Source organism: Notamacropus eugenii, chromosome 4, assembly GCF_028372415.1.
Source record: "Notamacropus eugenii isolate mMacEug1 chromosome 4, mMacEug1.pri_v2, whole genome shotgun sequence".
NCBI lineage: Eukaryota > Metazoa > Chordata > Mammalia > Diprotodontia > Macropodidae > Notamacropus > Notamacropus eugenii.
Window position 1 is genome coordinate 67,723,342 of NC_092875.1, and position 109,320 is coordinate 67,832,661.

Genomic DNA, 109,320 nt, shown 5'->3' on the forward strand with positions numbered 1-109,320 from the left:
TGCCACATGACCATTTCAACTTCTCTGAGCCTCAGTTTCCTCATTTGCAAAATGGGAATAATACTCCTTCTGCCCACTGTACAGGGTTGTTATGAAGAAAGAACTTTGCAAAACTTTAAAGTGCTATAGGAATGGGATTTGAGTTTCTCCCACCAAAGAACTCTGGCATCACCTTCCTCTTCTGTTAGGACTTCATGTAGGGAAATTCACTGTAAGTTGGGGAGAGATGCTTCCTCCTTTCTCTCCCCTGTAAATGAGAATGTTGGCCTGGGCTGGAAGTGGAAAGGTCTTGGTTTAAAGTTCAGTTCTGCCACTCAACTGGACACCTGGAAGGCCCTTGCCAGTTCCAGGGGACTCACTGGGTTACTTCCCATAGCCATCCCATTGAAGACTTACCTAAAATCCCCACTTTCTGCAAGAAGCCTTTCCCAGTTCCCCTGAACCTAACAGACTTCACTCTCTTATCTCCAGTCTATCTTGTCTGTACATAGCTGTTTGCACAGTGCCTCCCCCATTCAACTATGAACACCTAGAAACTAGGGCTGTTTGCTGGTGGGTGCAGTGGCACACACATATAGTAGGTATTTAATAAACGTTTATTGATTGGCTCAGCACAAATGAATACAGATGCTTTTCTTTTTTTTGTCTTAATTTATTTTATTCAATCAAAAACCCAGAAAATGCTCCCAGGCTTCTGCAAATGGAGATGGGGAAATGAGTCATGCACTGTGGCCAGCTAGCGATGGAATGGGCGGGGGGGGGCCTCTGTCTTCTGTGCAGAGGGAAACCCATCTTTGGGTGACAGGAAGGGCAATGAGCAAAGGAACTAGGCCCAACACACCTAGAAGCCTGGGGGTGGGAGCAGGGAAGGGAAAAGGGGGGAACTACCCAAATGCTTTGGTCACATGAAAACAAAATCACACTTGACATGGGCCAGCAATGTGATACTGACACTCACCAGCGGCAATACAAACTGTACAGGTCTAGAAATTTGACATGTAAAAGGCCTGGTGCCCAGGATTCTCAGCACAAACTGAGGCAAGAGCGTAACCCCAGTAATCGCACACATGCATACCAAAATGTAAACATTGAAGGCGTAGAAAACAAGGGCAACGGGAAGGTGCAGCTCTGACTTCATACAAACTCACCATCACAAGAGGGGTCAGGGAGTGTCCGAAGCTCACCAGCTTACACAGAGCCCTGGCTACAGCAGGTTTCTGAAGGGGGCAGGATGGGAAAATGTCCCCCTCACCCCCCACAGTTAAAGGACTGGGGCTTGAGCCGTTAAGGGGGAGAAGTGGATACAGCTAATTCTTGTCCTGAAAACCATAGGAGCAAGCAGACAACTTATGCCGTGGCTGAGTTTCCCATCACAAGTCTTAATTAAATGAAATGTTTCTTTTCCCAAAGACAAAGAAGATGTTAACCCAGGCATTTCTCCTGACATTCCAACTTTTTTGGGGGGAGGGAGCTGGGAAAAAATTTTTTAAAGTCCCATAGACATGCTGAATATTTCCTAGGTTCTTTAGATGAATTATTCCCTCTAGAATTTGGGGTAGAATTTCCTCATCTGAACATCCTCTTTTCCTCTCTGGATTTAAATGAATAAGGAAGCAGGGCAGGGAGAAGGGCTTGGTCCTCAGGAAATCTGGCTTCTTAGCCCTGGCTCCTGTGCTTATGAACTTGGGCAAATCCCTTTTCCTCCAGGCCTCGGTTTACTCATCTGTAAAACGAGGGGGTTAGATCAGGGTGGCAGAGGGGCAAGAGCACTAGATTTGGAGCCAGGGAGACCTGGGTTTAAATTCCACTCCTGACACTCACTGACTAATGGTATGGCCACTTCATTGGTCCAAGGTGGCCAGCAAGACTCTTTCCAGGTGTAGATGGATTACTTTTTGGTCCCAGACAATAGGAGCATGGGCCATTCATTCATGATGTGTTTCTCTGACCAAGGGATGTACCTCTAACAGCAACTATGTACAAGCTGGACTTCTAGGCTGCAGGTCAGAAGAGGCCAGAACACTACCTAAACAAATGCCTGTCTTGCTCAATACGCTGAGATGTACAAGTGTTCATGCCAGATTTACTTGTATACATCCATGAACAAGCTTCGGGAAGTCAGCTGAGACCCTGTGGGAATTCTGTGGGCGAGCTCTTGGGGCTTCCTACAAGAGGAAGACAAGATCATTGTCACACAACATGAGAGTTCACACAGGTTACAATGCAAGGTTTTCTCTGGGTTGGATGGGGCGGTTCCAGTTTCTACTATAATAAATGCTTTGCTGAACATCTAAGGTATGGAAGAATCCAAGATTAGACTTGTGGCTAAGCCATTAAGTCTTAAAGGATGCAACCACCTGGCTTCAAGAGAAAAAAATCATTTAAAAATGGCTATTTCCTGTTTTAAAGGAAACTCAAGAGAAACAGATCCATGGGGGTTATGCTAGCAAACTAGCCCTGGAAAGTCCCTGCAAAGTCAAAGTTCCTTCATCATAAACTTTTTTTTTTGAGGCTTGGTCTCTCACTCCCAGGACTGATCCCACTGTTTATCAGAGGGGTTCCAACCTTCTGTTTCCAATCTGAGCCAGTTTACCCCTTGGGCAGGCCCGGTGGCCCCTTACTCCCAGGGGCTTCCCCAAATTGATGACTGGCTTAGCCCGCTGAAGCTCAGAATCCTGAGCTTCGCCAGTAGCAGCAATCACAGATAGGGGACACCACTCTTGGTTTTGTCATACACTAGTACTACAGATGGTCCTGAAGCCTCTAACATGTGCACCCACATTTTTTGTCTTACAGATGGACATCTCGCCCCAATCCAAGCCCAGTATTGCTGGATAATGGACTTCCCTCCTTTCTCTACTGCTTTCAGTTTTGTCTGGCCTCGGAAAAGAGGTGTGAGCCTTGTCAGCACGGTTAAGGGGCCAGGAAGGCCAGACCTGACTTTGCAACTGGCTGCCAAGATGAGACCTTGGGCAAGCCTCCAGTAAAATGGATCCACTGGACTATAAGCTCCTTTTCAGAATCTTTGAGCTAAGGTCCTCAGTCTTAACTGGAACCCCCCTACAGTAACACACAGAAGGGGTCTCCTTGTCTCTGTCGGAAGACTTCTCAGGAGAGGGAACACATCAACACCTTCAGCTCAAAGAATCCTTCTAAAGATTCCTCCCAGCCCTGACCTCTTTGCCAGTTTTAACATTCTATGTGTATTCTAAGGTCCTTCCAGATCTGCCATTCTGTAATTCAAAAAAGTTTACATCAGATGGCATGATATTGGAAAAGAGACCCTAAGGGGGCTCTCTCTGGTGAGAGGGGAAAGAAATACTCATTATCAAATACCTACCACGTGCAAGGCACTGCACTAACCACTTTACAAACATTGCATTTGATCCTCACAACTTTCGAGGTAGGTGCTGTTATTGTCCCCATTTTATAGATAAGAGAAGTGAGGCAAACAGAAGTGAGGTAACTTGCCTGGAGTCACACAGCTAGTAAGTGTTTGAGGTGGGATTTGAACTCAAGTCCTCCCAGTCCTTTATCCACTGGGCCACCCAGCTGCCTCCGATAGGAAGAAGGTACCAACTTCAGCAGGATATTACTTAAACGAGGGGGTTCTTAAACTATCATCATGTAGTTTTTTGATAGCTACAGATCAACCTAAGTTTCATTTTAATCCTGCATATTTTGTTTTAGGCATTTAAAAATATGATTCTTGTAAAGGGGTGTCAGGACACACACAAGAGGTTAAGAATTGCCGAGCTAATCCAGCCCCTTCATATTACAGGGGTGGAAATTTAAAGCCCGTGGAAAGAAAGTGACTGGCCAAAGGTCCCATGGTAAGGTGGGCACAGAACTGGTTCTGGAGCAGTTCTTAACCTGGGGTCCACAGATACCCCCCCACCCCAAGGAGTCTGTGCATAGATATCAGGGGGTCTGCAAACAAAATGACATCTTTATTTTCATTAACTTTTAATGGAAACTTGGCATTTCCTTCATTTTTTTTTTGTGTGGGGGGGAATGAGACAATTGGGGTTAAATGACTTACCCAGGGTCACAGAGCTAGTGTCTGAGGCCAGATTTGAACTCAGGTCCTCCTGATTCCAGGGCCAGTGTTCTATCCACTGTGCTACCTAGCTGCCCCATTTCTTTCAATTATTTGAAAACATAATTCTGAGAAGGGAACTATATTGGTTTCATCAGACCACTGAAGGGATTCAAGTACAAAAAAAGTAGGAAGAAGCCATGGCCTGAAGCCGAGGCCTCCTGACCTAATACTCTGTGTTCTCTGCTGACATCAGCTGCATCATGAGATCGATGACCGCCTTTTAGGCTTGACCCTGACCCACTTCCGAGTCTCTTAATGGGTGTTTAATAAATGATTTAATAAACCACGGCTGAGTGGACTCGTGACCTTGTGCAGAGTCCATCAGGAAAGCTCTCTCTGGGTCACTGGGATTTTTCTTTTATTAAACACCTACTACATGCCAGGCACTAGGCTAGCTTCTAGAAGAGGGAATGGCAATGGGGGATTGGTGGGGGTGGCGATGATTTATAGGAATCAAAATCCAAGGAGGGATCATGACCTCAGATGGATACACACAAATGGTAAAAATATGGGAAATAAGAAGAGGATAAAATAGGGATGATCATTCAGGGAAGCAAGGTCATATCACTGAGACTGAGCCTGGGCTATATCAAGTGGGCTCTTCTAGCCACTGGGAAAACCTTTGATCAGGGCTGGTAAAGCCTGAAGGTAGCCTTCTGACCATCCAAAGACTGAAGGTTCCCTACCCCTGCCTCTATAAGCCCGAGGGCTGGAGTGTGGTTTAAGGACTCGATTGGGAAAGCATAGACTTGCCTCCAGCACCTTGCGAAACTGTCTACTAAGGACCACAGGGGAAACCCCCATTGATGCTTAACATCTTGGGAAATCAAATGTCAAATTGGAAGGGAGAAAGAAAACTTTGCTCCATCTATTCCCCTGGTGTTGAGAAAACAGACAGGAAATGACATTATTTTAAAGCATCATCTGAATACAGATAATTAAAGAGGGCAGAATGCAAATCCTCAAGCTCAAACAGGGGCCAAGGGTAAAGGAATTGAAAAAGATGTTAAAATATATTTGGGAAATTTACACATCGTTACCCCTTACCCTCCCCCCCCAATTTTTTTTTTCTGAACAATCCTATTCCAGAAAACCAAAGCTTGCCATTCAACAACCTTTTCCTTTGGACTATGGGGAGGGGAGGCAACTCCCAGCTTGGGACCATGAGCTCATACAAAAGCCTGAGTTTACTTCAGCAGAATGGAAGCACCCAGTAAAGTGGGCAGGGACTGGTCTCACTGTACATGGGCTTAGGGGTACAGCAAGGGCTTAATAAATGCCTGTGGTTCGAGTAAGTAAAGATGCATCTCTTAACCTTAATAGCATCAACATCTACTTCCCAACGCTCCCTTTGAAACTGAGAGGTTTAAACTGGTGGGGCCAAGGAAGGGATGTCCTCCATATTCCCCCAATGAGCTGACTCAGTATGAACCTTCACTCGATGCTTCCTGGTGTAGCAGTGACCCTGGGGTCTGTAGGTCCTAACAGGCTGAAAAGGCTCTGTGTATTAGCGTCCACTCTTGGATCTGTTGTCACTTTAAGGCTGGCCATAAAATGACTCATTTTTTCAGCCACGACAGACTGTCTACTAAGAGGGGTTGTTACCGACGTTGATGGAGGGGCTACCTGCACAGAGGATCACTGGCCGATGGATTTAGAACTGAAAGGATCTTAGAGTGCTGCAATAAGCCCACTCCTCTCATTCCTCAGATGAGGAAACTGAAGTCACAAAGCCAATTAAGGGCCCTTGACTTTTTCCCTACCATCCTATGCTCCCAAGTCAATTAGATCTGTCAAGGAATTTCAGACCTTTTAGGCCCTGCAAATAAGTCTCAAACAGTTTAAAAACAACAACCCAGAGAGTTAATCCATAATCTTAACATCCTGCAGGGTGGAAATTCCATCTGTTTTCAGCTGAGGTTCATACAGCCTGCTCCCCACTATCGTGAGGCAGGTTTGACTCCCTAGAAGGAAGATGAATGGATAAGGAGCTAGTCTTCTGTCTGTCCCCGGGATGATGGGGAAAAGCCCAGCTCAGGAACTCAGTCTCATACAGGCCAAGCTACAGAAAGAGAAGCCTTCTCTGGTGATGGAAATCTCTACTGTCACCCTTCAGAGTAGGCCAGACTGAATTTCACAAGGAGTCAAGGTTTTCCCTTGCTGTTCCCATGGGCATCGCTGCCCCACCTCATTCCAGCCTTTAAAATACCTCTCTAGTTCAAACGATGGGTTAGGGAAAATGTCAATAGAGGTATGCTAGGTGAACTAAAGAGGACAATGACTGGGATCTCTAAATTAAAAACGTGCTAAGTTACAGGACTGTGCTCATTCTCAGACATTCCCATACCTAATTCCATTTTTCTCTACAAGGAGATAGTGGAAGTTCAGACACTTGAGACACAAGGTTAAAACCAGTGATTGAGACCAGAGACAAGGAGCAGAAGCCCTATGTCCCAAAGGAAGAAAATGCTGATGAAGGGAGTTTGCAGGGGTGATAGGGAGAAAAACAGTGCAGGGGAACTCTCAGCTGGCTTCTGGTAGCAATGGGGCAGTGCTCCCAGGGCTGGGAGGCAAGGTTCTAGTCAGGTTCTAGGCCCAGCTCTGCCACTATGTGGTCTCAGGTAAGTTACATCACCTCTAATATTCTCAGCTCTCAGTTCTGTCATCATGGGTTCTAAGGGTCCTTTCAGTTCTCACATCTTGTGTTCTAAGGGCCCTCCCAGCTCTGACATTACTCAGTGACTTTAAAACTGTCCAGGAAAATCCCTCCTCAATCCTGACATCCCATGAGAACTTGTGTTTTCTCAGAAGGTATCCCCAGAGGCTCAAATCCAGGGCTCTCCCAAAGTGCTGGTTTATGTAAACATGCAGGGTTGTCTGGGTGGTAGGGTGGAGAGGAAGAAAATCCTTCCAGCCCTAACTTTTCCTTCTTTGAGGTCACCGGGCATGGAGAAGGGGCCTGCAGCTAGTCTGTGACAAACATTTAAGGGAAGTTCTGCCATTTCTGCTCTGCATGTGGATGGGACTGGGGGTGAGGGGGGTGGGCATCTCACCAAAGGAAAAAACTGGGCTTCTGGTTTTGTTTTGGGGGGGCATTTGTTCTATTGCATCTGAATCACACAGCCCAATCCAGACACCTTCGACTACATAGAACTTCTGTCCACCCTTGAGCAGGGCCAGGGAACTGACTTTAGCAGAAAGAGCCCTCTCCCCCTCCTGCCCAGGGGATGGTGGAAGGGAGACAGCAGGGCAGTGTCCAGCCCTTCCCCAGCTCTGTCACAGCCAGATCCGGAGCCCCACAAGCCCTGGCTGAAGCCCTGGGCACTGGGACAACGCTACTGTTTGAGGCAAGAATTAAAAACTAACCCCCCCCCCCCACTCCCACCCCAAAAGAATAGAAAAACCCTGGACAGGAGCACTCCAGAAGGTTGTGTTCCTCACTCTGGGTGAGGAAGCAGCAGCCCCAGGTCAAGGTGCCTTCACGGAAGCTCTGTGCTCAAGTCTCATCTTAGCTTATAAAAGTAATAAATTAATCATAGGGATCTGCCTCCGTGGCTATTTACAAAAGTGCCCGGCCGGCTGAGGAAAGGCCTTCTCTCACCCACAGCACCTGCACGCTACAAAAATAAGGAGACTTCTTTCCAGTTCGTAGAAAAAAAACTTGTGGTGGTGATTCCTGTTTAAGTCCGTGGCTTCCTTGTACTGGGTCTGGTGTTTTGTGATTTTTATTTTTTTTCCCAAATGGGCACATCCCAAAGGCTTGCTCTTCCTGAGGATCGAGGCTTTTGGAAAGTGGCGAGTTTCCTTTCTCCCGCACCCTGTCACAAGGACGCATGCATCAACTTGACTCAGATCTGAGAGGCAGATGCAGAGTGGGTGGGATGGGCAGGGGTGGGGGGTCCTCGCCGGGGCACTCAGCCCCGATGGGACAGTCCTGTGACTTCCCACCTTGGGTGTGGCTTCTAGCGCCGGTCCCCGTCCCTCTTCTTTGTTAGACCCGCTGCATCTCTCAGACTTGCCCTGCGAGCTCGAGGGTCAGGTCCTGCCCGCTCCTGGCCTCCCGAGAGCTGAAGGATGGGCAGGGACTTGGCAGCCTGCAGGGACCCCCGTAGGGCTCGGCCCACCCTGGGGGGCTGCTGCCCCGAGCTCAAGTCCCGGAGGTCTCTGCTGTTCCTCCGCTGGGATGAGAGACTCTTGTACTCAACCGCCTTGGTCCCATCCATCTGCTCAGTGTAGACTTTGGCCAGCAGCTGGAGGGGAGGATAAGAGCCCTGACACTCCCACTCTGCAGAGCCTGGCTCATGCACCTCGCCTTCCGAGCCCTGTACAGCAATCTGGGGGACGGGTGGGGGCTTCTGCTCACGCGCCCCTGGCCTCGGCCCCCTTGGCTCTGCCTGGCCCTCCTGCCTGCAGGAGCCCTCATCCCCCAGGCCCGTGGACTCGGCTTCATCAAAGCTCACCTCCTGGACGGCCTCTTGCTTTTTGAACGAGTCTCGGCGCTCTGACAGGTTCAGGCGCCGCATGACCACCACCTCTTGGTCCCGTTCATGGCGGTCTCCAGTCCAGTCTCTCCCTCGGCTTGCTGTGCCCGTGTAGTTAGCCCGGCCGTGGTCTCCTGAACCACCATTACCAGCCCCTGCAAAGGCCTGGAGGGATGTCTCATCGAGGCCATCTTCATCTCCTGCTGGCATTTCCAGGGTGAGCTTACGGCCCCCCAGTGGCTTCTTCTCCACCAAGGAAGGGGTAATTTTGTCAGCTGACTGCCCTCGTTTCAGGAGAGGAGATCGAGGGGTTTCGGCACTCCGCGGCCGCGATGTCTGCCTGGTGATCATTGGAGGGGACAAGGTCTTACCCTGGAAGGCATACAGGTTTTTGGGGTAACCTGGTAAAGGAGATGGAGACCTCTGTGGTGACGGGGGCTGGGGTCCTGGGGAGGGAGTACAAGCCAGCGGGGATGGAGGGATACTGCTCGTTGACTTCCGGCGACCAACTTTATATCGTGGGGCCCCCAGCTTGGACGCCAGCCCATGCAGGGAGCTAGGCCGGATGTGGCCTGCTGGGGAGGTGGGAGTGCTGGAGGACGGTGAAGTGCTCTGTGGAGATGCTGTGTCTGAAAAATGAGAAACACCAACAGTGGGAACCCAAGCCAAGACCCAACCAGAACCACCCGGGCCACAATGTCATGGCAGCAACCCAGAGTAACTTCTGATGAGCCCCCTCCTATCCCCTCCAGGTAAGCCACACTGGAGCCTAGGGACCCTTTCACCCGAGGTAAGGCTTCCTAAACAATACAACTGGTATTCTGGAGAGTCTGGACTGCCTCCCCAAGCAAACCTTCCTCCTCCTCCTCCTCCTCCTCATGCCTTGTCCCTGAGGAACCCAAGCTGCGCGCTGGGCAATATGGGAGGGTTCAAACTTCTGGAGGGCAGGCTGCCTGTACGCGGTGCTTTTGTCACCAAGCCACAAGCACGAGCAGGAGCAATGGCAAGGTTTGTGGATGAAGTAAGAAACATCATCAGGGAGGAAGGATTTCCACTCTGTGCCAGGTACTGTGCTAAGTGCTTGTCAACTATTCTCTTTTAATCTTCACAACATCCCTCTGGGAGTGAGGTGCTTTTCTTACCCCCATTTTACAGATGAGGCTGATAGAGGTGAAGGGACCTGCCCAGGGTCACCCAGCTAGTAAGTGCCTTGGGGGCTGGATTTGAACTCAGGGGTTCCTGACTTCTAGTCTGGCATTCACTCTATCCACTGCACCACCAGCCTGGTTCTAGGGAGGTTCTAAGTTAGGATCATGGATTTAGAGCTAGCTATGACCTGAGAGGCAATCTAGACCTCGAGGCCCCTGATCTAGTCTGCCCCCTGAGGCCTAGGAAGCTAAGGAGAACCCAGAAATGGTCAGTGGCTGCCCAGTACCTGCCTGCGATTGAAAGTGCTTTGTCCTCTGGGCTGGGCTGACGCTTTTGGATTCACTGCCCCAAGAATCCCCTGGATGCACTCTAGGTGAGGCATGCGTGGCTCCACAGGAGCTCAGATGCTCCCTGTGCTTGGAATGCACTCCCTCTCCAGCCCTAGCCTTCCACAGTTGTCATCATCATCACTAACGCTTACATAGCATTAACGTTCATAGTTTACAAAATTTGTAAAAGAAAACCCAAAAAAGCAAGTCTGGCAAAAAGAGGTGGTGTGATGGTCTCCATTTCACAGTTGAGGAAACCAAGGCTGAAGGGTACTCTTAGCTAGAAAGTGTCTGGGCAGCATTAGAACTTGAGTCTTTTTGACTCAAAGTCCAAAGCTCTGACCACCACACCTTCAAGACACTTTCCCAGATTGTCCCTTGTGGCTTGTTCTCTCCTCAAAACAACACCCTGATAATTCTCTGTCCTACATATTATATCCCACAGTAGAACGGAATCTCCTTGAGATTAGGGTTTATTTTTCATTCTGTTGCTGTACCTCCAGCAACTCGTCCAGAGCATGGTGCATGGTAAATGCTCACTGGACAAGGGTGTGAAGGAGGAGAGGCAGGCATTGAAGCCACCATCACCCTGTCCACCTCTAGGCTGCCTCCAATGTCTGCCCTGGGTTTTGGGGTGTGAAGGACAGGCCATGATTAGCAGCGGTTGGCACACAGTAGGTACACAAGAACTGAGTATTGATTGACTGACTGATAGGAACTGGAGGGGAGTTTAAGACACAAAAGAGGCCATACACTGACACTCTTGGTGGGGAGGTTAATGGATAAACACAGAAGGAAGCATCAAGATACGAGAAGATGGGGGCAAGCGGTCTGTGAACAGTGGCCAACAGGATTTGTCAAAGTTGGTCCAGAAACAAAGTCTGCCCTAAATAAATCCCAGATAAGGATCCACAGTGCAAAAATGTGTACCACAGCTCTTTTTATGGTAGCAAAGAAAGATAAAGTAAGGGGGTGCCCTCAATCCAGGGATGGCTCAACAAATAATGGCAAACGAAAAGAAACAAATACTATTATGCTTTTAGAAATGAAGAAAACGACATTTTCAGAGAAATAGATGCAAAGTGACCGTGCAAAGTCAGGAAAACGATTTACCTGACAACAATGCTGTAAAAACAAACAATTCTGACCCAGGAAATAAGGAGCCAGGCCTCCAGAGGACCAGTGATGGAGAGTGCAGCCCTACATGGTAGACTCAGGGGGCAGAATGAGACCCCCACTTTTGGACATGGTCCACATGGGAATGTCTTTTGTTTGACTAGACATATTGGTGACAAAGGTTTTGTTTTCTTCCTTTTTCTCTTTTTTTTCAATGGGGGAAAAAGAGAAGGGAGAAATGATAAATGCTTGCCAATTGATAAAAAATCCAAAGGCTAATTCAAATGGGTATGCAATGAAAACCAGAATTCCAGAAGTGAAATAGATGATCTCGCAGGTAAGCACTTGGCAATCCATGGCAGTAAGTGTGCTACCCCAAAATGGAGGGTGCCACTTGCCTGCCAGCTTGCTTATTACTCCTACAGGAGGAGTTATGATTGCTTGTGAGAGGCACCAGGTTGTAGTGGGCGGGTGGGGGTGTCAGCCTTGGAGTCATGAAGACCCAGCTTCTGGTTCTCCTTCTGACATACGCAGATTATATGACTATGAGGAAAGGAGTCCCTCCGACTGTCCCATATCAGTGAATTCCAGGGTTGGCCACCCCGTCACAAACAGATGTCTATGCAACTTATGCTCATGGATGGTATGAAGGTCGTCTGCTGTGGTCTACTGTTGGCCTGTAGGCTTTTGCCTAGCTATGGCATGGACAAAATCTCTGAATCTTTCCGCAAAAAGGCACTGGAGATGAGGCCAATGTGGAAGGCCCCATCCAGCTATCTTGTGGTTTTCTAGCTTCTATGGATTCAGGTATTGCCAGAATTATCACTGGAAGAACAAGAAAGGGTCAGTCAAGCCTGCTTGTTTCTACCCTGGTCAGACAACATCTAGAGATGGTCACATTGTGTGCTGGGTGCCACATTTTAGGAAGAACATTGAAAATGTGTAAAGTCTTGAAAAATCGGAGGTAGATGATGAGGGAGGAGGTTTGGATGGTACCACATAACCGTCAATTAAAAGAATTACGGAATTAGGGGTTGGGGGAGGAGGAAATGATAAATTACCTTTTTAAAAACTATGCTAAAGTTGACCAAAGAGTTGGTCAAGTAGCATCTGTTTGGCACCTACAGTGTGCCCAGTATCATGTTAAGCACTGAGGACTCAAAGAAAGGAAAAAGAAAGGGGCAGGGGCAGTGTTTTCCTCTCATGGAATCCAATCTCCAAGTAAAGGCAGGCAAATCACTTGTTGGTCATGTTGTGGGGAAGATTCTTATGTGGGTCTGGGTTGGACAAGGGCAGAGGTTCTTAACTCTTTTTGTTTCATGAGCCCCTTGGGTCAGCTTGGTGAGGCCTAGGAACTGACTCTCAGAATAAGGTTTTGAAATAATGGAAGGAAATTAGGATTAGGGGAATTTCACTTACAGCTTCAGTGAAAATAAATTTGTCAACTTTATCTCCATCCCCTGCTCATCTCTGCCTCTTCCCAGGCTTTCTTCGAGTCCCAGTGAAAATCTCTTTCTCCAGGAAGCCTTTCGATCCCTCTTAATTCAGCACTTTCCCTCTGTGGGTTATTTCCAGTTTCTCCTGTACAAAGCTTGCTTGTACATAGTGTTTTGCATTCTGTCATTAGGTTGTAAGCTCTCTAAAGACAGGACCTGTTGTTTTCATTTTTTCCTATCTTCAGTGCTTAGCATAGAGCCTAACTCATAGTAGGTACTTGATAAATGCTTATACAGAAGATATTAAATTCCATACTGGCACATAGGAGAATCCAATCTATGTCAAGAGACCCATGCAAATGAGTCTAAAAGAAAAAGGCAGAACCAACCAAGGCACTCAGGAAGGCAAGCATCGTTAGAGCCCAGAAGCATGCTGGTAGTAAGAGCTAACCACCCACCTCAATCTGGAGTTTTCTACAAAGGTTTTCACACTAAGAGAACACATTGATTAAACTGGCAAATAAACAGAGAGAGAAGAAGAGGTGGCCCCAAATACTAGGTGGGTCCAAAGTCCAGTGAGTATCCTTCCCTCCTTCCCAGCTACCACCAGGGAGACAGGAGATAACTGCTTGGTACCTGGTGGGGCATCAGGAGCAGGGCTTCGGCAGGGGGTGGCTGGTCCGGGAGACAGACTGTGGGTAGGAGAGCCAGGAAGGCTCTCACTGGAAGACAGGGAGTGGTGGAGTCCAGAAGAGAAACTTCGACTTGTATGTAGCATCGTCGACTGCTTGGAGATCTTTTTAAAGAGAGACTTCCTCCTTCAAAGGCAGAGAATAAACAACACGTCCACATTAGGGAGTAAGAAAAAAGCCCCAGCTCAAACTGCCCTTGGAGTAGACATAGGGAAAGCCAGAATATGGAAGACCATCCCACTTCTTCTCTGGGCCTCAGTTTCCTCATTTGTAAAATAATGGGATTTCGAAGGTTCTTAAACTTTTGTTGTGACATGGGTCCCTCTGGAAGTCTGAGGAAGCCCAGGAAAGGATGGATCAGTTCTTAGAGTGACTTTAAAGGCATAAATTTAAATCCATAGGATTATAAAGGAAACCAAAGGGTAGTGAAAACAAAGACATAATTTTTTTCCATCTTAACATCTCTAAAAAACCCCCAAACAAGAGAGTCTCTAAGCCCCAACGTTCTATATGGTTTGTACTAAGTGCATTTTGACCTGGCATTGTGTTCTAAGTTAAAAGGTCCCTTCTAGACCCAACAGTCTTCATGTTCTAAGGGTCTTTTTAGCTCTAACATTTTGCATTTTCAGGTTCTTCCTAGGTCTGATGTTCTGTCTTCTAATAACCCTCCTAGCTCTGCCATTCTGGGTTCTAAGGGCTCTCCCAGCTCTGCCATTCTGGGTTCTAAGGGTTCTCCTAGCCCTGACACTCTGAGTTCAAAGGGTCTTCCCAGCTCTGACACTCGGAGGGCCTGTCCCTGGCACTCCAAGTTCTCAGGCCTATTTCTGAATGTATCACTTTATATTATGATAGGGCAAATCTCTGAATGTAAATTACTTTAAATGACATCACCCCTTGTTTGAATTGTTGAAAAAAAAATGTTTTTCTGTGTGATTATGCAACAAGTTCCAAGGCAGGCGGCTATCAATGTTCAGAGGTGGTAAAAGGATTCTAGGTGACATTCTGGGGGATGCCCAGGCACAGCTGTCTCCTCTGGAGGAGGCTAAATTCTCAGCAGCCTTGGACAGTGCAGGGTCATCCCAGACAGCCTGGTGACGGTACCATAAATGGCCCGGCTGGGTTAGCCAGCAGTGCCTGGGGAATCGGGGCCCCTGCCCTGCTCCAAACTTCTGCCAGAGATTTATTTTGAGCAAGACTCATAGCTTTAAAACCACAGATTCCTCATTTCTTTTTAGAGCTTATGAAATCATTCCCCTTGTTCCTCCCAACACACTCTTCGTTCTGAGAAACCCCATAAGGAAGTCTTTTGCACGGAAAATAAAGCTGGCAAGGAGGGAGGGAGGCAGACTGGGCTGGATTACTCTGCAAGGTCCCTTCTAGGCATTTCTGTGTGAAAATAGAAGGACACGCAGGCAGTTTAGAGCAAGAGATCTTAACTTGGGGTCCACGGACAATGGACAGATTTCAGGTGAATGTGCAAACACCTTTATTGTCACCAGGCTCTCACTCAAATGGGGCATTTCCTTCAATCATTAAGAAACCTTATTCTGAGGAAGGGGTCGTTTGCAGGCTACCCCGGACTGACTGCCACAGTGGCCCCAGACCCAACACAGGGGAAGAAGCCCTAGTCTGGAGGGTGCCGTCATGGAAAGCACCAGCAGTGGAGTGGGAGTCAGGGGAGAGCTGCTTTGAGTCCTACCTCCCACACTCACAGGCAAACCATCTGCCATCTCAGAGCCTCAGTTTCCTCATCTGAATATCTACCATTTCTATAGCACTTTTATAGCACTTTAAAAATACGATTTCATTTGATCCTCACAACAGGCCTGGGAGAGGTGGGTGCTGGAATTATTCCCATTTTACAGATGAGGAAACCAAAGCTGACAGAGGTGAAGTGACTTGTCCAAGATCATGGAGCTAGTAAGCTTCTGAGGGTGGATTTGAACTATGGTCTTCCTGACACCAGGCCTGGTGCTGTGTGCGCTTTGGCTCCCCCTAGTGGCCTGGTATAACAAGCAATACCTGAAGATGACATAAGGTACGAAGTTTGTTGTTCAAATGTCTCAGTGGTGTTCAGCTCTCTGTGACCCTCTCTAGGGTTTTCTTGGCAAAGACCCTGGAGCGGTTTGCCATTTCCTTCTCCAGTTCATTTTACCAATGAGAAAACTGAGGCAAACAAGGTTAAGTGATTTGCCCAGGGTTACATAACTAGTAAGTGTCTGAGGTCACATCCGAACTCAGGCCTTCCTGCATCACTTAGTTGCCCACAGGCCAACATGCCTAGTTCCTTAAGTTGAGTCACACAGGGAAAGGTCTTGGGACCCCTTGCCTTCCTGAGACTTGGCCACTAGAAGGGGCCACAGAACATGTACAAGCTAGAAAACATCTTAGAAATCTTGCCTCCCCCCCTCCCCCTGATTTTTTTTTACAGTTGGGGAAACTGAGGCCCAAACAGGTGAAGTGACTTCCCCCAAGATCCAGGAAGTCAAGGGCCTTCTCTGGGCCTTCAAGTCTCCAGCTCCAAACCATTATAAACCCTGCTCAGACCTAAGGATGGAGCTGATACCTTGAGAGATGCTGGAAGGACCTACAATAAGATAAGCAGAACAGAGCATTGGAAGATTTGAAAAGAACTTTGCATATTTTATCTCGTTTGATCCTCATAACAACCACGAGGTATCACTCCCTTTTTACAGAGAAAACTGAGGCTGACTTGGTCAGGACGACACAGTTAACGTCTGAGGTAGAACTTGAACTCAGGTCTGCCCAACTCCAGGTTGTTTACTGTTTGCCCTTCATTCTGGAAGAGGGCATCACCAGGGACATGAGGCCATGACATGCAGGTGAATTGTGTTTAAGTGAGGCAGGGCTGTGCAAAGTCACCAGCCTCACTTTCTCCTCTGGAACCTTCTGGGTCCAGTGGCCAGATATGAATCAGGACAACTGGAGATGGCCCCAGATGCAGAGGGGGACCTTGGCTTTTTCAAGCTAAAGTCTTTAACAAGTGTTAGTTCGACCAAGACAGAGCCCAGTCAGTGATTAAGGCTTTATAAAAAATGAGGTAAAAAAATGGCTTCTTAAAAAAAAAATAGACCTGGGAGGGGAAGACCCTCAGGGTTTCTGGTGAAAACAGAAACTACAAATTATTTATACTCATTCTGAGCTAATCAGGCCTAAACAGTGACCACACAGGGCCTGATCTGGGACAAGAGTGATTTGGCTGGTCTTCAAGAAAAAAAAATGAAAACAAGAAAAAAGTTTCAGAGATTAAAATTCACATTCCCTTTGAGCAGAGCACCCATAGGCAGGTGTGTGATGTGGAGAGAGAAGAAAGAAAGAAGGGAAGGGAAGGGAAGAAAGGAAGGAAGGAAGACATCAGGGAGGTGATGCCATGACATGCAAGTGAACTGGATTGAAGTGAGGCAGGGCTGTGCAAAGTCACCAGCCTCACTTTCTCCTCTGGAGCCATCTGGGTCCAGTGGCCAGATTTAGATCAGGATGACTGGAGAGGGCCCTGGCTGCAGTCTAAAGCTAAAGGCTTTGACAGGTCTCAGTTAATGTGCTAAGCACTGAGCAGATACAGGAAGACAAAAAAACAAAGGATCAAAAAATAGGCCATGCCTTCAAGGAGCTCCCAGTCTAATGGGACAGATCACATACAATCATCTATGTGCCAACAAGACATAGACAGGATAAACGAGAGAGAATCCCAGAAGGGCAGGAACTGGAAAGAGCTTGGAGACGGTGGGGATTTCTGATGGGACTCCAAGTCCAGTGCTCTCTTCCCTGGGCCGCCCACATACCTCTGTTCTGCCCTAGCTTAGCACGCACCTGTCCTGACTCTCCCGCTTCCTGCTCTTCTTGCTCCGGCGGGCCATCCGGCCTTTGTTGCTGTGTTTCCGGGCCGGCCCAACCTTGATGGAGGTGTTCTCCAGGGCGGTGGTTCTAAGCGAGATTTTGTTGTTGCTCTGTAGAACAGATAACGAGGCTGAAGCAAGGATGATGGGCAGCTCCTGACTGGCATCCAGGGCCCCACTCCCACCTTCCATCATCCGCATCCCTCTCCACCCACCTCCCACTCTGGTCCTGCTCTCTCTCCATGCCTTTGCTCATGAGATGACCTTCCTGGCACAGAATTCTTCCCCTTCCCATCTTTTAATATCCCTCCACAGCTTTTTGTGAGGCTGCTATTTCTAGGCCTCCCTTCCCGGGCTCCTCATCCCGATGTGAAAGTGATCTTGCCTTCCCCCATTTCTCCAGGTGCTCTGCCTCCACCTGTCCGTGGCACTCCTCTCACTCGCTACTTTATGTGCCTAGCTCTGCCCCCATTTGATCCCAAGTGCCCTTGGTCTTGGACTTCATGGGTGTGAGGATGGTGGGTACCTTCAGCAGCAGCTCTACAACATCCATGTGAACCAGTCCAAGCACCGACTCTCCATTGATGTGCGTGATGAGGTCTCCCGCCCGCAGTCCAGCTTCGTGAGCAGGGCTGCCCTCCTCCACACTCTGAAGGAAAGAGGAGCTGTTAGTAAGTCAAAGCAAGACTTCTATGGGAAGGAGGGGAGGATGCCTGCAGGAACACTGCCTTACCCAGAAAAATACAGATGAAAGGGGCTGGAGACTCAGCCCAGTGAGAGTTCTTTTGCCTCTAACTGCCCGGGGACTGGCCCCTGCCTTCTACACAGGCATGTAGCAAATGCTAACTGAACTGAATTAAACTGAGACCTGCTGGGGCTCCAGTTCTGATGGCCACCATCTTAACCTCAGAGCCTTCTCTGAGATCATTTCCATCCACTCTGTGTAGATCTTGTTTGTACACAGCTGTGTACACGTTGTCTCTTCCATTAGGTGAGGAGCGCCCTGATTGCAAAGCTTGATTTTGCCTTTCTTTCTTTGTACCCTCTGGTGCTGAGCACAGTGCCTGGCACACGGTGCTTGATACTAAATTCTCTTCAGAATCTTGACAAATTATTTCCTTTCTCAGGCCTCAGTTATCCTAACTGTGATGATCAAAAAGTCTGAGACATAGTCTCTGGGTAATTTAATTATTTTATTAATAAGGCCAACAGGTTATTAATAAAAGGATGGTCATCTGGTCATCTCTCTTAGACCAAAGACCCCTAATGGCAGTGGGACCACAGTTTATATGCCCTTCAAAGAGGAGCTGTTCCTGAGGGAAGCCTATTCAACTGTGGTTAACCAAATGGGAGATGAGCTATGTTGGGGTACATGACTTAGGTCACTCAAATCTTGGTCAAAGAGACATCCTGATAATAGGGAGAATCAATATACCCATTAGCCTAAAACTTAGAATTTCTTTTACTGTCTGACTTGGCCTCGGTAAATCTTTAAGAGATATTTCCCACACTGGTTGGTTTCTGGATGAAGCAGAAAAGGGGAAAAACTTTGGTCCTAATTCAATAATTAATTATTAAAAATAAGACAGAAATAGTCATTTCTCACACAGCTGTAAAATGAGGCTGGACTAGATCCAGACCTGAGGACCAGAGGTCCGTGAACTTGGAAAATTATGCCTTTATTTTCACTAGCTTTTGGTTTTCTATGTAAGCTTACCTATTTTGTATTAGACATTTAAACACATGATTCTGAGAACGGTCCATAGGCTTCACCAGACTGACTGCCTCAGGTTAGGAACTCCTGGCCTGTATGGTCCTTAAAGCCCCTTTCCATCTAACCATTCTAGGTCCTTCTACCTCTGACATTCTACATTCTAAGGTCAATGCAAGCCCTCACATTTCATGTTCTATGTTATTTCCAAGCTTGACATTCATTCTCTGTCATTCGGGGTAGGCTCTAATTGGGGCATACATGACATATGCAGTATAGACAAAACTTCTCTTGAACATGTGAAATGAGTATACAAGGCAATGAACTGGTTTTCTCAAGTGTAGCTCGTGAGTGGTAAAGGCTATTACCAGAGAGAGGTTTTAGGCACATCGTGGAAAGTAACTATGGTCCGGTGGACACAGTCCGCAATCAGGAGTCAGGGGACAAGGGTTCTGGAACTCAAGACAGGAGACGGTGGAGACAAGGTGGTATACCAACTGGAGCTAAGATTCTTCCCAGGTACTGATGACGCAGTAAACATTTATTAAGCACCTACTACGTCCCAGGCCCTATGGTTACTTCCAATTTATCTTGGATTTAGTTTGTACTTCATTGCTTGCAGGACATCTCTCCCATTAGATTTTGAGCTCCCTGAGGACAGGCAGGGACAGTCTTTCACCTTTCTTTCCCAGGCACAGTGCTTGGCACATAGTAGGCACTTAATATATGTATTGTTTTACTGTCATATCTGACTCTCTGGGCCCCCATTTGGTGTTTTCTTGGCAGAGATACTGGAGTGGTTTGCCATTTCCTTTTCCAGCTGGTTTTACAGATGAGGAAACTGAGGCAAACAGGGTTAAGTAAGACTTGCTCAGGGTCATACAGCTAGTAAGTGTCTGAGGCTGAATTTGAACTCAGGAAGGTAAGTGTTCCTTATTCTAGGTCCCACCCTCTATCTACTGCACCAACAAGCTGCAGAGAAAGTTACCTGACTAGGAATCAAACTGTGGCCTATGAAAGTGCCAAATTCTCATCACTAGACCAGCAGGGAAATAAATAATAAACGTTTAGTGACTCCCAGCTCTGACCTTCAGTGTTCTAGGGGGCCTTCTATCCCTGATCACATTCTGTGTTCTAAGGGCCCCCCATCTCTCACACTCTACATTTTAATCTCCCCTCCTACATCACCCATCCCACCCAGCTTCTCTGGACTCACCCAGACCACGTGGTGCACTGTATAGACATCACTGTCACCCATATAGACACGGATGGCCCTCAGGCTGAAGCCAAACTTCTTGCCAGAGCTGTGGATGATGATGGGTGGCCGCAGGTTGGTGATGCCAATGGAGGAGTCTCGGCTCGGGGAGGAGTCCCGGGAGGAGGGATTGGAGGAGAGGGAATGGGGGGAGATGGGACTCATGAGGGCGCCACCACTATAGTCATCTGTGGAGATTCAATTCAACAAGCCTGCGTTAATCGCCAGTCCCAGACCCCACGCAGAGACATGAGGACAGAACAGGCCCTGCCCTGGAGGAGAGCACATTCTACTTCAGGAAAATACCATACAGATCTATTACCATAAACAGATGGAAGCAGGGAAAGGAAGAGGGAGTGATTCTGCCCTTTACAGTTTGGGAACACGCGTGTCTTCTCATTTATGACTCATCCATGAGCCTTGAATGCCATTTCCGGAGTGGAACGTTAGGCAACCATAACGCCTTGGCTGGAAGGCCAAGGCTCTGGCTCCCAGCCTGGGCACCAACTCACTCTGTGACCTTGGGAACAAGTGACTTAAGTCTTCCTGGGCCCCAGGGTCCTCCTCTGTAAAATGGGGATGAGTCACTTCCCCTCTCAGGGACTCCTGACTCAACTGTAAAAGGAGGGGTCTGGATCAGATCATCCCTGAGTTCTTTCTTCCCAGCTCTGAATGCTTTGATTTCATAGAACCACAGAATTTTGGGGACCTTGAAAACTGGGGAAACTGAGCCCAACCCTCCTCCCAGAAGAACCTTGGCTATGACCTCTCTGGCCAGGGGGCCTACCCACGGGTGGAATACCCCCAATAAGGGGCAGCTCACTACCTCCAGCATAGTCTGTTCCACTTGGGGATGGCTTGTATTGTTAGGAATATTTCCTGACATCAAACCTATGAATTTTCTCTCTTAGCAACTTCTACCCATAGAGAGTATAGGTAGAATGGCCCTCAGAGGCCAAGGAGACCAATCTATTTCTTTACATTAGACTAGTAAACTCCTTGAAGGCAGGCGCTTTGCCTCTTTGTGGGTCCCCAATGCCTGACACACAGTCGGCACTAACTGTTCATCGATTGATTCTTTAAGTCACAAATTCCTGCTCTGCCTCCCTCCACAGGGACTGAATGAGACCAGTGCTAAGCTGAGCTCTGTAAACAGCAAGGCACTGTAGAAAGGTCAGCTGGGGCCAAGACTCCTTGGAAGGTCCCCTCTGGAGCCCTGAGAACTGCCCTGCTGTGATGCAGTCAGACAGGAGTCCGGGTGCTACATGGAGGAAGGTGGGGTGGGACAGGATGGTGGAGAAGAGGGATGTAGGGGCTCAGTGCTACCTGAAGTGATGACGAGGGAGAGGGCTGAGACTGAGGCCGATTTGGGCACCCGGCCCCTGCTGGGGGATGTCTTCTGCTTCTCAGGTGTTTCTTTCTGGCCGCCAAGGCGCCGGCTCACCCCACCTTCCAGGCCCCGAGGTGTGGAGTTCTTTGCCCCAGTGCTATTGCTCCGTAATCGGACATGGCTGAGGTTTGAACTATCGGCTATATGAACGGCAACAGGGAGAGACCATTGGCATAAGTGGACCCTTGCACCACAACAGCCTAGGACACCTGAGGGAGGCCCTGCGGTCTACAAAGACCAAGACCTTTTTTCCAGCCCACACATGTAGTGGAGCGGACAGAAGGTGAGGCCTGGAGTCAGGAGTCCTGGGTTCAACTCCATCCTCTGACACTTGCTGACTGGGTGACCTCTCTGAGTCTCAACTTTCTCATCTATAAAATGGGAATGGGATGACATGCAGGACCTAGGCCTCCGTGGGCTGTAAAGAAGCCCCAAGAGCCACTGTGTGGAAGTGGGAAATGTGTGTGTATTCTTCAGACAGCAGTGATCCTCCCCCTCATCTCGGGGGAAGTAAGGAGAAGGGACAGAATGGAGGATTGCCCAGCCCAATCGGCCCACAATCCTGCATCCATTTTCCCAGCCCCCATCAGCATTCACCTGTGAGAGCAGATGCTTTGGCCATTTCTTTCACTGGCTCCTCAGGTTCCCCCAACACAAAAATTGGCCTCTCTGGTTTCGAAGGGCCCTGGTTAGAGCCTTCATCCTCGGAGGAGAAGGCGAACTTGGGCATGGGGTCCAGGCTGTAGGTGGTGCTCAGGGATGAGGGGCTCTGGCTCCGCTCAGGCTGGGAGGAGGAGGAGGAAGAGTGCCGCAGGGAGCCTGATGATGTCCAGGACCTCAGCCTGAAGGGAGAAAGGCATGGAGGGAGGGAGTGCGGAGGCAGTATCAGGGCCCAAATCCTTCTGAACCCTTATACTGGGAACCTTGCTATGGTTTGGGTCTCTATCAGGGCAGGATGGCCCCTTCTCTGCCAGTCTCTGCCAATCCCTACCTTCCCAGTCTTCCTACATTCTGCTCCTTGCTATGATCCAGTGACACTGGCCCCTCTCAATCCTGTCCCCTTTCAACTGCTGTCCTTGTGCCTGAACTGTGATCCCTCTTCACTCTCTGCCTCCTGGTTTCCCATGTACTACAGGAAGCTAGTTCTAAATTCTCCTGTGCCTTTCTTCTGCGGACCACTCCCCCTTTCTCCTGTCTATGTCTTGTTTCTACAGAGATGTTTTAGACTGCCCCCTTAGACTGCCTTTTGCCTTTCTCTGTACCCCTAGCATGGAGCACCATGCCTGGCACACAGTAGGTGCTTAATAACTGCTTGTTGATGTATCATCTGAGAGAATCACCTGAGTGCCACAGGGCCGGCCAACTCTCTGACTCTTACGTCAGGAGTTCATGACCTGAAGTCTGTAAACATGTCTCAAAATAAATGTTGCTAACTGTTATGTGCTTCCTCTGTAAACTGAGTACTTGATTTCAGGCACTTAGAAACACTATTCAGACAAGGGATCAGCCTGACTGCCAAAGGGGCCCAGGACAGAAAAAAGGTTAAGAATCCCTGACCTACATAAACAGGAATCCGCAATCACATTCTCTACAAGGGCACCCAGAACCTTCAGTGACGGGGAACTCACTACCTTCAGGGACAGGGTTCCATTTCTGAACAATTTTGATTATTATGTGCTTTTATAGGACCTTTTCCTCACAGCTACCTTATGAGCTTGGCAGTATCTAGATTACTGTCCCATTTTACAGGAGAAAATTGAGGCTCTGAGAGAGGAACTGACATTTTCAGAGAGTCAGCAGAAACCCCGCACTACCAGGTACTGGGTAAAATGCCAGTGGTGCCCTTCCACCTGCATGCCTCAGGAAAGGGCGGCAGAGGGAAGGACAACCAGAGAGCTGCTCCCCCGCCCCCGTCCTGCCTGTGCTGTGGCCCCCAGTGCCACACGTGGGCCGTGAAGAAGGCCAAGCCCAGAGGCAGCATGGGCAGGCCCTGTCTGTGCCTGTGCCCATCGGCTCCCACTCACCTGACTTCTGTGCTCAGAGGCCGGCTCTTCTCCTCCTCTCCTGACCCCCGATCCCACCTTTCCGATTTCTCTTCCTTGTCTTCACCGCAGCTTCTCTCAGAAAAGTTCAGGGCTGACTGAACAGCCAGGAACTCAGAGCTGCTATAAACCTTCAGGAAAGAGTGGAGGAAAGGCACGTTGGCCCACAAGGGGTATGGCACCCCACGTCCTTCTGGTGATGTTTCAACTGCTATTGATTCCCTTTTAGCATTCTTTTCTTTTTAAATTTTGAGTTCCAAATTCTGTCCCTCCTCCCCTCCCACCAACAAGGCAAGCAATGATTATCCATTACACGTGTGAAATCAGGCAAAACATATCTCCACATTAGCCAAACATGCCCTAATTCCTAATGAGAAACTCGACTCCCTTCTACGTCAAGAGATATAAGCACAGAAATGTCAGAGTAGACAGAAGCCCTGAGAAGTCTTATTGATGGAAAGAATGGGTTGTGCTTTGCCTGGAGAGGGAAGGCTCAGGGGAACATGGTGGCCATCTTCAAGGAGGCAAAGGGCTCTCCTTTGGAGGAGGAAGTGGCTTGTTCTGCTTGGCCCCAGGGAATAGGACCAGGAGCAGGGGGATGGGGGGTAGCTCGGAGAGCAAATTTAGTCTAGAAGTCAGGAAAACTTTTAAAAATCAGAGCTATCCAAAAAGGGCATGGACTTCCCTTTCCAAGAAATATGGAGGACTTCCCTTCCTTAGAAGTCATCAAGCATAAGCTAGATTGGCAGAGCTGGGACTGAGTAGGAAGGATTCCTTTTGAGTATGAGTTAAATTCAATGGATGTTTAGGTTCCTCCCAACTCTCAAATTCTGTGAATCTTTAATTCCAAGTGTCAGCGCTGGAAGGGTCTTTAGAACATAGGATGCACAACATGATTTATGTGGAAATATGTTTAATACGACTGTACATGTAGAGCCTATGTCAGTTTGCTTACTGTATTGGAGAGGGGGAAGGGGAGGGAGGAAGAAAATTTAGAACTCAAAATCTTATAAAAGTAAATGTTGAAAAGGAAAAATCGGGAGAGTTGGAACACTAATTCATTGTTGGTGGAGCTGTGAGCTGACCCAACCAATCTGGAGAGCAATTTGGAACTATGCCCAAAGGGCTACAAAAATGTGCATAACTCTTTGACCCAGTAATATCGCTTCTAGAACTGTATCCCAAAGAGATCATAAAAATGGGAAAGGGTCCCACATGTACAAAAATATTTATAGCAGCTCTCTTTGTGGTGGTGAAGAACTGGAAATCGAGGGGATGCCCAGCAACTGGGGAATGGCTGAATAACTTGTGGTATATGAATATAATGGAATACTATTGTGCTATAAGAAATGGTGAACAGGAAGACTTCAGAGAGGCCTGGAAGGACTTATATGAACTGATGCTGAGTGAAAGGAGCAGAACCAGGAGAACTTTGTACACAGCAACAACCACAGTGTGCAAGGAATTTTTCTGGTAAACTTAGCCCTTCACAGCAATGCAAGGACTTAAAACATTCCCAAAGGACTTGAGGCAAAATGCCATCCACATCCAGAGAAAGAACTATGGAACTGGAATACAGAATGAAGCAGAGTATTTTCTCTTGTGTTATGTTGTGGTTTTTCATATGGTTTCTCCCATTCAATTTAATTTTTCTATACAACATGTCTAATATGAAAATGTGTTTAATAAGAATGTATGTGTAGAACCCAGATAAGATTGCATGCCCTCTTGGAGAGGAAAGGAGGGGAAGAAAACCTATAACTTATGGAAGCAATTGCAGAAAACTGAAAACAAATTAATAAAAAAAAAAGAAAATGATAAAACAAAACAAAACAGATCAATTGTGGCTTTGATAAATGAGAAGCCAGATGGGAAGGGTCAGGTTTTGAGGCCAAGATGCCTCAGTAAGGACACATGTTTGGAAAGGACTTTTGGCTCACAGTTAAGAAATTTATGGAATTAGATTTAACAATATCAGTTTAGAATTAATTAAGACAGAAACCAAGGTCTACCCAAGAAGTTTTCTTTCCTTAATTTCCCTCTACTTGTTTATTTTCTGACTGATGACTAGGACAACCGACTATTAGGCTAAAATATTTTCAGAAGAATTTCCCATTTTCAGTGATGTGAGGACTTCTGATTTGGTCAATGTGGATGAGGGTTGCTCAAGCTCTCTATGACTAAGTCTAATAACTGAGAGAAAATTGCTGTGACTTAAAAGCATATCCATTTTCTAGTGCACATGGAGCCTGTCAGAGCTCTCCCAACAATTCTGAGAACATACGTCACTCTCCCTGCTACAATGAGGCAGCAAACGAGACTTTGGGGAGGAATATGAGCCTTGCTTTTGTAAATGAAACTAAACATGAAGTGATTTACCCTGATGAAGATTAACCCCGCAGTAGAGTTGAGAAAATGCATCTCTCCCCCTTCATGGCAGAGGTGGGGGGCCATGGGTGTGGAATACCCTATAAACTCACCAGACATGATCAATGTGTTGGGTAGTTTTGTCGAACTGTTTTCTCCCCAATTGCTAAGGAAGTGAGGGTGGGGAAGGGCTGGAATGTATTAATATTTGAATATAAAAGTGATAAAATATTTTTAATAAAAAAGTTATTTTTTGCCAAGATTGGGGTCTTTTTTTTTTTTTTTTTTTGGTTCAGATTTCTACTTAAGATGAATCCATTGGGAGGAATCTCAACCATACCTATCCTGGTGGCGGCTGCTCCTTCTCTTCGTTTAGAGAAGGATGAAAGAACCCTTCCTGACCCACATCTGGCTACTGTTTATTATCATCATGATGAAGAAAGAGAAGATCTCCCTCAGAGGAACTCAGACAGTGGGGAGACCAACCACTCATTTGTCACTGAAAGGTACCTGGGGATACTGATAGCTCAAGTGAATTGCCCAGGGTCATCCAGCCAGCATGTATGTGTCCCCCACGCCTCCTGGATTCCATGGCAGGCCCAGGGTGTATTCTCCTACAATGTCTTGTTAGTTAAATGAACAAAACAAGAGCACTTGGTAAAAAAAAGCCTGGTTCATCTTCTACACAACATGACTAATGTGAAAATGTGTTTAATAAGAATGGATGTGCAGAACCCATAGAAGATGGCATGCCATCTTGAGGAGGCAGGGGGAGAAAATTTAAAACTTAGGGAAGTGATTGTTGAAAACTGAAAACAAATAAATTAAAAGCCTGATTCTGATCCACTAATGTATGAGCAGTTCATCTCTCAGGATGTGGAGAAGTAAAAGGTTAAATCCATGAGCCCCAGCTCCCTGGGAGCTCAGCTCTGCTCAAAGGATGTGGCTTGTCCAGGCCATGGGTCACAGAGGCATGGCCTCATGGTGTACTGGATCCAGAAGGGGCTGGAATGGGGACGAAGAGGAGCTTGCTATACCTTCCCAGCTTCCTACCTCAATTTACCTCTTTGCTCCTGGATCTGACCCCAGCCAAGGCCAAGCAGAACAGTCTGAATTGTCCCCCTCCCCCGACATCAAAGTGAGTGATCACATCCCCCAAGCCTCCAGCTTCCTTTCCAGCCTCAATATCCTCCCCAGTTCCTTCTGTAAATCCTCCAGGGCATGAGTCCAAGGCTCCCTTCTCCTTCAGCCTGGCTGCCTTCCTCTGGACCGTGGCCCCCACAATGGAATGCACTACTCCAGAGGTCTGGCCAGGGCCCTCTTCTTCCCCCCACCTAATGCAGCCCGTGACACCACTACCTTTGTTTTTGGCCCCTATGTCACACTCGTATAGAGAACGAAGTTCACAGAAACCCCCAGATCTCTCAGACAGACTGCTGTCTAACCAAAGACTGCTCGAGGGCAGCTTATCCAGATTACTAGACACTTAATAGATGTGCGCAGATTGACTGACGGACTGCCTAGGCAAAGTCCCCAAGAGGCTTTAATCATCCTTCTGAGTGCTAAATTTGCAAACCAGACTTACAAGATAAGAGTCTAATCACACACACACACACACACACACACACACACACACACACACACACACACACACACACACACACACACACACACACACACACACACACACACACACACATGCACACACCCTCTTTGGTAGCACTCCCATACCTTACTGAACCGGTGTGAGCAGGAAGAAAACTGGGGGATTTCGGTAGAGGACTCCTCATCATTGGTCTCATCATCCTCTGAGCCCAGGTGGCGGTATCGTTCTGAGCGAGCTGGAAGAGAGAACAAAGGCCGTGCCCATGAGCGGGTGAGTGTATGGTGCCTCCTGTTCCAGTCTGTGAGGTTTGTTAGATTCTGCTGACTCATAGCAGCCCTTCAAGGGGCCCATGAACCCCGGGAGCACGAGCACAGATGCATGGGACCTGGGAGGCCCAGCCATCTGCTGAAAGCCACCAGGCAGGCAGCAGCAGAGCCAGACCTGAAATCTCCTCTTGCCTCTCCCCTTAGCCCCCTTCCTATCTGCTCTGCTCCCCCACCTCCCCTCTGGTTCTCTTCACTGAGGGGAAGACAGAAGCCCTTGCCCACTGAGCCCCTCTCTCTAATAAAGCTGTCTCTTTGGCCACATGATGGGAGCTGGGGGCGAGAGACCCAAGTTCTGGGCCCAGTGATTCAGACTGGTTGTGTGTTCTTGTGCAAGTCACTTCCTTTCCAATATCCCTCAGATTACCCATCGGTGCCACGAAGGGTTTGGACTGAGATCCTCAGGTAGGCAATCAGTTAGTTAACTAGTATTTATTAAGCACCCATGACAGGCATCAGCTAAGTGACAGGCAAAAGAAAGGAAAAGACAGTCCCTGCCCTTACGGAGGTACCTGTCCCATGTGGGAGACAACACAATATGTACAGGGTAAACTGGGAATAACCCTGGAGGGAAGGCAGAGAGTTAAGGAGGATGAGGAAAGGTTTCTTGCAGAAGCAGGGATGGCAGAAGGGGAAGATGAAGAGCTAGAGCTCCAAGAATGGGGACAGTGAGGAGACCAGTGTCACCTGGCTGCAGGGGACATTGGCAGTATATAGGTAGAAGACTAGGAAGGTAGGAAGGGGTCAGCTTACAGAGGTCTCTAAAAGCCAAACAGAGAATTTTCTATGTGACCTTGGAGGTGACTGACTTAGGAGGTGCGAGTGACATGGTCAGACCTGGGCTTTGACAAAATTAACCTGGCAGCTGAGTGGAGGGTGAGCTGGTGCAGGGAGAGACTCCAGGAGGGAGACCCACCAGTAAGTCACAGCAATAGTCCAGATGTGAGGGGAGGAGGTTCTGGGACAGGTGGGCACCACAGAGTCAAAGAAGAGAAGGGGGTAGATACAGGAGGTGTTACAAGAGGTGACATCATCAGGACCCTGCAACTGAATGTCCATGTGGGAGTGACCACGAGTGGTCAAGGATGAAACCTGGGACATGAGCCAGGGTGACTAAGAAGACGATGGCATCCTCGGCAGCAACAGGGAAGACTGGAAGAAAGGAGGGCTCGGGAGAAAAGATAATGAGTTCTGTTCTGGACCTGTCTACAAGACACTCAGTTCAAAATGTTCAGGTGGCGGCTGGAGAGGTAAGAATGGAAGTTGGGTGAAGGTCGGGCTGGACAAATAAACCAATGAGATCACCAAGGGAAACAGAAGAGGGGGAAAAGAGGAGGCCTAGGCCAGAACCTTGGGGGATACTCACAGAGGAAGATCTGGCAAAAGAGACGGAAAAGCAAGAGCCTGAGATCAGGCAGGACACTCTGAAGATGTCAGAGGATGTCTAATCCAAACCCTTGTACAGGAACAAGCGATCCTGTCTAAAACATTCCCAATGAGGGGTCAGCCCTCGACCTGAGGATTTCCAGGGACAGAGTCAACTCCTCTCCCAAGGTGACATCTTTCCATCACTCACTAATTCCAGAATTAGTGAATGCTTACTCATTAATCTGCCAGGTACTGTGCTAAGTGCTGGTGATACTGAGACAAATCAAGACAATCCCTGTCCTCAGGAAGTTTTCATTGTACCGTGAGTTGCAGAGAAGACAGAATAAAATATAGACATAGAAATAAACATAATGTGTGTGTGTACGGATATATGTGTGCATGTATATGGTATGTGTACACAAAGGAAATATAAGATAACTGTGCAGGGAGGGGGAAGAGAACACAGACAGCTACGGCTGTCAGGAAAGACCTCTCAAAAGAAAGAGAGATACATGACCTGCGCTTTGAAGGAAGCAAGGTGGAAGGAAGGATGGAAAAGCATCTCAGACATGAAATTTGGGAATGGGGGACAGGACCTGAAAGGACCACCAGGCAGATCAAACAGGTATTGGCCAAGCACAGAGTTGGTGCTCGATCAGTCTGCAAAGACAGCTTGTGGCCAGTGTGATGTAAGAATTTCAACGCCAGAGGACCTGAATCTGACCCGAGAGATGACAGGAAGCCAGTTGAGTTTCCTGATCAGCTGTGGGGAGGATGGGGTAAGGGCAGGGGAGTGACTTCACCAGACCTGACCTTTAGGAACATCAGTTCACCAGCTATGAGGGGGCAGAGAGAGCTGAGTGGTAGGAAAACTTTTCCTTATAGTGAGCACCAGCATTGCCTCCTCTGAAGTCACACCCAACCAGGCTCATCCTCTGGACCAGCAGGGATAGTGGCACCCTTGAAACATGACACGATGGCCCAAAGGGCTCTGGGGAGGGGCAACAGGTAATTAGTCATGTGCACCTCTATCAGCTCCAGGAAATCCTGTCTCAGGGCATCATATGAGCAAGCTCGCAAGCCCTGCAGAGGCAGCCCCAAAGTGTAGATCCCTTCTTGGAAGTGTTGGAGACATCAACAGCCTTGACGCCCAGAGACAACGCCTAGCTGTCTTGTCCCTGGGCCAGGAGGATGTGATACAGCCAGAAGAGCCAGGGTTCTTGGAACCACTGGGGAAGGAGCGGCATCACGGGGTGGAGGCTCAAAGCCCTCCAGCTTCCCCCAGAACTCAGTCTTGGTCTGCAAGATTTCAGAGCTCTCTGGGGTCTCAGAGGCCACCTGGACCTGCACAGGAATCTCATGTTTGAGAAGTGGCCCTTCAGCTTCCACTGGAATACCTGCAGGGACAGGGAGCTCGGTCCCTCCAGCGACGGCGCAGCCCACTTCTGTACAGCTTCTAATGGCTCATAAGAGCAAGGAAGTGGTTGTTTACAAGGATGTGGCATCCAGGTCTTTGTAATTTCCATCCACTTGTCCAAATTCTCTCCTTTGGGACTGAAAGGACAACTTGAACGCTGACGTTTTTCTCGGTTCTTTTTTCTTTCTTCCTTTCTTTTGTTCTCAAGTGTGTAGCACAGGACCTGGCACACAGTAGGTGCTTCATAAATGCTTGCTGACTGACTGACCTCTTCTAGAAGACAGCTCTTCAAACACCTGAAGGCAGGAATCTTTAGCACCTTCTGGAAAATGGGCAAACTGAGACTCAGAGATGGAGCGGTCCTCTCCCAGGGTTGCAGGGTAAATGAGAAAGTGGGTCTTGGAGGCCTTGGCTCCAGCCTGCAGATCAGTATTTACCACACGGGGAGAGCGGAGAGATAAAGCAGTATCCAAGAGACACATGTCTGTTACCATGGGAACTGGTGGTTTGGGATGGCCCCCAGGCTGGGGTTAACAACATTTCCTGCCCCTCCCAAGGTGGAGAGAGCCAGGCTTCCTCCTTTCAGTCTCTTCTCAGACAGTCACTCCTCTCCCGTTCTCACTTCCTCTCCAAGCTGAGGGTCAACCACAACTTCCCAGCCCCAGCCACAGGGGACATCTTTCTACCCTGACTAGATCCAGCAACCGAAACAGCCCGGACTAGCAGGCTAAGGACTGTCAAGAGCCACTACAGGGAACCAGGCTGGGGATCACTAGGCAGAATGAAACATGGCCCCTTGGACAAAAATCAAGGGACCCCCAGTCCTCCCACTGCAGAAGGTTTCAGGACCCTGGACAGATGTTACCACCTGCTGCAGAAGACTCACTGAAGGGTTACAGGCATAGAGTGTTTGAGCCAGGGGGGTCCTTAGAACATGGAATGTCAGAGCCAGGAGAACCCTTAGAACACAGAAGGTCAAAGCCAGCAGGGCCCTTAGAACACAATGTTAGAACCAGGAGGGCCCTTAGAATCCAGAGCCAACAGGGCTCTTAGAATATGGAATGACAGAACTGGGAGGGCCCTGGAACACACAATGTCAGAGGTGGGAGGGCCCTTCTAATATATACAGTTTTGATTCCCAGAGGGATTCTACTTCATCCCAAAGCAGAGGAACACATGCCCTCCCCTGCACCTCCAGAGAACTGCTCCCCACTCACTGTCAAAATAGCTGGTGTCATCTTCTGCCTCCAGCTGTGGGATGAACTCTGCCTTTTGCCGTAGGAGACCTGTCCAGTCGAGGTTATGAAAGAAGGGGTGCTGCTTCACCTCGTAGGCACCACCTGCAGGGGCAGCGATGGAGGCTGTACCTGAGCAACACACTCCTAGGGGCCCCTGCAGCCCAGCCTCCCCCATCCCCAACCCTTGATGGCTTCTAGTCCTGCCTTCCTGCCCCTTCCTCAGGCCCCTGCCTCCATGAACACTTCCAGCTATGCTCTTTGTAGCTCAAGTGGCTGCTACCAATTTTCAGAAAGATTTTGGAGTGGGGTGTTATGGGCATATACCCTCTGGTCTATTTTTCCAACCACCAGCTGCTGGTTTTTGTGTTTATATAAACCATTGGGAGGGAAAGGGAAACAAAGCAGAATGGGGGTGTGGGAGGAGGCCAGGGCCAGGGAGAAGGGGGCAGGCCAAGGTGGACCAGTGTCAGGAGGGTGGGATGGAGCAGTGCTAGGAAATATCAGGAGAACCAAGGCAGAAACAGAGAAGATGAGTTCCTTGAGGGCAGGAACCTGCTGGTTTTTTGCTCAATACGTCCAAGACAGCACCTGCCATGCAGCGGAGACTAACACGCTTGTTGACATGAGGAAACTGAGGAGCCAACTGGCTAGTATTCCAAAGCGAGCACATTAAGAGGCCTCAGGTTAAGTAAAAAGAGATTTGACTTCATGTGAATAACTGAGATCATATGGCTTGTCTTCCTGAGGGCTGGGGGAATGGTGGATGGGAAGGAGAGAATTTGGAACTCAATATGTTCAGAAATCAATGTTAAAAAATTTTAAATGAAGTTGAGAAATATTTAATGAAACAAAAACAATTTTTAAAAAAGGGATCTGAGAAACCCATAGGCCAGACTGAGTCAGCTTAGCAGGGGGCCGCTCTAGGGATGGACACTCAACGGGAAGGAAAACAGAACTCAGTTCTAGCCTGTCCAGCAAGAAGCCATGCCCAGTCCACTTACCAGTGCCTAAGCGGTCCAGGGGACTCTGCCTCAGCAGCTTCATGATCAGATCCTGAGCATCTGCAGGCAGCGCCTCTTCTTCATCTGGCCAGATAATGTCATCTAAACAAAGAAGGGTCAGCTCACAGTAGGGATGGCGATGGCTGGTGGAGGCTCTGGCCCCCAGCCTTGTCTGAGAGCAGAAGAATCCTGTGTAGCCAGGGACCAGAGGCCTGATAGGCCACGCTCTGCACAGTCAGGAGGTTCCAGCCTGGGCCCCCGCTCTACCCCATCAATGCTAAGTTCTCACTTTTTTGTGGGGTGGTCTCTGAGTAGCCCAAAGGAGAGCTAAGGAGGAGGCCCCCACCCTTCCCCATGGATGTTCTAGAGCTAGAAGGGACAGCGGACACTGAGGGAACTGATGCTCAGTTACACAGAGAATAAGCATCAGAGGTCGAGTTTGGAACCTAGTGACCCCAAATCCAACGTTCTTCCTGCTGACCCATGATGAAACAGGATGCCCAACCCCTGATTAGTGGGGGGATGAAAGATACAGAATGAGCCGAATGCTTCTGGACACGGCCAGTGCAGGAATTTGTCATCTAACTAAACTAAGATTTTCTTTATTCCTTTTTTTCCAGTTGGAGGGGGAGAAAATAAAACTTGACTAATTGAAAAAAAATGTTTTAAAGTACGATGGCTCCCTCTTGCTTGGCTATCAAGGTAGAACCTGAGACAGATCATGGTGACTCAGTAGAGGACCTAGTTCTCCTGACTGCCCTCCCTCCTGCCAAGTCCAGGCCCACATTCTCCGCATAGCACCATACAGCCTCTCACATGCACCTTGGGGTGCTAAGGGGGAAGCCCGGCTGAGCCCCAAGCCCCAGATGGTGGCATACCGCTGACAACCTGGCCGAAGAGCTCCTCGGGGGTATCACCAAAGAATGGGACACAGCCCACCAGAAATTCATAGAGGATGACACCCATGGCCCACCAGTCCACTGGCTTCCCATAGCCTTGTCGGAAGATCACTTCGGGTGCAATGTACTCAGGGGTCCCGCAGACCTGGGGAAGGAGAGATGCACAGGTGAGGCCTGACTTCAGCAGGCAGGCTCTGTGGCTAGAACCCATGGGATCAAGGCCATATATTCCCATTTGGCCATTCAATCAGCCAGTAAGCATTTGTTATGCATTTACTGTGTGCCAGGTACCGTGCTAAGCACTGGGGGAAGACAACATGGATGTAGCTAGGCACATACTAGACACATACAAAGATGAAGGAACATGACTTCCAAAGGGAAGGCAGTAGGACAGGCCTCTTGCAGAGGGTGGGATGCTGGGGTCCCACTGTGGACAGTCCCAGGTGTGGTCCGCTGGCTGGCAAGGGTAGGGACACTAGAAAACATGGTGACTCAAAACACATTTCTTCCTATCATAAAATTAAGAGCTGGAAGCAACCTCCAGCATTCTTCTACAGATGAGAACACATCTGTGAGTGTCTGCACACACACACACACATATACAACACATACACACACACACACACACACACACACACACACACACACACACACACACACACACACACACACACACACGGGGAATCAGGGAGAGAGTCACACTGCAAACCCCAGGTCTTGAGCAGGTTGACTACTGTAGATCAATCAACTGATAGATCAGTCAATTAAGCAGGCCCTGAGTGTGAATTCCAGCCCTGCCACTTGCTCTCTACGTGATGTTGAGCAAGCCCTCAGTTTCCTCACCTGACACAACAGGGCACTGGACTAGGCGGCATCTAAGGCACTTCCAGTCCTCCATCTGTGACCCGTGGGACTCGGGCTGCAGCTCATCAGAGCAACTGTTATTAGATTATCTGCCCAGGCCAGGAGGGGTGGGGCGGGCAGAGAGCTTCCTTCTTGTTCAACGCCCAACTCTAGCCTGTGCACGTGAGTGAGCGGCCCCCTGAAGGATGCAGTCTTGACTTTGCTTCCCCCTGACGCCTGCTGCTCCACCAAACTTCTGTCCAGGGCACTATCATCTTTCCATATTCTCAGACTGGAAAACCTCAGCCATCCCTCTCTCTCGTTCTCCCCAGATGTTCAGTCAGAGGCCAACAAGCAGCCTTTGGAGCTCCCTCCTGCCCACAGGATGCACCACCAACTCCTGTGTGCAGGGCCTGAAACTGCCACTGCCTGGCCTTCGCCTGCTTTCCAGCTTGATTTTGCTCTGCTTTCCCCCTGGCCCAATCTATGTGCTGGCCAAACCGGCCTACCTGAAGTTCCCATGTCTGGGCCTTTGAATAGGCTGCTTTCTATCCCAGGATGCGTGTCCTCCCTCTTCATCTGCCTCTCTCAGTCAAGACTCAGCTCATGAGTGACTTCCTAGTGGACCCTGCGAGTGAGTGGCTAATTCTCTCTCCCCTCCTCAAAACCAGTTTGCCTAGACTTGTGTTCATGCGTCTGGCATCCCTCTAGTAGGATTTAAGCTGTTCTTGTTTTCTGCGCCTAGCAAAGTGTCCTGCACACAGTAGGTGCTTAATAAATGCATGCTGGTTTGGACTGATCAGGATGGGAGGTGGACAGGAAGCTTCCTGAGGGCTGTAGGCACTTGATCTAGGCCTTGAAGGATGGAAAAGATGATGTCTGCCTCACCTCTAGTGATCTCCTCCTCCCCTGCCTTAGTTAGCCACCCCACTCTACCCCTTCCTGGAATCCTAAGCCCCTTCCTCTCGAAACCTCCCAGGGAACAGAAGACACTCACTTGCTTGTCCACAAACTCACGGGCATCCTTCTCAATGTGACCCTCGTACAGATTTGTGGTCATGCTCATCAGCCCGATCTTAGACAGCCCGAAGTCCGTCAGCTTGATGTGGCCCAGGGACGTGATCAAGAGGCTGTATCAGAGAAGGCAGAGGCCCATCTGTCATGGAGACTCAGCTGCTGGGGGTCAGGGCCAAGTTCCAAGAACCAGGGAAGCTGGGACCCCCCATGCTCCTGGCAGGACATAACTGAGCTCTCCTGCACCAGACCACCGTTCCTCCGGTTCTGTCTTTGGGGACGGCGAAGAGAATGAAAATACCTTGGAACACAAGGAACCCAGGCAGCTGCACCCAGAGCTGGGAAGGACCTCGGTCTCCCCTGCAACCCTCCACCCACTGCCGGAGCCCCCATCCACAGCATCTCTGCCTGGGGAATGAAGGAGTGGAACTCTTGTGTGACCTGACCCATACTGGCACAGGATAAAGCCCCCCTCCCAAGATTCAGAAGCCACATAGGGGAGGTTTGCTCTGGGGCTCAGAGGCCCAAGAACCACAGCTGGCTCCCCCTACTTCCCCTTCTATCTTCCCTGGCAGGAAGCTCTCAGTGACCCCCTGGGGCCAACCACGGAAACGAAACTGAGCCCAGGTGCCCAAGAATACCCGTTCCTCAATTCCTTTGGGCAAGTTTTTGTTTTTCTTCCCCTCTATGCCCTGCTGGGCATATTTTAGACCTTGCATTCTGCTCCAAGCCCCTGCAAGAAGCAGGTGGGGTGTACGAATGCCTACACAAGGAGAAGGGAAGGGTGAGACTCTTGGTTGGTGCAACTCAGGGTTGGTGGGTAATTAGAGAAACATCACATTCAGCCAAGCACAAAGAGCTCCTTCCTCTGTACAGTCATCCCATGGGAAGAGAGGCACAGGATTTTAGAGGGAGAAGAAAAGGCCTTTCAGATCCAGACCCAGCCTCTCCTGTTCCAGAGGAGGAAGCAAGTCTGGGGGCGGGTCAGGCTCAGAGTCGAATAGCGAGGCAGGGGCACAGAGGGGACACAAAACCTGGAACCCCGGAGTCCAGCGTAGGACCATTCCCCTACAAGAAGGACAGGGACTGTCTGGCAGGCAGGGGAGAGGAAGTGAGTCACCCAAGGTCACACCTCAAGCCAACATTAAGAGCTGGGTCCAGGACCCAGATTCTCTTGATGAGCTGAGAGCTAAGCTGGGCTACCTCAAGAGCACCAATTATTCCCTACGAGGGATGATAAAGATTCAAAAGAGGAAACTTCTCCCCAGATTTACCCTGTTCCCCAAACAGAGTATAAGTGGACAAGGGTCAGGGCCTAACAACTTGGATTTGGGTTTTAGTCACTTTCCCTGAGGTGGGCCTTAATTTCCTTATCTGTAAAGTAGGGGCTGGGCCCAAGGAGCCCTAGGGCTGCTCTCTCTCAGCTCTGGGGACTTTGATTCCATGTAAACTCCACCCCCCCATTCCCAGCCTGGTCCCAGGTGGCGATTAGCCCACCAAAGAATCTTGCTACTTCAGTGCCTTCCCTCCCAGGCTCTGCCTCCTCTTACTTGTCTGGCTTGAGGTCCCGGTGCACAATGCCATAGTTGTGTAAGTACTCCAAAGCCAGGACAGTCTCGGCGAAGTACATCCGGGCCATGTCCACAGGGAGGGGGCCCATATTCTTCAGCAGTGTGGCACAGTCCCCACCTGCAGGAAGACCAGGCACCAGGGCAGCGTGAGGCGTGCCCCAGCTTCCACAGGGCGGGGGGGAAGGGGGAACAACCCACAAGACAATCAGACCTTCAGCCCCTTCATGTGTCACCTTCCACACAGGCCGTGCTCAGAAAAGGTCTGACACAAGGTCTGAAAGAAAGAATGAAGCACTGGCTGAGGAACGACCCTAGTCACAGAGAATTACTGAGTGGGGTAGGGAAGCCTGGGCCACTGGGGTCTTCTCAGGAGCCAGCACCAGAGTGGGGCAACGGGGAGCCCTTGGACTGGTCTGGAAAGTCTTCAGCAGAGCTCTCTGTCATCTAAGGGGCTTGAAACCCCAAATGTCAGAGCTGGGAGGGCCCTAAGAATATGGAAGGTCACAGTTGGGAGGGGTCTTCAAACACAAAATGCTGGAGCTAAGAGAAGCACTTACAAACTATCCAGTCTAACCCCTTAATATCACAGATGGGAAAAACGAGATCTGTAGAGAAGAAAGGATTCCCCTAGTTACACAGAAATTCTAGAGGAGAGTTGGGAAGGGAACCTTTAAGTCTTGACCCCAAGGTTAAGAGCCCCTTCCAGCACCTCCCACTGCCCAGTACTGACCTTCCACATACTCCATGACCATGCAGAGGTGCCTGCGGGTCTCAAAGGAGCAGAACATACTGACGACAAAGGGGTTTTCGGCAAAGGTGAGGATGTCCCGCTCCACAAATACTTGCTGGATTTGGTTCCGGAGCACTAAGTTCTGTTTGTTGATCTTTTTTAGTGCGAAACGCTGGCGGGTCTCCCGGTGCCTGACCAGGTACACAGCCCTAGTAGAGGGAAAGAAGTGATGAATAAGAGGATGGCTAATAATCTGTGTTTTAGATCCCTCTCAGCTCTGACATCCTGGGTTCTAAGTGCCCTCCTAGCTTTGACATTCCATGTTCTGCTGACAAAAGCCACAGCATCTTGCCTTAGCAGCCCTTCTGGCCTGCCCTGGAGGAGAAGCCCAATAGATTCAGTTACTTGTCAGCTTTAGGACCAAGGACAATGGTGTCCACAGTTCAGGGGTTGAAGCTATCTCCCACTCACCCATATGCACCATTGCTGATCAGCTTGATGGTCTCAAAGTCACTCTCGCAGGGTTTCCTCCGGGAGGGGACAGGGAGACATCGGTTCTGAAAAGACCAGAGAGAAATTGGTTAGGACTCCTCAGGCTCCAGTGCCTAACCAGACGCAGGAGACACATGGAGAGAGGCACCCTCTGCCTGAGAGTCCCCAGGAAATCCTCTGCCCTTGACTTAGGAATCCTCAGGGGGTAGAAGGGGAGGGAGGCCATCCCACACCTTCCTCAAAGGTCCACAAGGTTGGTCTTTGCTGCCTTGTCTCAAAGGGCAAAGCTGGTTCAGAGAAAAGACCAAGGAACTTGAGAGTCAAAGGACCAGATTTCAAATCTCAGCTCTGCCCCTGTGTGACTGTGGGGCAGTCTCGTCATTCTCCTTCTAGCTCTGGATTTGGGGGTCCTATGACTTGGGAGTTCTACACCTGACTCATAACCTCAATGCCTTTGGGCAAAATGTTCCACTGGTAAAATGAGAGAGGATGGGACTGGCTGATCTCTCTAAGGTCCCTTCAAGGCTCCAATAAACCTTAGAGACCATTTGGTTGAAGAGGGGGAAAAATTGGGGGTTCAAAAGGGGGCAGATTTAAGGAAGAATTTTCTAAGAAGTAGATCAGCCCCACAGAAGCACAAGCTGCCTTAGGAGGTAATAAATGAGGTCCCAGAGTCAAAGAGCTTGAGTTGGAAGGGACCTCAGTGGCCATTCTGAACCAAGCATTATCCAAAAGGATCCCTGGATTCAATCACCCAATGTGTTAGCTATCCCTCCCTAGCTTTGTGTCACTTGTAAATCTGATAAGTATGCCAAACATGGATCTGGCCATGTTGATGCTGAACCATTAACTACTGGTATTTGAATCTGGCCATCCAACAAGTTCGGTTTATCCATTATCAATCATCCAACCACTCATATCATTCTCTAGTCCACATCTTTCCATCTGCTCCACAAGAACAGGGCAAGTACTTTAGCCAATATTTAACTAAAATCTAGGTAAACAAACACCTGTGGCATTTCCTTCACCTCCTGGTTGAGTAACCTTGTCATGAGAGCAAGCGAGGTTAGTGAGGCATGTCCTATTTGGGATGAAGCCGCCATGCTAGTTCTCTGTGATTGCTACTTCCTTTTCTAGAGGTTCACCAGTCATTCTAGAGTTTTCCCAGAATTTATGTCAAACTCACTAGCCTAGAGCATGCAGACTCTGTTTTCTTCCTTTAAAAAAAAAAAGCAACTGGCACCACGTTGATGCTTATCCAATTTTGTGGCTCTTCTCTGGTTCTGCATGATCTTTCACCTATTACTGACAAAAGCTTGGTGATCACATCTGCCAGCCCTTTCAAGGACACAAGGAGGGGCCGGACAACTGCTCGGCAAGGGCTTCCATGAAAGAGGATTCCTTCCTTTCACTCCCCACACCTCTCTAGCTGCCATGATGCCTGATCCTTGAGTGCGCACTCCATCGAGACCCTGGGCTGCAGCCATGTATCACTCCCACTTCCTAGCCTTCTCCATACCTGTTGTACCCCGACCCATTCCTACCACCCTCTTTCCAGTTTTGGGAATCAAAGTAATCAGATCAAAGAAATAAAAGTAATCGCAGCAGTTGTCATTGCTCCTGGGAAAAGTGTCTCGATCAACTTCCAGCAGCTGCATGTAAGTTTCCAAACCACAACATCCCTTCCCACAACTGCACCATTATGTGTATTGTCTCATTCCATTAGAATATAAACTCCTTGAAGATGGAACTGATTTTTATTTGTATAGTCAGTACTTAGCAGAGTGCTTAGGTGATAATAAGTGTTTAATAAATGCTTTTCAGTCAGACATTTATTAAGCAGCTATTATTTCTGCAGAAAGGATAGGACTAGATCTTTGACCCAGCAATACCACTTCTAGGGCTGTATCCCCAAGAGATCATAAAAATGGAAAAGGGTCCCATATGTATAAAAATATTTATAGCAGCTCTCTTTGTGGTGGCCAAAAACTGGAAATCAAGGGGATGCCCATCAATTGGGAATGGCTGAATAACTTGTGGTATATGAATGTAATGGAGTACTATTGTGCTATAAGAAATGATGAACAGGAAGACTTCAGAGAGGCCTGGAAAGACTTATATGAACTGATGCTGAGTGAAAGGAGCAGAACCAGGAGAACTTTGTACACAGCAACAACCACAGTGTGTGAGGAATTTTTCTGGTAGAACTTCATTGTAATGCAAGGACTTAAACAATTCCCAGTGGTCTCTTAAGGCAAAATGCTTTCCACATCCAGAGAAAGAACTATGGAATTCAATCGCAGAATGTAGCACATCATGTTCTTTTGTATTACGTTTTGGTTTGTTTTATGATTTCTCCCATTCATTTTAATTCTTCTATGCAACATGACTAAGGTGAAAATGTATTTAGTAGGAATGTACATGTAGAACCTATATAAAATTGTATGCTGACTCAGGGAGGAGGAGAGAGGGAGGGGGAAAAAATCTAAGTTATATGGAAGTGATTGTAGAACACTGAAAACAAACAAAATAATAAAAAATAAAAAAATTAACTTCCGTAAAAAATAAAGGATAGGACTAGAAAAAGAGATCTGAGCATCATAAGCATAGAAATAATTGAATCCCTGGGAGCTGCTAAGATCAACAAGGGAGAAGAGGACCTTCATTCCTTCATCCCTTCTTCCATCCATCCATCCATCCATGGGCCTATGACCACTAAGGATCCCTGGTTGCTCTGGGATTCCAGAACCTCCCTTCTGGCATTTTCCCAACTGAGAAATCACAAGTCAAGGTGCCTCTTTTCCTTGGTCTTTCACCAAAGTCACATTTCATACCATCTCCCACCTTCCTGGATTCTCCAGCCAGAGCCATTCTGCCAAGACAGGGCACCTTTTTTCCCCCATGGCCCCACTGTGGACTCTGGACTTTTCCCCCAGTGTAAGCACTTATAACCTGGGCTTCCTGGGAACCGTGATCCTGCTGTAACAAGCAGCTAGCTGCTTGTCCCTCCCCCCACACCAAACCAGAGGAACCCTGGCCCTTGCTGAGGCTCAGACAACAACTGAGCTCCAAAGGAAGCCAGATCAGGGCAAAGGTCATAATTTACACAGAGGCAATACACCCTTTCACAACCTCTGGAGTGTCCTCCACTGTCCACCACCTGTCTCTGCTAGGGAGAGCCCACCATAATAACGATCCCTCACAATGGCAGCAACTCTAGGCTGGCAAAGTACTTTACACCTACTATCTCATTTGAATGTAGGAGGTAAGGACAAATATTATCCCCATTTTATAGATGCAGAAACTGAGGCTGAGAGGTAAGTGCCTCGGCCAGTGCTGTACCAGCCAGGAGGTCTATCTATGACAAGCTCAGCCCTTCCCCCAACCAGAGGAAGTTTGCACAGGTGGTGCCCAGACACAATATACATCTCACCAATTCCTCACTTGTTTACCATTCCCCCATCTCCAGTTCTCCCTTGTTACTGGGCCCTGGCACCAGGGAGGAACACCTCTTGAACCCAGAGCCTGGCACACTCACCTCCGGATGGTCTCCAGCCTCAGGTGCAGTTGAGGAGTCAGCATCCAGAGGATCCAGCTGCACCATCTCTGGAGAGGCAAAGACAATGTGAGGGTTAGCCTGGGGCCTCAGGAGCCCAAGCCAGCAAATGCAGGAAGGCGGTCCAGCCTGGGATGGGGGTGTTCAGGGGAATGCTGGCTCAGGCCTGGGAAGAGTCCAAGGGGGAGCCTGTCCTCATATGCTAGTCCCAGCTCTAACACTCAGACAGGGAAGGAATCACAGGACCCTAAAGTTGGCTGGGACCTGGGGGGGAGAAGGGGAGGGATAGATCCCTTCCACCTAAGACCTGATCAAGGATGCCTCTTCCACAAAGTGGTGAGCTTCAAGACAGATGGCCCCACTTAATATCTGTGCCACTCTGGGCAAGTCAGAAACTCCCTCCCTGGAGGTCAAGTGATGGGGTTGGACTAAATTGGAGACAAGCAGCCCACAAAATTCACTGGTGCTGCCTGAACAAGATGACAGTGGAATTGGGAAACGTTTACCAAAATAAATAAAACACAATACAACACAGTTTACGTTAATCTGTGTTCTTCTAAGTCACTATGTGATCAGCAAGGATTCCTTCCTATTTTGAGTTTGACACCATTGGCCAAGGGGACCTTCAAGGTCCCTTCTAGCTCAAAATCCTATAATCCTTTGTTTAAAGACCCTCAGCAGAGGGAGAGTCTGAAACTCCCCAAGGCAGGCCTATCAACTTCCCCTCTATGTTTCTACATCTATAAAATAAAGGAGTCCGTACCACCCTTCTCAGCTCTGACACAGTGTCCTAAGGGCCCTCCCAGCCCTGACACCCTGGGTTCTAAGGACCCTCCCAGCTCTCATACTCTTGTGTTCTAAGAGCCCTCCCAGCTTTGACATCCTAGGTTCTAAGGGCCTTCTCAGCCCTGACATCCTGGGTTCTAAGGGCCTGCCCAGCTCTGACATCCTGGGTTCTAGGGGCTTTTCAGCATTCTCATTATCCTCTAGATAACTGATCTGGCTGGTGGGTCCTCAGTAACATGAGGCCCAGAAGTCTCAGGATTAAAGCACCCAACTCTTCTGCTCTGGGGAAGAATGCCAAAAAGCCAAGTATCCTAGCACCAAGCAGCTAACCGCCTACATATCCCATCTGCTTAGCACAGGGTTCTTGGCATATACCCAGGAAGCTTCCTCCCCCTCCTACTCCCCGCCCCCATCACCTGGAAGTTTCCAAAAGACTGAGCTTCCCTGAAATGTAGCAAAGGATTTGGGGAGCTGCAGACTCTAAGAGCTGAAGGGGGTACCTTTGGGCGTACCTTTGGAGCTTCCTCTGCAGCCTGGCAGCCCTGTGTGGCAGGCCCTCATCCCCAAAGGGATTTAAAAAAAATAATAGAAATAATTCATTATATAGCCTTTTAAATGATGCAAAGAGTTCTTCATAGCTCAGCTCACTTGAGTATCATGACAACCCAGGGAAGGCAATTACTGTCTCCATTTTACAGATGAGGCCTGAGTCTGTGAGTGGATTAAGTGGCATCCCCAGGATTATATAAAAGAGGATCAGAGCTGGGATCTGAACTCAGATCTTCCTGACTCCAAATCTAGCACTGCACCCTAAAGGTAGAAGCAGATGTCTACACTGTCCTCATGGACTCCTTAGCCTGTTTCTCACTCTCACTGCTCAGAATCTTTCCTTCTCTCCCCACTACATGTGTGGCTGAGAACTGGTCTCCTGCTAGGATGGAGCTATCAGTCCTAGGGTCAGCGTCCTCAGTTCCATCCTCCATGACTAAACCTTCTCACCCCCATGGACTTTGGACCCTTCCCTCTGATCAGAGAAGAGATATCCTCCCAGTCATGAGAGCTGCCCCTTCCATTTTTTCTAGGACCATGTTCCAGTGGGCTTCGCTTTTCTCAGGCATTTTTTCATATCTCTCCCTTTCTATGGGCTGTCATTCCTTTGCTTACAAATATACTCCTAAAAAAGCCCCCTCCTGACTCTTCCAGCCATCTCCCTCTCTCCCCTGCAAAATTTATTGAAAAAGTTGTCTACATTGAGGGAGGCTCTTAGAACCCAGAATGGGAGAGCTGGGAGGGCTCTTAAAACCCAGAATGTAAGAGCTGGGAGGGCCCTTAGAACGCAGAATGTGAGAGCTGGAAGGGCCCTTAGAACCCAGGATGTCAGAGCTGGGAGGGCCCCTTAAGACACAGACTATAGACCATCCCAGTTAGTATGAACTAGCAATTCCTAGAGAATTCCTGTTCATTTTACAAATGGAGGAAGTGAAGACCAGAGAAAAATAACTTACCTAAGGCAAACAAGTAACAAAGCCAAGACTAGAGCCAAGTCTTTCAGCTCCCAGCTTTAGGATGTTCAGGATTTCAGCAAGAGCTGCCTCCATTTCCCTCCACTTACCCTCTAGAGGGTCTTTAGTGAGGCCCAGTTGACCAATGATGTATCGAGGAATGTCTGTCTTGATGCCCTGACCCTCCCGGGCATGTCCTTCTGCTGCTTCCAGGAGGTGGTAGAACTCCTCAGGATCAAATTCCTGCCAAGCAGGATGGGAAGAAAAACTGGAATGGAACCCCAACCTCTAGCACTGATGCCTACGTTCAGCAGGCAAGTGCCCAACAGAGAGAAGGCTGAGCACTGAGCACAGAGCTAGGCACATCATCCTCTATAATGCACGGATCTGAAGGTTCTTTCTTTAGCCTCAGACCCCAGCCTGACACATCCAGGTGACCACAGGCAGGCTGCCTAACTTCTCAACACCTCCCAGCAATTCTCTGAGATGACTCATTGAAGAGGAGATGCCAATGCATGCATGCAGTGGGAAAAGTCTCCACACCAGGGAAGTCACCAGCCCACACCAACAGGAGGGAACGGTGCCATGGCTTAAGAGGCTTCTTCCAGTCCCATCCCAAGCAGCCAGGTGCCATGCTTGGTTCTCCCTCACCCCCTTCTCCCATCCTTTAAGGCCAGCTCTCATACCACCTCCTCCAAGAAGACTTCCTGAATCACCCTCAGCCACAGGGAAATCACCCTTCTCCAGCCCTAATGGTCTATAATGCTCGTGTGCCAACTAATTAGCTTTGTGGGTGAGCTGAGCTCCAGAAGATGGACAGAGACCAAGCCACAAGTTCATAAACTTGGAGTCAGATGGGGTCTTAATAGGTCATATACTCTAATCCCTCCATTTTACAGAGAAGGAAACTGAGGCACAGAAAGGTGAAGCCTGGAGACGTTGAGAACTTGCCCGTGGCCCCATCAGTGTAAGAGGGTTCACCTATTTCCTGTGTCTCTTCCAGCAATTAGCACAGTGCACGGCACACAGGAGACATTTAATAAATGCTTGTGAACTGTCTCCTCCCCCTGTCCCACAAGGACAGACATACCAGGGGCATCGGCTATCCCACAACCAAAAGGGGACCTCAGGTATTACCAAGTCCAACCTTCTATGTACAAGAATCCCTTCTACAACAGTCCCCAAGGGTCCATCTGGACTTCTAAATGATGGAATTTAGAGGGCTTATTGCCAACCTTGTTCTGGGCATCACAGCTCTAAATAGAGCCCAAGATTCTGGTAGCTCTTTTGGCTGTCACATAACAATAAGCGCCATCTTACTGTGCCCCATACTGAATGCCAAGTCCACTCATTCCCCCTCCCCTCAATTCCGATTGTCCAGCTTTCCTTCCCACATCTCCCACTTGGGTTAGTCATTTGAACTCAAGTATAGAACTTTACATTGAGATTTACTAAATTCATTTGCTTAGATCGGTCTAGCCTTTTTAGATCCTGATTCTGTTGTCCAACATGTGTAATATCCCGCCTACCAACATGTTGGGCTTATATGTAATCTGCAGGTGCCAATTCCTCCCACACCAGGCTGTCATGGGACAGAAGCTCCAAGGGGAGAGCTTTCTCTTTAAATCATTAGTGCTGAGCAGCCCAATAAGGCTCAGCCCAATCAGGGGCCTCTCCCTTTCTCCCTAGTGCAGGCTGTCCCCATCTGAGCTGGGCAACACGTGCTCACCAGGCATTCCAAGAGACGAGCTGGACGTGAGATGACAATTAAGAGCTTTCGAACAAGCTGGCCAATGAAGCTGACCTCCTGGCTCTCTGAGCGTTCATGGGCCTGTGGGTTCACATAGAGAGGGGCAAACTGCATCACTAACTGGGAAGGGGTCTGCCTCCAAACAAGCCCTTCATGGCAAAGAATAAGCTTGGACCAGAGACCAACCAGCTTTCCCTGGAGCTGTCTGCACACTAAAGCTCCACAAGAGATCCAGGAAGTCTGGACATACATGTGTGTATATATCAGATTTTATATATACAGTTGATATATATTTGTGTATATAGATATAGACATGTATACAAATACGCATAAAACTAACAATACTTGTTGACTTGAGAGAAAACATAGGGCGAGTCCCTTGGACCCACTGATGGCCTCCCCACCCATGCTGTCACCAAATCTCTTCTTGACTGTCTCTTGGGGCTGAGCAAGCAGGGGACCCCTATATTCACTGGAGTTTCTTTAAGGTGGCTAGGTCCTCAGACCTACTTTCCTCTCCTCTGCTAAGGAGCCATGGGAGGCTAAAGGTCTTCCCAGTTGGTGCTGAGAAGGAACAGTGTGACAGGAGAGGGAGAGCCCTTGGCTTAGGAACTGGGAGATCTGGGCCTGTCTCAGGCCTGACCCACAGCGCTTTAACTATGAAAATGTCCTTTCCTCTCCCTCTGAGATGCAAGTTTCTTCATCTGTAAAATGAAGATGATCTCTTAAGGCTGTTCTGAAGAAAGTATGCTATAAATGGGATTGCTGCTCTATAGAAGGATGATTCCCTACCTCCCTCCAGACCCTTGCCAGCTTTTCTCACAGGTTCTCAGGGATCTATTTTTCTGCCTACTTCTCCTGATCTGAGTCTTTCAGGGAGGGAAGAAAGGAAGTTGGGAACAAGGGAAGAGAAGGGAAGGCAGGAAAAAAGAAGTAAGGAAGAAGAAAAAGAAAAAGAGAGAGGAGGAAGGAGGGCAGAGAGAGGAGAAGGAGAAAAAGAGAAAGAAGAGGGGAAAAGAAAAGGGTGGAACGGAGAGAAAGAAGGAGAAAGAGAAAAAGGAAGATAGAAGATAAAAGGGAGGGGAGAAAGGAGGAGGAAGGAGGAAGAAAAGGGAAGAGGAAAGGGAAAAAAGAGACTCACATCTTGCAGCATCTTCTCTAGCTTTTCCTGAAGCTCCAAGAAGTAGCGGGAGGTGACCAGGTCCTCCCGAGCCTTGGCCAGGCAGTCCCGAGCCAGCTCCACTATCTGGTGGTGAATGAAGCCCAGGACGCCGTCAGCCAGGGCCAGTGTGCTGGACGGGGAGAAGGTGGTGATGATGTCCTGCAGCCGCTCCTCCATCTGGGCAGTGGCCTATTTGGGGAGTGGAGGATGAGGAAGGGGGATGGAGAATGGAGGAAGAAGTGGGTAGATCATAGGCCCTTCATGGCAGCCCTGGTTCTGCCTCGGCCCTGCTGTGTTACCTGGGCAAGGCAACTTCTCTGCTGGGCCTTGGTGATCTCTTTGTAAAGTGAAGGAGCTGGGCTCAAGGTCATAGAGGTCACATTTACTGGCTTTGTCACTTCCAACCTGCGTGATCTTTGGCAAGTCATTTCCTCTCTGTGTGTGTTAACCTCTCCCCTTTCACAGAAGACAGGGAGATTCTATCTCATTCAACTTTGTACTGCCCTCAGTGCCAAGGACATTTAATACACAATACATAATAAACATACATCAGATGGAGTGCCTTTCAGTTTCCTCCTCTCACATTTCCTAACATGGGAATATCGACACTCATACTTCCCACCTGAGTGGAGCATTGTAAGGAACAAACGGGACAATGCATATGGAATAGGGTTTCTTCACCCAGGGCCAGGGCCCCCCGAAAGGGGTTAGGAAAGGTGATTTTTAAAAATATTTTGATAATTGGATTTCAAAAGAATTAGTTTCCTTTGTAATCCTATGTATTCTATTTTATGTCTTTATCAAAATGTTTCTGACAAGGAGTCTATGACATCAAAAAAGATTAAAAAAGCCCACTACAGAGTTATGTACATGTGAAATACCGTTAGAAAGAACAGGATGCTTGAACTCCTGTAGAAATCACAGAAAAGGGGCCCAATGGCCCTGCCTTCTCCAGCCCATTAAGGCAGAGACTCACTATAGAGCCACAACCAAGGTGGGACAAATGGGGCTCTTTCCCAGAGTGCTTCCATTCCAGTTTCCTATACATTGTGGCCTGCTACCTCCCTCTGGCTCCCCCACCTGGGGCCTACCTCCCTCCCAACCCCCCTGGAGACCACAGTTGAGCCCTCTGGGGGAGGGACTAGCTCGCAGTTTCCAGGAAAACCTTCTTCCTAGGATGGCTACCCTCCATTCCTTAAGTGAATTTCCTGAGAACTGTTATAACCACTTGCAGTTCTGGCCTTACCCACGACCCAGGGTGGGAAGGAAATGTTCCATGAACCACAGAACATCAGATCTAGAAGTATCTAGGAAGGTACACCTCACTCTCCTCTCATTCCTAAGCAACATCCCAGAAGAGGAGTCCTCCAGCCCCTCTTTGGAGACTTTCAGTGAGACGCTCACTGCCTTTCAGTGGCTGGTTCCACTTTTGGATGATCAGAGTTATTAGGAAGTTTTCCGGTATGATCAAGCTGCACTCTGCCTCTGTCTCCCCCACATCCTGCGCCTTGTTCTGCCCTCAGGGGCCAAGCAGAACAGCTCCTAGACACCTCCCCCATTTCCATCCAGGATTCAGCAGTCTCCTGCTGGTGAGTCTAACCTTGGGGAATCGCTCCTTGTAGACATGATTCATCATGACAATGTCACTGTCGAAGGCTCCTGAGGTTCGCCCAGGGCTGGAAGAGGGAAATAACACCAGCTCATGTACATTCTTGATCTGAATGAGGTCAAGTAGTGAGGGGCTGGGCAGGAGACTATATTGCCACTCACCAATGCTCCCACCCCACCTGACATCTACCACAGGATCTGAGCTCAAAGTAAATTTCATGGGCCCATGAAAGAACTAAAGTCATGTCCCTCCCAGGCGCAGGTCTCTGGGCAGCTGAGACAGAGACACGAGGCCCTGGAGCCACAGTTTGGGAAGGGCTAAGGACCTGAATCCATTACCTGAGGCTTCGGGAGCGAGGACGCATGCAGGGTGAGCGGCGGCCCCCATCCTCATCCACGATGCTCTCTGAGCTGCGAAAGTGCTTGGAAAGAAAGTGGAGCTCATCTGGTGTTGGCTGGTATGGCAGCTGGTGCAGCCGTTCTCGGGAGGATGAGGAGGACTTGAGTGGGAGAGGAAAGAAGAGCTGTGGGCCACCTGTGCCCTGGGCTCAGACCTTGAGGTCAGATAGGTGACCTGATGGCCATGGGGCAATTAGGGGAAACTTCCCTTCCGGGCCTCTGCTGTCACTAACCCATTAAGTAAATCACCTCCTTAGGAGATTTTCTCCACCTAGACTCCACTAGACCATAAGCCCTGTGAAGCAGGGTCTGGGCCCAAGCTGTCTTTGTGTGTGTGCCATTCCCTCTCTTGGTAGATTGGAAGCTTCTGGAGGGCAGGGACAGTTTAATTTCCCCCAGGGATATATATAACAAGTGATTAATAACTGTTGAAGATGGGTCTTTGCCTGCCCTGAGTAAATGACAGTCATACCAGTTAACATATGCTGAGTGGGCCTCAGTGTCCTCATCTGTCAAATGGAGATAATAAGAGCGGTCCTATCTATTCCCAGAGAGGATGTGAGGCTGAAAGGATCATGGAGAGGATGCTGGGCAGAGGAGACACCGAGGAGACACTTCTGCTATGTGGCTTTGGCTAAGACGCTTCTACTCCCCAAGGCTCTGGCTTCTCATCTGTCCAGTGGGAATAACAATCCCTGCCTAGCCTGCCTCAGCACGTGGGTATGTGGGGTCAAAGAAGATCCCAGGCAGGGAAACGTTTGAGTTGCTTCATAAAGTCTAGAGAGAAACAACTCAAATTCGGAGAAGGTGTATGGGGATTGAGGATACCATTCTGACTTGATAGTCCTTTCAACACCTGAGTAATGAGAAAGGTCTTCCAAACCTACTGTCAGAGAAGGGGACATTCCAAACCCTGATGTTCTCCTCCACCCTCCAGCCAGTGAACCCAGAGAGCCTTACCGAAACAGTGGAGCTGGGTGTGTTGGTCCCATAGCCAGAGGAGGGGAGGGAAGCGAGTGACCATCTCCGGCCATCAGCCCTGGAAGAATGAACAGCTTATGGAAGGTCAACAGCTGGGCAAGGGGCAGTGGTGGAGGAAGGCTGTGTTTAGACCCCACTGAGTGCTCTGTGTTCAGTTGGGGAACCCAGGCACACAACTGGAAGAGATCTCAGAGGATTTCTTATTCAACCCAACCTAAGCAAAATCCCCTTTACAGAATCCTGGACAAATGGTCATCCAGTTTCTGCACTGAAAACCTAAAGCCCATCTTGGAGGGTGACTGGGAGAGACAGTGAGGAGCCTGGAAACCCAACCACAGGAGGATCAGCCTGAAGGAAATGGGGATGAGAAATTAAAAGGCTCGAGGTGGGGAGAGGGGAGAAGGGATGACAGCACTGGTGTCTTTGAGGCATGTTGAGTGGAAGAGGGGTGAACTTCATTCTGCTTGGCCCCACAAGGCCAAACTGGGAGCACTGGGTTCCAGATAGGCAGATTTCAGCTCCCTCCATATTGGGATAAAGAAAACCCTTCTTAACCAGGGGAGCTCTCCACAAGGGGACCTGGCTGCCTCAGGAGGGGTTGACTTCTTCAGCCCTGGGAGCATCTGACCCAGTGCTGGGGTCACCTGCTTGATGGGGCTGCAGAAGGGATGATTACTGAATAGGTCTGGGTCTGAGGTCCCACCCAGTCCTGGGATCCCAAGTCTACTGGAGGATTCCAAGAATCTAATGTGCAAACACAGTCACATCCCTGAGTTCTTAGGGGCTGAGCTGATTTCCTGAAAGTTGAAAGCTCGGGCATTTGAGGTTCCTGGGTATGCCACATACCCCAGAAGGTCTGAGCAACAAGTAGAGGGAAGAGGGGAGAAAAATGAAGAGGGAGGAGAGTGAGAGAAAAAGCTAGGAAGGATGGAATGGGATCACACTGGCCATTCTCCAAGCAGCAAGGCCAATCCCAACAGAAGGAGATCCACAAGCTCTTCGTGAGCAGGTGGCAGCCCTCCTCCTACAGCAGGCCTGCCCAGACTGCTGCCACCCACCATGATCTCTCCTCTTCCTGGAGTTCTCGGGACTTAATGCCAAGACCACATGCACCTCAGCAGTAAAACCCAGTCTGTCTCCCTTGGCTGTTGACTGCTTCCTGGCTGGCGGCAGGTCTCACTTCCCCAGCTAGCCCAGAAGCCAGCTCCCTGAGAGTAGCTGCCAGGGCCAGGAAGCTGCTGTCCTCTAGCCTAGAGATAACAGAACTCCCCCTCCCATGCCCACCTCTATCCCCAGCCTCTTTGGCCCAGGATCAGCTCTGAGAAGCCTCTTCTGAGGTGTTAGGAGGTGAGAATATATCCAAGGGACTCATGGAAGACTTCCCCTGAGGGGATTTCTTGGGGGAATCTAACATTCTAGGGTTCTGGAAGCAGCTCTCAGATCTGGGAGGGGGGGAGTTCAGCTGACTCCCTTCATGCTTGAAATGTGACTCCCATAGCACCCCCATCCCCCACCAGCAAGTCATCTCCTGTTCCCAGCCATTTCCGTACACATATGCCATCCCCCACTCCATTCCGCTCCACCAAAGGAAGCTGTCTGTGCCCAATTCCTGGAAAAAATTACCTGTCATTCCGGGGGCCATGACTGCATGAAGATTGGTGGTTTACCAGTCAAGAAGAGGAAAGGACGGAGGAGAAGGGAGCAAAGTCAGGGTCAGGGAGAAGGGCAGGCGGGGCATGGGGAGAGACAGAGGAAGAAAGACAGGATTTAAGGTTTGGGGCACCAAAACCAGCGGCCTCCTTCAGCCAGGCCAACACAATCACCCCTCAAATATCTGCACTTGGGGCTGTGAGAAAAATCTTTAATCTCCCTTAAAGTAGGATTTGGGAAACGTCAGGGGATTCTCCCACTCTGGGTATGGACCAGGGTGCTTCCAGGGAGAAAGAGGAAGGAGATTTGTTAGACTATTCTGAGAAAAGCCTGGACAGGGAGGCAGGTCACCTGAGTTCCAGCCTCAGTCTTTCCAACTCCCTGCAGTGACCCTTGACAAACAATTCCACCACCAGGGTCCTGAGAATAAAGTAAGCCCCCCTCCCTTTCACCCTCTGCTGGGCCTCCTCACCAGAGCAGGGGAGGCTCACCTTCGTGCAAAGGGGAAGTTCACAGACGTGCTGGCCGAGAAGTTCCGGGGACTATCCAAGGGGCTGCTGCCGGCTATAGGGAGTGGTTGGAGGGGAAAGAGAAACTGAGTCATGGAGCTCTGACACAAATCCCTCCCCACACCTCAGGTACATGTCTTCTGCCTAATGCCCATGATTAGGTCTAGAGACTCCCCAAGATGGGGATGAGGGGGGAGAATGGTTTGGGGGGGGGGGTTCTGTTGGCATCCAATGTCCCTTCCAGTCATCCTCACCTGTGGGCACAGAGAGCGGGGACAGAGGTCGGGAGAGAGTAGGCGAGGGCGTCCCCACCACCAGGCTCTTTCTGTTGCCACTGCGACAGCTGCAAGGGAAGAGGCCAGGAGAAAGTCAGAGGATAGGTATGGGACGAGTGGGCCTGGGGAGCCCTGGCTGGGCTGCAGGACCCCATATCTCTGTCTACTAAGGCCAGGATGTCACGTCTGGCCACACCCTACGGTTAGGGGAGATGGTCTACTTGGACACTTCTAACTCTCCTTCTTCAGACCCCAGGTCTGAAGATCCCTTCTAGTTCTGATAATCCAGGTGCTAAACACAGTATCAAAGGCTCCAAGAGTTGAGAGGAAGCCCAGAGGCCAGCCTGTGCCTAGACAGATACCCCCTCTACCTCCTAAGGCATCCCATCATTCCCTTGGGGGCTCCTCTCACAGCTGGGAACTTCTCTCTGACTTCCCACCTGAATCTGGCTCCCTATAGCAGTTCCTATCTTTGCTCCCTGGGCCCAGGGAGAAGCCCACAGGTGTACTCAAACACCTAGAGATGTCCATCATATCCCCCCTTTCCTCCAACACCCACAGTCGGCTCTTCTCCAGTCTAAATAGCTCATTTCCTTCAAATGATTGTCAATGGCACAAACTCCAAGGCCCTTCTCTGGACACTCCGCAATTACCAAGGCTGGCCTAAAGCCGGCCAAGCATTCAGCAAGCCATTGTTAATGTCTGCTCTGTGCCAGGCACAGTGCTAAGTGTTGGAGACACAAATACAAAAACCCAAACAGTCAATGTCCCAAAGGATACTCATATGCTTAGAATATTCCACGTTCTAAGAGCCCTTCCAGCTCTGACATCCTGTGCTGTCAGAGGAAACAGACACTGAGTTCAATGACCTGCCCAGGGTCACACAGCTCATAGATATCTGAAGAATGACTCAAGACAAGGCCTGCCTCACTCCAGACCCACCATTCTCTCCATTAAGCCCCTGATAATTCTGTTCTGCTCGCTCTCCTGGTCAGGGGCCCTTGGAGTTTGGTCAGGGGAGGGGGACCCCTAGATTCTGATGGCCTCCCAGAATCCTGCTTTTCCTGGGTCAGACACTACTGCTGCCTTTGGGTGCCTCATCCCTAGAATGTCGGTCCGTCTTCTGTGGTCTAGCTTAGACCTTCTGCCCCCAAAGAGATCCTCCCTACTGCCCTCTGCCCACAACGTGCTGGTACACACCCTCTCTCTCTCCTCCCTCCCACTGTCTCCATCTCTCTGTCTCTGTCTCTCTCTCCCCTCCCTCATCTCTGTCTCCCCCTCTCTGTCTCTCTCTCTCTCCTCCCTAGTCTCTGTCTTCCCCTCTATCTCCATCTCTCTCTTCCCTACTCTCTGTCTCCCCCTCTGTCTCCATCTCTCTGTCTCTCTCCTCCCTCGTCTCTGTCTCCCCCTCTCTGTCTTCATCTCTGCCTGTCTCTTCCCTGGTCTCTGTCTCCCCCTCTCTGTCTCCATCTCTCTGTCTCTTTGTCTCTCTCCTCCCTCATCTCTGTCTCCCTCTCTCTGTCTGTTTCTTCCCTCGTCTCTGTCTCCCCCTCTCTGTCTTCATCTCTGCCTGTCTCTCCCTGGCTCTCTCTCTCTTCCTTAGTCTCTGTCTCTCTCTCCCTTGCACTCCTCCTCTTTCTGAGTCTCATACCCTCCCCCTCAATCCCACAGAATCTTTCTTGTTCTCCCCTCTGGGCCTGTGACTTGCTGCCCCTGTCAGACCGTGAACTGTGCAGAGCATAAGGCTCCGTCCTCAGGCTGGCATAGTCAGGTCAGCGGATGTGTCCAGGTTCCAGAAGGATGCTTTAGGAGCAGTCCCAGGACAGGTGCCCCTCAGCCTTCTGTGCTGAGCTATTCCCATCCAACAAGGAAGAACAGAAGCAAGAAAAGAGGATGCCTCCCGCACTCCTCAACCCCCACACCACAAAGCTACCCAAGCACTGCCCACAGAGCCCACCAATGCTCCCCAGAGTTCCCGGAGCGGGTGCCTTCTCAACCCTCTCCTCTCACACACATACACATATGTGTATGTACTTGTGTGTGTAAATACATATGCACAGAATTATCACACACGTGTACATGGAGGGGGAAGAGAGGGCATCAAGAAGCCTTCACAACCCAAGGTGGACAAAAACCTATTAGCACCTCATAAGGGGTGTGAGTCCCTCCTAATGCATTCTTCTTTAAGCCTGTGGAGGGAAGATGAGCAGGCTTTACAGGTGGGGAAATGGAGTTGGAAATGCTGACATTCCTGAGCACTCACTATGTAAAGGCCTTCACAGAAGAAGAGAAAAGCCAGGCTCTGAACTGGGGAAGGGGATTTCCAGTAGTAAAAACAGGTCCCAAAGTTCCCCCACAGCAACCCTGTGAGGAAGATTGGTACAAGGAAGCAGTATTCCCATTTTACAGGTGAGGAAACAGAAGCAGAGTTGTTCAGGGTCACAAAGCCAGTAAGCGCCTGAAGCTAGATTTGAACTTAGGTCTTCCAGATTCCAGGCCCAGCATTTTATCCACCAAATGTTTGTTGAATGAACACACTGCTGAATGTCAAGGGTCAAATAGTCTAAGAGTAAAGATCAGTCCCAGGTCTGTCCCTGACTCCATGTGGGGCATTCCTTTGCTGCCTCAGTTCTCCTGACTTGTAAAACAAGAAGGTTACCTCGGTGGCCATGAAGATTCCTTCTTTTCCCTGACTGCCCTTAATTCAACAAGTTAAATTGGAACTCTTCCATTTCTAGCACCCAGACACTCTCACCTGCCTCCTTGTCTCTGTAAACTCCCTCTATGACTGTAGAGGATAAGACTATGCTCTTGTCCTCAGTCTCCCAACCTAGGCATCAGCCTGGACTCCTCACTATCTTACCTCCCCTCATCTAAGCTGCTGTCAGGGCTAGTTGATCTCCCCTTTTTGGCATTCTCTTGAATCCGCCCCCTTCTTTCCTCTGACTCCGCCACCCCTCTAGTGCAGACCCTCATCACCTCACACATACGCTACTGCAACAGCTTGCTGGTGCATCTGCTTGCTCCTGCCTCTCCCTCCATTCCATCCTCCATTCAGCCACCAAAGTGATTTTCCTAAAGCACAGGTCTGACCGCATCACACCTGTCCTCAAGAAACTTCGGCTTCCTATTGCCTCCAGGAGCAAATGCAAAATGCTCTGCTTGACGTCCGAAGTTCTTCCTAATGGGGCCCCCTCCTGCCTTCCCAGGCTTCCTGTATCTTACTCTCCAACACATACTCTTTGATCCAATGACTTGAGTCTCCTAGCTGTTCCATGAACAAGACCCTCATCTCTAGACATTTCTTCTAGTTTCCCCCTCCCTCCTGCCTAGAACACTCTCCTACCTCATTTCCTCCTTCTGCCTCTTTTAAGTTCCAGCTACAACCCAGCCTGCTACAGAAGGATCCTGATCCCCTCCCTCAGGTAAACATCTCCTGTATATCCTGTATTTAGCTTGCTTGTACATCCTAGTTTGAGCATTGTCTTCCTCATTAGAGTGTAAGTTCTCTGAGAGAGGAACTGTCTTGTGCCTTTCTTCGTACCTTCAGCACTTAGCACAATGCCTGACACATGGTAAAAGTGCTTAGAGAATGGGGCTCTGAAAGAGTGCAGAGGGCCCCAGCCTCAAAACCTCAGTTCTGCCACTGACAATGTCTCTATGCCTCAGTTTCCTCTAATGTCAAATGAGGGGGTTGTGGTAGATGACCTCAAAGGTACGTCCCAGTTTTAAATCTACAATCCCACAAGAATAATGAGAAGGGACCTCTGGGGACACATATGTGATCTAGTCTATTCCTGAACAGGAAGTCTACTTTGTAACATTGTTGGTAAGGGATCATCCACCCTTGCTTGGAGACCTCCAGCGATTGGGAGCAATCAATCCATCCATCCATCCATCCATCCACACATCTTATCCTTCTCCCATTCTCCTTAGGGGCAGCTAAAAACTAGCTTACAAAAACTCTGACTCAAGCCTCAGCAAAACTTCCTGTCCCTGAATGGCTGGCTGGTCCTGAGCTGGCTCTATCTCTCCTGTTTGAAGTCTAGTCTAGCAACCCTGGAGAAGCAAAAGGGGAGCCTGGCCAAGCCACTCCCTCCACTGATGGCCTTGTGTAGGGTCGAGAGGAAGCACTGCCCTTGATGCTCAGCTGGATCCCGGGGCATGTGTACGTGTGTACATTAGGCTGAACGGAAAATCTGCCCTGGCAAAAAACAGAACCCACTCTCCACCCTGCCCCCCTTTTAAAGCATATGAGGGTATTATCACAGGGCTGATCTCAGTAGAGGGAGCCCAGAAGAGAGGGAGAAAATCACTATCACCCAGAGGGGTAAACTGGTCTCAGCTGGGCAGGAGAAGCTGTTCCTACCTCTTCTTACCCTGGTACACACTCCTCCTCCCCAAATCCTCCCTCTCCTCCAAGGCCTAGCTCAAGGGCACCTCTTCCAGGGAATGTTCCTAGGCTGTTGCTGTCCCCAGTGATCCTTCCAGTCTCAAAGAACTGGAAGATTCCTGAAAAGCTGGAGCAAGGAGGGCCCTTAAGAGATCATCAAATCCAGTTCTCTCATTTTACAGCTAAGGAAAGTGAGGCCTGGATGTGGAGGGCCTTGTGGAAGGTGGTAAGTCTGCACAACAGGGAGTAAGCAGAGGAGGCAGAATTTAAAGCCAGGTCGTCTGACTTTGGAGCCAAAGCTCTTACCACTTTCAGGAGTCGACCTGGAGCATGGGAGCAATCCTTAGAGGCCCTGCTCTGATGCTGCCTCCAGGAAGCCAGCTCCAATCCCCCCTTCCTCCCTCTCCCAGGTCCTAGACGACATCTCCCACCATTTTGCAGCCCTCACCACTCCTTGGACCAGGGGTCCTTCTGTGCCATGTGCCCCTCAGGCAGTCGGGTCTACTGAAGGCCAAGGCCCCATCTCACAATAAGGTTTTGGAATGCATAAAATAAAACATTTAGGATTACCAATCATATTGGAATATAGGAATATCAATATAGGAAACCAATTATATTGAAATAGTTAGAATTTTTAAAAAAACATCAGGTTCACAGATGGATCCTGGGTTAAGAACTCTTGCTTTCGCCGACTTTAGGCCCCTCTGAGGGCAGAGAGCTTGTCCTTAGGCTCCAACCCTAAGGGCTCACAGAAGGTTTGGTGAATGAATGACTCGAAGAAGCAACTCAATCAGGAAAAGAAAAGGATCCTTGGAGAAATTGTTTTCATTTAATGTGATCTTGGGGCTCCATCCTTGACCTCCCGCCATGGTCTAGGTCTACTTTTAGCCCAAGAACCTACAGGCTGCACATCAGAAGAGAAGGTCAGTCCCCTCACACACACACACACACACACACACACACACACACACACACACACACACACACACCCACGAACAGAGAATAAAAAGATGCTCAAAGGTCACCATTCACAGGAAACCCCAGCAGGCAATTGTGTCTGCCAGCAAGGCTCGGAAAAATACTGACATTCAACGTGCTAAGAGCCCTCTGGGGTCTAACATTCCATGTTCTGAGGACCCTGCGCTGCACCTGGAGTCAGGAAAATCCTGAGTTCAAATCCAGGTTCAGATATTTACTGGCTGTGTGGGCAAGTCTTCTGGGCAAGTCACTTGGTGTCTGTCTGCCTCAACTTCCTCAACTGTAAAATAAGGATAATAATAGCACCTATCTTCCAGGGTTGTTGTGAGGTTCAAAAGAGCTCATAATTGTGAAGTGCTTAGCACACAGTAGGTGCTTAATAAATGTTTGTCTCTTTTCTTCCTGCCTTCCCTGCCAGATCTGACATTCTAGTTTTGTTCTAAGGACCCTCCCAGTCATGACATGCTGGGTTCTGGGGACATTTTCATCCCTGACATGCTAGGTTCTAGGGGCCTTCTCATCCCTGATATGCTGGGTTCTAGGGACCTTCTCATCCCTGACATGCTGGGTTCTAGGGACCTTCTCATCCCTGACATGCTAGGTTCTAGGGGCCTTCTTATCCCTAACAGGCTGGGTTCTAGGGACCTTCTCATCCCTGACATGCTGGGTTCTAGGGACCTTCTCATCCCTGACATGCTGGGTTCTAGGGACCTTCTCATCCCTGACATGTTGGGTTCTAGGGACCTTCTCATCCCTGACATGCTGGGTTCTAGGGACCTTCTCATCCCTGATATGCTAGGTTCTAGGGGCCTTTTCATCCCTGACATGCTAGGTTCTAGGGGCCTTCTCATCCCTGATATGCTGGGTTCTACAGACCTTCTCATCCCTGATATGCTAGGTTCTAGGGGCCTTCTCATCCCTGACATGCTGGGTTCTAGGGGCCTTCCCATCTCTGATATTCTCTATTCTAAGGACCCTCTCAGCTCCGACATCACAGCAGAGTACCGGTTCTAATCCAGCCTTGCTGGCTGACAAGACAGACTGCTGTGGTTTCCTGTGAGCATTTCTTATGCTCTGTGCAGCACCGCTCCCTTCCCCCTCCCTTTCTTGGCCCAAGCTGTGCCTGCCACCCTATGCCTGGGCTGCTCTCCCTCCTCACATCTGCCTCACATTCCTATTCCCATGGGTCAAACTTCTAAAGTTCTTCTCAGCTCTGCCAGGCTAGGAATCCTGTTGGTATAGCTGGCAGACAGGGTCCTGGGCCCAAAGCCCTGAGACCCTGCATGACCACAAGCAAGCCCCTTAACCTTTCAAAAATCTTTGTTTCCTCCTCTGTAAAAGGGAGAAATAACAAAACCCACAAGCCCCTGCCTCCTTGCAGGGCCCTGTGAGGCTCACAAGTTAGATGCAGGATCATGCATTTAGAACTGTCTCATCCAACCCCCTCATTTATACTGAGCAGCAGGTAACTGAGGCAGGAGGAGAGAATCTGGTACCTGAGTGTCCCCCCCAGAGATAAGAGTCTTCTTTGGGGTTGATTATTACTTCCTCCTATTTGCTGTGAGACCCTGGCTAACTCTGAGGCCTCCAGGGCTCTGCTTTCTCATCTGTAGTAAAAGAAGCTGAACTGGATAATTATCTAGTTGGAGGACCACAGTCCAGGATGTTCTAAGAGGTTTTCCAGTTAGGTGGTTTAGGACTGCCCTTATTCACTCACACCTCAGCACTACCAGTCCCTACCAAGGGGCTGTGGCTGCCCTGGACAAACAGCGAGAGGGAGGGCAGGGAACAGGGTCGGAGAGACGGGGAAGGCTTCTAACTAGGAGGACCAGACAATCAGGCCTGTTAACACCCCAGACAGTAAGCCCTGCCTGTTGCCCTCACCCCAGGAGTCCACGGATAAGGTATCCCTGGGTCTCCCTGTGCTGCCCTGGGGCAGAAAGAAGAGCCGGAGATGCTGTCCTGTCTGGGTCACTCCAACCCCAGACTGTCCAGATGGGGGAAGGGAAGGGCCGAGGAACAGAGAAGGGGATGAATCACTGGAAGAGGGGGAGGGAGTGGTCGAGATCAGCCCCATCTCCGCTTTCTCCAGCGTCTCCCTCTGCTTGAAGGTGGAGGATGCTTTCACGCGGTTACCTCACTTGGTCCTCCCTAACTCCCCGCCCGGGATGCTGGCCAGTATGTTCCCCTTAGGGAGGAGGGGGAAACTGAGGCCGGGGAAAGGGACCTGCCCCGTGGGGTCCCACAGCCAGACACCCCACGCCCACCTGGAGTTGGGGCTCGTGACTCCCAGGACGGGGGCCAGCAGCCGGAGGCTCCCCACCACGCCGGGGCACCACCCCTCGCCTCCCCCCGGCCAGCCCCAGCCGGCGATCCCGGCGGGCGGCCCAGAGGCGGCGGCCCTGCCCCGTGCCCTCCCCCGCTCCGGTACCTCTTGGAGCGCTGCAGGAGCGCGCCCTTGGCCAGGCGGCTCCGGTGGCCCGGCGCCGGCGCGGCCGTCCAGTAGCTGGGGTCCGACATGCTCCGGCCCTTTGTCCGCCGCGGCGGGCGCCCCCCGGGCCCGGGCCGGGCCGCCGGGGCATGCACCGAGGGCGGGGGGCGGGCTCAGCACGCCGCGGGGCCCGGGAGCCGCCCGGGGAGCCGCGCGCCCGCGGCCGTGGCCGTGGCCATGCCCCGGCCCAGCCCGGGGGGGCTGCTCCGCGCGCGGGGCGCGGGGGCGGGGGCAGAGGAGCGGGCGGCGCGCGCCAGGCCGCCGGGCGCGTGGGGCTCCGCGGGGGCGGGAGGAGGAGCGCGCGCGGAAGGAGCGCGCGCGGGCGGGTGGGCGGGAGGCGAGCAGCCGCAGCGATCTCGCCGCGCCCCCGGGCCAGCCGGGCGGGGAGGGGCGGGGCGGGGCGGGGCGGGCCCCGGGCTGGGCGGAAGGCTGGGAGGGCCCCCGGCCCACGTGCAAGAGGAGGCCGAGCCTCAGGGCCGGGAGAGGGGCGCGGGAGGGAGTGGCCCGGGCCCCCAGCGACCCCCGACCCCCAGGTCCAGGCAGCGATCCCCGGCGCTGGAGCGTTGAGTTCTGCCTGCGCTGTGTGGCAAGCTCGGGGCGCCTAAGAGAGGACTGGCCCGGGGCACGAGGGATGTGCTCCACTGTGTGCCAGGCTTGAGGTGTCTAAGCAAGGTCTGCCCCAGGACTCGAGGGAGGTCCCCCCCACTGTGTGCCAAGCTTGGGACGCCTAAGAGAGGACTGGCCCAGGGCACGAGGGATGCCCCTCACCCCCCAATGTGTGCCAAACTTGGGGTATCTAAGCAAGGACTAGCCCAGGGCAGGAGGGATGCCCCCATCCCTCACTGTATGCCAAGGTTGGGGTATCTAAAAGAGGACTGCCCCAAGGCGTTAGACATGTACTGCTGAACCCTGAATGCATTCACCAAACTATACTGGCATCTGCCTAACTAACCTGCACCGCCTTTCACTGTGTACCAAAGCTGGCACAGGGACCTGGGAATGCTTCAGGGGCACCTGTCCAAGGCATCAGGCATCTCACCTGACCTGTCATAACTTATTGGCCGGGACTGTTGGTCCAACCGTAACTGGACCAACAGACAGATTCTGGCTCTGCCCTTTATTAAGAGGGTAATGACCTAAGACTAGGTGGACATGGAGTCAGGAAGATTCATCTTCCTGGGTTCAAATCCAACCTCAGACACTAACTAGCTGTGTGACACTTACTTGTTCTGTGACCTGGGGCAAGTCACTTAACCCTGTTTGCCTTATCTGTAAAATGAGCTGGAGAAGGAAATGGCAAACCATGCCAGTATCTTCACCAAGAAAACCCCAAGTGGGGTCACAGAGTCAGACACAACTGAACAGCAGCAGCAGCAGTGGCCTAAAAGGAAGGGGCCCAATGGGCAAAGGATCCTGGGATCCAGGCTTTGTGTGGAACAAGATGCAGGCCAGGATCATGTCACATCCACCCCTTTTTCCCAGGCTTTTTACCTGCTTGTGGCCCTGGTGGTGCCTTTGTTCAGGAAAGTGCTGCAAGATCATGGATGAGGGACCTCCTCACCAGGCCCCCAGACAGATCCTCCCACTCTCAGTCCTGATCATATCAGACAGTAGCAAACCAATGACCCCATACAGAGGGCCCAAGCACTGGCCTGGGGCCCTGGGGATAACCCTGTCCAAGCCAGCACACTGAAGAGCTCTCCAATGTTTCTCTCTTCTCCCTGCAACCATAGATCCAGACCTTAAAATGTCACACAATTGGCAAAGACACCTGATCCCACTTTGAGGTGCCTCCTTGTCAAAGAACCAAGCCATTCTCTCCCCTTCCTGGGGCCAAGCCTACCCTTCAACACAACCACAAACTTGCTGTGTGAGCTTACTGGGGCTGGGGCTCACACTTTCCAAGAGGCAGCAACACTGGACATTCAGGGAAGAGGGGGACAATGGCCAGGTTCATCAGTTCCTTTCAGGACCTGTGCAACCACTTCCTAGCACATTAGATATTTACAAGGTCTGTAAGCCTCAGTTTCCTCATCTATAAAATAGGGATGTGAATTAGAGGAAATTGAGGCCTTGAGAGGGGAAGTAAAGCGTCTCCCCAGGCCAGTGTGGTACCTGCTCACTTCCTGCTGCAGCCTCAGCAGGATTCCTGGGAAGCTGGAAGTCTTCCATGAGCTCCTGGCTTTTAGGCTGACAGTGACCACAACTCTAGGCTTGGGTCCTGATCAAGCCGTAGTCAGAGATCTGTAATTTCCTGTTCCATTCTTTAGCTCCTCCCCCACCCCGCTCATACATACAGCCTCAAAGAGGGATCAGTCCCACAGACCAAAAAGGGAGTCTAGCAGATGCCCATAGGCTCTAACACAAATGGCAAAATCAGGCCAACCCAAGTCCTAGGCACAGCGGATAGAGGGCCTAGCCCCGGTATCAGGAAGACAGAAATTCAAATCCATCCTCAAGACACTAACTGTGTGACCCTGGGCAAGTCACTTAGTCCTGTTTGCCTCAGTTTCCTCTTCTGTAAATGAGTCAGAGAAGGAAATGGCAAACCACTCCAGTATCTTGGCCAAGAAAACCCCAAGTGGGGTCACAAAGAGTTGGACACCACTGAAAAAATGACTCAACAAAAAGGTTCAGCTAAAATCCCACCTTCTAGAGAAAGCATTCCCTGAATTGCCTTAATGGTAAACCCTGAAGCTCTCCATTGATTATCTCCAATTTACTCTGCCTACATTCTGTTTGTACATAGTCATTTGCATGTTCTCTCCCAGGTTAGACTGGAAGCTTCTTGAGGGCAGAAATTGTCTTTTGTCTTTCTTTGTATCCCCAGCATTTAGCACAGTGCCAGGTACACAGTAGGTGATTAAAAATGTTTGACTGACTGAATGATCAACCAAAGGTGCATAATAGGGAAAGAAAAAGTCCAAAACTGGGATTCCGGAGTGGTGGCTTCTATTCTGGCTCCTCAATAAAATAAGTGTTGGGCAACATCAGGAGTTCCTACATTTTTTGTGGCAAGGCGCCCCCTTTCCGAATGTTTTTAAATGCATAAAATATATAAGGTTACAAAGGAAACCAGTTACATAGAAGTAAAGGTGTATTTTTTTCCATTCTAAGTTAATACTCTCCCCCTGAAATCTATTCACAGACTCCTCACAGTCTGTGAACCCCAGGTTAAGATTAGATGATCTTGGAGGTCCCTCTGAGGTCTGACAGTATATCCTGGTCTGATGTTTTCAAGTCCCTCCCAGCTCTGACACCTCTGGCAGGGGTGGGGAGCCTGCAACCTCCAGGCCACACATGGACTAGGTCCTTGGATGTGACCTTTTGACTGAGTCCAAGTTTCACAGAACAAATCCTTTTATTAAGGGGGTTTGTTCTGTGAAGTTTGGATTCAATCAAGGGGCAGCACTTGAGAACCTAGAGAGCTACAGGTTCCCCAGTCCTGCCCTCTGTCTTAAGGGCTCTCCCAGTTTTGACATCCTGTGTTCTCAGGGCCTTTCCAATACTGATGTTCTGTGTTCAAAAGACCCTCCCACTTCTGATATTTTGTCTTCTAAGAGTCTCCCCAGCTCTGACATTCTCTGTTCCAAAGTTCCTCCTAGTTCTGACATCTCATGTTCTAAGGGCCCTCCCAGCTCTGACATTCTGATTTGTAAAGGCCCTTCCACCTCTGGTATTCTCTGACTATAAAAATGACTTCTTGAAAGGCAGATTTCTTTCTCATTTTCAGATGCCAGGAAAAGTTCTAAATTCTTCCTACTCATGTCCTTCATGCCAGCTCTGTCACTCAAACATGGGCCAGAATGATGCACAAGGATTCCTGTTACCCAATTTCCACCAGCCTTCTGCAATCAAACAGAAAGTTGGAAAACACCTTCCTCAAGTCTGTGTTTCACTTTGTCCCCTCAATGGTGGGAGGATTTATAGCTCCGGCTCCTGTGGGAACCATAAACAAGAGAATGGCAAGGGGCTAAGGGACAGAATGCTAGCACCCTCCTAGAGCAAACTAGCAGATCAAAGTCCTGGGGTCTCCTACCCCCACCCTACACTGGGCATGTACTTGCCTTGTAACCATAGTCAAACCACTTCCCATCCATGGGCCTGCACAGTGAAGGGCCTGGCCTAGATGGAGGTCCCTCCCAGCACTGACATTCTATGGTCTACATGCCTCCGTCCCTCCCTCTGTCTCTCTCTTATAGCAGCCTGACCTCAACACAGAACCAGTGATCTCCTGACTGCCACATCCAATGGTCTGCTCTCCATCCTCATCCTAGAAGCCTTCGGCAGTCTTCCATGCTGTTCATCATCCTCTTCTCTCCTAGTTCTCTTCTATCTGACAGTTCTTTTGTTTGATCTCCCTCTGGGCCACATCTCCCCCAGGCTGTGCCCTGGACCTTCTTCTCCTTTTGTGATTTCATTAACTCTCATTGATTCAATGATCATTTCCAGAACTAAACAATCCTAACCTCTCTCCTGATTGCTGGCCTTTCATTTCCAACTTCTTCCCATATATCTCCTACTAGAGGCTCCCTAGATATCTTAAACTCAAAATGTCCAAAACCAAACTCCAAGGCTGGCCCTCTCCATAGGTGGTACCAAGGACACGTCCATCATCCTGGTCACCCAAGCCTGATGTTATCCTTAAGTCTTCAATCTTTTTCTTCCTCTTCCTCATATTAAATCAGTTCCAAAGTCCTGTCGATTCTTTCTTCATAACATATCTTCTGTATATACCCCCTCCTCTCCTCTGATACTGCTTCCATCCTGGTACAGGCCCTAATCACCTCACACCTGGATTACAGCAAGAGCCTACTGGTCTCCCCGCCCTGAGGTTCTCTCTATTCTAGTCCATCCTTTGCTTAGCAGTCAAATTAATTTTTCTAAAGTAAAAGTCTGACCATGCCACCCTCGTACTCAGTCCAGCTGAGATTTACAAGGTAGGGGGACCATTATTCATACAAAAGCTGACTGAAATTTTCCAGGTTATATGGCAAGAGGAGGTTGTCCCCCAGGAGTTCAAGGATGCCTCCATTGTCCATCTCTATAAAAGTAAAGGAAATAGATTGTCCTGTGACAATCACAAGGGGATTTCTCTCTTAGTCATCGCTGGCAAGATTCTTGCTAGAATTCTTATTAATAGGCTGATCCTTCACCTGGAAGATAGTTATCTACCTGACAGTCAACGTGGCTTCAGAAAGGGCCGAGGAACAGTCGATATGGTGTTTGCTGCCCGATAACTCCAGGAGAAATGCCAGGAGCAGAACAGAGGTCTGTACACAATGTTTGTAGATCTGACCAAGGCCTTTGACGCTGTTAGTCGTGAGGGTTTATGGAAAATTATGTCAAAATTTGGTTGCCCAGAGAAGTTCATCAGCATTCTACATCAATTTCATGATATGTTTACCTGGGTTCTGGATAGTGGACAATGTTCTTGTGCCTTCCCAGTCACCAATGGAGTGAAACAGGACTGTGTGCTTACTCCCATGCTTTTTAGCATGATGCTTTCAGCCATGTTGTCAAATGCTTTCCATGAGGATGAACATGGCATTAAGGTCAGCTATCCTTACTAATGGTAAATTCTTCAATTTGAAAAGGTTACAAGCCAAGACCAATGTGGAGGGAGTGTTGGTGCAATTCCAGTGGCTCCCTATTATCTCCAAGATCCAAGACAAAATCTTCTATTTGGGTTTTATTCTCCCCTTGGAGGCACCTGGGGTTAAATCACACAGCTAGTAATCTGAGGCTGTATTTGAACTCAGGTTCTGTCCCGACTCCAGGATTGGTGCTGTATCCACTGCACCACCTTGCTGCCCCTTCTGTCTGGTTTTTAAAACCTTCTATAATCTCCCTTTCCAATCTTCTTACACTTTCCTCCTCTGCATGGATTCTTAGATCCAGGAGCACTGGCCTCTTTTCTGTTCCTCAAATAAGATACTCCATCTCTCCATTCTGGGCATTTTTTTTCTTTTAAACAGTATTTTACTTTTTCCAATTACATGTAAAGACAATTTTAATTCACTTTTTAATAAAGTTTTGAGTTCCAAATTTTCTCCCTCCTTTCTCCCTAAGACAATAAGCAAATTGATATACATTATATATGTTTTGACCATTTTCAATGACTTGTTTCCCATGCCTGGAATTCTCTCCCTTGTCATCTCCATCTCCTGACTTCCCTGGATTCCTTCAAGTCTCAGCCAAACCTATCTGAAAGCAGTTTTTTTTTCTGCCTTCCTTCTATAGGATATCTCCACTCTGCCCTTTTTGTACACAGAAGCTTGCATGTAGTTGCTCCTGTATTAGACTTCAGAGCAGAGAATGGGTTTTGGGGCATGGTCCCTCCCAGCTTTGAGAGTCTATGGTCTATGCTCCATGGTATTTTCCATTTCTAGCATTAGACCCTTCCCTTTCTGGCTCTACCATTCTATAGTTTAAGGTCCTTGGGCCTTAACTCTAACTTCCTTTGTTCTATACTGAATTCTTCTGTCAGTTTACACCTATCACTTCCTCATGGGAGGGGAGTTACTATCAATCAGAGCTGCCCCACTAAGGAATGGGCTCCCTTGTTCAAAACCATGTTCCATCCTCTCCTGAACTTTCCTATTTCAATCAGAGATGCCCATATCCTTCCAGTTCGCCATGTTCAAACCTTCAGAACCATCTTCAGCTCCTTGCTCCCCTCACCCAGTCACATGCTAAGTTTTGTCAGTTCTACTTTCCTTTCCACTTGTATGGCCACCACCCTAACTTAGACCCTTGTCACCTTCTTCCTGGACTCCTACAACAGCCTCCTGATGGGTGTCTTCCTTCTCTAGTGTATCCTACCAACAGCTGTTCATATAACAGCCCTAAAGCAGAGGTTTTACTATGCACTCACCTGCTCAATAAAATTCAGTGACTCCCTACTGTTTCTAGAAACACCTACAAACTCTTATTTCTGATGTTTGTAGCTCTTCAAAAATCCATCTCCAGCCTACTTTTCCAGGCTTATTATAAGTTATATAATTTATATAAATTAGAAATCCCCTTCACTAATTATTTGATCCAGGCAAGCTGACCCACCTGTGGCTCCTCATACATGAAACTCCATCTCCAGACTCCTCTGAGCATTTGCCCAGGCTGCCCCCACGCCTTCCCTTCTCACTTTTGCCCCTTAGAATCTTCACTTTTAATGATCAACTCGTGCTGTCTCCTATAGGAGACCTCTCTGGATCCCTCAGTGGCTAGTGTCTCTCCCATCAAATTACTTTTTATTTTCTTTATGTATTTTGTATCAACTTGTGCAAGAGAATGTAAACTTGAGGGCAGGGGCTATTTCATTTTTTTCTTTTATCTTCTCACAGCCTAGTACCTTGTCTGGCACATGGTAGGTGCCTAACAAATGTTTAGTGATATACACATAGTAGGTTGTTGATTAATTGAATGGGAAGCTCCCCAACACTGGAGAGCTCAAAGAAGAAGCTGGGGATGACCATTTGTTGGGAATGTTGTCACAGTGATGCCTTGGAGGATGGATTAGATGGTCTGTCAGGCCCCTTGGGTGCACTGGACCTAGAGGAGACTGCGTTTCTAATCCCAGCACTACCACTGGGCAGCCTTGAGCAAGTTTCTTCCTCCTTCAGGTCATTTCCTATCTACTCTCTATATCCCCATCATTCCCATGTTACCTCTCTCTTTGCAGGAACTGTCTTTTGCTTTTCTTTGTATCCCCAATACTTAGGATGTTGTATGATTGATTTCTGATTGACTGACTTTTAGAAGAATTTCACTTTCCCAGCCTTTACAACAGACATAACCAGCCCTTCCGTGCCCACTTCCCAGAGGTGCTCAAAGGCTTATATGATGATAAAGCACTTTAGAAATAGGCATTATTACTAGGACAAAATGACAGTATACTAGGATTGTCTTTTTTCTCCCCCCAGGGCTGGCTCTGGCCTGGGAGATGGTCTGGGCTAAGGAAACTGGCAGTACCAGGGGTTGGGAACAGATTTCCAAACTTGTTTCAGCAAGGGAAGTGCCACTCAGTAAATGGTAGCTGGTTCTTCTGGAACCCCACTGGGATCTGGAGGCTCAGTTAGACATTTCAGAAGCACATACACAGCAAATCACAGCACCTTATAGGTAGAGTTGGAGCTGTGATAGGAAGTTGATGCCCAAAGGGTTAGAGAAGAGCATGACTTTCAGAGTCAGAGGATCTGAAATCAAATATTGTCACATATTACCTACGTAACCTTGGACAAGTCATTCAGTCTCTGTGGACCTCAGTTTTCCCATCTGTAAAATGAGCAAGTTAGGTTAAATGGCCTTTTGAGTTCCTTTCCATCTTGACATGTATGATCCTATGATCAAGATTCCAAGTCATCGACTCCAACCTTCACATTTTCAGGGTGAGGAAACTGAAGCCCAGAGGGGTTAACCATACTGGGAATGGCATCGGCCATTCCTGCCTCACTGGTCAGTCTTGGAGAAGTGGCTGTAGTGAACCTGGTCCTAGCATTAGAGAGTTCAGGGAATCACTTTGGTTTAGCCCTGTGGACTGTGGAACTGACAGTTCTGAAAAGTTTGTCTGGCAACTGAGCCTGGTGGAGACCCCACTGGAAGGCAACAGGGGAGAAAGGCCCATAACTGGGGTGGCAGGAAACTGCCCATAACTGGGTTCTGGTCTCAGCTCTACCACTAAGGACACTAAGGACAAAGCATTGCCTCAATTTCCATATCTGTAAAATGAGGGCATTAAATTATATGGTCTTTAAGATCCTATCTAGATCTGATATTCTAAGACCTCTATCACAAGGCTCTCTCTAAGACCTTTGAAGACATAACTTGAGAGTTAAGATGGCCCTTAGAATAGAGAATGTCAGAACTGGGAGGGCCCTTAAAACACAGAATATCAGAACTGGGGGGGGGGGGGCCCTTAGAAATGACCTCTTCTTAGGACTGAGTACAAGGACACAATAAATAGTTTAAAAATATTTGTTAAATCATCTAATAAATCCTCTTATGGAAAAGAGAAAACCAAGACCCAGGCCTCTTGTTTCTACATGGCTCATATCTATACATGTAAAGTAACATGCCGACCTGAGTTTGAGTTCCACCTCCAACACATAACCAGCCTTCTCATCATCTTGAGTCTTTCAAAGTCACCCTAGACTATACCCCTGCCAGGCTAACTCTCTTCTCCATAATCCTGTTCCTCAGTTTGTGGAGCATTTTCATTTCTCCCTTCAACTCCCTCTTGTGTATTGTCTCCCATTAGAATGTAATGTCCCTGAAGGTAGGGATGGTCTTTTGGCTTATATCTGTTTCTATATCCCCAATTCGAACAGAAAGCACTTAATAAATGCATGTTTCCTTCTGTTGATGTGTTACTCTGGGCCACTCAACCTCAGATGTTTCATCTGTAAAATGGGTACAACACTACCTCTCTTTCCTACTTCTCAGGGCTCTTTCAGATTCAAATGAGGAAATATACGTAGGGGACTTTGCCAGCTGTGCACCACTGTGTCAGTTTCCATCACTGCATTGTTGTCTGGCATGGGGTACAACAGCCCTGGGAAACTTCTTTCTCACCATGGTTCCTTAGGTCCTGAGCTGTCCAAAAGCAGCTAGCTTCCTTAGGCCCTGTAGAGCTCACTAGCTCTTCCCCTTTCTGAACCAGGAAGTTTCCTTTTTGCAAAGAGCCACCCGAATCAGGGCAGCCCCAAGATTCCCCAGAGTGTGCTAGGACATACTGCCCCCTTCTGGCCACTAAGAGCAAAAGCGCAGCCCATTTCTTTCCCACCAGCAGCCTTCTGGAGTCAATGCTCAGAAGAAAACTTAGAGAGGAGAAGGGTTAAAGTGGGCGTAAGTTGATATGGTATAGGAATAAGTACTGGAAAAATCAGTCCTTTACCCCCAGGGAACAACTCTGCCCAGAGACTTCTCTTTAAAAGGTGGGGTTCAAACTATACACTAATGCATGGTTGGTGGAGCTGTGAATTGGTTCAGTCATTCTATAAAGCAATTTACAAAGTCACTAAATTGGCATATCCTTTATATATCACTAGTAGACATATACCCCAACAGAGATCAAAGAGTGAGGAAAAGGATCTATGTATAAAATACATTTATAATACCTGTTTTTGTTGTAGCAAAAAAAAAAAAAAAGAAATGGGAAAAAAACTAAGGGGTTATCTATCTACTAAGGAATGACAAGTTATAGTACATGAATCATGAATACAATGGAATCTTATTGCACTGTAAGGAATTATGAAATGAAAAGTTTCAGAGAAAATTAGGATCTTTATGAACTGATGCAGAGTGACATGAGGAGAATGAGCAGAATAAAGTATACAATGTGTCACCTTCTCCATGGGGATGGGAAGGGGAAGAGAAGAGAATCTGGAACTGAGAAAGAAAAACAACTTTGAAAGATTTAGGCACTTGGATCAATGAAATGACTTCTAGAGGACCCATGACGAAGCTCCTGCTGGAGAGATGATGGACCTAGGATGCAGAATGAGACATGATTTTTGAACAGTCAGGGGGGAATTTGCTTTGCTTGACTATGTATATTTCTACTTATTTCCTACTGCCTATATGTCTCCCCCATCCTCAAAAAACCTCTCCTATGATCCCTGCTAACTTTTCTCTTATATCTGCCCTTTATGGTCAAACCCTTTAAAAGGCTAAGGCTCTCTATAATAGGCATTTCCACTTTCCCTCCTTTCTCTGTCTTCTTTACCCCTTACAGTCCTGCACGTGACCTCATCATTCCACCAAAACTGCTCCCTTCAAATTACCAATAATCTCTTAGTTGCCAAACCCAATGGCCTTTTCTCAGTTCTCATTCTCCTTGACTTCTCTGCAGCCTTTGGCACTGTGGATCATTCTCTCCTCCTGGATACTGTCTTCTCTCTAGGTTTTAAGGAACAGCTCTCTCCTGGTTCTTCTCCTACCTGTCTGATTGCTTTTTTCATTTCCTTTGCTGGATTCTGCTCCAGATTCTACCATTGAACCATAGCTGTCCCTCAGAGTTCTGTCCTTAGCCCTCTTCTCTGATCTCATCAGCTCCCACATACTCAGCTCATCATCTTGATGCTGGTGATTCTGAAATCTACCTTTCCTGTCCCAATCTCTCAGCTGACTTCCAATTTCGCATCTCCTGATGCCTTTCACACATCTCAAACTAGATGTCCAGTAGACTTCTGAAACTCAGTATGTCCAAACAGAACACATCTTTCCTTCTAACCTCTCCTCACTTCCTACCTTCCCTATTACCATAGAGGGCAATGCCATCCTCCTATCCTCAGGCTCCTAACCTCGGAGTCAGCCTGGACTCCTCCCTTTCTCTCACCCACCACATCCAAGCTGATGCCAAGGCCTATCAATCTCACCTCTGCAGCATCTCTGGAATACCTCCCCCTTCACTCTGACACCCAATCTAGTGAAGATCCTCATCACCTCACATCTGAACTATTTTAACAACCTGCTGTCTCAAGTCTCTCCCCACTTCAATCTACCATTCTGCCACTCAAATGATTTTCCTAAATTGCAGATCCTATCCTGTCACTCCTCTCTACTTAATAAACTCCAGAAGCAAATGCAAAATGCTCTTTTTGGCGTTCAAAGATCTTCATAACCTGACGCAGCCTTCATATATATATATATATCTTATGCCTTCTTGCTGGGTACATAAACAAGACCTTACATCTACGGACATTTTCTACAGCTGTCCCCTATGCCTGGAATGTTCTCCTTCCTCTACTCAGACCACTGACCTCCCTGGCTTCCTTTAGTTCCCAACTGAAATTCTACCTTGTAATAAGAAGCCTTCCACAAGCCCTCTTCATTCCAGTGCCTTCCCTCTCCCAGTTCGTATCTAGGCGGTTTAGAGGCCGCTTTGTACATATTTGTTTGCCTTTGTCCCTCCCATTAGATTGTAAACTCCTTGAGGTCAGGTACTGGCTTTTGTCTCTCTCTTTTTTTAATCCCCAGCCTTTAGCACCAGGCCTACACAAAGCAGGCACTTAAATGTTAATAGATTGAGTATTACCTTTCTCTTTCTTTTGTTTGTTTAGTTTCTGTTTTCTTAAGAAAGGGGCTTCAGTAGGGTTAGGGCCAGGCCTCTGAAAACCCAGGGAAAGGAATGAAAGTTTTCTGGTTTTGAGGCAATCAGGGTTGTGACTTACCTAAGGTCACCGGCTAGTAAGTGTCTTTAGGTCCTCCAGATTCCAGGGCTGGTACTCTACCCATTGCACCACCTAGCTGACCCTGTCACCTCTGCTTTCTAGCCTTCCAATACATTTTGCTCCCTAAGACCTTGCCCTCTGTTCCCCATTGCAATTTAGACTCTGTTCAGAGACCACTCTAAGGTGTCAATAGCTCTGCCTTAGTCTGAGTCACAGGCAGAAATCCAGCCCCCCTCCCCATTGTCTTGCTTGCCAAAGACTCCCAGACCCACAGAACTTTAACATTCCAAACCCTCAGACTCAGAGCTTAAGAGTGGGAAGGGACCTTCCAGGCCACTTAGTCCAGCCCTCTCTCAATGTGACCACTGAGGCACAGGGAGGTGATCTAACTCACCCAGGTCACACAGGTAGGTGTCTCCTGACCCCAAATTAAGCAGTCTCTCCACCACACAATGGTGCCTTATATCATTGCTTTGATTCATTGCCAGGTGTGTGGGACTTGGAGGGACAAAGACAACTGGGATTTCCTCTTCCATCTGCTTGCTGTGCCTCTTAGGCCTTGGCAGTTTCCAGGCCCTGTTGGGGAGACCAGAGGCAACATGCTGCTGCTAGTGTTAACAGATGGGCAGATTAAGAAACATTTCTTGCTAACTGGGTCTGGGAAGCTGAGTTCCAGAGCCCCAGATTCCACAACTCCCAAAGAAGTCCTTCTGGAGCTGGAGCTGTTCTAGCTTGGCTCAGTCCAGATGGTCTGCCTCATTCCGGGCAGGGCCTGGGCCTGGCCAGGCATGTGACACCAAACAGCTGGTCCAGCAGACATAAGGCTCTAGGGCTTTTGAGAATCAAGGGACCATTATCTTAGCCCTGACTGACAGGGTGATCCCACTGGATTTTGTTGGGGAGGGGGGAACGACCAATTCAAATCCTTCCTCTTCCACTAACTCCCCATATGACTTTGGGCAAGTGAGCTTGCTTTTGGAACAAATGCGGAAACTGGGTTGAGAGGATGTGGGTTCTAAACCTGCTTCTGTTATTTAGATCTTAAGCAAACTTCTCTGGGTCTCAGTTTTTTCTCCTATAAAATGAGGACTTTGGACTAGATGACATCTTGGGCCCCTTCCAATTTAAAATGTAGGATTCTACAATTCTGCCACTGGCTTGCAGTGTGACCTTGGGGCAAGTAAGCCCATTCCCTTTTCTGAACCTCAGCCAGGTAGATGGAGCAGTGGATAGAGTCAGGAAGGCCTGGGTTCAAATCCAGCCTTAGACACTAGCTATGTGACCCTGGGCAAGTAACTTAACTTTTGTCTGGCAGAAAAGTAAACTCAGCTCTCCTTATTCACCTGGGGTCTGGAATACAACTCTAGTGAAGTCAATAGAAGGTTGGCCCTGGAAGCTCTAAATTAAAATCCAGCCTTGGACACTTAAATGCTGTGTGTCCCTGGGCAAATCACTTCACCTCAGTTTCCTCAACTGTAAAAGGGGGACAATAATGACTTCCATCGCATGGGTAGTTGTGAGGATCAAATGAGATAGAATTGTAAAAGTGGTTAGTACTGTACCTGGAACTATAACATTGCTTATTCCCCCCTTTCTAGGGAAACTTTCCCTCAGCTGTTTCCCCTCCAAGATTATCTTATATTTACATATTCTACAAAATACACATGTGCTCATATACATATCTCCTTCATTAGATTATAAACTCTTTGAATTTATAATCTATATAATCCTTGAGGTCAAGGTTTATTTCATTTTTGCCTTTGTAAAGCACTTAGTAGAGTGCATAGCACAAAGTAGATACTTAATAAATGTTTTCTCTTGATAAGTTGTTTCTTTCTTTGTATACCCAGGGCCTAGCAGAGTTCTTGCAACATAGTAGAAACTTGATTAATGTTTCTCACTTGGCTGATAAGTAATTAAAGGGAAAAGTCCTCCCCTGTAGGTCTATAGCTCTACTCATATTAACAAAAGGGGGTGGGGGTGGAGATACTGTACAATTGGAAAGGCCACAACTTAGGTGAGGGACCTTGGGCAAATGTCCTTTCCCTCTCTGATACTGTTTCCTTATCTGTAAAATGAGTGGTTAGGTTCCCTTTCATCACATTAAATTCCAATAAAGATATCCGTGCTCAGTGCTTGAGATAGAAGGGTCGATTAGTCGTAGAGCCTGTCCTCCAGGAGCTTCCAGTCTAATTAGAAGAGTGATACAAGCACACAAATAACTCTGGTACAAACAGTTCTGCTAGAATTCTGGTAGAAATCACAAAATCCCAGGTCTAAGAGTATAGACTGGGGGAAATGAGATAAGAGAGGCCTAGGGCAAAGTGAAAGGAGAGTGAAAGCACTTTCACCAGGTAGGAGCAGAGAAATCTTCTGAAGGAGGGGTCTACGGAGATGGCCTTGGAGATGGGGAGTTGATTCCAGGTACAGGTCATGGTTTGAACAAAGGCCCAGAAACAGGCCCAGAGAGCAAGATAAGAATGGTGAAAAGTCATTTAATTTGGCTTCGGATCCCGAAGATAAGTTGGAGTCACTCTAGAAGACCAACGGGAGAAGTTCCATTTTTAAGTGTTTCCTCACCCTCGCCCCTTCCATCTCTGCCATTCCATATCTGGACTCAGACATTGTGTGTTCCAAGGGCCCTCTGGCTCTGACATATCAATGTTATAGATTCTGAGATTTAGGAATAGCCATCCTTTGCTGAGGCTGCATTACCATGAAACAGCTGGCAGAGGTGCAGTGGGCACCCGTCCCTACACACACATACACATACACACACACACACACACACACACACACACACACACACACACACACACACACACACACACACCTTGGAGGTAATAAGCAACAGGTTCCCTAGGGGAAAGTAGAAGATGCAGAGTCCTAGGAAAGTCCTTCGTGTGCAAGAGTTCCCCTCCCTCCATAGCAGGCAATCCAGGTCTTCCTCTTTGGCCTGGTCTTACCTCCAGGGGTGCAGGGTCTGCAATGGACTGCAGGGGCTAGCAGGGCTGCAGGGACTCAGCAGGGTCGGGCTCTGGCTACTTGGCGACAAACTGCAATTAAGAGGGACCAGAGCCTTAAGAATCTCTGCTAGGGCCACGGACCCCCGATCTGCTAGCTCCCCACCCCCTGGATGATTGTGAAATGACAGATGACAGATGGGAGAGGAGGGGAGAAGAAAGATATCAAGGCTGGGCCTCCAAAGGACCTGGTCTAATCCATTAAGAACAGCTGAGCAAGGGGGCGCTCAGGAGTCCAGAGAAAGAGGTTCACCTCAGGCGACGAGGCAGGGAAGGGCGATGAGGGCTGGGGAACAGAAACCTCTCCCTTAAACTGCCCCAAATTCCCCTAGGGAAAGTACTGCCCCCTTGATTCCTTCAGGGGGCTCAGGGAGGCATCAGGGAGGACATGGACTGGGAGGGATGGATTCATGGAGGGTAGTTTGGGGCAGGCGAAATCGCAGACTTTCTCCGTGCCTCATCAACCCTAAGGGGCCCAGGTCAGGTCTCCTAGCAACCTCAAACAGCGGCTAAGGACTAGGATCTCCGGAATACCCCAACCCACCCAACTCTCACTCCAAGGGCCAGCGCCCCAGGGCTCGGGGCTTCACTGACCCCACCTCCCTCCAAACTAGCGCCGCCGCCTCCGGACAGCCCCCAGGCTACTCACTCCAAGGTCAGGGCCGGGATGTTCAGCTTGGCCCGCCGAGATTTCATGACTACGGGAGGGGGCTAGGAGTGGGGGAGGAAGGGAAGGCCGGTGGCCTCTCTCCTGCCTGATCTGTCACTTCGCCTGTCCTCACAGTCGCCGGCGCGGAGGGAGGGAGGGAGAGAGGGAGGAGGAGGAAGAGCGAGCTGGTGGGGTGGGGGTGGTGGGAATTGGGGGGGCGGTCCTAGGCGCGGATCCCCAGCTGGAGCTCGGAGGAGGCCTCCAAGCTATGCCGCGCCCGCCCCCTCTACGCCCGCGTCACTCCCAGCACCTCCTCCGGGGAGTCCGCCCCGCGTGCACAACTGGGCCCTCGGAACCCCGGGCCGTGCCGGGAGGAGAGAAGCTAGCCCTTTGGAGTGGGGAGTCCAATTGGAAGGGGGGGATTTGTCCCAAAGAGGTGGTTTAGAAGAGGGGCCAGATGCTAGTTAGGGGGTTGGCCTGAATAGGGACCTGTCCTAGACAGGGGTTTACAACTGGGGGGCGGGAGGAAGCCAGTTGGGAGGCGGGGCAAAATAGAGACCTGCCCCAGGGAGGGATTCAGAACGGGGAAAGGCTAGATTGGAGGAATGGGGGTGTGTGTGTGTGGGGGGAAAAAGCAGAAAAGGGAATTGCCTCAAGGAAGGACTTAGAATAAGGGAGCCAGCTGGAAGGCGGGGCAGAATAGACCTGTCCCAGGGAGGGGCTCAGAATCAGGGAACCAAATGGTAGGGAGGAGGACACAGTATAGAGTTGGTTTCCTTAGAAGGGGGTGCTCCCTATAGCACCTCGTCAAGGAGAATGATATTCTCATTAATAATAATAGCTGATATTAAAACAGTAGTTTAAGGTTTGTTTACAATATGCTTTTTGTATGATGAGGAAAATACCCTCTACTAATGTAGTTCAGCAATTTATAATCTTAGTGGCTGGGGCGCTGGGAGGCAAGGGATGGCCCAGGGTCACCCAGCCGGTGTCAGAAGTGGCACCTGAACTCAAGTTTTTCTTGGCTGGAGGCTGGCTTTCTATCTAAACTGCCTTTCAGAGAAAGGTACTACTGATATGATTTCCCCTTTTCACAGAGGAGGGAGCTTTAGGGAGGTTAAGTGAGCTAGATCTCTGTGGCCACCCTGTTAGTATGAGTCAGGGGCAGGGTTCAAAACCAGATCTCTTGTGATTCCAAAGTCCAGTGTACTTTACACACCCCAGAGCTGCCTGGGGGAGGGAGAAAAGGAACAGAAATGGTTTGTCCCCAAAAATCTACCCAAGGGACCTGGGGTGTCTCCAAGGAGTCAGGCCACCAAGGCTGGCTGTCACTGCTTGAAGTCTGGGCCACAGCACTGCCACCCTCTAGACCAGGGGAATCTGTGACCTTGAGGTTCCCTACCTCTTCTCTAGACACACTGGAGGTCTTCAGATATGCTGGGGTAGCAGGATGGAACCAGGCTGTCCCATCCCACTGGTTATCACCTGATCCTGACGAATGGCCCCACCTTGCTTCTTAGAGAAATTGGTCTCTCAGGGTCTGGGCCTGGGTGAAGCTCAGCGAATCCCCAACCTGGCCTGAGCCCAAGGGTCTGGGAAGGACCTTGGTCTCTCTCCCATGTCCTGGTGTTTCAAGGGAAAATAGCCATCTGCTGCTTTGCCAAGGTGTAGCACCACCTTATTCCAACCCAAGGCAACCCAAGGGTGAACTGAAGAGGTCTTCGTTCAGAAGCTGTCCCTCCTCCTACCCTGTCCCAACTCCCCAGCTTCTATGTCATCTCCTGAGGGCCTGCTCTCTGAACCCAGGATACCAGAGCTGGGGTGGGGGGAGCTTTAGAACACAGGATTTAAGAACTGGGAGGGCCCTAAGAACTGAGAATTTCAGAGCTGGGAGGGCCCCAGAACACAGAATGTCAGAGTTTGGCCTTAGACCACAGAATGACAGAGCTTGGCCTTAGAACACAGAATGGCAGAGCTTGGCCTTAGAACACAGAATGGCAGAGCTTGGCCTTAGAACACAGGATATGTACCAGAAGGTAAGTCCCCATCTATAAAATGGATCATGTGCTCATTCATAGCTTTAGGGTTCTCGGTGTCAGATGGTCCAAGCTATCATTTTACAGATGAGGAAACTGATGCTCAGGGGATTTAATATAACATATATGTCCATATTAATATTAATTTAATATAACATGTAACAGGGTTGCTGTGAAGGTTCCATGAGACGCTGGCTGTAAGGTATTATTTTGTTGTTATCCTACAAGTTCTGTGAAGGCAGGGACACTGAGTTTTATCCATCTGTTTCCTTTCTCCTCTTAATAAAGGCTGCAAGAACGAATCTATGAATGCATGATCCTCCTCCCAGGAAGCATCTGTAAACAATGCCTTGTGGCCAAGAGCAGAATCTAATGGGTGGTCGGAGGTGGGTTTAGGTCAGTCAACAAGCATTAATTAAGCGAATACTAAGTGCCAGGGGATGTGCTAAACACTGGTGACACAAATACAGGGAACAGAGACTTTTCCATTGGAGCCTTCTTACCCTAAAGTGGCCCAGACTACAGAAACAATCCACCCACCTGGGAAGGTTCCCTCACTCCCTCCACAAGTCACGCAGCACTGAGCTGCTGTTTCTAGATTCACCGCTAGGGGCCGCTCAGCGACACAGCACAATAGGACAACTTGGATTTCAAACTTGTTTTGGTTTTCTCTTTCTATCTTGTATCCCTGGTGCCAAGCACAGTGCCTTATACACACTAGACGCCCAATAAATGCACGTGGAATTCAATTCAATTCATAGATGCCAGAGTTGAAAGGCACCTAGAGATTATTTGGTCTAGAACTCTCATTTTACAGGTTAGGAAACTGAGGCCTGAAGAGAGATGATTTGCACTCAAGCTTTCATCTCTCCTTGTGCCAGGTAGGAAGTGCTTAATAAGTTCCAAATTTTGGTTCCCCCTTTCCAGTTTCCTCATGGTGCACCATGCCTCCATTTGTCAAGGCTCCCTTTGTCCCCCCCCCCCAGTGACAATATTCCCTGTTCCCCCTGCCCAGTTAAAGTCCCAGGCTACTTCACAGGAGCCTTCTGGAGGCAAGGGGCGGCAGTCTCCTAGAGCCTGCCTTCAAGGTTGGGACTTCTGGCTTCAGTCCAGAAGTTTGGGGGTGAGGGGACATTGAGGTACTGATATCCCCAAATCTGTCTTTGGGGATACGCCCCAGACTGGGCAGCAGTGGCCCATGACCAGGAGTCTCCTTCCTCCCTTCTCTCCTGCACCCTCCTCCCCTTCTTTCTTTCAGTATCATCCTTTCCCTTGTAGATGTACAGATTGCTAGAGCTAGAAGAGACCTTAGAGCTCACATAGTCCACCCTCTTTGTTCTATAAAGAAAGAAACTGAGGCCCAGAGAGGATTAGAGCAGGAAACACAGTGGGTCAGTGACAGAGCTGGGTCCCAAACCTAAGCTTCCTCTTTTCCTCCCTCTCCATCCACCTTTGGAGGCAGAAGGAACTTTAAGACTTTGAGGTTCAACCTTTCATTTTACAGAATTGGTAAACTGAGGTCCAGAGACAGGAAGTGATTTGCCCAAGGTCCCACAGTAAATCAGGGATAGAAGGAACCTCAGAGAAGACCACTAACTCAGAATGTGACCTTGGGCAAGTCTCCTTCTCTGCTGTTGCCTTTCCCTCAGTCTAAGATCTCCTTGTACCTACTTTGTATCTATCTTATATGTAAACCTATATATGTATGTGTTGTTTCTCCCCTGCCACAGCGTAAGCTTTCTGAGGCCAGACATTGCTTTACTCTTGTCTGTATTGCCAACACTTGGCCTAGTTCTTGGCACTTGGTAATCTCTAATGCAGATGGTTTCCTCTCTTCCCCCTTCTTTCCCTCTTCCTTTGTCTCTTCTCCCCTACCTGAACCCTAACCTGCCAGCACACTCACTCGATAAGGAGGCTGTCAAGGTACTAGGGTTCCAGACCTTGGCCAAAACCAGACCCCAAGACACAAGGGCTAGAAGCCATCCCAGGTACTTACGACCTTCCCCGTCGAGGCAAGCTGAGTTCCTTCTGCAATAAAAAAAGGAGAGCAGGTTAGACTATGGGAGCTGAAGGCAGATGCCAGGGCCAGAGGTGGCCCTTTCCCTCCCCACCCCCAGTCCAGTTTCCTTGAGTCAGGAATGGAACTTGGGAATCCCAACTCCTGGTCCAGGTCTTTTTCCACAAACCTTAACAAAAATAACAGTGATTCCTTATCTGTAGGAGTAACTTTCCTTACAATCAGCCCTAGGAGGATAGGTATGCCCATTATACAGAGGAGGAAACTGAGGCCCCAGGAGGAGGAAGAGGACAAACTGGGAATGGGTGGTGGAGCTGGGACTAGAACCCAAACATGGCATTCTTCATTCATAGACTCTTTCTATTAAAGGACTTGGGGAGAGGAGGGGAGGGATGAAGGGAACACAGGGCAAGGAACTATACTTTTCCCCTCCGTGTTCCCCAAGTACTAAGAGAGCTTAGAAAAGCCGTCCAAAAGGGAGGTGATAGCTGCCTCCAGAGACAGTGAGCTTCCCAGTCACTGAAAGAATTTTCTAAAGGAGGCTCCTGAGCAGGTATGGGTCCAATTCTATGTCCTTTTAGGTCCCTCCCAGCTGTGAAATTTGGTGAGAGTCAGTGTGGTGGCTATGGAAAGGAAGCTGGCTTTGTATTGCAAGAACCTACAGTCCAATCCTGGCCTGGTTACCTTAGTCATAATCATGAGAGTTGGAAGGGTCCATTGCTCTCTACCCCCTCATCTTACAGAGTAGAAAACTGAGGCTAGTTCACCCAGGGTCACACAGCTAATAAGCATCTAAGGCAGGATTTGCAAAGGCAAGAAGCAGTTCTTCCTCATTCTAAGCTTAGTGACAAAGGATCTGAGACACCATCTAGTATAACCACATCAAGAGAGAAACTGAGGCATGGGGAAGGGAGTCAGCCTGCTCAGGACCTAACACAATGCTTTGCCTGTAGAAGGTCCTTCATAACTGTTTATGGAATTGAAGCCTTTCCTGTCCCTCCTCTCCCTCCCCCCCCACCAAGCTGCTTGACCATTTTCTCTAGTGTTATCTTAGAGAATATTTGCTTTGTATGTGTTTCATATATACCTACATATACAGCAGTGTGTTGGTAAATGTTTAACAACCAGCTCTCTGGGAAAAGAAATGGATGCAGGGCATATTTTTACATCTCATTTGTGTTATTAACATTTTTTCTATTACTTTCTTTTTAAATCTAGACATTCAACAACCAATAAAACAAACTGACTGATTTTAGAGGTATAAAAGTTCACAATGAAAACTGAACCATCAATTCCAGTTTCAAGTGACTCTGGCACACGTGTGTGTGTGTGTGTGTGTGTGTGTGTGTGTGTGTGTTCATGTGATCTGCCTCAATGGATGTAAGTTCCTTGAAAGCAGGAACTTTCACTTTTTTCTTTATATCCTCAGATCCCAGCACAATGTTTAGCCCACTGGAAGTGCCTAATAATGCTTGTTGATTGATTGACTGAGTCCTTAGATTCTAATTCTTTGATCCCAAAGCCCAAGACTTTTTCAGCCTCGCCCAAGGCAGAGGCAGGCACAAGGATGTTTTTGCCTTTCTTGGTTTCTCATCCATATTTAGCACATGCTTGTTGATTGCTTGGCCTTACAGCCTGGGGCATGTCTCTAAGCCTGGGGGCAAGAAATGCTCATTGAAAGGACTGAACCAAACTTCATCTAAGTCCTTTGAGGGCCTTCAGATTCTCGGATTCTGCCCTCATTAGCTCTAAAGCCTACAATTATGTTATGATGGTTTGAGAGAGCAGTCACATCCAGCTGGGGGTCTGGGGAGGCTTCCATGAGAAGGTAGCTTTGGAACCAGGCCTGGAAGGATGAGGAAGCATTTGACAGGTGGGGAGGAAGGAGGTCATTCCAGGTGAGAAAACAGCTTGTATTCTGTAGGAATTTCCCCCGTCTTGCCAGGCCCCCACTCCCTGCTCTTCCACGATTTCCCCCACAGGGACAGGACACATGGTCGACAGGGGAAGGAGGTGTTCCCACCACCTTCTCCTCCCTACACCCTAGGGCCCCAGAGGGTGCTTAGTGGGCTGGGTGCCGGGCCGGGGGTGGGCTGCTGGTTCAGGAACACAGCTATTTTTGCCTCCAGGGTTGGTTTGGTGGGCCCAGGGAGGTTCAGGGCTGCCCACATCCCAGCCTTCCTGGCAACATCCAAGGAGGCAACTGGCGTTTGCCATGGAAACGGATGACGTCAAAGATCTCCAGTCACTGGCAGAGAGACAAAAGATCAGCTTTCCCTTTGAAGCCAAATACAGGTGGGGGTGGGGGGAGTCTCTGAAGACTCCCTCTGCTGGAGAAAGGGAACTGGGGGTATATGTCCTGAAGAAGAGAAGGTTTTGAGGGGAGGAGAGGAATGTCCTTCACAATTAGCTAATTAGATCTTGGGCTGCATTATTAGGAGAGGCAGTGTCCTGGACCAAGGCCAGGACCGTCCCCCTGTACCCTGCCCTGGTGAGATGACATGGAGAGGACTGTGTTCAGTTTGGGGGCCCCAGCTTTAGCAAGGACATTGACCAAAAGGGGCATGTGCAAAGGAGGTCAAGCATGACGGTGAGGGACACAGAGCATCGAAGGCTCAGCTGAAGGACCCCAGAGAAGACGAGAGGGGAGGACAGGTTCCTTACTGACTGTATTCAAGCATTTGAAAGGCTATGGCCTGGGAGAAAGATTAGGTTCATTCTGCCTGGTCCCTGAGGTCGGAAAAAGGAAGTTTTATGGGGGCAAATTTCAGCTCAGGGTAAAAAATAAAATAACTTCCTACTAAACAGAGCTATGCCTCCCTAGCCGCTGGGTACCTTGATTTATAGGAGGCTATCAAAAAAAGCCAAAATGAGCCCTGGTCAGGGATTTGTACAGTCAATGCCCGCTCAAGCCCAGGTTGGACCAGATACCCTTTGAGGTCCCTGACAACTCTATCATATCTGAAATTCTGTGATCTGTGAACCAACAAGAAATAGTTCAAGAAGGTTATTCTCTTCCTGAATAAACTCCAATCACTCCCTATTTCTTCTGGAATCAAATGAAATTACATATGCATCTCTACTAAGACCAAACTCCTTTGTTTGATATCTAAAGCCTTCTTCCCTACACCCCCCTCGCGCCCCCCCCCCCCCCAGCCACATGCTTGGAATGGCCTCCTTCCTCACTGGTGCCTCTTAGAATCCCTAGCCTCCTTCAAAGCTCAGCTCAGATGCCTAGAGACCTTTTCAGAAACCAGAAGTTAGTGGCTCCTCCTCTAAATCACCTGTTTAATTCATCGATACTTATAAATGTACAGGTTGTTTTCCTCAAAAAGAACATAAGGTCCCTGAGGGCAGAAACTGTTTCATCTTGTGCTTCCCCTTCCCCTAAAATAACCAACCTTCTGCAGAGATCTGCTATCTCTCCTCTGCTCCAAAGTCCTCTGAAGCTCTCTAGGGAGACAGTTAAGTTCATACTTTTTGGAGCACCCTGGAATAGGACCTGACACATAGTAGGTACTTCATAGATGCATGTTCACTGACCGACTTTTTCTTTATATCTTCAGGAGGCAACACTTTTGGATATGTGACTTTGAGCAAGCCATTTAAATGATTTGCCCCTCAGTTTCTACCTCCAACTAGGCATTTCCAGGGTCTTCCTAAAATAAGCCTATTTCAAAAATAAAGATAACAATGCGCATACTTCCTACTTCAATGACGGCTGAGGTGAATGCTTTGTAAATCTTGAATTGCTAGAGGAATAGGAACTATAATTATAATGAGGAGTGCTGGGGGAAGAAAAGTCACCAGGAGACAGATTTCAGCTCTAGTACAAGGAAAACAGTCAGAGCAGGCAAACAATGGAATAAATTGCCTCATAGGTAGTGAGCTCCCTGTCACTGGGGATGTTCAGACAGGGAATGGAGATCTCCCCATCAGGAATACTGCAGAGGCAATTTCTGGATTTAAATAGGTATGCCTATGAAGGCTTCTTCCAGTTCTCTGTAATTTTTAACTAACAGGCCCTGAATTAATGAGGTTTTGCCGTTTACAAATTAGCTACCTTCTTCTCTAGCTCCTCTCCCTCTCATCCCCTCCCCTCCCATTTGAAAATTGACAAGACCCTATTTGAGAAGTGTATTTAAACCACGGCTAGATACCGTAGGATCCAGATGCTGTTATCTTCAACTTCTTCAGCTGTTTCACTGAGATGAGTATTTCTCTCAATCTTTAACTAGGCACTTCCGAGCTCTGCCTTCCTTCTTTGTAGATGGTCTTTCTATGTGTCTGTAGCCAAAATGTTCCTCCACCAGCAGATGACTTGGTAATGAGCCTCTCTGATCTTAGCTAGACTGATTCTCTGACCACAGTTCTTGAAGTTTCCAAAATCTAGTTACCCCTGCACTAATATGGGGTTATCTAGGGGAGAGAGAAAAGATATCTCATAGATTGTAAATTTTGAACTTGAAGGGATTGATTTGGACCACTTTGAAGTGGTTATCTTATTTTGCATATGAGGAAACAGAGGCCCAGAGAGGTTTAGGGATTCGTGGAAAGTTGAACAGGTAGTAAAATATAATTATTCCCATTTTACAGATGAGGAAACTAAGATGGAGCAGAGGGAAAGGAGAGAGAGAGAGAGAGAGAGAGAGAGAGATGTCCAAGATGTCCTAACTCCCTGCCTGAGTGCTTTTTCCACATTGACACTACATAAGCTTAAGAAGCCCACTTTTCAGGGAGGTAGAGAAGAGGATGGAGGTATTAGAGATCTAGTGCTGGAAAGGACCTTAGAAACTATCTTATCCAAACCCAGTGTTTTAAAGATTGGCAAACTGTGATGCCCAAGGACCTGGAGCTCAGGGCCTAGGGTTCCAAGTTCCAGAGGGCTGCCTCTGCCTGCTGCATCCTACGACCTCTCAATCCATTACAGTCCATCTGGTCTATATTTACCCCAATCCAAACTATGAGTGACAGGAGTAATTCTCTCTTTGCGGGAGGCCCTGGCTAGGGCAGGAAGGGGAAGCAGAGCAGAGGGGAAACTGGGAGGTGGGAGAAAGACTCTGTCCGCTCTTGCGAAAAAGAAAATTGGCTTGTTTATTTTCCCAAACCCTTTCCCCCATCTCAGCAGGATCCTAGGGACGTCACTACCAGGGCCCCCTACTCTAAGGCCAGAAACTGATGGAGTGCAGAGCTCGTATTCTGGGGCCAGCATCTGTCTATGCTTCCTGATCTGCCGTACCCTGATTGGTCAAGTTACCCGGCCCTATTGTTGGACTGGCCAGTAAGAACAGAGTTCACGCTTTGCCAAGGGAGTTTTATGAATTGACTTGATCTGACCAGCTCCTTGCCTTTAAGACAGGTGCCTCAGGGAGATCAGATTGGCTGGGATTCAAGCAACGCTCAATATGATTGGTTGGAACTCAGGGGCTTACGGTGTCCCAAGGGAAGAGGTCCAAAGTCTTTCCTCAGTAAACAAACACACGTGTCGGCCCTTGGAAATGGAGGAGCCCTCATTACCGTAAAGGTCTTAAGAGCTTGGCACGAGAATCTGGGGTGTGGCAGAAAAACTTGCTTCCAGCACCCTGGTCCGTTTAAGCAGGCATGTGTACACCCCGAAACAATGCAGGCCCAAATACATACACATACAATACACAACCGAACATAAACTGTGCACATGCATAGACTCTAGCACACAGGACAGCCTCTCAGTTACTATCAGTCAACAGACCTTGATTAAAAGCCTCCTGTGTGCCTGGCACTGTGCTAAGATACAAATAAAGGCAAAACAACAGCTGCAACCTCAAAAAACCCAATCCCTGTTCTCAAAGAGCTCAGGCCAATGGGAATGGGGAGTGGGACGCCGTGCAAACAGTTGTATGCAACATGCTCTATGAATTATACATTGAAGATAGTCTCAAAGGAAGGTACTAATCAATCCACCAATGTTTATTAAGTACCTATCATGTATCTCTTACTCTCTGTGTGAACCTGAGCAAGTCACTTAACCCTGTTTGCCTCAGTTTCCTCACCAGTAAAACAAGCTGGAGGAGGAAATGGCAAACCAATTTCAGTGTCTCTGCCAAGAAAACCTCAAATGGGGTCATGAGGAGTTGGACAGGACTGAAACGACTGAACAAGATCTATGTACCAGGCACTATGCTAAGCGCTGGAGAAAAAAACAATTTTAAAAAGAGGTCAAAGACTGTCCCTGTCCTCAAGGAGCATACAATCTAACGGGGGAGACAATATGAAACAAATCTATACAAAGCAAGCTAAATACAAAATAATAGTAAATAAGTCATGGTGGGAAGGCACTAGAATTAAGAGGGGTAGGTGAAGGCTTCCTGGAGAAGGTGGGATCTTAGTTGGCCAGGGAAGTCAGTAGTCAGAGCGGAGGAGAGAGAGCATAGGAGACAGAGAGAATGCCCAGAACCCAGAGATAAGGGAGGGGAGTCTTGTTCATGGAATGGGCAGGAGGCCAGTATCACTTGGATGAAGGGTACGAGTGGAGAAATAAAATGTAAGGAGACTGGAAAAGTAGGAGGGGCAAGGTTTGAAGGGGGATCAGGAAAGACTTCCTGCAGAAGGTAGGATTTTAGCTGAAACCTCAGCCTCCTTTGTCTCTAGCCTTTTCCTTCCTGTGCCTGTCCCCATCCCCCCTCCTCCAGATCCAATCAGTTTCCTAGTCTTGTTCATCCACATATGTCACACTTCCACCCACTCAGCCACCAGCCTAGGCCCAGCCCTCTTTACCACTGGCCTGGAAGATTGCAATAGCCTGCCAGCTGTCTCCTTGCCTTCAGTCTCTTCCTCTTCCAATCAGTCCTCCACATGACTGGCAAAAGAACCTCCCAAAGTCAGGTCTAACCAGGTCCCGCCCCAGCTCAAAAACTACATCTAAGAAAAATAAAAATCTCTCAGCCTGGAGCGAGACTTCCTGCCTTCCCCATCACCGAAGAGGCTCCATGGATTTGGAGTCTGAAGATCCGAGTTTAAACCCCAGATTTGCCACTTCCTAGTTGGTTGGCCTTGGGCAAGCCAGGTTATGCCTGTGGGCCTCAGTGTCCTCATCTGTAAAATAAGAGAGGTTGCACCAAATGACCTCTAAGGGTCCTTTCGGCTCTGGTTCTGTGATGTCCTGATCCTTCCTCTCCAGGCTTATTTCAATTTACTCCAATTCACCCATCCAACAAGCATTTATTAAATGCCTACTGTGTGCAAGGCACCAGGCTAGGGATGTAAAGACTCTTTGCTTTAGAGGGCTTACAGTTCCATTTGGGGGAAGGGAATATACAGACAATTGTATGCAAAATATTTACCAAGTAATATGGAGTGGGGCCCAGCTAAGGATTCTGGGAGGCAGCAAGGTAAGGAAGCAAGGGCATTCTGGGCAGGGGGGAAAGCCTTGCAAAGACATGGAGATGGGAGATGGACCATAGAAACAAAAAATAAGCCAGCTTAGCTGGAACATCAAGTTCATGGAAGCATGACGGGAACTCTCCGTCCCAGCCAAACTGGACTGTTCTGCTTCCCAAACTCAACATACACTCTCCCGCCTCCGTGCGTTCTACACAAGCTGTTCCCCACGCCTGGAATGGGTTCCCTTCCTCCTCTCTGCCTTTCTAAATCCTTTTCTTCCTTCAAGGAAGGTCTAGCTTAGGTCAGTCCCTTTTCGAAGCTTTCCCTGATACTCTCCTCAACTAAAGCTTCCCCTCCCTCTTCACATTTCCCCCAGAATACTTTGTCTCGATATGTCTTTTGTCCCATCACACCCAAGTATGACATCATATTTATCTCTGAACATGTCTGATCTGCCCAGTAGGATTTAGAGGAATTGTTTACTCTGGGTTCCTAGCACACAGAAAGCACTTAATAGATATTTAGTGAATTGGAATTCACACATAAAACACAGAGGTGCACAGGAATAGAACTTACAGGCTGAAATTCATCTGGTCAAGTCAACAAGCATTTCTTAAGTGCTACTATGTGCCAGACATTGTGCTGAGCACTGGAGATACAAAGAAAGGCAAAAAAATAATCCCTGGTCTCAAGGAGCTCTCAGTTTAATGGGGGTAGGGAGGGAGAAGACAGTCAAACAACCAGGTACAAATAAGATATGGATAGGATAAATTGGAAGTAATCAGAGGGAAGGCATTAGCTAGCACTGAGCAGGCTGGGAAAGGCTTCTTTCAGAGGGTGGGATTTTAGCTGGGACCTGAAGGAAGCCAGGAGGCGGAGATGAGGAGGCAGGGCATTTCAGGAATAGGGGGACAGCCATCTGGTGTTTGTCATCTTTGTCTTGGTAGACGGTTCCAGTACTACCTACTAAGACAGCTAAGATTCAGAGAACGGAGACCCGGTAGATGTGAAATGATTTGCTCAAGGTCATACAGCTCCTAAGCACCAGGAGCCAGATTTCAATCCAAATCTTACTGAAGGGGCCAAGACCAACATTTTATCCAATGGGTCATGCTTCCTTTCACACAAATGCTCACACAGACCTGTACACATGGCTGTGCAAACAATCTACATGACCCATTAACATTATTTTTGACTAGTGCACACATGTACAAACAATACATATACAAACTCCACAGGAGATCTCTCTGATTGGAGACTTTCTTGTAAGAAAGGCACCCAGTCCAGCTATCTCTTTAGTTCCCATCCTGCTGCATGTAATTTTCCGGACTTCTATACCATCCTCCGCCCCCTTCCTCACTCCCTTTTCAGCTTCCTGTTGGGTGTTGTTTTCCCCCATTAGATTGTTTTAAATTCAATTTTATTTTTAGTTCCAAATTCTCTCTCCCTCCCACACTCCCCTCACCATTAAGAAGACAAGAAAAATAGAACCTATGACAAATATGTATAGTCATGCAGATAAGTTTCTGCATTAGCCACCTCCATTAGATTGTAAGCATTGTGAGGGCAGGGGCAGGTTTTTTTTACATATTTGTAACCCCTGCCTTAGCATCATACCTGGCACATAGTAGGTGCTTAATTGATGCTTACTGATCATCAATTGGCAATCAGGCAATGGCCCGACACAGCCATTCACACATGGGTGAACAAGGGGCAGACAGACTCTGGTTAAAAGGAGCCTGGGGACACTGCAAAAAGTATTTGCTCCTCCAGTTTTTAATTTTTTCGTCCCCAGCACCTAGCATAGTGCCTGGTACATAGTGAGCATTTTATTTGTGCGTAGGGAATGGACTCCTGCTCAGATATGGTGTTGTACTAGATGCCCTCTGAGATACCTTCTAGCTCTGGGATTCTAACATCCTGAGGGCAAAGAACACTAATCAATTCTTCAGTCTCAAATCTATTCAGACACCAATCAATTAATGGCATTTAGTAAACCCATACTGTATGCCAGGCACTATACTAGGTGCTGGGAATACAAAGACAGAAGTGTAACAATTCCTGCTCCCAAATACTTACAATCTTATTGAGGAAAACCAAACACAGGCATAAGCAAATACTATGTGTGTATATATGTATATGTATATGTGTATGTATACACATATACACACATGTATAAGTGTGTTTGTATAACATGTATATGTATATGCATACAAAATGCAAAGTAATTTGAAGGGCAAGGCCCTAGTAGAGACAGGGGATCATAAGTACAGTTTAGCTCACTGCTAGAAGAGCCTTCTCTGGACACCTGCAGGGCTTCTAGGATGTACATTGGAGGTACATTCCAGTCTACTGGGAGGCTAGAATAAGGGCCTCTATCTACCCTCTAACTGTGGATGTCTCTCAAGGTCAGCCCTGGATTTTCTTCTATTGTCTCTCATAAATCTCTTATCAGCTCTCACAAGTTCAACGATCATATCTGTGCTGATCATTGCCAGAACTATTTCTTGGGTCTCAGGTTCTATTCAAAGCTTGGTTCCTGCATCACAATTTGGACATCTTGGAGACATCTTCCTCACTATTTCTCCCCTAAAACTGACCCTGTTTGTCAAGATTACCCCTAACATCCTTTGTATTAATTGAACCTTCTGGTCATGTTGGGTTGCAAGCCTGGAGTCTTCCTCACCCCACATTTCCAATCAGTTGCCAACTCTTAGTGGTTACACTGCCTTGACATCCCTACCATTTGTCCCTTCTCCTCACCCACCCCCCCTAATTCAAGTCCTCAGCACCTCATGCAGAAATAGCTTATTAAATTCTCCTTGTTCAAATGTGTCCCATCTCCAATTCATCCTCTACACAGCTGTTTGTTGATGTCATGAAGCTACTCCACAAACTCTAGTGGCTCCCTAGTACCACCAGAATTAAGTGCAAACTTCTATGTATAAAGCTCTTTATGACTTTGCCTCAACCTATCTTTCTAACCTCATTACAATCAGCTATTCCTTCTCACGGACTCTACAATCTAGTCAAACTGCTCTTCATATGCTCCATCTTCTGTCTCTGAACCTTTGCCCAGGCTGTCCCCCATGCCAAGAATGCCCCTGCCTGCACACATATGCCTCTTAGACTCTCCAGTTTTCTTCAAAGCTCAGCTGAAGGTCCACAGAAGTCCATCCTGAGTTGCAACCCCATCCCCAGCTCCCTGCCATCCTTTCTCCTTCCCACCAAAAATTACCTGGTAATTATTTTGTATCCACTTTATATATGTATCTATTCTCCTTCTCCCCTCCCCCTACCCCAGGATGTAAATTCCTCAAGAGCAAGAATGTTACATTTTTATCTTTTTTTCTCAGTGCTACTTAAGTCAGGTTAAGTACATAGCAGTCTTGGTGACTGATTGCTGGGAACTACAGCCTGAAGATCACAGGGAAAAGGGACCCACAGAATGAGAATCTTAGATTCTCAGGGCTGGAAGGGACCTTCGTTCCCTACCCCCCCAAAAGTCTAGTCCAACCTAGGGCTGAGTCAGAGTAATCTCTACAGCATCTCTGACAAGCGGTTTTCCGGGCTGAGCTTGGAGACAGCCAGATGACAGGGCTGAGTCAGAGTAACCTCTACATCATCTCTGACAAGTGGTTATCTAAGCTGGGCTTGGAGATGTCCAGAGGCCTTCCAGGCCACTCTGGGACATCATTCATCATTGGGCAGTTTTTGTCGACATTGACCCTATTCCTGCCCTGGGGCACTTCCCCCAATAGCTGTCATTTCTTCTCTAAGAGCCCAACAGGGCATGACTGATTCTCTTTCCATCTGGATGAGCCCTCTTCAGATTTTTGGTGATGGTTTGCCTTCCTCCAGGCACAATCCCACTCTGCCAGGCACGGAACTTAGGACCAGGAGAAGGGGCTTCTGGAGGATTCTAAGGATGGAGAACGAGTTAAAGGGGCCAGAGACCTTCCACGAACAGGCCGACCCCTCCTATGTCTGATGGGACTTCATTCTAATTTCCCTCTACTGGAAGGCTCAGAAGGTTTGAGATGGGGCTTTTCTGTCCAGTTTTTGCATGTCAGGGTATACTTAGAAGGGGAGAGGGGGTGTTGAAAGAGGGAACTCACATACAAAATTCAGAGGAAGACATAAGTTACTGACACAAGGAGACTTCCAGAACAGGATTCTGGTGCAATAGAGAGATGGAACAGAAGACCCAACTGTCACTGATCTGTCCTGTGATCATGGGTAATACCTATGCCTTTTCTGGGACTCAGTTTTCCCATTTATAAATGAACCGTATAGCCCCTGTTTTCCTTGGAGGAATGCTATGGGCTATAATGAGAGAGCTGAGAGAAGAATGATTTGTAAGGTGCTATGCAGATGTGAGATAGGAAGGTAAGGATGGAGGGTTCGAGGAGAGTACTGTCAGCCTGAGGCTGGCCCCTGCTTCACGGGGAGAAGATAGCAGGAAACTGGTACATGAAGGGAAGGCTAAGAGCAGCACAAAGGAAGTTGGGTAACTTCATCATTTTACTGCCTGTGGTTAGATTTGCCTGGCCCCAACCACACCCCTCAGGGCTCTGCCTGGGCTGAGGGAAGTCCTTGAGCCCTACACCCCCCAAGGTTTGTGTGTGTGTGTGTGGGGGGGGGGGTCTCCTGATTGATTCCCCCAGTTCAGAGCTCTCTGCAGCTCCACTCTATTGTCCAAGTCTCCCTTTCTCCCAGGATTCATTCCTCTTGCTCCAGAGTCCCTTATCCACACCACCCCTACCCTCCAGGTAAAATGAAGAGGTCAGGGGAGGTAGGGAAGGGATCCTAACACTTCCCTCCCTAGTCTCCCGTTCTACTGTCCCCTCAAAGTTCCTGATATCCCAGCTTCTGTCGCCTAAGCTCTCTAGCCCCCACCATCTACTCAATCTTCCTTCCCACAGTCTCCATTGAAGGTAAACTGAGGCAAAGGTCCAGAAATGAGAAGTCCTAACTAGGGCAATGTGGGGCAGGACTGGATTCCTGACCACCAGACCCTACCAAACCCTTAGTTTAAACCAGTCCAACGCCCAGGGCGGGACCCAGTCCACACCCACCTCCCTTCCCCAGATCCAGCTCCCCAACAGCTAAAGGGATGCTCCCCCCACCCCAGCCCGGTGCATTGTGGGCGGGGAGAGTGCCTCCCCCTTTTCCCTGTCCCCCTGACGGGGCTCCGGCCAGTCTCACCTGCAGACCCCGGCGCCTCAGGATGCTCGGTTCGTCCATGGAGCCGGCTGTCCTCCGCAGCAGCTAGCGGCCCGCACTCTCGGCTCCCGCTCCCGCTCCCGCTCGGGCTCCGAGCTCGCCTCCTTCCTGCGCGATTGGGCTGCGGCGGGTCAGCTGATCTTCCTCGGACCCTCCCGCCTGCGGCCCCCAAACCCGGGAAGCCCTAGCACGGGGGAGGGCCCGGGAGAGGAGGGGGCGGGAGGGAGCCAGAGAAAAGAGAGCTCGGGGCCCCGCGGAGAGGGTCGAAACTAGGGGCAGGCTGGAGACGCAGGTCTCCAGGGCGCACTTTCCTGGACATTCTCTGATCGGATCCTCGCAGCATCCATGGGAAGGAGGCAGGGACTATTTCCACCCATTTTACAGAGAGGGGAAACTGTGGTCCAGAGAATAGAAGGGAATTGTCCACCATCACACCAACAAATGAATGTTCCCCCCTTTCTTTGTGCCGGGGCATCAGAGTTTCCTGGAAAGTCCTGAACCGAGATCGACTTTCGGTGCGACTGCAAGAAGACTGGATGATAGGGTGGTGTCAGATTGTGAAGAGACTCAAATGCCAGAAAATAATAGAAGTGTATGAATTAGACCCCATTTGCAGTAGGGAGGTATTGAAGACTTTTGAGCAGAGGCGTGCCATGGTCAAATGAGTGATGGATTGGAGAGGCGAAAAAAGGGGACAGGGAAGGAAAAATCAATAAAGAAGGCGACTTTTGTATCCCTGGTCCCATTTTTTAGACTCAAAATACCAGAACTGCAAGGGAGGTCAAAGGTCATTTAGTTCAAACCCCTTGCCTGGCATAGAGATACTTTCTACAATGTCCCTGATTGGGAAGAAGGGTGTCATTCAACTTTTGCTTGAACATTCCCAGAAGCAGCCCCTTCCATTGATGGACAGGTCGGACTGTTCCTCATATACAGCTGAAATCTGTCTCTGAATAGTTCCCCTCATTCCTTCCTGGTCCTAGTCTTGACCTCCCGGGCCACCCAGAACACTGTTGCTCATGAAGGCAACGATAGTGCCCCCCTCACTCTTTCTCTGACCCCAAGGGTAACAATAAGGATCCATTCCTACTCTGCATTCATAGAAGGGCCAAGAGATAAAGCTAAGCACTGGCCAATCATTCTCTGTGGCTTGTGAGAGGATGGACGCTTGATCCCATTTCCACCTGGGCTGTCCTTTGCTCCAAGTACTGCTTCTCTCTCTTCTTCCCTCCTCCTCCCTGCCCTCCCTTCCAACCAAGATAAAAGCCCTCAATTGTTCCTGCCTGGGCGCTGGGTGAATGGTCCTCTGTCCAATTGCACTGAGCACCCTGGCTCCCGGGGACATTGGCTTCTTGTGAGCTCTGAGCTCATACAGGCCCTCTGGCCCTGTCTCCTCCCTGGGCAGGGCTGCTCCATCCAGGGCCAGGCATGATCAGAGGGGCCCTGAGCCAGAGCTTCAGACTTTAAAAGGGAAACCATCCCCCATCACACCCTTGCCTACTATATGGCTCCATGCCCAGGACAGGGCGGAGGCAGGGCAAGGGGTAGGGACCACCCCGATTCTTTTCAGGAGAACTTTAAACAATTGCTTAACCTATTGACTGACTTCAAAGGACCCTGCTCATGAATATATTGTTCCCCTTTCTTATCTCTCAAGATGACTTGTTACTTAAAAGCATCCTTCTTCCTTAGTCCTCCAGTGGAGACTGTATCCCAATCATCATGTCTCTATACTCTGTTAAGAGAAACAATACCTGATTATTCCTCCAATGGAAACAATTTCAAACTCTTTCCCCTTCTTACTTTCTTACTACTTCCTTACTCACTTTCTTACTACTTCAGTGGCAAAAGTATATCAAGTCTTTTAACCCAAACCACCCCACTTCTTTATTTCTATGGAAATAGTATCTAAAGTATCCAATGCAATAATAACTGTAAAGCACTTAGCACATAGTAAGTAAGCAGTAGAAATGTTAGCTGTTGCTGCCACTACTACTACTACTACTACCACCACCACTACTACTACTACTACTACTGCTACTGCTACTGAGGTGTTCAGTGCCAGGCCTAGAGGCCTGAGGGCTACCCGAGTCTTCGGCTGGCCAAACCGGATAAACGTATGAGAGAAGAGACTTTCCAGAGTCGAACAAGGGTTAGGCTTTATTCAGGGTCTTGGTTACATGTGCAGGGGGAACTCTTCCTTAGGAGAGAGAGAAATCTCCCAAGGAGGCAAAGATCTTACAGTAAGAGAATGAAAGCAGAAGTGGAAGTGGGGAGAGAGGGGAGAATGGAAGAGGGGCCTTCTGTCCTGTAAGGGTCCCTCAGCGCTAAGAGTGCCTTCAGGCTTTCCTGACCCTACTTAAGCTCTCCGGCCACATAGTTTGCACCTGAATACCGTGCCTGTTAGATAACAATAGGTGTGCTCAGATCTGGGCCAATCTCGAGGGCGGGGATGCTCTCTCCCAGCACTTTTCTCATGGGAAGAGGCGGAAATGCACGAGATAGCTCAGTCTCACACCTCAATTCCCTGCTGTTCCCTGGGGGGCCTCATGAGAACTCTAAGGTTTAGAAGTCCTCACCTTTACCCGCCCGAGACTGTCCACATGGAACTGAGCTTACACCCCCAACAGTTCAGGTGTTCAGAGAAGATGAGTACTTCTGGTGTGAGGGATGCTGAGTCCTTTTCAGGGCTGCTTTCCACCTTAAGTGTCCACTTGATTCACCCCACTCTCACCTGTGGCACCCAGAAGCTGTAGCATGCACAGTGATCACACCCTGATAAAGTATTTCAGCAGTAGGGCTAAACCAGGTTGACTGTGACTGAGGGGCCACACAATTGTCTGTGAGTTAAGGGTGGGGGAGGTGTCTATCCCAAGCCTATGAAGACTTCCCTGACAGAATAGGTAGGTGTGAACAGAGGCTGTAGAGCACTAGAGCTTGGTAAAACAAAATAGCCAAAGTCATCCATCACATCACAAGCCATCACCAGTCATCTGGACTTTTGTTTTCATTGGATTCTGATGACTCTGGAAGAGAAAATGGGGCCATGACTTTGAGCACTTCTGCCTCACTTAAATTCAATTTATGCACATATCACAAGGCATTACCCATGCCATTTTACTCTTTTAACCAACCTCAAAGTCCTGTGGCAACAGGCAAGTGATCAAGCAACAGGTGCAGATACACTGTAGTCGCAACCTTGCATGTGGTAGGAACAGGCCATAGGGCTGTCTTCTCACTGGCCTGAAGTAGCACTGGGATTCAACAGCCTCTGGGTGTCTGAACAACCTTTTTTAATGGCCATACTGCTCACCTCCTAGAGTGAAGAAAGGGCTAGAAGAGATGCCTAAAAATTGTCTGCTTCACCTAACCTAACCCACGTCGACTTAATGAGATAGGCAGGGATTTTAGCCTATAGTTGAAACACACACAAAAACAAATGTACAAAAACCTTTGTGAAGATAATTCTCCTCTCCATCGGTACATGGAATGTGCACATGATTATGGACAATAAGAAATCCGATAGATCTGAAAGACAAACAAACAGCTCCTGTGAGAGAAGTCGGCAAGTATCACAGCCAAGTAGCAGCCCTGAATGAAACAAGACTGGCAAATGAAGGCCAGCTTACCCAAGTTGGAGCTGGATACACATTCTTCTGGAGTAACTGTGGTGAGAGGGAGCACCATGAAGCTGGCATAGGTTTCTCAATCAAAACTAATCTAGTCAACAAGTTTGTATGCCTCCCAAAAGGGGTGTATGGCAGGCTCATGATAACTCGATTGCCACTTGCAGGAAAGTACCATGTCCCTATCAGTGCATATACTCCCACCATGATGAACCCTGATGAGGACAAAGAAAAATTTATGAAGACATGGAGACCTTCATCATCGATGAGCTGAAAGTGGACAAACTTGTAATTCTGGGTGACTTTAATGCCAGTGTAGGCATAAACTGTCAGACATGGCAGAGTCCTTGGGAGGAATAGAGTTGAAAACAGGAACAGCAACAGTCACTTACTACTGAAAATTTGCACATCTTATGATGTTTTCAACCAACACTATCTTCCATTTACCTAAACTAAATAAAACTTTGTGGATACACCTTAGCAACAAACATTGGCATTTAATAGATTATGTCATTATAAGAAGTAGAGACAGACAGAAAGTGTGAGTAACGAAGGCAACATTTGGTGCAGAGTGCTGGACCAGTCATAGACTTATCCTCTTCAAACTAAATGTTCACATTCAACAAACGAAGTGGCCCCCAAGGCAAAAAGACTACCAGAAGACTTCATTTCATGTCAACAAATTAGAGCTCTTCTCTAATAGTTCATTGGTAATTTGGAGGGAAAGCTGAGTCAACACAAGATTGGCAACAATGGAGCAGAAAAGGAGTAGGTTGCTTACAGAGATTTGGTGTGCAGCACCATAGTTATTCATCTGGGCAAGAACACTTGCAAACATCAGACTAGTTTTATGAAAATGATGAGGAAATTTAGAAGTGATAAACAAAAAAACAAGAATTTCACAGTAGGATAGGCTCATCCACCTTGAAGAAGTCAGAGTTTAAGTCCATCAAAAGTAAAGTGCAAGTGAAGTTTAAGGAGATGCAGGTTTTTTGGTTCAGTAAGAAAAAAGATGAAATTCAGTTTTCTGCTGATAGTAATAATCCAAAACAATTTTTATGAGGTCCTGAAGGTTATTTATGGGCCTAGGATCTATGGTGCATCTCAACTTCTCAGTGCTGATGGAGTCGCTCACACTGTTCGGTGATAAGGACGTGATGCTGAAGAGATGGGCTGAACACTTCCATTGTGTTCTCAACAGACTGTCATCAATCAATGCTTAAGCCATTGACTGTTTACCTCATGTTTACATCAATCCTTCTCTAACCAAACTTCCAATTGAAGAAGAGGTTTTGAATGCCAGTAGGATCCTTTTGTGTGGCAAAACACTTGGTGCTGAGTCTATTCTAGCAGAGATTTACAAGACAAGGGGTCCATTGCTCATACAAAAGTTGACTGAAATCTTCTGTGTTATATGGCAAAAGGAGGTTATCCCCCAGGAGTTCAAGGATATCTCCATTGTCCAGCTCTAGAAAGGAAAAGGAAATAGGTTGTTCTGTGACACCACCTCCAGTGAGGGAGGACAGTCTTAGTCATTGTTGGCAAGATCCTTGCCAGTTTTCCTATTTATAGGTTGATCCTTCACCTGGATAATAGTCATCCATCTGAGATCCAGTGTGGCTTCAGAGAGGACTGAGGAATGGTTGACATGATGTTTGCCTCCTGACAACTCCAGGAGAAATGTCAGGAACAGAACAGAGGTGTGGACACAATGTTCATTCATCTGACAAAGGCCTTTGATACTGTCAGTCATGAGGGCTTGTGGAAGATTATGGCAAAATTTGGTTGCCCAGAGAAATTCATCAATATTGTTTCATGATGGCATGCCTGCAGGAGTACTGGATAATGGATGATGCTCTCACGCTTTCCCAGTCACCAGTGGAGTGAAGCAGAGCTGTGTGCTTGCTCTCATGCTTTATAGCATGATATTTTCTGCCATGTTGTCAGCCACCTTCAATGAAGATGAAAGTGGTATCAAGGTCAGCTACTGCACTGATGGTAAATTCTTTAACTTGAAAAGGCTACAAAATAGGACAAAAGTTGAGGCAGACTCGGTGCATGACTTTTTGTTCACAGATGATTGTGCATTAAATTCACCCTCTGAGACTGAGATCCAACAGAGTGTGGATTGATAATCTGCTGCTTGTGCTAATTTTGGCCTCCTAATGAACACAAAGTAAACAGAGGTTCTCTACCAGCCAGCACTACACCATCTATCCATGGGATCATTGGTTACAGCAAATGGAGAAATTCTGAATACTGTGGATAAGTTCACTTTCCTTGGCAGTATACTTTCCAAACACGTCTACAATGATAATGAGGTTGATGCATGCATTACCAGAAGTAGCTCGGTGTTTGGGAGACTCCGAAAAAAAGTGTGGGAGAGAAGAGGTATTAGACTGACTACCAAACTGAAGGTCTACAGACCCATTGTGCTGACTTCATTGTTGTATACCTGTTAAACCTGGCCAGTTTACCAGTGAGGAAACTTAATGGCTTCCAACAATATTGTCTTAAGAAGATTCTGAAGATCACCTGGCAGGATAAGGTACCAGACACTGAGGTCCTTTCTTAAACTGAACTGCCAAGCATTCAAATTCTACTGCATGGCACAGGTCCTATGAGCTGGCAGCAATGTTCGAATACCAAACATACGTTTGTCTAAAAGACTATTTTACAGAACTCACACAAGGCAAGCGTTCACACAGAGGTCAGAAGAAGTGATACAAGAACACTCTCAAAATATGGCTGAAGAACTTTGGAATTGATTGTGAGACATGGGAGACATGCACAGGACCACCCAACATGTTGTGCCTTCATCAAAGAAGGTGCTGGTCTTATGAACAAAGCAGAATTGCTGTAGCTCAAAAGAACTAGAAGATGCACAAATTAAGAGACATTTGCACTCCAAATGTTCATATAAACTATTTGTACCCAACCCGTGGTAGAGCAGTCTGAGATCACGTTGGTCTGATCAGTCACCATTGGACATATTGTACTTTGACTCCAAAACAGAGATATCATTTTGTTCCTCTGAGCAAAAAGGACAATAATCAACTAATTACTTTTACTACAACTATTACTTCTACTACTGCTGTTGTTGAATCTTTGAGTTGTGTTGTTGTTGAGTTATGTACAATTCTTCATGACCCTATTTGAGATTTTCATGGCAAAAATACTGGAATGATTTACCATTTCCTTCTCTAGCTCATTTTACAGATGAGGAAACTGAGGCAAACAGGGTTAAGTGACTTGTGCAGGATCATACAGTTAGTAAGTATCTGAAATTAGATTTGAACTCAGGAAGAGGAGTCTTCCTGACTCCAGGCCTGGCACTCTCTCCACTATGTACTACTACTGCTGCTGCTGCTGCTACTATTATAGTAACTCCTCTTCCTCCTCCTCCCGCTACTGCTGCTGTTACTCCTACTTGTACTACTATTACTATGCCAGCAAGGGAGCCCTACCACATGGGGGTGGAGATGAGGAGACTCCCTGAAGGAACAAAAGGACAAAGTTTACATAGGTTTCAATTTAGGCAGGAGGTGAATTGCGTATGGGGTACCTCTGGATTGGACAGGGCTATTGTTGGAGGGTGGTAAAAAAAAAGGCACTTCCTCAGGTTATTTATCTCTTGCAACCCCATCTTCATGGAGAGGACTATTCTTTCTGTTTCACTAGTAAAAGGAAGGTTGCAGATAGGTGCAGGGGCTACAATACAAATGAGGTCAGAGGCAAGATAAAGGAATTCAACAGTGGTGTTGCTTTAACTCTCTCTGCTACCCACACATGTCTAGAAAACAGTTGGAGATATGAGAGCAGACCTCAGAAGAGAGGTTAGGTCTAGATGAGAAGATCTGAGATAGTTGAATTCATGGGAACCAATGAGATCACCAAATGAAATAGTTTAGAGGGAAAAGAGAAGTCTCCCTGTTTCAGCTGACTGCAATGTTCTGCTATGGCTGCTAGAGGGTGCTGCTCAAAGCCCAACCTGCTTCCTTCATGGTGTAAGACCTTTTGCTTTTCATTTTTTGTCCCTAAGCCCATTCACCCCTTGTTACTGCCTCCCGGCTTTTAATCTAAGAGATGAATAAATAAAAATAAATAAAACAAACAGCCAAATTAATAAATTAAAATAAAATAATATTTGCTACAATTATGATGGCTCTGCCCTCACCCTTTGAGATACTTCATTCTATCATTTTCTTCTTTTGTACCCAAATGAGTTGGAGAAGCAACATACAAGTCACTGAAATTTTACTGTATGTGAAATTGAAATTAAACTGACATATTCTCCTACTCCTTATTGGATGGATATTTCTGTTTCTTTCCTATCCTCCACTGGGTTCAAAGCTTGCAGATTCACCAGGCACTCTTGCAGCTCATAAAGTATGAGGGGAGAGGATGGATTCTCGTAGTATTCCTCAGGGACAAAGGAAAGAAGGTCACAATCAGTTTACCCAGTCTGATCCCCAAGCAGAATTTCCAGCACCTTTTGGGCTGCAGCAGGCTCTATGTGGCAGCTCAGTTTGGCCCAGATCAACCTCATGTGATCCCACAGGCATCTATCTTTTTCTCCTGCCATGATGGTAGTATCTCTACTCTTCCCAGAAGCCTCCTCAAAAGAGCCCAAAATTACAAACTATCTCTGTTGCAGGGGATTGGAATTGTACACTATATGCATTTAGCCTGTATCTATCTTATTTATTATTTACCTGTTGAAGCTTTTAGCTGACAAAGGGGACAGAGCACTGGAATCAGGAAGACCTGAGTCCAAGTATGATTTTAGACACTAGATGTATGACCTTGAATAAGTTACTTAACTACATTTTCCTCAGTTTCCTCACTTGTAAAATAGAGATATGATAGCACCCACATCTCAGAGTTGTTGCAAATATAAAATAATATTTGTAAAGCATTTTGCAAACCTTAATGCACTATATCAGGGCTGGGGAACCCGTCGCCTTGAGGCCACATATGGCCTTTGGATGTGGTCTTTTGACTGAGTCCAAGTTTTATAGAAGAAATTCTTTTATTAAGGGGATTTGTTCTGTGAAGTTTGGATTTGGTCAAAGGGCAGCAACTGAGGACCTAGAGGGCCACATGTGGCCTTGAGGCTAAAGGTTTCCCACCCCAGTGTTATATAAATTCTAACTATTATTATCTCTCCCATTAGAATTTGAGCTTCTTGAGGACAGGGACCATGTTTTTGCCTTTCTTTGTATCCCCAGATTTTAGAACAGTGTCTAGTACATTGTAGAGGCTAATAAATGACTGAATAACTCCCTTACTCTTATCCCAGGACAGTTCCTTTATGGTAGAAAGGCTCTGAAATCTGTTTCAGTTTGCTCCTTCCTCTGAATTGCCTGGACCCTTGAGAGATTCAAATAAACAGAAAAAAATAAAGCAGAAATTCCCATGCCATTCTCAGTAATGTTGTCAAACTGGATTATTTTTCTAACTCAGGGTATCAATCAAGTATAGTCAGAAACATGACCATATTCCTCATCAACCCTAGCTCAGATTTTGTGTATCTATGGTCACTAGAACTTTTTTAACCTGGGGTCTCTGAAAGTAAAAAAAAAATCAATTTTGATAATTGTATTTCAATATAATTGGTTTCTTTTGTATTTTTATCTATTTTGTGCATTTTAAAACACTACTCTGACTGGACTTTACCTGGCTGACAAAGGGGGACAACACAAAAAAACCTGAGAACCCCTAATTTAGACTCTGATTCCCTTCTCTTCTCTTTCCTTCCTTCCTTCCTTCCTTCCTTCCTTCCTTCCTTCCTTCCTCTTTCCTTTTCTTTCTCTTTTTCTTCCTATTTCTCTTCCTTCTTCCCTCCATCTCTCTTCCTTCTTTTCCTCCCTCCCATCCTTCCCCTTTCCTTCCTTCCTTCCTTCCTTCTTTCATTCTTTCCCTCCCTCCATCCTTCCCTCCCTCTGTTCCTCCCTCTTTCTTTCCCTCCCTTCTTTCCTCCCTCCTCCCTCCCTCACTTTTTTGCACCAGGCCCACGCTCCATCACTCCTTGGGGCTTTACTTGCAGACATTTGTGTCTCTGAGTTTCCCTATTGCTGTAATAACTCCTTGTGTTGAGATTCTCTTTTTCTTAGCTCCTTATTCCAGCCTACTTCTTGACTCCGTTAGGGTTGGTCCCTGCTCACTTCTGGAGTGATGGTGGTGGTGGGGAGATGTTTGGACCAAGCTCCTGGGTCCTTCTGTCACTTTCTTAAGTGCTATATTATTCTGGGATCTCAGGGACAGATCACACTGGAGACCTGCAAGCTTTCAGTTTTTCAGTGTTTCCAAAGTGATGATGTCCAGGGTAAATTCTGCTCACTGCCTTCCTACTCTTAGCTTTGCAAGTTCCTGACCCAGGTTTGGGTCTGAGCAAGACTTTGGTAGGCTTGTCCTGGATGGAAGTTTCAGGAAACTGCTATAGGACTCAACCCCTCTTAGACCCCTGGGAGGCTCTGTGAGTTTAGATTGCCTGAAGTGTAGACTCCTCTCTGGTCTAGGATTCCTCCTTTGGTTATTTTTACAGGATTCAGCCTGGGTTAGCAGCTAGAACACATTCCTGCTCTGCTCCTAGAATCTGAACCACACACTCAGCACACAGCTTAGGTCTTGTAACTGTGACTGCTCCTATATAGCATCCCTAGGTGCAGGTCTTCTCCTCAGTTTTCACTGAATCTGTGACCCAGAATTCAGTGATGATCCACAGAAGTGTCAGATGGCCCTCATTCCCACAGCCAGTCTGAGTTTATGGAGGTCCTGGGATTTCTTCCTGCCCAGTGCGCAATCTGGTCCTCTTTTACCCCCTGGATACTACAATGCTCCCTAGACCCTTGTTCCTATCTTTATATTCAGTATCCACAGAGCTCTCTGTCTATCTTCCTACACCAACCTAGGATGGAAAAATGACTCACTGTAAATTTTTTTCTTGGATTATCTGATTAGAATTTGGTTTTTTGTATTTTCTAGATCTTTGTATCTAGATCTTTTTTCTAAATCTTCCCTGGCTGGGGAAGCTGGGCTGTATTTCTTGCTGCTATGCCATCTTGATTCTACCTATCTGACCCTGTTTCTGGCATGGCTTTCCACTTTTGGTTTTTTCCACTGAAACCCAAGGGCTTACGTATACAAACAGGCTACCTCTTGAAAGCTCATTTGGAGTCATAGATTTTTGTCTAGATTTTCTACACTGGCATTGGAGTAATTCAAACCTTTTTAAGCACTAAAGCTAGAGAAACACTGAACAATTCTGTGTTGAGTGGTCCAGTAGATAGAGTGGGGAACTTGAAATCAGGAGGCCCTGAGTTCAATTCTGATCTCAGACTCTTCCTGGATAAGTCACTGAGCTTCTGTAAGACGGGGAGAATTGCTACCCTCTAGCTCCTGCTAGCACCCACCTAGTTGAGCTTATTTTGATGAGAAAAATGAGATAATATTTGTAAAGTGGTTAGTTAACTATTATTAGGCATTGGGGGTAAGGGTAAGCACTGGATCCAACCAGTTACAGGCAGATCTGGACCTTCATTAAAGATTGTAGATTTCTATAGGACTGTGATAAAGATACCAGAAAAAGGATTTTCTCATTGCATTTGCATGTTGTCTTCTCATTAGAATGGAAGCTCTTTGAGAGCAGGGACTATGTAACCCTAGTATTTAGCACAATGCTTCCCACATAGTAAATGCTAGATAAATGCTGAAACTGCTATGAACTTTGGGGGGTTGGTGATGTAAGATGGTAGGCCAGTTATTTAAGAAAGGAAAATGGAGCTATTCCATGGAGGGAGCTTCTGCCTGCCACAGGGGAGCCCACAGAGAGACACAGAGACAGAGACAGAGACAGAGAGAGCAAGAACACTGGAATTATAGAAATTGACTAGAATTATAGAAATTAAAATTATAGAAAATGACTACAAGCTAGTGTACCTAAGGGTACCCTCATGTAGTTTTCAATGACTGAAAACTTTTTGTAGAATTTGAAAAGACCTTTCCATGAAATTGTAGTTGACCAGGTTAACTGCTTATTAATGAGGTTAATTAGTTGTTTCATTTTTTTTTTGACAAAGATGAAGCCTATGCCTGGCATTAATGATGGCTCCTCCTCAAGAACTTGCCTTACCTTAGGTTCTTGGTGGCCCTTTCCATTATAATCTTTCCAGCCCCCACAGCAACCTTATTTGCATTGCAACAAAGAAATATACTCAAGTAGATTTTGTGGCTGTATCAGACAATAGCTACAGTATTACGTCCCGCTCTGCTATGATGTGGTGGGGACTGTTTCATGATCACTTCTGCTGTTACCGCATTGGTTTTTCAGTTACTTGGAGTCTGATTTCTTTTTAATGATCTTCTTTTTTATTGGTCATTATAACCACTGTCCATCTGTGTTCTCTTGGTGTGGTTGATTTTGCTTTGTATCAGTTTGTATGAATCTTTCCGTTCTTCTCTGAACTCATATTTGTCATTCCTTATAACATAATGATACTGTATTTGTCAGCCTTTAGAGTTTGGTTAAAAGGAGGCAAATAATTAGGTGGTATGTGTATATAAATATACGTGTATGTATATGTATATACATGTATGTAAACATATATTTGTTCATGTAACTCACTAGCTATACATATATATATGTATGTATGTATATACAGTTTATTCCCTTTAAACTAATGAAAAACATGCATTCATGGGAGTCAGAAAGTAATTCTGAACTCCAAGAAAGAACATTTGGAAGGAACCTCTACACCCTCAGAGAAAAGCAAGCCCCACCCCCCACTTTCCAGATTCAGGATGCCTTTTGTTAGTCAAATCATTCCAGGATGTCTGTTTCCTCTATCTTAAACATGACATGACATGACATGACATGATATGACACAACACAAAACAATGCAATATAACCTAACCTAACCTAACCTGACATAACATAATGACAGGAAAGAGTGATGACATTACTAAAGATAGTGGCTAACAAAGGAAAGTCAGGAAACTTAAGATAAGATGGGGGAAATATCCGGTGGTCCTAGTCTTTGTCAGAAGAATGTTCCCAATCAGCAAAATCCAGCAGGAGACCTTTGGGATCACTTGCAAAGCTTGTCTGTTATGCCAAGCAAGGTGTTTTTTCTGGTTGTTTAGTCCGGGTTTGGGGTTTTTTCCGGGGATGGGGGGGGGGGCTCAGATGTTCTCAAACAATCCTAATATTACATTCATATACCTTAGGTTTTTAACCCTTCCCCAATTCAATCAATTAATTGATAAATGTGTATTAATGTTCAATATGTGCCAAGCACCATGCTAAGTGCTGAGGATTCAAAAAGAGGCAAAATAAAGCCCTTACCCTTGAGGAGCTGACAATCTAATGGGGAGATGATATGCAAACAACAATATATAAAACAAGCTATATTCAGGATCAATTTTAAGTAATTAACAAAGGGAAGGCACTGGAATTAATAGTGGGTGGAAAAGACTTCCCACTTGGCATTCCCACTTCATTTGGAAGTGGAGATTTTAGTTGGACTTATAGGAAGCCAGGGAGGTCGGTAGTTGGAGCAGAGAAGGGAGACCATGCCAGTCATGAGACACAGCCAGATAAAATGTCTGGAGGCAAGAGATGGAGTATCTTGCTTGTGGAACAGCCAATTGGTAGGCATCTACATTGTGGTTGGACCTTTTGAAGTCAATTTTGAATATGAGTAAATGAGTCATGGCTAGTCATAATCTGAACTATGGCCTTGGACTTGGCATTTAAAAGAGATCTAGTAAATAGATCTTTAATAATGTTTGTATTATCCTTTGGGCTCACAGAGGAAGAATGTGGTCTCTGAACTCATCCTTATTCCTTTACTCTAGAAGAACAAGGTCTTAACCTTGGATTAGTAGTACTTTAAGGCTAGAGGACCACGTAGGTCCCCAAGGAAAGTAGGCTTCATCAGGAGCAATAAGTTGCTTGAGGCATTAAAACATCCTTCCTCTGGTGAGCACCACTTCTCCAGGGACTTGTATAGTTATCTAAACCTATGGTATGATCCTGGGGTTGAAGCCTCCTCATTCTTTTTATATTTTATTTTTCCCTGATTACATGTAAAAATCATTTTAAACTTTCATTTTTTAAACTTTGGAGTTCCAAATTCTCTCCCTTCCTCCCTCTCCTCCCCACTCATTGAAAAGGCAAGCAATTTGATATAGGTTATACAGGTACAGGCATGCAAAACACATGCCCATATTAGTCATGCTGTGAAAGAAAACACAGATCAAGAAAAATGAAGACTTTATTTTTTAAAAAGTATGCTTCAGTCTGTATTCAGACTCCAGTTCTTTCTCTGGGGATCATTAAGTCCTTCAGAGTCGTCTTGGATCAATGTATTTTTGAGAATAGTTAAGTCATTCATGGTTGGTCATTGTACAAGGTTGCTGTAATTGTGTACGATATTCTCCTGGTTGTGCTCATTTTACTTTGTATCAGTTCATGTAAGTCTTTCCAAGTTTTTCTGAAATCCAGCTACTCGTCACTTCTTATAGCACAGTAGAATTCCATTGCATTCATATACCACAACTTGTTCAGCTATTCCCCAACTGATGGACAGACCCTTAATTTCCAATTCTTTGCTATCACAAAAAGCTGCTATAAATATTTTTGGTATAAGGGGGTTCTTTTCCTTTTCCTTTTTATAAAAAATCACTTTGGGAGACAAACCTAATAGTGGTATTTATTTTTTGAAAGCAGCAAAAGAAAGCTCCCAGCGTCTGAATCCAGCATAAGCTAGAGAAGAATTGAAATGTATAATGCCTAATGACAGTTTTGCTAACCAGAACTTACCCTCCCAGACTGATTTTTTTTTTAACTAGATAAAAGAGGCCATTTTCTGCCTCATTTCTTACCTAGTCTGAACCACTGAATGGGCATTGTCCCAGTCAAACTGAGACTTGTTAAAGACCTTAGCTTAAAAAGGCCAAGGTCCCCCACTGCGTCTGGGGTTGTCTCCAGTCATCCTGATTTATATCTTGTCACTGGACCCAGATGGATCCAGAGGGGAAAGTGAGGCTGGTGACTTTGCACTGCCCTGCCTCACTTAAATCCAATTCACTTGCAAGTTATGACATCACCCTCCTGATGTCATGGTCTTCTTGGAGAATGAAGAACAAACACCAACAGCCTAGAACATATGAAAAGGACATTTTTTTCTTGAAGTCATGAGAGACCTGAGTTTGAATCCTTTTTTCAGCAGTTATCAGTGGTGTGACTAGTATCAATTGACCTTAATCCCCTTCAGTCAAATGGGCATAATAATGTTGACCTCACATGGAGCTCCAGGGAATTTAAAGGTTTGTTTTGGTTTTTCTCCAGAGGATTTAAAGCTGTAAGAGATCTGAATCTCTTAAATCCAGTTCTCTCATTTGCCAGATTATGGAGTCATAGCTCCAGAACTGGAAGGGACTTCAGATGCCTTTTAGTTCAACTCTGTCATTTTACAGTGAAATGGAATAGTCCTTGCCCTCAAGGAGCATGCATTCTTTGCGAGCTGGCAGAATGAGACTCTGAGCAGGCTAAAGATAAACTTTCTGCCTTCTCCCTTCTGCCCCTTTGCTTTGTAATACCTCACATTGCAATGTTGACAAGATACTCTCCTTGCCTTGTAGACAGGGAGCACCAACACTATATTTTTATGTCCTCCAACCTAAGATCAGCGTTTCTTACTAACTACTGACATTTATATAGTGCTAAGTGCTAAAGTGCTAAGCACTTTACAGTTAGTATCTCATCTGAGTCTCATAACTGAGGCAGAAGCTGAAGAAGACAGAGGTTAAATGATTTGACCAGGTAAGGGAAAGGAATAAGCATTTTTATGGCACCTACTTGTACTAGGGGTGGTACTAAGTGCTTTACAAACAATTATCTTTTTTTAAAAAGCAGGGACTTAAAAAGAAAAAAAAATTAAAAAATAAAATTAAACAAAGCAGGGACTTGCTTGAGCTCTCCCCCAAACCCCTCCAAATGCCTGTGAAAAGTGACTCTAAACAAATTCTAGAGTAGTAGAAACCACCAAAAGACACAGTGAAACAAATTTCCAGAACAAGACAACCTGGATAGTCGATGGGAAAGGTCTATTGGGCCGGGATGGGGGAGGAGCACAGGTCAGCATAGACTGTGCTGGCACAACTTGGACCAGGTCTCTAGGGACTGAATCACTGGCAGCTGAGGTGTTTTCCAGACTTCTCAACCCACAAATGCCAAAGACAATTAGAAGGTTAGTGGGAAGGATCTGTTGGACCTGGGTGAAAAAGGAGTGAAGACCAGTCCCAGACCCAGTGCAGCCCTAGGGTAGTGGCATTGGCAGCAATAGTGGCAGATTCCAGAGCTCCCAGCCCACAGATGGTAAGGGGATTTAACAACTGGTCAGAAGAAGATTACAGGGGTCTCTTTGCTGGCAATGAGGCAGGACTCTCTTGCTTTGCCCATACTTGGATCTGGGTCACAGTCCTGATTGGCAGTCTTGGGGTGAGGAAGAACATGGGCATAGCAGAGCTTGCAACCACAGTGGAGGGAGTCCCTCCTCACAGTTCCAGGGCAGAAAAAGGTGCTTGTAGTCACTCACAGACCAGAGTATAGGCCAGGAGGGTAGTAAACACCTCTCTTTAGATCATACCACCTTGGAAGAACTGAAAATTTATGGGTCCCTAGAAGTATCTTTGAAAACAGCTACATAAAACCTTTGTAGTTTGGGAAAATACACCCTCT

The 109,320-nt window shown here is 47.9% G+C and overlaps 1 protein-coding gene across 5 annotated transcripts; it reads right to left on the minus strand.

The window, feature by feature from the left end:
• Positions 1–7,810: 7,810 nt before the first annotated feature.
• Positions 7,811–93,050, minus strand: MAST3 (microtubule associated serine/threonine kinase 3). Of its 5 annotated transcripts, none has more exons than XM_072601667.1 (28): positions 92,932–93,050; positions 80,344–80,375; positions 52,587–52,675; positions 52,315–52,387; positions 51,797–51,817; positions 50,153–50,231; positions 49,133–49,293; positions 48,786–48,861; positions 47,165–47,374; positions 46,003–46,104; positions 44,384–44,516; positions 41,968–42,035; positions 38,409–38,494; positions 37,938–38,146; positions 37,187–37,325; positions 35,620–35,752; positions 33,759–33,924; positions 32,881–32,982; positions 31,859–31,981; positions 27,659–27,768; positions 23,543–23,691; positions 22,116–22,360; positions 21,455–21,658; positions 20,090–20,316; positions 17,689–17,811; positions 17,137–17,273; positions 13,250–13,431; positions 7,811–9,212 (listed from the first exon to the last, which is right to left on the minus strand). In XM_072601667.1, exons 1-28 carry the CDS (start codon positions 92,968–92,970, stop codon positions 8,065–8,067), a joined length of 4,566 nt encoding a protein of 1,521 aa, XP_072457768.1. In that variant the 5' UTR covers positions 92,971–93,050; the 3' UTR covers positions 7,811–8,064. The 5 variants fall into 5 exon arrangements, with proteins under 5 accessions (XP_072457768.1, XP_072457764.1, XP_072457765.1 ...); XM_072601663.1 differs by lacking the exons at positions 80,344–80,375; positions 92,932–93,050 and adding exons at positions 75,606–75,695; positions 76,312–76,590; XM_072601664.1 differs by lacking the exons at positions 51,797–51,817; positions 80,344–80,375; positions 92,932–93,050 and adding exons at positions 75,606–75,695; positions 76,312–76,590.
• Positions 93,051–109,320: the final 16,270 nt, after the last annotated feature.

What these genes read in the sequence shown, in the direction of transcription:
- MAST3 (XM_072601663.1), bottom strand. Translation starts at nt 76,358, where the DNA reads ATGAAATCTCGGCGGGCCAAGCTGAACATCCCGGCCCTGACCTTGGA. An exon ending in TGACACCAGCTATTTTGACA is followed by an intron (nt 27,769 to 31,858) that starts GTGAGTGGGGAG and finishes TCTCTCTTCCAG; the next exon opens with CTCGCTCAGAACGATACCGC. An exon ending in CCTCTGAGCACAGAAGTCAG is followed by an intron (nt 22,361 to 23,542) that starts GTGAGTGGGAGC and finishes TTCTCCCTTCAG; the next exon opens with GCTGAGGTCCTGGACATCAT.